A 144,179-nucleotide genomic window follows, 5' to 3' on the forward strand; every position below is an offset into this window, starting at 1 on the left:
GTTATTTAATTTTAAATGTATGTGTGGCTAATTGCCTTGGGGGTTGACTATTAAACAGAAACACATCCTGCCTTGCAGGCCCTGTTGGGAGAAAGGAGGACACAGCCGCTGTAACACGTATCTGTACTCAGTGAGGGCTGGAACAGGGGCAGTGCTGGGAACGAAACATGAATTGATTCTACAGATCTGAGTGGAAAGATCTTGAAGAATATCATTATAGGAGAAGGTATTGGAGCTGGATCTTGAAGTCTCAACAGGTAAAGATGGAGATAAAGAGAAATCCAGGACAAGGGAACAGAGTGAGCAAAATCATCAGAGCTGTTAAAAACATGGGGTGTATCCAAAGATTGCAAATTGGCCTAGCTTGGTACAACTGGAACACAGGTGTTGAATGGACAAATGAAATTGGAAAGGTAAGCTGATTCCCAATTGTGAAAGGTTTTCTTTTTTTTTATTTAAATTTTTTTTTTTTTTTTTTTTTTTTTTTGAGACGGAGTTTCGCTCTTGTTACCCAGGCTGGAGTGCAATGGCGCGATCTCGGCTCACCGCAACCTCCGCCTCCTGGGTTCAGGCAATTCTCCTGCCTCAGCCTCCTAAGTAGCTGGGATTACAGGCATGTGCCATCATGCCCAGCCAGTTTTTCGTATTTTTAGTAGAGACGGGGTTTCACCATGTTGACCAGGATGGTCTCGATCTCTCGACCTCGTGATCCACCCGCCTCGGCCTCCCAAAGTGCTGGGATTACAGGCTTGAGCCACCGCGCCCGGCTAAATTTTTTTTTTAATTTATTTTTTGAATTTTTATTTTAGGTTTGGGGGTACACATGAAAGTTTGTTACGCAGATAAACGTGTCACGGGGGTTTGTTGTACATCACCCAGGTATTAATTAAGCGCAGTATCCAATAGTTATCTTTTCTGCTTCTCTCCGTCCTCCCATCCTCCCCACTGAAGTAAACTCCAGTGTTTGTTGTTTCCTTCTTTGTGTTCATAAATTCTTATCCTTTAGCTCCCACTTGTAAGTGAGAACATGTGGTATTTGGTTTTCTGTTCCTGTGTTAGTTTGCCAAGGATGATAGTTCCCAGTTTCATCACGTTCCTGCAAAAGACATATCTCCTTCTTTCTTATGACTGCATAATATTCCATAGTGTATATGTACCACATTTTCTTTATCCAGTCTGTCACTGGTGGACATTTAGGTTGATTCTATGTCTTTGCTATTGTGAATAGTGCTGCAGTGAACATTTGCATACATGTGTCTTTATGAAAGAATGCTATATATTCCTCTGGGTAAATACCCAGTAACGGGGTTGCTGGGTTGAATAGTAGTTTTGCTTTTAGCTCTTTGAGGAATCTCCATATTGCTTTTCACAATGGTTGAACTAATTTACATTTCCACCAACAGTGAAAACGTGTTCCTATTTCTCCACAGCTTCACCAGTATCTTTTTCTTGACTTTTAATAATTGCCATTCTGACTGGTGTGAGATGGTATCTCACTGTGGTTTTGATTTGAATTTTTCTTTTTTTAAATTGTTTTATTTTTTTTTTTAATTTTTTTAATTTTTATCTTTTTTGAGACAGAGTTTCACTCTTATTACCCAGGCTGGAGTGCAATGGCGCTATCTCGGCTCACCACAACCTCGGCCTCCTGGGTTCAGGCAATTCTCCTGCCTCAGCCTCCTGAGTAGCTGGGATTACAGACACATGCCACCATGCCCAGCTAATTTTTTGTATTTTTAGTAGAGGCGGGGTTTCACCATGTTGACCAGGATGGTCTCGATCTCTTGACCTCGTGATCCACCCGCCTTGGCCTCCCAAAGTGCTGGGATTACAGGCTTGAGCCACCACACCCGGCCCTTGATTTGAATTTTTCTAAAGATCAGTGATATTGAAATTTTTTTCACATTTGTTGGCTGCATAAATGTCTTCTTTTGAGAAGTGTCTGTTCATGTCCTTTGCCCACTTTTTAATGGAATTGTTTGTATTTTTCTTGTAAATTTGTTTAAGTTCCATGTAGATTCTGGATATTAGACCTTTGTCAGATGGATAGATTGTAAACATTTTCTCCCAGTCTATAGGTTGTTCACTCTGATACTAGCTTCTTTTACTGTGCAGAAGCTCTTAAGTTTAATTAGATCCCATGTCAATTTTTGCTTTTGTTGCAGTTGCTTTTGATGTCTTTGTTACAATATCTTTGTCCATCCCTAGGTTCAGGATGATATTGTCTTGGTTGTCTTCTAGGACTTTTATAGTTCTGGGGTTTACATTTAAGTCTTTAACCCATCTTGAGTTGATTTTTGTATATGGTTTAAGGAAGAGGTTCAGCTTCAGTCTTCTGCATATGGCTAGTCAGTTATCACAGCACCATTTAATAAATTGCTGGTTTTGGTAGCTTTGTAAAAGATCAGATGGTCAGCCTTATTTCTGGGTTCTCTGTTTTGTCCATTGGTCTATGTGGCCAGTTTTGTACCAGTACCATGTTGTTTTGTTCATTGTAGCCTTGCAGTATAGTTTGAAGTTGAGTAGTATGATTCCTCCAGGTTTGTTCTTTTTGCTTAGGATTGCTTTGGCTATTTAGGCTCTTTTTTTGGTTCCATATAAATTTTAAAATAATTTTTTCTTGTTCTATGAAGAATGTCATTGGTAGTTTTAATAGGGATAGCATTGAATCTGTAAATTGCTTTGGGCATTAGAGCCATTTTAATGATACTGATTCTTCCTATCCATGAGCATGGAATGTTTTTCTGTTTGGGTCATCTCTGATTTCTTGAGCAGTGTTTTATAATTCTCATTGTAGAGATCTTTCACCTCTCTGGTTAGCTATATTCCTAGGTATTCTATTTTTGTGTGTGTGGCAATTGTGAATGGGACTGCCTTTCTGATTTGACTCTCAATCTGGTTGTTGTTGGTATATAGGAATGCTAGTAACTTTTGTATATTGATTTTACATCCTGTAACTTTGCTGAAGTTCTTTTTCAGCTGAAGGAGCTTTGGGGCCAAGACTATGGGATTTGTAGATATGGAATCATGTCATCTGCAGATAGTTTAACTTTGTCTCCTCCTATTTGGATGTCCTTTATTTCTTTTTCTTGTCTGGCTGCTCTTGGCTAGGACTTCTAATATTATGTTGAATAGGAGTAGTGAGAAAGGACATTCTTGTTTTGTGTTGCTTTTCAAGGGGAATGCTTCCAGCTTTTGCTCTTAAGTATGATGTTGGCTGTGGGTTTGTCATAGATGGCTCTTAGTATTTTGTGGTATGTTCCTTTAATACCTAATTTGTGGAGGGTTTTTAACATGAAGAGATGCTGAATTTTATTGAAAGCCTTTTCTGCACCTATTGAGATGATCACATGGTTTTTGCCTTTCATTCTGCTTATGTGATAAATCACATTTATCGATTTTCTTATGTTGAAACAATCTTGCATCCTTTGGATGAAGCTGACTTGGTCCTCGTGGATTAGCTTTTTGATGTCCTGCTAGATTCAGTTTGCTAGTATTTTATTGAGGATTTTTGCATCAGTGTTCATTAGGGATATTGGCCTCAAGTTTTCTTTTTTTGTTGTATCTCTGACAAATTTTGGTAGCAAGATGATGCTGGCCTCATAGAATGAGTTGGGGAGAAGCCCCTCCTCCTCATGTTTTTGGAATAGTTTCTGTAGGAATGGTCTCAAACTCCTGACCTCAAATGATCCACCCATCTCGGATTCCGAAAGTGCTAGGATTACAGGCGTGAGCCACCAAACCTGCCTGATTTTTGTTATTTCTTGTTTTCTGCTAGCTTTGGTGCTGATTTGTTCTTGCTTCCCTAATTCTTTCCATTCTGATGTTAGGTTGTTAATTTGATATCTTTCTAACTTTTTGATGTGGGTACTATGAATTTCCTGCTTAATACTGCCTTAGCTGTGTCCCAGAGGTTCTGGTATGTTGTATCTTTGTTTTCATTGTTTTCAAAGAATTTCTTGATTTCTGCCTTAATTTAATTATTTACCCAAAAGTCATTCAGGAGCATACTGTTTAATTTTTATGTGATTGTATGGTTTTGAGCAATTTTCATTGTGTTAACTTCTGTTTTTATTGCACTGTGTTTGAATATGATTTTGGTTCTTTTACATATGTTGAGGGTTATTTTATGTCCAATTATATGGTCAATTTTAGAGTATGTGCCACGTGGCAATGAGAAGAATGTATATTCTGTCGTTTTGGGGTGGAGACTTCTGTAAAGGTCTATCAGATCCATTTGCTCCAATGCTGAGTTTAGGTCCTGAATATCTTTGTTAATTTTCTGCCTCAATGATCTGTCTAATACTGTCAGTGCAGTGTTGAAGTCTCACACTATTATTGTGTGCCAGGGTATCTCTTTGTAGGTCTTTAAGAACTTGCTTTATGAATCTGGATGCTCCTGTGTTGGGTGCATATATATTCAGGATAGTTAAGTTTTCTTGTTGAATTAAACCCTTTACCATAATGGAATGCCCTTCCTTGTCTTTTTAAATCTTTGTTGGTTTGAAATCTGTTTTTTTCTGAAATTAGGATTGCATCCCCTGCTTATTTCTGTTTTTCATTTGCTTGGTCGATTTTTTTCCATCTGTTTATTAGGAGCCCATGAGTGTCATTACATGTGAGATGATCTCCTGAAGACAGCAGACCAGGCGTCCCCAAACTTTTTACACAGGGGACCAGTTCACTGTCCCTCAGACCATTGGAGGGCTGCCACATACTGTGCTCCTCTCACTGGCCACCAATGAAAGAGGTGCCCCTTCCTGATGTGCGGTGGGGGGCCGGATAAATGGCCTCAGGGGGGCGCATGCGGCCCGCGCCTGTAGTTTGGGGACGCCCACAGCAGACGATTAGGTCTTGCTTTTTTAAATCCAGCTTGCCACTCCATACCCTTTAAGTGGGGCATTTAGCCCATTTACATTTAAGGTTAGTACTGATGTGTATGGATTTAATCCTGTCATTGCGCTGTTAGCTGGTTACTATGTTGGCTTGTGTGTGTGGTTGCTTTACAGTGACCTGGTCTGTGTGTTTAAGTGTGTTTTTGTCTAAGCTGGTAGCAATTTTTCCTTTCTATATTTAGTTCTCCTTTCAAGATCTCTTGTAAGGCAGGTCTAGTGGCAATGAAGTCCCTCAACATTTGCTTATCTAAAAAGGATCTTACTTCTCCTTCACTTAGGAAGCTCAGTTAGGCTAGATGCGAAATTTTTGGTAGAAATCTTTTCTTTTTTTTTCTTTTTTTTTTTTTTTGAGACGGAGTTTCGCTCTTGTTACCCAGGCTGGAGTGCAATGGCGCTATCTCGGCTCACCGCAACCTCCGCCTCCTGGGTTCAGGCAATTCTTCTGCCTCAGCCTCTTGAGTAGCTGGGATTACAGGCACACGCCACCATGCCCAGCTGATTTTTTGTATTTTTAGTAGAGACGGGGTTTCACCATGTTGACCAGGATGATCTCGAACTCTCGACCTCGTGATCCACCCGCCTCGGCCTCCCAAAGTGCTGGGATTACAGGCTTGAGCCACCGCGCCCGGCGAAATCTTTTCTTTAAGAATGTTAAATATCTCAACCTGGCAAACATGGCGAAACTCTATCTCTACTAAAAATAAAAAAATTAGCTGGGCATGGTGGTGGGTGCCTATAACCTCAGCTATTCTGAGGCTGAGGCAGGTGTATCACTTGAATCTGGGAGGCAGAGGTTGCAGTGAGCCAGGACTCCACCACTGCACTCCAGCCTGGGTGACAGAGTGATACTCCATCTCAAAAAAAAAAAAAAAAAAAAAAAAAAAAAAGCCGGGCGCGGTGGCTCAAGCCTGTAATCCCAGCACTTTGGGAGGCCGAGGTGGGTGGATCACAAGGTCAAGAGATCAAGACCATCCTGGTCAACAAGGTGAAACCCCGTCTCTACTAAAAATACAAAAAAAATTAGCTGGGCATGGTGGCGTGTGCCTGTAATCCCAGCTACTCAGGAGGCTGAGGCAGGAAAATTGCCTGAACCCAGGAGGCGGAGGTTGCGGTGACCCGAGATCGCGCCATTGCACTCCAGCCTGGGTAACAAGAGCAAAACTCCATCTCAAAAAAAAAAAAAAAAAAAAAAAATCGTTGAATAGAGACCCCCCAATTTCTTCTGGCTTATAGGACTTCAGCTGAGAGGCGCAGCGCACTGTTAGCCTGATTTGGATCCCTTTGTAGGTAAACTGCCCTTTCTCTCTAGCTGCCTTTAATATTCTTTCTTTCATTTCAGCCTTAGAAAATCTGATGATTGTGTGTCTTGGGGGATGATCTTCTTGTGTAGAATCTTGCAAGAGTTCTTTATATTTCCTAAATGTGACTATTGACTTCTCTAGCAAGATTGGGGAAGTTTTCATAAACGATATCCTGAAATACATTTTCCCAGTTGTTTGCTTTTTCCCCCTCCCTTTCAAGCAAGCCAATGATTCATAGATTTGGACTCTACATAATCCCATACATCTCAGAGGTTTGCTCATTCATTTTTATTCATTTTTTAAAATTTTTGTCTGTCTTATTTCAGAGACCCAGTCTTCAAGTTCTGAGACTCTTTCCTCTGCTTGGTTTATTCTGCTCTTAATATATGTAATTGAATTGTGAAATTCTTTTTGTTATTGTAGTAGTTGTTGTTTTGAGATGGGGTCTCGGGCCGGGCGCGGTGGCTCAAGCCTGTAATCCCAGCACTTTGGGAGGCCGAGGCGGGTGGATCATGAGGTCAAGAGATCGAGACCATCCTGGTCAACATGGTGAAACCCCGTCTCTACTAAAAATACAAAAAATCAGCTGGGCATGGTGGTGCGTGCCTGTAATCCCAGCTACTCAAGAGGCTGAGGCAGGAGAATTGCCTGAACCCAGGAGGCGGAGGTTGCGGTGAGCTGAGATCGCGCCATTGCACTCCAGCCTGGGTAACAAGAGCGAAACTCCGTCTCAAAAAAAAAAAAAAAGAGATGGGGTCTCACTCTAGGAGTGCAATGGTGCAATCTCAGCTCATTGCAACCTCCATCTCCTGGGTTCAAGCAATTCTCCTGCCTCACCCTCCCAAGTAGCTGGATTACAGGTGTGGACCACCACATGTAGCTAATTTTTGTATTTTTAGTAGAGACAAGGTCTCACCATGTTGCGCAGGCTGGTCTCAAACTCCTGACCTCAGGTGATCCACCTGCCTCTGCCTCCCAAAGCAGCATTGGTATTAGAGGCATAAGCCAATGCAACTGGCCTTTTCTTTTTTCTTTTTTTTTTTTTCTTTTTGAGATGGAATCTGCCAGGCGCAGTGGCTCACGCCTGTAATCCCAGCACTTTGAGAGGCTGCAGTGGGCAGATCACGAGATCAAGCAACCGAGACCATCCTGGCCAACACGGTGAAACCCCGTCTCTACTAAAAATACAAAAATTAGCCGGGCGTGGTGGCATGTGCCTGTGGTCCCAGCTACTCGGGAGGCTGAGGCGGAAGAATCGCTTGAACCCAGGAGGTGGAGGCTGTAGTGAGCCGAGATTGCGCCACTGCACTCCAGCCTAGCAACAGAGCAAGATACTGTCTCAAAGAAAAAAAAAAAAAAGAGAGAGATGGAATCTTGGTGTTGCCCAAGCTGGAGTGCAATGGCTCACTGCAACCTCTGCCTCCCGGGTTCAACCAATTCTCATGTCTCAGCCTCCCGAGTAGCTAGGATTACAGGCACCTGCCACCACATCTGGCTAATTTTTGTATTTTTAGTAGAGATGGGGTTTCACCATATTGGCCAGCCTAGTCTCGATCTCCTGACCTCAGGTGATCCACCTGCCTTGGCCTCCCAGAGTGCTGGGATTACAGGTGTGAACCACTGCACCTGGCCCATATTGTGAAATTCTTGTATTGTGTTATTCTGCTCTGTCAGACCCATTAGGTTCTTTTTCATACCCGCTACTTCATCCTTCAGCACCTGTATTATTTTATTGTGATTCTTATCTTTCTTGGATTGGGTTTTGCCATCCTCCTGAATCTTGATGATCTCTTTGTTCCTATCTCTATTCTGATTTCTATTTCTGTTATTCCAGCCAGTTCAGCCTGGCTAAGAACTCTTGCTGGAGAACTGGTGTGATTGTTTGGAGGATGTATAATATTCTGGCCATTTGAGTAACCAGAGTTCTTGCATTGAGTTCTTCTCATCTCTGCATGTGGATGTTCATTTAACTGCAATGCAGATTGAATACAGTGAACAGACTTCTTTTCTGGAGGTTTTCACTGTGCTGAGGCTTTGTGTAGGGTCTTTATTGAAGCTGACTTCTTGTCTCTGGTTTTAGAGGTGGGTATGTTAGTGAGGTATTGTTGATGTTGAAGCTTTGGGGTGTGATCCTGCAGGTGACACTTAAGACTTATTGGTCAGTTGGTAAACTCCTGCTCTAGTATGTTTCTTCACAGTTGCAGCTGTGTTTCCTCTCAGTGTTCTGAAAGTGTGGGTTCCTCTCTCCACTGAGTGCTGGCTAGAGTTCATGACTTAGCACTCCTGGACTGCCCACTGCATCTCTGGAGCGATCTCAGTGTTTATGTTCCTTCCTCAGCCTAGAGGTAGCAGAGGAAGAGATCTTAGTAGTGATTGTGGCCAAGTGTCATTTGCCACAAGTGTTATTTCTCTGGGGGCTCTACCCAGAGAAATGCAGATTAACAATTGCTCAGTGCAATCAGCACAAGATGGAGGGTTTGTGCTTTGGGCCCAAGCCAGGGGTTCCCTGTCTGGTGAGGGGTGTGTGAAACCCATGGTGTATGGACTGGCTCCCTTTCCTTGTGTCTACTGCAGCTTGTTGGTATGGATAAGACACTTAGGGTCTTTGCTCCTTCTTTAGTCTGAGGGTTGCAAGGGCAGTTCCACAGCAGAGTCAGTGGCCGAGAGGCTTTCAGTTGCTCCTGGAGGCACTGTCCTGGGAGTTGCTGAGTTGGTACTGGCTGGATAGCTCTGGTGGGGGATGGCTGGAGGCCCAGGCCTGGAGGACCTGCCTGGTGAAAAGATATGGGGACAGGCATCCACAAAACAGTCTGGCCACTTTTCTGTAGGTCTGCTGTGGTATGCTTAGGGCCGGCTGTAGTCCCTAGTCACCTCAGATTTTCCAGAACCTGGAGGTGTCACCAGTGAAGGTTGTGCTACAGCAAAAATGGCAGCCAGTCCTTTCCCCTGGATGCTTTGTCCCAGGGAGGTATGGATCTGTTGCCAGCCCAAAGGCACCTGTAGGAAGTGGCTAAAGACCCCGGTTGGGAGGTCCCACCCAGTGAGGAGGAACAGGATGGGACCACATAAAAAAGCAGTCTGACCACGTTTCTGCAGAGCAGCTGTGCTGTGCTGTGGGTGGGGGGCGGGCACTTCAGCTCCCAGTCACCTCAGACACTCCACAGCCCAAAGTCTGGAACAGCTAAGTCACCCAAGCAAAGATAGCAGCCCACAACTTCCCTCTGGGAGCACCCAGAGGAATTCCAGATGCACCCAGAGCATCCCAAGGGGAATTCAGATCTCTGCCAGCTGAAGAGCTCAGGTGGGGGTGACTGGAGGCCCTGGTTGGGAGGTCACATCCAGTGAGTAGGAATGGGATTGGGCACCTGCTTAAAGCAGCAGTCTGGCCACGTTTTGGTAGAGCAGCTGTGTTGTGCTGGGATATCCCTATCGCCCTGGGTCATCTCAGACTCTCCAAACCCTGAAGGCTGGAACAGCTAAGGCTCTTGAACAGCAAAGATGTTGGCCTACCCCTCCCCTGGGAGCTCCTTCTTAGGAAAGTGCTATGTCACTACTGGTAGCTGGCTACAATTCCAAGCCAGTGGGTCTTATCTTGTGTGAGGTGCTGCGGAAGTGGGCCCTGCAGGCTGTTGCTGTTCAGCCCCCTGGATTCAGTCTCTTTTCTAGGGGTATGTACAGGAGTCTTAACTCCCACTTTACAGGAGCTGCAGCTACTTTGCCAGAAAGCCTAAGTATCTAAAGAACCACGGTCTCCACGCATGCCTGAGTGGCTGCTCTGCTGAGACTCCATGTCTGCCAGACTGAAGACTGAAGGCCCTAGTGCTGGTGGAGTGAATTCAAATGAGATCTCCTGACCCAAGGGTTGCAAAGACATGTGGTAGAAGCATGGTTTCTGGGTTCGCTAGTTCACTCACCACTTCCCTGGGCAGGGAGGATCCCCTGGCTCCCTGTTGTTCCCAGGTGGGCTGTTGTTCTGTCTTGCTTTTCTTTGTTCTCTGTGGGTCACGTTGTTTCCTCGATTAATCCCAATGTGAATACCCGGAATGTTTCAGTTGAAGGTGTTGTATCTTACCTCGTCCCTTCTGTTCCTCTCCACAAGCGAGAACCACATACATTACCTGCTTCTGGTAGGCCATCTTGGCCACTCCCCATCCTTGTGAACGTTTACACTGTATTACAATTGCATAGCAAAGTTACTGCAGGTTTGGGAGTGGTAAAGAGGATAGAAGATGTTGGCTTGTTTTGTCAAGGGAGTGACATTCTTTCTTTCTTTCTTTCTTTATTTTTTGAGACGGCGTTTCGCTCTTGTTACCCAGGCTGGAGTGCAATGGCACGATCTCGGCTCACCACAACCTCCGCCTCCTGGGTTCAGGCAATTCTCCTGCCTCAGCCTCCTGAGTAGCTGGGATTACAGGCACACGCCACCATACCCAGCTAATTTTTTGTATGTTTAGTAGAGACGGGGTTTCACTATGTTGACCAGGATGGTCTTGATCTCTTGACCTCGTGATCCACCCGCCTTGGCCTCCCAAAGTGCTGGGATTACAGGCTTGAGCCACCGCGCCTGGCCACAGGAGTGACATTCTTAAGTCTGTTTCGGTAGTGGGAAGAGACAGGAGCAAGAAAATCAGTTAGGAAATTATTGAAACAATTCAGCCCAGATAAAGATCAGCATATCAAAAGCAGCTGTGTGAGAATGCAGACAAGGGCACAGTTTCTAGAAACATTTCAGAGGTAAACGTGGCAGGCCTGGTGGGATGATGCGAAGATGAAAAGCTTCAGTGTCTGGCAATTGAGGGGTTGGAAATACTCCAATCTGACAAAAGAGAACACTGGGATTGGAGGTTAGGGGCCAAGCTGGGAGAAAGATTTCAATATCTTGCAGAATATAGAGGGGGTTGATGAGAATAACAAGTGTAGAGCCTGGAAGAATTCCCAGGTAAAATAAAATCCCCACAGAGATCAGAGGGGCAAATCCTCAATCTAGAATCACAGAACTGAAGATTTGGTTTTACATTCTGCAGTCAACTCTCCTAGGGAAAAAAGATACAGCCACATCTTTTGAACTTAGACAGCTCCCAGGGAGGGAACACATGGCCCTCCTCAGTTTCTGCATGCTCCATATGAAAGAGTCTGGCTGTGTAGAATGAGAGATCTGGAGAGTCCTGGGTAAAATCTCAGATATAATTCATTCTCCTGAGAAACTAGCTTTTTGCTTACTGTCTTGAGGAAACCTTGTCTATCTTTCTTTCTTTCTCTTGTTTCCCCCCTCAGTAGAATCCTGTGAAAAGAAGTCTTTGGGTATCACAGTGTGTAAAACAGCTAAGAATGGCGCCACTGTCTTGTCCCAGATCTGTGGACCTGGCCTCTCTCTTCTCCTCCTCTACAACCAAAGATTTCCTCTAAGCAATTGTAAAAATGTGGGATGTCCTAATGCACAGTAATAGGTCTGAGATTTTAAAATGAATGAAAATGAAATATAATATGAAAAGTCTAAGTGGATTCTCAGGACCCTTTCCAGGTCTCTCCTCTATGTTTCTCCTTGAGTGTGTCTTAAACACAACATCTCACACATATTTTTAAAAGCGGAGGACAGTAGGCTGGGTGCAAACATCTTGCTTATGGCCCCCTGTTAGCATTCCTGGAAAAAGAAACGTACTTGTCTTTCTGATTATAAAATAAGCAAAAACGCAACGTAAAGAATTTGGCGGCCGGTCGCGGTGGCTCAAGCCTGTAATCACAGCACTTTGGGAGGCCGAGGCGGGTGGATCACGAGGTCAAGAGATCGAGACCATCGTGGTCAACATGGTGAAACCTCGTCTCTACTAAAAATACAAAAAAGTAGCTGGGCATGGTGGCATATGCCTGTAATCCAAGCTACTCAGGAGGCTGAGGCAGGAGAATTGCCTGAGCCCAGGAGGCGGAGGTTGCGGTGAGCCTAGATCGCGCCATTGCACTCCAGCCTGGGTAACAAGAGCGAAACTCCGTCTCAAAAAAAAAAAAAAAAAAAAAAAAGAATTCGGCAACCCCATAGAGTATAAAATAAGGAATCTAATTGGTAACTCCGACCCCACTCCAGAAATTAAAATAAGCATTCGCGGAGAATCCTTCTCGTCTGCTTACGGAGTCCGGTTTGGGACCCAAGCCTGAAGCTCCTCAGCCCCAGGGCCAGCTCCTCCGGCAGCTGCTGGCTGGAGGCCCGGGAAGAGGGGCTGAGGGGAAGGTGCCCACCGAAGGAAGGTCTCCGAGGAGGCGGGGCCACCCCAGGAGACTCCGCGGCCAAGGAAGGAGAAAGATCCCGGGAGCTGGAGGAGCCCCGCGGCGCGTGGAGTCTGCACGTCCCGGGGCCCTTCCGGCCCTCGCAGGAGAGCTGGGTCTGGGCGCGCCACGCGGGCGGCGCCACGGAGGGGCGGGCAGGCGCGGCCCAGCCAGTGCCTTGGCCAGAGACGCCCGCGCCTCGCGACCACCGCAGAGGTCGTCGCCGCTGTCCCGCCGCCTCCACGCCCGGCTCCCGGCGCGGCGATGGGCGCGGCCCCGTGTCTGCCCGGGCCCGCCCCTTCCCGCCCTGCAAAGCCCGGAGACGCCGGGGGACCTCGGGCGTCCTGCACGCAGCAGCTGGCTTGGCGCTTCTCCGCGGTCAGACACCGATGAGGTGAGCACAGCGACCTGAAGGATGCACAAAACTTCAAATACATAATTATTAAGTGAAAGTGGAAAGGGGGAGGGGCTTTCTCTCCTTTCCAGAATCGGAGCAGTTTCTTTGGAACCGGTGGAGAAACTCTCTTAGGAACTCGAGGTGAGCACCGGTCATTCATCAGGGATGCGAGTGGCAATTTCAGAGGAAGAGAGAGGAGAGTACTGTAATTTGGTGTAAAGATGGGGCGGTGGCTTTTCTGCTGAATAAGCGACCGGTTGTGCTGAAAATGAGAGATCCCAGAACAGTTTCCCACCGCCTATAGACTTTCTAGAGTCTCCTTACCCTGAATCTGCTATTCAGGGCATGTTCACCCTCAGGGTGCAGAGTGGCGGGCACGATGGGCTCCCCCATGGGGATGGAAAAGTCCTGAAAAGCGACATTTTTATTACACGGCGTCTGTTGAACTGCCTTGCTTCTGGGCATGAGAATCACCTGGGAGCTGCAGCGTCCTTGTACCTGGCAAGCAGCTGTTTCCAAGTTGGCTGTCAGAACTAGAGGCCTCTAGGTAGAACTTAAGGTATCCATGGGCTCATGAAGAATACAAACCTTGAAGTTTTTAAAATCGAATTTTGTTAACATCTCAGGATAGAAATCTGGGAAGAGAAGTCATGGCATGGCATAACTTACCCCTTTCTTGGTTTTCTAGGTACATGCATGTTTGAATAAGAGGTAAATGATGTCCTAGCCTATCATGAAATGTCTTCCCTGGTGTAGTTCTTTAAACCCAGACATGGAGGATAACATGACCTTTTTGCATCCCTAGGTAAAAGGGAAAGATTTTCAGATGGGGGTTACACAGCTGGAAAAATTGTTGATATAGTTGTATTAGGCAGCAAGGCCTGCAAAGAAAAACTTGTTTTTCTCTACCAGTGGCTGAATTCTGCACAGTGTCTCCTCACAGTGTGGGTAGCAGCCCGGCTTGCAAAAACAGTGCTGCTTTCATTGGTGCAGGTGGAGCAAATGGGCCTGTGAATAAATGGCTAAGGAAGCACAGGTTAAGGCAATTTGAGTCTGGAGAATAAAATGCTTTAGCAGGCTTTGCTTGAGTTAGGGGTCTGTTGGGAGGAATGGTGGTAGCTTTTTGGTCCCCATTTTGCCAACCTAATTCCCCTTCAGGAACCACTGTCTCTGGAATGTTCCCTCTATTTCCCCTTCTCTTCCACTCCCAGCTTTTAGCTTCTTCCCATTCGCCAGTCAAATCTAGAATTGAGCCTGGTCAGAGGCAAAGTTATTATAGCCTGGGGATATAGAACTTTAAGCCTGGTGAAGGCAGAAATGTGATCTAGGAGAGACCCAGGATGGGTGCGATGAAACAACTTCCAGCCTAGAAGGCTCTCAAAAGAGTGAAAAAATAATGATTGAGGGAAACAGATTTTCTGGAAAGGACACTAAGCTCTTAAGTGTTTGTTTCCAGTTGAGGGTTTTAATGTTTCCATTTTTGTCATTTAACCATAAGGGAATTTCCATATAGGGTAGGAGGAGGATGAGGCCCTCTCTGAAAACTGCATACTTATCCCTGAATTTGCGTTTTATTCCATTCTCAAGTAGGTTTCAGAGATTAATTGGGGGAAGTGGGAGACAGGAAAGAAGCCAGGGGCTCTGACATGCTGTAGAAAGCCTGTAATCCCAGCACTTTGGGAGACTGAGGGGGGTGGATCACGAGGTCAAGAGATCGAGACCATCCTGGTCAACATGGTGAAACCCCGTCTCTACTAAAAATATAAAAAATTAGCTGGGCATGGTGGCGCGTGCCTGTAATCCCAGCTACTCAGGAGGCTGAGGCAGGAGAATTGCCTGAACCCAGGAGGCGGAGGTTGCGGTGAGCTGAGATTGTGCCATTGCACTCCAGCCTGGGTAGCAAGAGCGAAACTCCGTCTCAAAAAAAAAGAAACAGTGCAACGTGGACTGACTTGGGCTGTGAAGGTGGATTTGGGGGTTGAAAGGAATATTCTACATTTAGTTTAAAAAAAAAAATCAGAGCCTTTATTTTGCAGAAAGGTCTTGAGAATCAGAACATTCTTGTTTAGTTGCTGATAAATTTTGCCTGATAAGGATGCAAATCACTATCTCACCTTTCGCCTCCAGTACTTTATTATGAAAAATTTTAGATATACAGAGATGTTATCTACCTCTCATTTTACAAACTTATTAACTTAAAACATAAACTTGTTAATAAAAATCAGTGTTTAGAATTCAGACATGTGATGTGGTCCTGGACAGAGCTTGAATCCGAAGGTGCTTCAGATATAGTTGTGTGAAGGATATTAACATTTTCTTTCTTTTTTTTTTTTTTTTTTTTGAGACGGAGTTTCGCTCTTGCTACCCAGGCTGGAGTGCAATGGCGCGATCTCGGCTCACCGCAACCTCCGCCTCCTGGGTTCAGGCAATTCTCCTACCTCAGCCTCCTGAGTAGCTGGGATTACAGGCACGCACCACCATGCCCAGCTAATTTTTTGTATTTTTAGTAGAGACGGGGTTTCACCATGTTGACCAGGATGGTCTCGATCTCTTGACCTCGTGATCCACCCGCCTCAGCCTCCCAAAGTGCTGGGATTACAGGTTTGAGCCACCGTGCCCGGCCAGGATATTAACATTTTAAGAAAAATATATGGGTCTTATTTTTCTGACTTTCCCGTAAGAATCTTGAGCAGACCTCTTAATTGCCTTCTTTTTCCCATTCTTAAAATGTCAGTCAGTTGGATTATATCACTCCACTGCTTAACACCCTCCAATGGCTTCCCCTCACACTGGGAATAACCTTTAACTCTCCACCAGGGCTTACCAGCCCCATGTGATCTGGTCTAGTGACCTCATTCTATGCCTGTCCTCTCACTTGCCATCATCCTTGCTCTTCCCTATGCCTGAACACTTTTCCTTCAGATACTGGCACTGCTGCTTTTCTCAGCTCATTCTGGTTTCTTTTCATATTACCCTCTGCAATGATGGCCACCTGATCTAAAACTGCTTGTGGTCACTCCCTGTCCTCTGACCCTGCTTTATCCTTCATGGCACTTAGCACTCCCTGACGCTATATAGTATATCTGTTTCCTTGTTAATTGGGCATATTCCCCACTCTAATGTAAACTCCATCAAGACAAGGAATTTTTTGTCTTATTTATTGTTGTGTTCCTGTTTGGTGTATTATGAGCAATTAATAACTGTTGGATTCATTAGGTAATTAAATTACCCAGATAAAACATTGACTCCCATAAGGGTGGCAGAACACTTGGTAAAGTACTAGAAGCCCTTTCAGGTAATTCATAATTCAAGTTAATCAATATTTTATAGGTAAATGATGACCCTGGAGATCAGTGGCCTCTTTTATCCACGCAGCACTTCTCAGCTGAATCCTATGCTAATAGCTGGGCCACATCCCAAACAAGACATAAAATATTTCAGTCACAGAACTTTTCCTTTGTCTCTTTCTAGTCATCCCCACCAAACAGAAGCAGCAAATCTTGTTCTGATTTCTAATATCATAGATTAGTGTTGATAGTTCCTGAACTTCATAGAAGTGCAATTACTTAGTATGCATTCTTGTATTTGGCTTCTTTTTGCCCTACACAATGTCTGTGAGATTCATCTGTGCCACTGAGTATATCAGTAGTTTATTTCTTTCTATTCCAAGGCAGTATTCATTGTATGAATATGTGTTTATCCGTTCTCTTGTTGATAGACACTTTGGTTGTTGCCAGTTTGTGACTATTTTGAATAAAGCTGCTGTGAACCTGTAAAGGATCTGCCTCATCTTGAGTCTTCTGTACTTTATATGAGACTCTTCCTTGTGCCACCAATGCTGAGAGAAGTATGGCAAGGTGATGGGGGCTGTAACTGATATAGCAGCCTGCATGCACCTCAGCCAGTGCTCTCTCTAGACAGCTCTGCTGGAAGCTGACCTGCTTCTCACTTTAGAGGGACAGCACTTGGAAAATGAAAAATGAGTGTCTAACAAATTAGGGAGCCCTCCAGTGCACTCTTAGATGCTTTACATCCTTGAAAGAGACACCGTAGAATGCCTGCTGCCATCGCTGTTACATTTCCTTCCTCCTCTCAGCTTCCCCATCCCAGTACAAGTTCACTCTAATCAGCCTCTGAGCATTATGCTACTGAGGGGTTTAAACATTCATGAGCAAGAGTCTTGTTCAGAGCCTGATAAAATATTTATGTATTTCCACAGGGCATTGGTTTCCATCTAAACTTCTCAAGGCGTTTTTCTGAGATGCATGCCATAATTGGGAAGAACTCAGATAGTGATCGATGATACAGCCTGAGAACACCCTGTGTTATTGAACCCCACCACACAGAGTACCTTGTTTTCTAGGGATGGAGAAGAATGAGCACACAAAACAACTGGCATTAATAATGTCTGGATCAGGAGAAAGACTACATGTACTGATAAAAATGGCTTGAGTAAAGAGGAGCCTGTTAATATAGTACCTACAAAGGTATGAATCCAGAGAGGAGACCGAAAAGAACTTGTTAAAATGAGAGAAATGTTGGGATGCCTTCATTCCAAGTGGAAGAATGGGGGAATCAGCATTATAAAAAGCACTGTTCCTTTGACACTCATGTGGACGAGCCTCATATGAGACAACTGTGCTGACTGCTATAATTATCACAACCTGCTATGAGAGAATGAGAGTAGGAGTGGAAGCTAGGCAAGGTTTCCAGGTAGAGACAGAGCTATTCCAGGTGGAGTCAACATTTCCCTTCAAGGATGAAGTGGCTTTGAGTCATGTTCTGAAGGAGGCGTGCCTCTTTGACTGGCAGCTGCAGTGTGGAAAGGCTTTCCAGAAAGTCAGAATAGCATAAATAGATATTTGAGTGAGGGCCGAAGTGCCGGTGTGGTGTGAGTAAGGAGAGAAGATGGGCCGGGCGCAGTGGCTCAAGCCTGTAATCCCAGCACTTTGGGAGGCCAAGGCGGGTGGATCACGAGGTCAAGAGATCGAGACCATCCTGGTCAACATGGTGAAACCCCGTCTCTACTAAAAATAACAAAAATTAGCTGGGCATGGTGGTGCATGCCTGTAGTCCCAGCTACTCGGGAGGCTGAGGCAGGAGAATTGCTTGAATCCAGGAGATGGAGGTTGCGGTGAGCCGAGATCACGCCATTGCACTCCAGCCTGGATAACAAGAGTGAAACTCCGTCTCAAAAAAAAAAAAAAGAGAAGGTGGGTGAATGGGGGTCAAGGCAGGGTTGCAGCAAAAGATAAAGCAGAAGAGCCAAAGGGCAGCTTATGAAGGCCACAGGAGTCTGGACTTTGGTCTGTTTGCTGGAGGGCCACATAGCTTTTGACCAGAGATTGGGTTACATTTTGAGCAGTTCTTGGGAAGTATATCCACCCCAGGCAAGGTCTTGAGGTATGTTTATGTCCAAGGTACTTCCACAGTATTCTGTGGTGTTCAGTATGGTACAAAGACTCTATGCAGTCTACTCTAAGAGAGGTAAACGAGAGGAGGTTAGATTCACTCAGCATACTCCTAGGACTGACCAAAAACAGGCCTCACTAGCCACCTTCCTGCCCCCAGCACACATACACTCAGAATATTCTGAGTCAGACTGAATCTAGGCATCCTCTAGTCTCCTTCATGACCACTTTGCCTCAGCTGGGGTAGTTGCAAGGTTCTAAGTACTCTCTTACCACTTGAACCCAAATCTGGGCCAGTATACCTCAGACATGGGTTGCCAGGCAACTGAGAGCTAAATGATGAGGCTGGCCAGTCATTCCCCCAAAGCGCAGGCCTGCTTTGACCAGGCCATTGGGCTGTGACCAGAGAGATAACTGGGGCAGTTGAGGTCATGCAGATTGATGACCTATAGACAAAACTGCCAGACCCCTTCTTTGTGTCTTCTTCCTTTGGGTTGCAGATTCCTATTCAAAAATGCCTTAGGATGTTTATTTTTTAACCCATAATAAAAATAGTGAAGTAAAGGGCCGGGCGCGGTGGCTCAAGCCTTTAATCCCAGCACTTTGGGAGGCCGAGGCGGGTGGATCACAAGGTCAAGAGATCGAGACCATCCTGGTCAACATGGTGAAACCCCGTCTCTACTAAAAATACAAAACATTAGCTGGGCATGGTGGCGCATGCCTGTGGTCCCAGCTACTCAGGAGGCTAAGGCAGGAGAATTGCCTGAACCCAGGAGGCGGAGGTTGCGGTGAGCTGAGATCGCGCCATTGCACTCCAGCCTGGGTAACGAGCGAAACTCTGTCTCAAAAAAAAAAAAAAAAAAAAAAAATAGTGAAGTAGAGAGGAGTGTTAAATACGTCAGTTATCTATACCTGATGTTGTCATTTGGAAAAAATAACTGTGGAAATGATTGCCCTGGGAAAGTCAGTCTTCTGTCCTGCAGTGAGGAGCTTTGTAGAGATGTAGAGATGAGCCAGAAATCTCTGGAGTTCTGATGGTGAAAAGGGATTTCTTGGGTCAAGGATAGGAAAGGGCAAGGGAGGACCTTCACTGTTCTGCCCAGGGCTTTGCTGGTTGGAATTGCTATTCTGCTGCCATGGGTAGCGTGGGGTCTCAGTGACTTTGAAAACACCCAGGAAAGTATGCTCTGGGTCTTCATGTTGCCATCCGCCTACAGTGAAATGTCAGACCATCAGTCAGCACTGCCAGCTCTCCATCTTGATTTTCTAAGAGTTGTTGGGAAAATCTTGAAAGGGAAGGCAGAAGTAGATGTCTTTTTTTTTTTTTTTTTGAGACAGAGTTTCACTCTTGTTACTCAGGCTGGAGTGCAATGGCGCGATCTCGGCTCACCGCAACCTCCGCCTCCTGGGCTCAGGCAATTCTCCTGCCTCAGCCTCCTGAGTAGCTGGGAATACAGGCACGCGCCACCATGCCCAGCTAATTTTTTGTATTTTTAGTAGAGACGGGGTTTCACCATGTTGACCAGGATGGTCTCGATCTCTTGACCTTGTGATCCACCCGCCTCAGCCTCCCAAAGTGCTGGGATTACAGGCTTGAGCCAACGCGCCCAGCAGTAGATGTCTTAATTAAGGAAATGCCAAGGGCCTAAACATGTGGTTTAGATTGAAGGTGTGGTAAGGGCCTTAAGGCACTGGTCTGTCAGGACTTAACACCAACAAAGCCTTTCTTGGCTCTTATGGAAATATTCCTGATTTTCTGTGTGAGATGGAATCTCTGAAGTGCTGCATTAATTAGTCTTTCAGCTGAACAGGTAAATAGGGTGCATGCTTAGTTGAGTGCCTTTTCTTTTTTTTTTATAAGTTTCAGCCTTTATTTTACATTCAGAGGATGCACATGTAGGATTGTTACATAGGTAAATTGGACCCAGGTCATAAGCATAGTACCCAATAGGTAGTTTTTCAACCCACACCCCCTCCCTCCCTGTTCTAGTAGTCCTCAGTATCTGTCATTCTTGTGTTTATGTCCATGTGTGCTCGATGTTTAGCTTCCACTTATAAGTGAGAACATGTGACACTTTGTTTTCTGTTTCTGCATTAATTCACTTAGGATAGGCCTCCAATTGCATCCACATTGCTGCAAAGGGCATGATTTCATTCTTTTTTATTCTATGGTGTTTCTGTAGCACATTTTCTTCATCCAGTACACTGTTGATGAACACCTAAGTTGATTCCACATCTTTGCTATTGTGAATAGCGTTGTGATACACATATGCATGCATGTGTATTTATGGTAGAATGATTTATATTTCTTTGAATATACACCCTGTAATGGGATTGTTGGGTCTAATGTAGCTCTGTATTTAAGTTTTTTGAGGAATCTCCAAACTGCTTTCCACAATGGTTTAACTAATTTACATTCCCACCAACAGTGTATAAGTGCTCCCTTTTCTCTGCAGCCTTGTGAGCATCTGCTGTTTTTTGACTTTTTAACAACAGCCATTCTGACTGGTGTGAGGTGGTGTCTTATTGTGGTTTTATTTGCATTTATCTGATGATTAGTGACGCTGAGCATTTTTTCATGTTTGTTGGCCAGACTTGTATGTCTTCTTTTGAGAATTGCCTTTTCATGTCTTCTAACCACTTTTTAATATTTGCTTTTTGCTTGTTGACTTAAGTTTCTTACATATTCTGGATATTACACCTTTGTCAAATGCATAGTCTGTGAATATTTTCTCCCATTCTGCAGGTGATTTACCCTCTTAATGGTTTCTTTTGCTGTGCAGAAGATTTTTAATTTAACTAGGTCCCACTTGTCAATTTTTGTTGTTGCAGTTCTTTCCAGGGACTTGGCCATAAATTCTTTGCCAAGGTCAATGTTGATAAGGGTACTTTTTCTGGGTTTTCTTTGAGGATTTTTATAGTTTGAGGTCTTACATTTAAATCTTTAATCCATATTTAGTTAATTTTTGTATATGGTGAAAGGTAAGGGTCTAGTTTCATTCTTCTTCATGTGGCTACCAGTCCCAGCACCATTTATTGAATAGAGAGTCCTTTCCCCATTGTTTGTTTTTATCAGCCATGTTGAAGATCAGATGGTTGTGGGTATGCAGCCTTATTTCTGAACTTTCTATTCTGTTCCATTAGTCTCTGTATCTGTTTTTGTACTAGTACCATGCTGTTTTGGTAACTCTAGCAAATTCTTTAAAATTAATTAAAATAGGGACACAATTTACGAAGACCTCTGGGATGTAGCTGAAGCAATGTTAAGAGGAAAGTTTATAGCCATAAATGCCTTCATCAAGAAGTTAGATTAACAAGATCACATTAACAATATAACTTTGCATTTAAAGGAACTAAAAAGGGCAAACCAACCCCAACTCTAGCAGAAGAAAAGAAATACTAAAATTAAAGAAAAACTTAATGAAATTGAGATGCAAAAAAATCCATATGAAAGATAGTGAAACCAAGAATTGGTTATTTGAAAAAATAAATAAGATTGATAGACTGCTAGTGAGGTTAACAAACCAGGGGGAGGGGGGAAGGGGGAGGAGAGAGAGAGAGGGAGAGAGAGAGGGGGAAAGAGAGGAGGGGGGAGAGAAAGAGGGGGAAAGAGAGAGAGAGAGAGAGAGAGAATCCAAATAAGTATAATTAGAAATACCCATGATGACATTACAACTGATTCTACAAAAATACAAAAGATCCCTGGAGAGAACTATGAACAACTCTGTATACACAAATTAGAAAATCTAGAAGAAATGGATCAATTCCTGGAAACAATCTCCCAAGACTGAATAGGAAGAGATTGAAGCCCTGAATAGACCAACATCAAGCTGTAAAATTGAATCAGTAATTAAAAAAAAAAAAAAAAAGACCCTGCCAACCATAAAAAAATCCTGGACCAGATGGATTCACAGCCAAATTCTATGATATATACAAAGAAAAACTGGTACCAAGCCGGGCGCGGTGGCTCAAGCCTGTAATCCCAGCACTTTGGGAGGCTGAGGTGGGTGGATCATGAGGTCAAGAGATCGAGACCATCCTGGTCAACATGGTGAAACCCCATCTCTACTAAAAATACAAAAAATTAGCTGGGCATGGTGGCGCGTGCCTGTATTCCCAGCTACTCAGGAGGCTGAGGCAGGAGAATTGCCTGAACCCAGGAGGCGGAGGTTGCGGTGAGCCGAGATCACGCCATTGCACTCCAGCCTGGGTAATGAGCGAAACTCCGTCTCAAAAAAAAAAAAACTAGTACCAATCCTACTGAAACTTACAGAAAATAGAAGAGCAGGGACTCCTTCCTAATTCATTCCATGAAGCCAGCATCAGCCTAATACCCAAATCTGGCAAAGATACAATGAAGAGATATGATTTTTTGCATCTATTTTCAGAACAATATCCCTGATGAGCATAGACACAAAAATCCTCAACAAAATACTAGTAAACCAAATTCAGCAAAACATCAAAAAGTTAACTCACTATGATCAAGCAGGCATTACTCCTGGGATGCATGATTGGTTCAACATACACAAATCAATAAATGTGATTCACCATATAAACAGAATTAAAAGCAAAAGCCATATGATCATCTGCATCATCTTGATAGACACAGAAAAAGCTTTTGATAAAATCCCAAATCCCTTCATAATAAAAACCCTCAATGAACTAGGTGTCAAATGGACATACCTCAAAATAATGAGAGCTATCCCTGATAAACCTACAGCCAACATCATACCGAATGGGCAAAAGCTAGAACCATTCCCCTTGAGAACTGGAACAAGGCAAGGATGTCTACTTTCACCACTCCTATTCAAGGTAGTGCTAGAAGTCTCAGCCAGCACAGTCTGGTAAGTCAAAGAAAGGAAAGGCATCCAAATAAGAAAAGAAGAAGTTGAACTATCTCTCTTTGTCAATGATATAATTCTATAATTCTATACTTAGAAAACCCTGAAGACTGTTCCAAAAGGCTGCTAGAACTGAAAAACAATTTTAGCAGGGTTTCAGGATACAAAATCAATATGTAAAAATCAGTAGCATTTTTTTTTTTTTTTTTTTTGAGACGGAGTTTTTTTGCTCTTGTTACCTAGGCTGGAGTGCAATGGCACGATCTCGGCTCACCACAACCTCCGCCTCCTGGGTTCAGGCAATTCTCCTGCCTCAGCCTCCTGAGTAGCTGGGATTACAGGCACGCGCCACCATGCCCAACTAATTTTTTGTATTTTTAGTAGAGATGGGGTTTCACCATGTTGACCAGGATGGTCTCGATCTCTAATCAGTAGCATTTCTAAATACCAGTAACATCCAGTCCGAGTCAAATTAAGAACATGATCCCAGGCCGAGTGCGGTGGCTCAAGCCTGTAATCCCAGCACTTTGGGAGGCCGAGGCGGGTGGATCACGAGGTCAAGAGATCGAGACCATCCTGGTCAACATGGTGAAACCTGTCTCTACTAAAAATACAAAAAATTAGCTGGGCATGGTGGCACGTGCCTGTATTCCCAGCTCCTCAGGAGGCTGAGGCAGGAGAATTGCCTGAACCCAGGAGGCGGAGGTTGCGGTGAGCCAAGATTGTGCCATTGCACTACAGCCTGGGTAACAAGAGCGAAACTCTGTCTCAAAAAAAAAAAAAAAAAAGAACATGATCCCATTTCTAACAGCCATAAAGAAAATGAAATACCTAGGAATACAGCCAACGAAAGAGGTAAAAGAGTTCTACAAAAAGAACTACAATACGCTGCTGAAAAGAATCAGAAACAAAAATAAATGGAAAAATATCCCATGCTCATCGATTAGAAAAATCAATATCATTAAAATGACCATACTGCCCAAAGCAATGTATATATTCAATGCTGTTCCTATTAGACTACTAACATCATTCTTCACAGAATTAGAAAAAAACTATTCTAAAACTCATATGGAGCCAAAAAAGAGCCTGAATAGCCAAAGCAAGCCTAAGCGAAAGAACAAAACCAGATCATCACACTACCCGAGTGCCTTTTCTGAACAGACATTTCAATTATTCTGTGATTGTTCATGAGCCAGTGATGGCTGCCTGCTTTTGGATGCTGCTAGGATAAATGCAGAAGATCAGAGCAAAGAGGAAGAGGAAAGCTTAACAGCAGGAAAGAGGAAAAGGGAAGAGAGTAGTAACATGCTGAGATCACAGAGATAGTGGGTACCCAGTTATCTGCAAGTGAGAAAAAAAGATGATCAAATAACCGCCCATAGGAATCTTTACATGCAAATATTGCTGACTTCCAAGGCAGCTGTGAGGAGAAAGGAAGGGAGGAGACACAAAGGCAGCTGTCACAGTCAATCTGAGGAATATTAATACGAACTTGACATACAAAAACACATGGCCATATCACAACAGCATGAGTCCCAGCAAGGATGTCTGTTCAAACCCCTCCTTCACATTTCCATATTTTCATTCATAAAAGTAGGTATTTTGGAAGACATTCATTTGCACTTGCAAAGATACACAAATGCAAAGAACTTAAAAGGATATAAACTATCCTAAAATATTAGTGGTGACATTACAAATGATTACTTGTATTTTTTCAATTTACTTGTATTTTTCATGATTGTTTTAAGAAGTGTGAATTTCTATGATAATTAGAAAAACATTAAGGAGAAAAGAGGTTAAATAGGGAAATAGAGAAAGAGGCATGGCGTGGTGAGAGAGGACTGTAAAAAAGAAAAATATGTTGGAAGATGCATGAACAATTTACAAAGTGAATGTTTCACAGACTGCTAGCTTAGGCATATTTTTTCTTTATTGTTGAATATCATATGTTTACCACTCTCTGAAGATTTGGAAGTATTGATTGGCATGAAACTGAATTGCAAATACTGAGGTAAGTATCACACCTCTAAGACCACTGTCTTGGCTAATGCCATTTTGTGTGTGACAGGTGGCTTCCAGTGGTGCTCAGAGTATTTTCCACCAAAGGCTAATACAGAACATTTCAAACCTGGGCAGCAGCATCTCTCCCACAGAGTTTAATATTTATTCCTGCAGCAACTGGGCCAGGTTTGTGCTTCTCATCTCTGAAGTATGGAACAGGAGCCAACAAAGGCTGTCAATAGTTGGAGTAGTGGGATTTTCCAAGACAAAAGCGTGAGTTATTTTCTTCCACAGGTTTGCTGGCTTCTTACTGGCTCAGACAGCCCCTTGGGAAGCTCTGTGGCTGAAGCTTTGGATTAATAGATGTAGTTTTTGTTTTACAACTGCTGACATTTCCAGAGGCACTGTTGATTCTGGGCTTTAATTGGCTTCTGTTGAGTGACACAAGGTGAGCCCTATCTCCAGGAATAGAAGCTGCTATCTGTCATTAACCACTAGGATCAATTCAAAGCAAATGCCAGAGGACCACATATCTCACTGAACTCTGGGATCTGGGGTTACTTGTAGTTACAAGTCTCAATAAATACTTTTTGTATTTTAACTTTAATTGCATTTTTAAGTTGTAAAAGTCATACACACTCATTATAACAAGTCTAGTAAGACAGCAGTATATAAAGAAAATATAGCCGGGCGCGGTGGCTCAAGCCTGTAATCCCAGCACTTTGGGAGGCCGAGGCGGGTGGATCACGAGGTCAAGAAATCGAGACCATCCTGGTCAACATGGTGAAACCCCGTCTCTACTAACAATACAAAAAATTAGCTGGGCATGGTGGCGTGTGCCTGTAATCCCAGCTACTCAGGAGGCTGAGGCAGGAGAATTGCCTGAACCCAGGAGGCGGAGGTTGCGGTGAGCCGAGATAGCGCCATTGCACTCCAGCCTGGGCAACAAGAGCGAAACTCCATCTCAAAAAAAGAAAAAGAAAAAGAAAAAGAAAATATAGCCATGTGCAGTGGCTTACCCCTGTAGTCCCAGCACCTTAGGAGGCCAAGATGGATGGATCACTTGAGGTCAGGAGTTCAAGACCAACCTGGCCAAGATGGTGAAACCCCATCTCTACTAAAAATATAAATATTAGCCAAGTACGAGGCAGGTGCCTGTAATACCAGATACCTGGGAGCCTGTGTGAGGAGAATCACTTGAACCTGGGTGTCAGAGGTTGCAGTGAGCCAGGATCATGCCATTGCACTCCAGTCTGGGTGACAGAGCTAGACTGTCTCCAAAAAAAAAAAAAAAAAAAAGTCATAACGATTCTTCCAATTCAACAGGTATAAGTTCTAATTCACGTGCCACCATACTCATCTAATGGTAAACATTTTTTGTAGAACCATGGCCTCACTGTGTTGCCCAGGCTGATTTTGAACTCCTAGGCTCAAGTGATCTTCCCACTTCAGCCTCCCAAAGTGCTGGGATTATAGGCATGAGCCACTGCAGTCAGTCCCATCACTTTTCTATGTTCAAACAAACTTAAGTATGTAGACTTATTTTCTATTGTATATGAAAATGGAATCATATAATATACTGCTCTGTTATTTCCTTCATTTTACTTAGTGTATATTATGTACATTATCCTAGATTAACACATATAATTGATCTAATATTTTTAATAGCTACCTAGTATTCCATTATGGAAAGTTCCATAATTTCTTCCCATTTATTACTTCCCCATTGATAGATATTCATCTTTTTCTTCCAACTTTTTTTATACAACAAATTATGCCGCAATCAACATTCTACATTTTTTCCTGTACTTTAGGTTCTTTTTTCCATAGGAGAGCTTCCCAAAATTGGCATTTTTGGGTCAAAGGGAATACACAGTTTTAATTCTCACTGTAGGTTTCCTTTACAGCAGTTGTTTCTCTCCCTCCTTTTTTCTTTCTCTCCCCTCTCCCACCACACTTCGCCAGGAGGGCCTGTGTGTTTAGGAAGGAAAGCCTGCAGTGAGAATGCCTCTGTGCCAAGTGTGGATTATATCGGCTCAGTGGGGAATGGAGTCTGCAGTATCTCAGTTGCGTTGTGTCTCTCTTGCTTTTGGTTGGCCAGACTGTTTACAATTCCCCTTGCTCTTTTATTCCATGCGGTGGAATTATACATGGTCTTGATCCGTGGCAGGAGCATCGGAGGGGTGACTTTTTGGGAGGGGTGTCCTTTCAGAGATAATAGGCTGAGTTACTGTATTTTCTCACAAAGCTATGTCTGGTATGTTGTTTGTTATGCCCTTTCTTTAATAGTTGGATTGAAAAAGGTTCTTCGATTTCCATCCCGGTCTTCTGTCTTCATTTTGAGGACTTGGGATTTGGGGAGTTCTATGAGTATGTAGTCAATCAACTGTAACTGATTATTTGACATGAGGATAATTAGTTAAGAAGGTAGGGGTCTTGGAGCTTAAGGATCAGTGCCAAGCAACAGATGTGAACATTTTTAAACAAATGATTTTAACAAACCCGATATTGGGAGCAAGCTTCCCTGGAGTACTTGGCTTTCATTTTTAATTTTGCCCTCGCTGGGTTGTAAAACTTCAGTCTAGTCCACCAGACTAGAGAGGAGTTGGATTCTCCACCACACCAGGGCTGGAGAGGAGAAAATGTCAAGGAAGCATTAAAGGAAGCTGGTAAGTACAAGTAAGTGAAATAAATAGAAACACTAAACTGATAAAATAGCAGAAAGTAAATGAAATTTGAAAATTCTCAGCTGAAGATTATTATGTAACCAGTGGTCCTGTGAGCTAGTGACACTTTATAAAAATCTGTGATCTCTAAAACATATTAGAAACCCCAGTGTGAATCTATGTTCAGAATGCAAACATTAGCTAAGCAAGGGAAAGAAATTATCAAGTCCTGTTGGCAGATATTTTGCTATTGGCTTCTATAACACATGCTGCAATTTTTACTCAGCAGTTTTAGAATGGATTTCTGTGTCCTAGGTTGAAAACTAAACTAAAAGAAAAATAGAATAGAAGTTATTGCAATTAATTTCTAAGGAGAAAATTTTAACTTTAGTTTTTTCGTGTGTATGCCTGCATTTTTCATGTATATGCCTGTTTATGTTAATGCAAACTTTACATAAACATGCAATTTTCAAATATGCACTGACCAGTAATAATAATGGCAAAATTAGACTCTATGGTAGGCTTGTATTTTATAACTTAAGGATTCTGTAATGTATCTTAGTTGGTCTCAGTTAATAGTAAGGGTAGTTACATCTTATACAGTTTGCATTGTCATCTGAGTAAAGATCGTCTTTAAACAGTTCTTGACAGTTAAAAAATTTTACGGTTAAACATTATAAGACATTAAGCATCTGATTTTGGCTATAATGGACTATCTGATAGATTTTTACTCTTATGCAGGACATCTAGAAAAGCTGGTTTTAAAAATCTATTTGAAGGCATAGAAGACCTACTGAGTCAGCTAGTACTTGAGAGCTAAGGCTTCAGAAAGAAGAGAAACTCATTGAGAGTCCCGTATTCTAGGCTACTTTTTCCCTATAGACACTTAGCATTTATTAAGTAGCACTTGAGGAGAACCCAAACAATAAGCAGCTGCTAAAATCCGAGAAGCCAGGCAGATGATTCTGCAGTCTGATAGGGCTGGGGAGGAAAAAAAACATGAATACAGAGAAACCAAATGATTCAGGACATGAGAAACCATGATCATGGACAGAAAAGAGGCACAGAAAGCTCAACTCAATAGTCTAAGCAATTTTTCTTCCAAGTCAGTCACTGATTTATAAGTAGCACAAACCAAGAGTTTGTAAAAATCTAAACACAAAGAAGATGCTAAAAAGCCAAGAAGCCAGTCAGTACTACTTGCATTCTTGTTATGCTGGGAAGATAAAAATTTTATAGAATGTAAAGTCCACCAATGTGGACAGGCCTGAAAAACACCCTAAGCTTTCAGTTGGGACCACTGATGGATTATGCCTGACCAGTTAAAGGAAACCTGAAATAGACCTAGTGTAATAAAATGTTGAAGTCCATTTCCCAATCAACTCAGTCACTGATTAATCTGCTTATTTTTGCACCCTAGCAGAAGCCTTCCCCATATTCTTTGGAGAAGAAAGAATGATCCAGAGCCTGTATATTTTTCGTACATGATTTCTGGTATTCAGCAAAACAAAACAAAAACAGGCATACCAAGATATAGTTTCCAGAATATGGTGCAAACAGAACCCAGATTTCCTGAGTTGAGAAGACAGAACTTCAAGTCTGGGGAGACCGAGGCAACCAGAATGTGTAGCATAGGGTATTGGAGAGCAGATAGCTGCAGAGAGAACTCCTGAGTTCCTCACAGAGTACATCTCCAGCACAAGCATGTAAGGAAACTACCTGGGATGAGGAAAGAACTACGCAAAAGGATTGGAAGAAATTGTGCTCATTGCTCACACAGGGCTGGGAATAGTGCCTATTCCCACCAGCTAGACTTGAAAACTCATAATTCACGGAGGGTTGGGTAGTATACTTTGAATGACCATGCATTAGTAGTAGGAAATATCCCTAGATTCAGCACTGCACTGATCCTGTCTAACAAATATTTTTAAAAGACCCAAAAAAAGCAAACTGTTCCAGTTAATTTGATTGCATCCCAGAACAAAGCTCAAAGCTATTTAGAGGTATTTGGAATAGCAATATTAGTAATATTTCAGAGGAAAGAATATTGCCAGGGATAAAGAAAATCATTTCATAATGATAAAGGAGTTCATAAGGAAGACATAACAGTACTATGCATGTATGTATCTAATAACAGAACTTCAAAATACATGAATGAGAAATTTATAGAGTTCCAAGGAGAAATAGACAAATCCATAATTGCAGTCCAAAGTGTTATTAACCTTCTCTCAGTAATTGGTAAAACAAAAAGACAGAAAAAAGTATATGAAAGAAGATAAAAATACAATCAACAAACTTGACCTCATTGATCTTATAGACACTCTACCCATCTACAGCAAATACATATTCCTTTCAAGTGTACATGAAACACTTGAAATGGACCATATTCTGGACCATAGAACAAGTCTCCATAAATTTAAAAGGATTTTAGTCATAAAATGTGTTTTTGATCACAGTGGAATTAAGAATTTGGTAACAAAAATTCTCAAATATTTGGTAGCTAAAAAACATACTTCAGAATAACTCATGAGCCAAAGGAGAAATCAAAAGGAAAATTAGGGCCAAGTGCAGTGGCTCACATCTGTAATCCTAACACTTTGGGAAGCTGAGGCAGGAGGACTGCTTGAGGCCCAGAGTTCAAGATCAGCCTGGGCAACAGAGTGAGATCCTGTCTTTACGAAAAATAGAAAGAAAAAAAAAAAATTAGCTGGGCACAGTGGTGTGCATTCATAATTCCAGCTACTCAGCAGGAGAATTGCTTTAGCCTAGGAGTTTGAACTTGCAGTGAGCTATGATCATGCCACTGCACTCAAGTCTGGGTAATAGAGTGAGACCCTATCTCTGAAAAAATTATTTTTAATAAAAAAGGGAAAAGAGAAAATGTTTGGGGCTGAAAGTAAAAACTCATACATCAAAAGCAGTACTTAGGTGGAATTTTATAGTATTGAAAGCTTATAAGGTGGGGCACAGTGGCTCACGCCTTTAGTGCCAACACTGTAGGAAGCTGAGATGAGTTGCTTGAGATCAGGAGTTCAAGACCAGCCTTGGCAACATGGGAAAACTCAGTCTCTATAAAAAAATACAAAAAATTATCTAGGCATGGTGGCACGTGCCTGTAGTCCCAGTTACTTGATGGGGGCTGAGGTGGGAGGATCACTTGAGCCCAGGAGATTGAGGCTGCAGTGAGCTGAGATTGTGCCATTACATTCCAGCCTGGGTGACAAAGTGAGACCCTGTCCTGGCACCCCCAAAAAAAGGCTTATAAGAAGAAAAGTCTTAGATCAGTGTCCTCTGCTTTCATCTTAAGAAACCAAAACAGAAAAAGTGCAAATGAAATTCAAAATAACCAGAAGAAAGAAAATAAGAAATATTAGAGCAGAAATCAATAAACTAGATTTTGAAAAGTAGATAAAATCAATGAAAGCAAATGCTATTTCATTGAGAATATTAATAAAATTGATTAACCTCTTAACAGAAAACAAAGAAGGGGAGGAAAAAGAGAAGAGATACAATTTATTATCAGGAATGAGAGAGGTGACGTCACTACAAATCCTACAGATGTTAAAGGATAATAAGGAAACATAGCGCCTGGCCTAGATTTTTAACGTATTTGTGTAATTAAGTATAGACTACTCCAATTTAAACACAAAGACTGTGAAACTAGGTAAAGAATAAACATTCAAAGTGATTATTAAGTGTTTTAATTAGTGACAGAGTTTTTCATAGCCTTTTATCATTTCAGTGCACCATGTTTTATTTATAGGTAGCCACAGAGAAATAGTTACATTTATAAGAACACCATGAAGAATAATTAAAATATTCTTTTTTTTTTTTTTTTTTGAGACGGAGTTTCTCTCTGCCACCCAGGTTGGGGTGCAGTGGCGTGATCTTGGCTCACTGCAACCTCTGCCTCAGCCTCCCTAGTAGCTGAGTTTACAAGCATGTACCACTACAACCAGCTAAATTTTTGTATTTTTAGTAGAGACAGGGTTTCACCATGTTGGCCAGGCTAGTCTTGAACTCCTGACCTCAGGTGATCCACCTGCCCCGGCCTCCCAAAGTGCTGGGATTACAGGCGTGAGCTGCCGTGCCTATCCTAAAACATTCTTTTATCCCTGGCTTCAGCTGAGTTTAGTTTGAAATAGGCTCTTCATTTGGGGTGATTGAGCTTTGAAGGAAGGTTGGTGGGTGGCCTATGATTCCCCCCCAATATCGTATATAAGATATTGCATGTTTCTATATAGTTTGTCAGGAGGGAGTCCATAGCTTTCATCAGTCTCTCATGACCAAAAAACTGTTTAAGAATCATGACCTGCGGCCAGGCGTGGTGGCTCAAGCCTGTAATCACAGCACTTTGGGAGGCTGAGGCGGGCGGATCACGAGGTCGAGAGATTGAGACCATCCTGGTCAACATGGTGAAACACTGTCTCTACTAAAAATACAAAAAATTAGCAGGGCATGGTGGCACGTGCCTGTAATCCCAGCTACTCAGGAGGCTGAGGCAGGAGAATTGCTTGAACCCAGGAGGCGGAGGTTGTGGTGAGCTGAGATCGCGCCGTTGCACTCTAGCCTGGGTAACAAGAGTGAAACTCCGTCTCAAAAAAAAAAAAAAAAAAAGAATCGTGGCTTGCAGAATGAAAGAATCAAGAATCAAGTGCCATGCTAAGTGTCTACTTTCTTAATCATACTTCCCTGAAACTAATTTCTAGAGAATAATTCAAATGATTTATGTATGTATACATGAATCATCAAAGCAGCCTGGAGTAACATGTTAAAAGTTATCTTAAGGATTTGTCTGGTTCATACTCTGATGAAAGCCCTATATTTCTTATGCTGGACTGGGGTTCTCATGGTATGATTCCCAGATCAGCAGCAGCATCATCTAGGAACTTGTTAGAAATACAAATTCTCAGGCCCCAGGTCATACCTAGTGAATTACAAATTAGAGATGGGACCAGCAATCAGTGTTTTCTAAGGAGCTTTCCAGATGATTCTGGTGTGCACTGAAGTTTGATAACCACTGGGTTACTATACTTAGAAAATCCTATTCTCCACTCTTGCTCCCAAGCCAGGTTTAGAACAGTTTGCTAAGCAAGTATCTGCAGAAAGACCAGTCTAATGTTGATAGGTTCTATTTTTCATCTTTATGGAAAAATCATAAAGCCTCAAAAAGCCCGAATCACCCTCACACAAGTGTCTTGGGTTGCACAGCAACACCAAACAACAATTTAGAGTAATCCAATGTCCAGCTGAAATTGAAATTTAGAGACACAGCATGTGAGTTTGCTCACAAAAATTCTGACCAGAAGGCTTTTTAGGGATGAGCCCAATAATTCCAAGGACCTTGGCTCTCAGCCTCCTTTGAGGCATAGAACACTCAGTGCCTTGAACAGACTGACCCTCAGGAATGAGGTTTCCTTACCCTCTTCCCAGCCGTGTGGCATCCTCACAAGTATCTTTTAACAGAATGCTCAGTATCACCATGCTTCATTTGCAAAGTAACTTAATGAATTCACTCAGCCTATATTTTTAGTACCCAATGGGATAGGGATCTCAGCTGTAGCAGCATAAAACCTGAACTGTCCAAAACCAGTCTCTGAAACCTTCAAGTGTTTATTCTGTCTAGTCCTGCTGTTGCCTGAAGCTTGATTTGTTGTGACACCTTACTGTTTCCCTGATGAGAAATAGCACAGGGTACTTCTCAGCAGTTCTCGTTAAAGGAGGGCAGCCAAGTGGAATTCATTCTTGGCTCTTAATAGTTTTAAAATGAGAATTTTATTGCATATTAATGAGCACTAATTGACATTTGTGACTGGTTTTTATGGAAATCATGCATGTGTAATTTGCATAATTGTACCTAAGTGCTTTTAGGTAACAGTGCAACTCTGGGAAGTTGAAGGTTTTTGTATGGTGCTTTTTAGAAAAGTTCCCAAACCCCAGCCCCTGGAATAGTATAGAATATCAACAGGTCTCTGGGATCCAAATATAAGGCAGTAGGGACTCAGTTCATGTGGTTATACCAGCTTGTACCTGAGGGTCAGAATAAAGCATCAAGACAGGTCTCTAAAAGCAGGGAGTGCTCCCACAGTAGCCAGAGAGGATGTTCTAGCCTTCCCTCTACCTTCATGTGTCAACCCCCCTGCTTCTCCTGAGTCTAGACAATGAGAGGATTGTTCCAAGGACTCCTACACTATATCATGTTTTCTAAACGTTACTTGGTTGATATCAACAAACACGGATTGATCCCCTACTATGTGCCAGGCACTGTGCTAGGTGCTAGAGTAAGCCTATGTTGGCTTGCTGCCTGCTGCATCCCTAGGACTTGGCACAATGAGGCAACAGTTATCCATCAATGTTTGTCGAATTAATGAACATGATCTCTGCCTTCAGGGATCTGAGGATTCATTATTCTTACAAAATCTGATGTTAAATACAGTATAAAATTCATTGTTCTTCATGTTAGTAATACTAATTATTCAGAGTTTGGGATTCTGTTAGGAAATTTAGAGAAACAAGATAATCTTGATGTTTTGTGCCCAAGTGTATATCAAATGACCCTTTTAAATTGTGAAAATGAAAGAAGCCAATGTTTATTGAAGATCTAGTATGTATCAATTACTTTTCATACATCCTATATATTCTATGATTTAAACAACAAAACCTATGAGGTGTAAATAGTATTATCTGTGTTTAATTGAGCAAGCAGCTAAGAACTGAAGTAGTGGCTATCCTAAGGCATCACAGATTGAAAATTGTGGAACTTGGTCTTTAAATTCAGCCTAGGCTTTGTCTGTTGTACTGCTGCTTATTACACTAAGTGATCCTAGGATATGTGAAGCAAAGCCAGACTCTAAGTATTGTACTAGTGATTCAGCCTTGATGACTGGAGGAACACCAGGGTTCTTGGTCTTGAGTCAGTTTGGATCAAATGACATGGACACACGTCGAGTGGTTTTAAGAAGGGAAAAGTTTAATAGGCAAGAAAGAAGGAAGGAAAGAAGAAGAAAACAGCTCCCCTGTACAAAAACAGAAGGGCCGGGGATTCCAACAAAGAGAAAACCCTGTGTGTCGGAAAAGTGGCTGCTTATATGAGGAGGCTGGAGGAAGTGGTGTCTGATTTGCACAGGGCTCAGGGGATTAGTTTGACCAGGCATGTCATTCACAGCCTGTGAAAAAATGGGCTCTCCCACCCTAGCCTTTTAATATGTAAATGAAGGGCACCATTATGTTTTATACCCATGGGGACATGTGGAGGTGGCCATGTTGCCAGGCACATGTTGGGGCAAGGGTAAGAAGATGGCGGGAATCACTGTGTTTGGGTGGACCCAGTTTCTGATGTCTTATATTTGCATATCAAAGCTTGCTGGCCTGGCTCTGACAGCTGGGGCTTTCCTCCTACACAAGAAACGTTTCTGGAGCTGCTTTAAAAAAAATAAAAACTTCCCAAGGACCCCTTCTTCATTTTACCTAAAATATTTTCTTAATAACTCCTATAACACTAGGATGGAGGGGTGAATTGGTCCAAGGGTCTTGGTGTGTGCCCTGCATTCAGTTTACCTACTACTGTTTACAACACACCTACTGTTTACAACACTATTTTCTAGATCCTGTGGAAAACCCAAACCAAGTACCGGTCTGGCTCACTAAAATTCCACCAAGCAACCAGAAAAGTATAAACGCTGTATAGCAAAGGGATACATCAAGGTTTAGTAGAAGAAAAGTTATAAGTAATGTGGAACTAAAAGGTTAAGTACAGTGTTCTATAATGTTGAGCATATATGTTCTCCAGATTGTGGAAAGATCACTAACCGGGGGGTGGGAAGGGTTGGAGAGGAGGATATTTGAAATACAGAGAATAGGCTGAGTGCGGTGGCTCACACCTGTAATCCCAGCACTTTGGGAGGCTGAGGCAGGTGGATCACAAGGTCAGGTGATGGAGACCATCCTGACCAACATGGCGAAACCCCATCTCTACTAAAAATAAAAAATAAAAAAGAATTAGCAGGGCGTGGTGGCATGCATGCCATTGTGTAAATTTACATTTTCTTTATTTATTCATCTGTTGATAGACATTTAGGTTGTTCCCAAATCTTAGCTGTTGTAAACAATGCTGCAACAAACAGGAGTGTAGATATCTCTTTAATATACTGCTTTTCTTTCTTTTGGTTATATACCAAGCAATGGGATTGCTGGATTATACAGTAGCTAAATTTTTAGTTTTTTGAGGAAGCTGCGAACTGTTCTCTATAATGGTTGCACTAATGTACCTTCCCACCAACAATATACAAAGGTCCCTTTTTCTCCACATCCTCACCAGCATTTGTTATTTCCTGTCTTTTGGATATAAACCATTTTAACTGGGGTGAGAAGATATCTCATTTTAGTTTTGATCTGCATTTCTCTGATGATAAATGATGTTGAGCATCTTTTCATATGCCTGTTTGCCATTTGTCTGTCTTCGTTGGAGAAATTTCTGTTAGCTCTTTGGCTCATTTTAAAAATCAGATTATTAAATTTTTTTTCCTATGGAGCTGTTTGAGCACCTTATAAAATCTGGTGATTAATCATTTGTCAGATGGGTAGTTGGCAGGTATTTTCTCCCATTCTGTAAGGTGTTTCCTGACTTCGTTGATTGTATCCTTCGATGTGCAGAAGCTTTGTAACTTGATGTGATCCTCTTTTTCCATTTCTGCTTTGGTTGCCTGTGCTTGTGGCATATTGCTCAAGAAATGTTTGCCCAGATCAATGTCCTGGAGAACTTCCTTCAATGTTTTCTTGCAGTATTTTCATAGTTTGAGGTCTTTAAGTCTTTAATCCATTTTTGTTTGATTTTTGTATGTGGTGAGAGATGGGAATCCAGTTTCATTCTTATGCATCTGGATATCCAGTTTTCCCAGTACCATTTCTTGAGGAGACCCTCTTTTCCAGTGTATGTTCTTGTCTCCTTTGCCAAAAATGAGTTTGCTATAATTTCTGGGTTCTCTGTTCTGTTCTATTGGTCTATGAGTCTGCTTTTATGTCAGTATTATCCTGTTTTAGTTACGATAGCTCTGTAGTGTAATTGAAGTCAGGTAATGTGATTTTTCATTTTGTTCTTTTCACTCAGATAGCTTTAACTATGCTGGGTCTTTTGTGGTTCCATATAAATTTTAGGATTATTTTCTATTTCTATGAAGGATGCCATTGGTATTTTGATAGGGATTGCATTGAATCTGTACATTGCTTTGGGTAGTATGGACATTTTAACAACGTTGATTCTTCTAATACATGAATATGGGCTATTTTTCTATTTTTGGTGTCTTCTTTAATTTTTGTAATCAATGTTTTATAGTTTTAATTATACAGATCTTTCACTTCTTTAGTTAACTTAATTCCTAGGTATTTAATTTTATGTGTGGCTATTGGTGGGCATTTGGGTTAATTCCATATCTTTGCTATTGTGAATAGTGTTGCAGTAAACATATGTGTGCATGTATCTTTATAACAGAATGATTTACATTCCTTTGGGTATAGATCTAGTAATGGAATTGCTGGGTCAAATGGTATTTCTGCCTCTAGGTCTTTGAGGAATTGCCACACTGTCTTCCACAATGGTTGAACTAATTCACACTTCCACCAATAGTTCTTTTTTCTCCACAACATTGGCAGCATCTATTATTTTTTGACTTTTTAATAATAGCCATTCTGACTGGCATAAGATGGTATCTCATTGTGGTTTTGATTTGCATTTCTCTAATGATCAGTGATGTTGAGCTTTTTTCATATGTTTGTTGGCCAGATGTATGTCTTCTTTTGAGAAATATCTGTTCATGTCCTTTGCCCACTTGTTAATGGTGTTGTTTGTTTTTCTTGTAAATTGGTTTAAGTTTTTTGTAGCCTCTGGTTGTTAGACCTTTGTCAGATAGATAGATTGCAGAAATTTTTCTCCTATTCTTTAGTTTGTCTGTTTGTTCTAATAATTTTTTCTTTTTCTGTGCATAAGCTCTTCAATTTAATTGGAGTCCATTTGTCATTTTTACTTTTATTGCAATCTCTTTTGGCATTTTTGTCATGAAATCTTTGCCCATGCCTATGTCCTGAATGGTTTTACCTAGACTTTCTTTTAGAGTTTTTTATAGTTTTGGGTTTTACATTTAAGTCTTTAATTCATCTTCAGTTAATTTTTGTGTATGGTGTAAGGAAGGGGTTCAGTGTCAATTTTCTGCATGTGTTTCCCAGTTTCCCAGCACCATTTATTAAATAGGAAATCCTTTCCCCATTGCTTGTTTTTGTCAAGTTTGTCAACAATCAGATAGTGGTAGGTATGCAATCTTATTTCTGAGCTCTCTATTTTGTTTCATTGGTCTGTGTGTCTGCTTTTGTGCAACTACCATGCTGTTTGGCTTACTGTAGCCTTGTACTATAGTTTGAAGTTGGGTAATTGATGCCTCAAGCCTCATTCTTTTTGCTTAGGATTACCTTGGCTATTCAGGCTCTTTTTGGTTCCATATGAATTTTAAAACAGTTTTTTCTAATTCTGTGAGGAATGTCAATGGGTCAATGGTAGTTTAATGGGAATAGCACTGAATCTATAAATTACTTTGCGCAATGTGGCCATTTTCACAATATTGATGCATTTTCACAATATTGAGGATGAAATGTTTTTACATTTGTTTGTGTCTTCTCTGAGTTGAGTAGTGGTTTGTAGTTCTCCTTAAAGAGGTCCTTCACTTCCCATGTTAGCCTTATTCCTAGGTATTTTAATCTTCTTGTAGCAGTTATGAATGGGAGTTCATTTATGATCTGGCTCTTTGCTTGCCTGTTGTTGGTGTATAGGAATGCTAGCAATTTTTGCACATTGATTTTGTATCCCGAGACTTTGCTGAAGTTGCTTATCAGCTTAAGCTTTTGGGCTGGATGATGGGATTTGCTAGTTATGGGAGCATGTCATCTGTAAAGATACTTGACTTCTTTTCTTCCTGTTTGAATATGTTTTATTTCTTTCTCTTGCCTGACTGCCCCAGCTAGAACTTCCAATACTATGTTGGATAGAAGTAGTGAGAGAGGGCATTCTTGTCTTGTGCTGGTTTTCAAGGGGAATACTTCCAGCTTTTGCCCATTTAGTTTAATAGTAGCCGTGGGTTTGTCATAGATGGCTCTTATTATTTTGAAGCATGTTCCTTTAATACTTGGCTTATTGAGAGTTAAACATGAAGGGGTGTTGAATTTTATCAAAGGCCTTTTCTGTGTCTATTGAGATAATCATGTGGTTTTTGTCTTTGATTCTCTTTATGTGATGAATCACATTTATTGATTTGCATATGCTGAACCAAGCTTTCATCTGAGGGATGAAGCCAACTTGATCATGGTGGATAAGCTGTGCTGGATTTGGTTTGCCAATATTTTATTGAGGATTTTTGCATCAATGTTCATCAAGAATATTGACCTGAAGTTTTCTTTTTTGTTGCTATATATCTGCCAGGTTTTGGTATGAGGATGATACTGGCCTCAAGAATGAGTTAGAGAGAAGTCCTTCCTTTTCAATTTTTTGGAATAGCTTCAGTAGAAATGGTACCAGCTTTACTTTGTACCACTGGTAGAATTCAGCTGTGAATCTCTCTGATCCTGGGCTTTTTTTTTTTTTTGGTTGGTAGGCTATTTGTTACTGCCTCAATTTCAGAACTGTTATTAGTCTATTCAGGGATTCAGTTTCTTCTTGGTTCAGTCTTGAGAGGGTCTATGTGTCCAGGAGTTTATCCATTTCTTCTAGATTCTCTAATTTATGTGCATACAGGTGTTTATAGTATTCTCTGATAGTTGTTTATATTTCTGTGGAGTCAGTGGTGATATCCTGCTTAACATTTCTGATTGTGTCTGTTTGATTCTTCTCTCTTTTGTTCTTTATTAGTCTAGTTAGTTGCCTATTTTATTAATTTTTTCAAAAAAAAAACAAAAAACCAGCTCCTGGATTCATTGATTTTTCTGAAAGGTTTTTTGTGTCTATATCTTCATTTCAGCTCTAATCTTGGTTATTTCTTGTCTTCTTCTAGCTTTGGGCTTTGTTTGCTCTTGGTTCTCTCGTTCTTTTAGTTGTGATATTAGTTTGTTAACTTGAGATTTTTTTTTTTTTTTTTTTTTTGAGACAGCGTTTTGCTCTTGTTACCCAGGCTGGAGTGCAATGGCGTGATCTCGGCTCACCGCAACTTCTGCCTCCTGGGTTCAGGCAATTCTCCTGCCTCAGCCTCTTGAGTAGCTGGGATTACAGGCACGTGCCACCATGCCCAGCTAATTTTTGTATTTTTAGTAGAGACGGGGTTTCACCATGTTGACCAGGATGGTCTTGATCTCTTGACCTCATGATCCACCTGCCTCAGCCTCCCAAAGTGCTGGGATTACAGGCTTGAGCCACTGAGCCCGGCCCTTTGTAGCCCTTTGATGTGGGCATTTAGTGCTATAAATTTCTCTCTTAACACTGCTTTAGCTGCATCCCAGAGATTCTGATATGTTGTCTCTTTGTTCTCATTAGTTTCAAGGAACTTCTTGATTTTTGCCTTACTTTTGTTATTTACCCAGGAGTCATTCCGGAGCAGGTTGTCCAATTTCCATGTAGTTGTGTGATTTTGAGAGAATTTCTTAATCTTGAGTTGTAATTTGATTGCTCTGTTGTCAGAGAGACTGTTTGTTATTGTTTCAGTTGTTTTGCATTTGCTGAAAAAGTATCATGTGGCAATGAGAAGAACATATATTCCGTTGTTTAGGGGTGGAGAGTTCTGTAGGTACATATCAGGTTCACTTGATACAGAGCTGAGTTCAGTTCCTGAATATCTTTGTTAATTTTCTGTCTTGATGATCTGTTTAATATTTTCAGTGGAGTGTCAAAATCTTTCATTATAATTATGTGGGAGTCTAAGTCTCTTTATAGGTCTCTACGAGCTTGCTTTATAAATCTGGGTGCTTCTGTATTGGGTGTATACATGTTTAGGATAGTTAGCTCTGCTTATTGAATTGAACCCTTTACCATTATGGAATGCCCTTCTTTGTCTTTTTTGTCTTTGTGGCTTAAAGTCTGTTTTGTCAGAAACTAGGACTGCAACCCTTGCTTTTTTGTGTTTTCCATTTGCTTGCTAAATTTTTCTCTATCCCCTTATTTTGAGCCTCTGTGTGTCTTTGAATTTGAGATGGGTCTCTTGAAGACAGCATACTGATGGGTCTTGGCTCTTTATCCAGCTTGCCATTCTGTGTCTTTTAATCAGGGGCATTTAGCCCATTTATATTTAAAGTTAGTATTGTTATGTGTGAATTTGATCCTGTCATCATGATGCTAACTGGTTATTTTACTGACTTGTTTTTGTGGTTGCTTCATAGTGTCACTGGTCTGTGTACTTCAGCATATTTTTATAGTGGCTGGTAACAGTTTTACCTTTCCATGTTTAGTGCTTTCTTCAGGAGCACTTGCAGGGCAGGCCTGGTTGTGGCAAATTCTCTCAGCATTTGCTTGTCTGAAAAGGATCTTATTTCTCCTTCAATTATAAAGCTTAGTTTGGCCACATATGAAATTTTGGATTGGAAATAATTTTCTTTTTTCTTTTTTTTTTTTTTTTTTTGAGACGGAGTTTCGCTCTTGTTACCCAGGCTGGAGTGCGATGGCACGATCTCGGCTCACTGCAACCTCTGCCTCCTGGGTTCAGGCAATTCTCCTGCCTCAGCCTCCTGAGTAGCTGGGATTACAGGCATGCACCATGATGCCCAGCTAATTTTTTGTATTTTTAGTAGAGACGGGGTTTCACCATGTTGACCAGGATGGTCTCGATCTCTTGACCTCGTTATCCAACAGCCTCAGCCTCCCAAAGTGCTGGGATTACAGGCTTGAGCCACCGTGCCCGGCTTGGAAATAATTTTCTTTAAGAATGTTGAATATTGCTTTCCAGTCCCTTCTGGCTTATGGGGTTTCTGCTGAGAGGTCCACTGTTTTCTGTTGGGCTTTCCTTTATAGGTGACATGGACTTTCTCACTGGTTGCCCTTAGGACTTTTTTTTTTTTCTCCCTTTTCGCCTTGGAGAATCTGATGATTACGTGTCTTGGGGTTGATCTTCTTGTGGAGTATCTTACTGGGCTTCTCTGCATTTCCTGATTTTGAATTTTGGCCTGTCTTGCTAGATTGGAGAAGATCTCATGGATACTATCCTGATGTATGTTTTTCAACTTGGTTCCATTCTGCCCCTCTCTTTCAGCTTTCAGGTACCCCAGTCAACCTGTAGGTTTAGTCTCTTTACATAATCTCTTATTTCTCTGAGGTTTTGTTCATTCCTTTTCTCTGTTTTTTTGTTTTTTGTTTTTTGTTTTTTTTTTTTTTGTATTCTTTTCTGCCTTTCTTACTGCAGAAAGATAGTGTTCAAGCTCTGAAATTCTTTCCACTGCTTGATCTATTCTATGGATGCTTGTGATTGCATTGTGAAGTTCTCGTGTACCACAAGAACTTTATTTTTTTATCTTTATCCAGTCTGCCATTGATGGGCATTTAGGTTGATTCTATGTCTTTGTTATTGTGACTAGTGCTGCAATGAATATACATGTGCATGTGTCTTTATAATAGAATGATGCATTTTTATTTAGGTAAATATATGTTGATTTTGTACCCTTAAGTTTTATTGAATTTATCAGTTCTAATTGTTTTCTTGTGGAGTCTTTAGGTTTTTCCAAATATAAGATCACATCGTCTGCAAACAATGATAATTTGAGTTATTCCTTTCCAATTGGATACTTTTTATATCTTTGTCTTATCTAATTGCTCTATCTAGGACTTCTAGTAGTATGTTGAATAACCGTGATGGCAGTGGATATCCTTGTAGTGTTTCAGATTTTAGAGGAAAAGCTTTGTCCTTCCCCCATGTCCCAGCTAGGTCCAGGAGGCAAGGACTAGAGTCAAAATCCTTAGATGTCTACCTGGTATTCTGTTATATTGTGGCTGAGCTGGCCCTCAGACCACAACACACAGTCCTTCCCACTCTTCCCTTCCCTTTCCAAAGGCAGAGGAATCTCATGCTGTAGCCACTGACAACCCAGGCCATGAGGAGGGCTGCCAGACTACTGCTGATGTTCCCTTAAGGCCCAAGGTCTCATAAGTCAGCTTGTTGTGAATGCCGCCTGGCCTGAGACTCACCCTTCAGGGCAGTGGGGTCCACTCTGACCCAGGGCAGGTCTAGAAATGCTGCCCAAGAATCAAGTCCTGTAATCAGGGTCTCCAAAGCCCTCTTGGTGTTCTGACCCCCTGTATTGTGCTGGTACCTAAGGTGCAAAACAAAGGCCCTTTTACTTTTCCTTCTGCTTTTGTCAAGCAGAAGGAGTTTTGCCCTGCAGTCACCACAGCTGGTAATGTACTGAGTCCCACTTGAAGCCAGCAAGTCTCAGAGGCTCACCCAAGGCCCTCAACATAGTCCCTGGTTATTGTTGCTGGTTATTCAGGGCCCAAGGGCTCTTCATTTAGCAGGTGAAAAATGCTGGCAGGGCTGGGTCCTTTCCTTCAATGCACTGGGTTCTCTCTGGCCCAGGGTGTGTCTAGAAATACCACCTTGGAGTTAGGACTTGGTATGGGGGCCTCATAACTCAGCCCTATCCTGCTCTGGTTGAGCAATTATCCTAGATGTGAGACAAAGTTCTTCCTATTTCTCCCTCTCCTATTCTCAAATGGATAGAAGTGGTCTCTTTTGGAGCTATAAGCTGTGTAGCCTGGGGCAAGGGGAGGGGTGATGCCAGCACTCTCTTGGCTGCCCCAGCTAGTGTCTCAGTAGGTTGCATGCATTCCCAGTCCTCTGTCTCTGGGCCTAGTTCAGCACGAGGACCCACCTAACAGTTGCAGTCATTATTGCCTAGACTGCTTTTAAAATTTACTAGGAGACAAAGAGCATTGTAGCCCGCACTGGTGAGGTTTGCAGGCATTCAAGTTCAGACCACTGGGACTGGCAATTCCTCTCTAGCTAGAGCTACTTGAAATGCTCCCTCCATTTACACCTGTCAGCTGAGTTTGGTCCAGTTTTCCTTTCTACTCTGATTTCTGGTTCTTATGAAGGTTTTTTTTTTTTTTTTTTTTCTGTGTAGATAGTGTTGACTTGGTGTCCTTGCAGGAGGAATAATCAGTGGAGCCTTCTATTTTGCCATCTTGATCTGCCACCATATGTCATTTTTATTAATCATTTTTCTCTTTATGCACCTGGAATACACTGGTATACAAAATTAAGATCCTTACTTTTATAGAATTTGTGTTCTACTGGGGGAAGTCAAACAATAATTAATGGACACCAATATAAAAATAAATTAAATAATACATTAAAAGGTGTTGAAGATAGGCTGGGCATGGTGGCTCATACCTATAATCCCAGCACTTCGGGAAGCCGAGGTGGGCAGATCATTTGAGGTCAGGAGTTTGAGACCAGCCTGGGCAACATGGTGAAACCCCATCTGTACTAAAAATATAAAAATTAGCTGGGCATGGTGGCAGGTGCCTGTAATCCCAGCTACTTGGGATGCTGAGGTAGGGGAATCACTTGAAGCTAGGAGATGGAGGTTGCAATGAGCCAAGATCACGCCACTGCACTCTAGCCTGGGCAACAGGGACTCTGTCTCAAAAAAAAAAAAAAAAAAGCGAGGGCGGGGGGAGATGTTGAGGACAATGGAGAAAAAGGAAGATCAGAAAATCATTTACAAAAGCCAGAGGGAGTGTGAAGCAATTTTAAATGAGGTCAGATTTTTGGATAATTCATATTGCTATGTTTTTAAGTTAACCAGTTTCTTTTTGCAATGTCTGATCCATTGTATTTTTATTTCAGATATTATATTGTTATCTCTAGAAGTTCTAGTTGGATCTGCTTTTTATCTTTCACTTCTCTCTTCATTTTGATAATGTTTTCCTTTATATCTTAAAGCATATTTATAACAATTGTTTCAAAGTTCTTGTGTGATAGCTATATTACTTCTGTTATTTCTGTGTCTGATATTGTTGATCTATTTTTTTAAACTTTATGGTTATATGTCATATTTTTTTCATTTCTTTGAATACCTGGTAATTATTTTGAATTTTACATTGTTGAGCACTGGATCTTGTTATATTCCTTTAAGAGTATTGAATTGTGTTCTGGAATGCAGTTAAGTTTTTACGGATCACTTTTATCCATTTGAGACTTTCCTTTAGGGTCTATCCAGAGTAACCTCTAGTCTAGAGTTAATTTATTTTTAGTGCTAAGATGTGGCTTTTCTGAGGATTCTATCCAATGTCCTGCATATTGTGGGGTCTCTCCACACTGGCTGATGGGAACACAGGGTAGTCTCAGCCCTGTATGAGCTCCAGGAATTACTCAGCTGTTGCCTATCAGTGTTTTTTTTTTTCTCCAACTTCAAGTAGTTTCTTCCTACTCATATCCAAATCAGTACTCAGAAAAAGATTGAGGGGATTCTCTGCAGATTTCTCAGGGGCTCTCCTTATTCTCCGTATCTCCCTCTTCTTCATTACTCTGCCCTGCAAATTCTAGCCACTTCAACATCTTCAAATTCCAATCCATTCCCCTTACCTCAGATGGAATTCTAGGTTCTGATTGGTTTTCCCTCTGTGTGCTGTGACCTGGAAATGACTAAGGTAGTATCTCTTAGAAAGATACCCCAGTCTTGTGGCATCTGTCATACAATGCCTGAAAATAGTTGTTTCATGTGTTTTAGGTAGTGTTCAAATTGTTAACCTAAAAAAGCAATTCCCACAGCAGTTAATTCTTCCCATACAGAAGCAAAAGTTCTACCAACTGCAAAACAACTTGTTAAAAGATAGTATTTGTATGAGTGGCTTTTAAAGGTCATAAATAATGTGTAGAAGAATAGAGATTTTTGTAACAAAGATATAGGCCTATATAGAGGGGTGAACTTGCAAATGACCATCTTGCACTTGGGAATAGTGTCTGTTTTTCTGATCCTAATCACTGGTAAGGATTCTATAATCTCTGTCAAATAAATTTCAACCACTACCCTGCATGGCCTTGGGTCTATTACTGTCTGTGACGTAAACAGTTTCTCCCGAGAGACTTTGTTGAGAGGGTACAGGTGGAAGGTAGCTTTTGGAGGGGCCTGGAAGACCTTTCCCCTTGTGCTTTGAATTCTATATATATCTTGTGGTCAGATGCATCACCATTACCTTCTCTGATAATTCCCCACGCACTTTCCCAATCACTAAAACTTTTTGAAACCATTCAACTCTTTCCTTTCAATGACTGAGCCTTTCATTGTTTCATCAGCTCCCCATGTGTGAATCTCTGAGAATGTGTGCCAAGTTTGGAGTTCAATGCCTGTCTCATGTGGGAGCCCAATATCATGATATATAAAGTTTCTACACTGGATAACCATGGACTGAAGAGGGGTCTAGCATTTAGAGTTCCACGCCAGTGAGTTTAGCTTATCCAAGGATACCTCTAGAATGTGCTCAGAAATTTATCCCAAGTCAGAGTTGCATTCTACAGGACTTAGGCTTAGTGGACAACCTCATCATATTCACAGAATCCCTCAAAGATAATTTAGGTTTAAGTTTGTCAGCCCATCTGGGATCCACAGTGTTGATCAGGGTTTCTCAACCTTAGCACTATTGACATTTGGGGCCAGATAATTCTTTGTTGTTCGGACTATCCTGTGAATTATAGTATGTTTAGCAGCATCCTTGGCATCTATGTACTAGATTTAAATAGCACCCTTCTCTTTATTTTGAGAACCACAAATGTCTCCAGAATTGCCAAATGTCCCCTAAAGGTACAAAATGGCATAGTTGAGAACGACTGGTATAGAGGCATTATGGCATGCCATGCTCTAGGAAGCCCACAGAAATGCAGCTCTGGGAACTAAAGCTGAAGAAACCCGAGAGGCCCATTGGTATCTTCTTGGAAGAGGTTAGTCCAGAGTGTCTGCCCCATGTGGAGTATATATTTGGGATGACATTGACCTTGGAATGTAAACTCCTGGGATTCTTGCCTCTGCAGATTTGGAGCAGGGTTTTCCTCTTCTCTGCTCTTCAGTTTACTTATTTGAAAATGAGGAATGGTGTTGTTTACATCACAAAACACTGTAGTGAGGACAAAATGAGGTTTTATATATACACACCCATACATATACATACACACTTCTTCCAAATGATATGATAATATATAAACATGGAATAACTGTTCGAATGTAAGTGTACTTATTTGTCACTATGATTAAAAGGGCAATATAGGAAAAATACATTTTCTTCCACTCCATTATGTCGTAATAGTCCTCCCTGTGGTTTGCAATATGGCTGTACGCTAGAAGGCACAATGGCAAATGTCTAACTTTAAAAAAAGAAAGAAAAGAAAAAATACCTTCCTAGCAATTAAAATCTCAACTAAATTAGAATGCAAATAGGTTTTTATATTTGCTTCTTAATTTTGCATTCAGTAATCTGACCAGAATACGCAAGAATTTAAATGCCTTGATGGAAGATGGTAGCTTTTAGTTCTCTTGAGATTTCATTATAATAAACCTAGTAAATAATTCAAGAACATATGAGAGGCCAATGAATGGCCAGCACCTGGTGCTATATTGTTCCTGCCTAAGCACACAGACTCCAAAGATGGCACTCTCCACCTGTCACTGTTGTTCTGGCTTAAACATGGGCCGTATGTTCAGTGGCTATTGAAATAATAGTAATTGATATTTTTGCCTAGTCCAATTTTCCTCCACAATCAAAGAAAACTGTGCTAAGCTGTTTTAAAAAACACAAAGCAGAAGTGGCAGCCTCTTTTAGATTACCATTGGTAAAATTTCAAATCTATTTTCTCTATTAAGGGATTGATTGCTTTAAAGAATTAGGGATCTGGCTATCTTTTCTACTGGTGCTAATTTGAACCTTTTTGCCTTTCTATCTTTGTTCCACAAGACTGAGCTTCTCTTTGGATCACATTATTCATATTGCAAGGATTTTCTGAGAGAAATTACACCATCCTCTGGCCAGTCACTCACTCTGCAGGAGTTCCTAGAGCTCCCCAGTTTCTCTCCCTATTGCCTGAGTAGTCTGTCTCACTCCTGTTAGTGTCACAGTTTAAATACAAACAAAGACTCTTGCAGACAGCTTGGGTACCTTTCTGTGACCCCAGCTGACTGGACATAGAATGTTCCTCACTGAGAGAACAAGAGCTAGAGTGACCAACAGATCATGTGTGGAGACAGCATGGGGCACCTGAACCCAGCACCATCCAGGATCAGATAGAACTTAAGCCATGAGCTGCATTGAAAAGACCTTGTGAGGGCAGGGAGTTTCCCAGTATGGAAGAAGGGTAAATGTGCCTCACAAGTCTAAGCTAAGGTCTTTCCAGTACTGGGCCATAAAAAGGATCTGAAGAGAAACTGCAGAGCTTTATCCCTAGAAAATGTTAGATATGTTTTATCTTTGTTTAAAAAATATTGTTTATTATGATGGCTTAAAATATGTTTGCTTAAATATATTTAATACCTTTGTAATATATATAATAAAGAGTGTAATAAAATATAACTAATTAAAATGTTATTTTAAACCTCTAATAAACCATTTACGTGTGGGTGCACGCGTGTGCACATTTATTTAACAGGTTTAATTGCTTTCCTTTCTTCAGGAATCAGTGAGGTTACTCGGAGGAGTGACTGCCATCTGGTGGTTAACTAGAATCATCACCTTGTGTAGCCTGATGGTTACTAAGCTGTCCACTCTTGACTCACATGGCATGCGCTGGCAGCAGGGGACCTCAGTTGAAGGACGTCTGATTTTGGAGGGTGTCCAATGAAGGATGTCTGATGAAGGAGCCTAGTGAAATAACCCTTTGCTTCTACCTGAATGTGTTTTCACTTTGGATTCTGAGCCTGGAGCCAGCTCCAAAATGGGGCCTCTGAAGAAAAGATTGGAGTTCCTCTTGTGTTTTAGTCAGAGATCTGCATCCCTTACCAGTGGGTAACCAAGACTGTGAATAAGCACACACCAACAGGGGCATGTAGTGACATGGAGCCTGAAATAAACTGCTCTGAATTGTGTGACAGCTTTTCTGGCCAGGAGCTGGATCGGAGACCCCTTCATGATCTCTGCAAGACAACAATTGTAAGTGAGCAGCCACAGGGTACCACTGGTGCTGCTGGGGAGGAGGAGACAGAGGGAAAGGAGGATGAGGAAGGGGAGGAGGGGGAAGAGAAACTGCTCATGCAGGATACATATTTCCCAGCATTGGTGACGATGGGGCAGTTTGTTTTTTACCTATAGAAAATCTTTCATTCCTTACAGCCTCTCCTTTTTCTGTCCTCAGACATCTTCCCACCACAGCAGTAAGACCATCTCTTCATTATCTCCTGTCCTCTTGGGTATTGTTTGGACTTTTCTCAGCTGTGGACTTCTGCTGATACTTTTCTTTCTTGCCTTTACAATTCGCTGCAGGAAGAACAGGTAAGCAGCCCAGTTTCTCATTGCACATAGCCTGAATCATGAAACCCAGAATGTTAGTATCTTTTGGCAGCAGAAGCTGCTAGCTGGTCTCCCACTACAGCACTAAGGCACACAAGAAGTTACCTCTGAAATAGTCCACCTATTGAGAAGGAGAGAGATGTAGGTCAGTATTGTGCTAACTACTGCAAGGGTATCCAAAGAAGAGAATGAAGAGTCTTCTCTATAATGGAGATAGAATCCTTCCAAGAAGGTGAGGTATTTATATTTAAAATGAAGACCATGCAGAAGATTCCAAAGCAACACAAAAGCTTGAGGAAAGCACAGTGCAACCAGTGTGGGTGAGTTAGGGTTTCTGCAAAAGCAGTGAAGCACTACTTCCTAGTTATTTGCTAGATAATTCTGGCTGACTGGAAAGTCACCGGCTCATCAAGGTGAGTATGGCTCCCAGGATTAGCAAAAGAAGCAAAAAGGTGATTTTTTCTGAAGGTACGTAACAGCATCTTGCCTTGGATGCAATTTCATCCTTCCTCAGGGCCCATCTCATCTCTCCGACCCCAACACTATACCCTTATCCTACCACAGCTGTCCCAGGGTACCTCCTGTGAAGCCCTGCTCCAGCTGTCTCCGTAGTCCACAGCTGACTTCTGGATGGAACCCACAATCAGAAATTTAAAAATTCCTCAAACTGGCCAAACTCATCCAGCCCCACTCCAGCCTTACCCTTTGTAGTGATGAAGTGTGTCATGCTCCATTGCCTGTGGATTTGACACTCAGATGAGAATCCGTCAGTTGCATTTTGGTTTGCAGTTTTGCCATGTTGGGTGTGGAGGACATGGAATTGTTAAGCAGCAGTGACTTGGTCCTTGGGTCAACTGCGGAATGGTGGTGATACGTGGCACTCCAACTAGAGTATACCCCAGAGACTGCCTCAGACACTTTTCATTCTTTCCCTCAAGCACACTATGCTTACTCCCATCTCAAGGCTTTTGCACTTACTGTTCCTCTACTGTTCCCTCTGCCTGGAAGTCCTCCTCAGATCTTCCCATGACTAGTTCCTTCTCATCTTACAGGTCTTGGCTCCAATGTCACCTCTTCAGAGACACCTTCCCTGATCATCCTATCTAAAGTAGCATCTCTACCCGTGGTCAGCCCCTCATCTCATTCCATGTGCTATCACCCTGTTTTATTTTGCTGATGGCAAGCATAGTCTGGTGTTACCATATTTATTGATTTACCTGTTTGTTGATTGCCAGTACCTCCTATCAGAATGGAAGTCTGTGAACACATGGACTTTACCTATCCTGTTGTGCTCACTACTGTGTCTCCAGCATTTAGAACAGACTCTGGGATATAATAGGTGCTCAGTAAATATGCATTCAGTGATCCTGGGAGGAAAGAGATTTAAATTCCATTGGTGGCTGCTGACAAGAAAATGACTGGGACAATCATGCATTTCAAGGTTAGAGAACTATGGAGTAGTCTTATCAGCTGTAACACGTTTCTATAATGCAAAGTAATACTCAATTTGTATTACTCAGTTGGTAATAATAAGAAAATTATGTCATTGTTTCATACGTTACTTTTCTCCCAGCATGTCAATGGTTTAAACATTCAGGGGCAAGCCTTCTCACAGCTAATTAAGGAGGCCTTAAGCTTGGCAGTTCCTTCCCTTAGGGAAAGTAGTGCCTGGCTTAATGGCTTCAAGAACTTGTGTCTTCTCTACAACATGAGGCTGTAGGAGTAGTTGAAGAAGCAGAGAAGACATTTGTCTTATGTTTAAAAACTTCAGTTGATTGTTTCAGAAATCACAGATCCAGAGCAGATTTTTAATTTTTTGACAATGTTATCTATTGGAGGTGAATGCCCCTGAGGACCTGTGTCTTAAGATTTAAGACTGTAGAAGTTGACTTTGATCCTGAGTACAAATGATAGTGGACATTTACTGGGTGGCAGTGTTTTAGTTAGAAGAATTAATATTTTCTTAATATTCCTGTTACAGAGTTAACTGTTTTGAGTGTTATAACCCCATCCTATTTTCCCCATAACCAATTATTTTTACGTATAATTTTGCAGAATACAAGGTTTATCAAGCATTTATATATCCTGTTAAAACAGGAACACCTGTAAACAGCATTATTCTAGAAACCCCTCTGTTTCTTTCATTCTGTTAAAGAGTTTTCTGCCTGTTTTGTGTGCAGTGGGAGCATGACTTGGCATAAAGAATAAAATATTAAGAGGCACTGTGGATAAAAACACGTTTTGCAAGTAAGTGGCTTACAAGGTCAGACTAGGAAAGATAAAATAACCTAGCTTCAAAAGTGTTTTATTGAACAATAACACTTGTTAAAAGATACAGCGTCACACTCAGATGCTTTATATCATTACAATTCTGTGGTCTCTAAATTTGTGACTCTGTGTGTGTGTGTGCGTGTGTGTGTATTCATGTGTATATACGTGCAAGAAAGAGGAAGAAAAATATTTTAACACAATAAAAATAATATAATAATGTTTAAATCCAGTTGCAGATATTGAATTTTTGATAAAAATTTCAAATGTAGGCCGGGCGTGGTGGCTCAAGCCTGTAATCCCAGCACTTTGGGAGGCCGAGGCGGGTGGATCACGAGGTCAAGAGATCAAGACCATCCTGGTCAACATGGTGAAACCCCGTCTCTACTAAAAATACAAAAAGTTAGCTGAGCATGGTGGTGCGTGCCTGTAATCCCAGCTACTCAGGAGGCTGAGACAGGAGAATTGCCTGAACCCAGAAGGTGGAGGTTGTGGTGAGCCGAGATCGCGCCATTGCACTCCAGCCTGGGTAACAAGAGCAAAACTCCGTCTCAAAAAAAAAAAAAAAAAAAAAAAGATTTCAAATGTAGTCTACAACAAAAACCAGTAAAGATAAAGAAAACTTGAACATTATCAACCAGCTTGACCCAGTTGACATTTATATTACCTTTCACCCAACAACAGCAGAATACATATGCTTTTCAAGTACAAATGGAACATTTACCAAGATATATCATATTCTGGACCATGGAAAAAGTCTCATTAAATTTAAAAGGATTCAAGCCAGGTGTAGGGTGGCTCACACCTGTAATCCCAGCACTTTGGGACGCTGAGGTAGGTAGATCACCTGAGGTCAGTAGTTTGAGACCAACCTGGCCAACATGGTGAAAACTGTCTCTACTAAAACTGCAAAAATCAGACAGGTGTGGTGGCATGCACCTGTAATCCCAGCTATTTGGGAGGCTGAAGCAGGAGAACCCGGGTGGCAGAGGTTGTAGGTGTCACCCCAGCCTGGGGTGACAGAGCAAGACTCTGTCTCAAAAAAAAACCAAAAAAAAAAAACAAAAAAAAACAAAAACAAAAAAACTTTTAAAGGCTTCAAGTCATATAAAGTATGTTTTCTGACAACGGAATTAAAATGGAAATCAACAACAGAAAGATCTCTGGAAAAATCCTGAAATATTTAGAAACTAAATGGAACACTAAAATTATGGTCAAAAAAGAAAAGGAAAACTAGAAAATATTTAGCAGAATTAAAATGAAAATTCAATCTAAGTTTTATTGGATGCCACTAAAGCAGTACTTAAGGGGAAATTTAGAGCACTAAATTCCATATTGGAAAAGAATAAAGGTCTCAAATCCATGATCTCAGCTTCCACCTTGCAGACAGAAAAGAAAACAAATGAGACCCAAAGTAAGTAGAAGAAAGGAAATAATAAAGATCAGAGTAGAAGATAAAATAGAAAATAGAAAAAAATAGGAAAAAAGTCAGTAAAACTAAAAGCTGACTATGAAAGATGAGTAAAGCTAATCAACATCTAGCCAAAGTGATCAGAAAAAAAAAGAGAAAGATACAATTACCCAAATAAGGAATGGGAGAGGTAACATCACTATAGCTCCTACAGATATAAGGGATAATAGGTGATGTTGTAAACAACTATGGTAGGCAGCCTCTAAGATGTTCTTCAGTGCTTCCTACCTCCTTGTAGTCACACTCCTATGAAATCCTCTCTCCTTGAGTATGGGCTGAACGTATTGACTTCCTTATTAATGAGATGTCACTTTTAGCATTAGGTCACAAAAACTGTGGCTTCCATCTTGAATCTCTCTCATTGTCTCACAAAGTCACTCTGTGGGAGACTAGCTGTTGTGTTATGAGCTGCCCTGTAAGGAGGCCCACATTGGCAAGGAACTGATGTTTCCAGTCTGTAGCCAGCAAGTGCCTGGGGCTTACTAACAGCCATGTCAGTGAACTTTGAAGCAGGTGACACCTTGACTGTATTCTTATGTAAGAACCTGAGCCACAGGCACCCAGCTAAGCTGTGCTTTAGAAATATTACAAGTTCAACTTAAACTCTTCTAAAAAACTGAAAATAAGAAAGTAATTCCCAACTAATTCTATGAGGACAGCATTACCCTGATATCAGAATTGAACAGACATTAGAAGAAGAAGAAAAGAAAACTATAGGCTAATATGTCTTATAAACATAGATTCAAAATTTTAAATAAAATTTTGACAAATTTAGTATGACCAAATGTTAAAAAGAAAATGCATCATCACGACAATGTGAGGTTTATCTCTGGGATACAAGGTTTGTTTAACATCCAAAGATTGATCAATAATTTACCACATTTACCAACTAAAAAAGAAAAATATATGATCATCTCAGAAGATACGGAAAAAAATTTGACAAATTGCAACATGCATTTCTGATAAAGTCTCAACAAACTAAGAATAGAAGATAACTTCAGGCTGGGCGCGGTGGCTCAAGCCTGTAATCCCAGCACGTTGGGAGGCCGAGGCGGGTGGATCATGAGGTCAAGAAATCGAGACATCCTGGTCAACATGGTGAAACCCCATCTCTACTAAAAATACAAAAAATTAGCTGGGCATAGTGGCGCATACCTGTAATCCCAGCTACTCAGGAGGCTGAGGCAGGAGAATTGCCTGAACCCAGGAGGCAGAGGTTGTGGTGAGCCGAGATCATGCCATTGCACTCCAGCCTGGGTAACAAGAGCAAAAACTCTGTCTCAAAAAAAAAAAGATAACTTCCTCCCCACAGTGCAGCACAGCTGCTGTGGCAGATCGTGGCCAGACTGCTTCTTTAAGTAGGACCTGTTCCATCCCTCCTCACTGGGCAGGGCCTCTCTGTGAGAATTTCAGCAACTCCAGCCAGGGTTTTATGTACAGAAGTCTGATCTCTCTGCGACAGAGCCCTTTGGGGGAGGGGTGGCCACAGTCTATGTGGTTCAGCAACTTAGCCTTTCCTGCCTGCTGGCTCTGGAGAGTCTGGTCAGTCTGCACAAAAAGGGTTCCCCCCAGCACAGTGCACCCAATCCCCCAAGGGGCAGCCAGACTACCTCATTAAGTGGGTCCCTGATTCTATTCCTCTTGACTGGGTTGAGACTTCCCAAAGCAGTCCCCAGATATCTCTTACAGGAGTGTTCAGGCCAGCATCAGGTTGGTACCCCTCTGGGACAGAGCTCCCAGAGAAAAGAGCAGGCAGCCATCTTTGCTGTTTTGCAGCCTTCACTCGTGATACCTCCAGGTGCAGGATGGACCCAGGTGATTAAGGTCTGGAATGGATGCCCAGCAAACCACAGCAGCCCTGCAGAAGAGGAGCCTGACTGTTAACAGAAAAACAGGAAGCAGCAACAGCAACATAAACAAAAAAGACCCCACAAAAACCCCATTCAAAGGTCAGCAATCTCCAAGATGGAAGGTGGTAGATAAGCCCACAAAGATGAGAAAGAATCAATGCGAAAATGCTGAAAACTCAAAAAGCCAGAGCATCTCTTCTCCAAATGATTGCAATACATCTCCAGCAAGGGCACAGAACTGGGCTGAGGCTGAGATGGCCAAATTGACAGAAGTAGTCTTCAGAAGATGGGTAATAACAAACTTTGCTGAGCTAAAGGAGCATGTTCTAACACAATGCAAAGAAGCTAAGAATCATGATAAAACATTGCAGGAGCTGATAACCAGAATAGCCAGTTTAGAGAGAAACATAAAATACCCAATGGAGCTGAAAAACACGACATAAGAAATTCACAATACAATCACAAATATCAATAGCTGAGTGGAACAAGCAGCAGAAAGAATCTCAGAGCTTGAAGACTGTATTTCTGAAATAAGACAGACAAAAATAGAGAAAAAAGTATGAAAAAAAATAAAACCTCCAAGAAATATGGGATTATATAAAAAGACCAGACCTACAACTGATTGGGGTACCTGAAAGAGATGGGGAGAATGGAACCAAGTTGGAAAACACACTTCGGGATGTCATCCAGAAGAACTTTTACCAACCTAGAAAGACAGGCCAACATTCAATTTCAGGAAATGCAGAGAACTCCAGTAAGATACTCCACAAGAAGATCAACCACAAAACACGTAATCATTAGATTATTCAAGGTCAAAATGAAAGAAAAAAATGTTAATGGCAGCCAGAGAGGCCAGGTCATCTACAAAGGGAAGTCCATCCAGACTAACAGTGGACCTCTCAGCAGAAATCCTACAAACCAAGGAGACTAGAGGCCAATATTCAACATTCTTAAGGAAAAGAATTTCCATTATGCAGCCAATCAAAAACGATGAGTTCGTGTCCTTTGTAGGGACATGGATGAACCTGGAAACCATCATTCTCAGCAAACTGACACAAGAGCAGAAAATCAAACACTGCATGTTCTCATTCATAGGTGAGTGTTGCACAATGAGAACAAACACATGGACATAGGGAGGGGAGCACTACACACTGGGGTCAGTTGAGGGGGGAAGGGGGAGGGACAGTGGGGGGTTGGGATTTGGGGAGAGATAGCATGGGGTGAAACGCCAGATATAGGTGAAGGAGAGGAAGACAGCGAATTACACTGCCATGTGTGTTCCTATGCAACAATCTTGCATGTTCTTCACATGTACCCCAAAACCTAAAATGCTATTTAAAAAAAAAGAAAAAAAAAAGAATTTCCAACCCAGAATTTGATATCAGGTCAAATTAAGCTTCATAAGTGAAGGAGAAATAATATCCTTTTCAGACAAGCAAATGCTGAGGGAATTTGTCACAACCTGGACTGCCCTGCAAGTACTCCTGAAGGAACTATTAAATATGGAAAGGAAAATCTTACCAGCCACTACAAAAACTCACTTGAGTACCCAGACCAGTGACACTATGAAGCAATCGCATAAACAAGTTGGCAAAATAAACATCATGATGACAGGATCAAATTCACACATAACAATACTAACCTTAAATGTAAATGGGCTAAATGCCCCAATTAAAAGACTCAGAATGGCACACTGGCTAAAGAGCAAAGACCCAACAGCATCAGCAAAGACCCAGATGCTATCTTCAGGAGACCTATCTCAAGTGCAGAGACACAAATAGGTTCAAAATAAAGGAATGGAAAAAAATTTACCAAGCAAATGGAAAACAGAAAAAAGCAAGGGTTGCAGTCCTAGTTTCTGACAAAATAGACTTTAAACTAACAAAGATAAAATAGGCAGGGGCAGTACATAGTAGTAAAGGGCTCAATTCAACAAGAAGAGCTAACCATCCTAAATACATATGTACCCAATACGGATTCATAAAGCAAGTTCTTAGAAACCTACAAAGAAACTTAGACTCTCACACAATAATAGTGAAAGACTTTAATACTCCCCTGACAATATTAGACAGATCATCAAGACAGAAAATTAACAAAGATATTCAGGACCTGAACAAAGCTCTGGATCAGGTAGACCTGATAGAAATCTACAGAACTCTCCACCCAAAAACAACAGAATATACATTCTTCTCATCCCCACATGGCACTCCAAAATTGATCATATAATCAGAAGTAAAACACTCCTCAGCAAATGCAAAAGAACTGAAATAATTACAAACTTATCTCCAACCACAATAAAATCAAATTATAACTCAAGATTAAGAAATTTACTCAAAATCACACAGCTGCATGGAAATGAACAACCTGCTACTGAATAACTCTTGGGTAAATAATGAAATTAAGGCAGAAATCAAGAAGTTCCTTGAAACTAATGAGAACAAAGAGACAATGTACCAGAATCTTTAGGACACAGCTAAAGCTGTGTTGAAGGAAATTTATAGCACTAAATGTCCACATCAAAAAGCTAGAAAGATCTCAAATCAACAACCTAACATCACAACTAAAAGAACTAGAGAACCAAGGGCAAACAAATCCCAAAGCTAGCAGAAGACAAGAAATAACCAATGTCGGAGGGGAACTGAAGGAGATAGAGACACAAAAAAAATTTCAAAAAATCAACAAATTCAGGAACTGTTTTTTTTTTTTTTTTGAAAAAAGTAATAAAATACACTGCTACCTAAACAAAGAAGAAAAGAGAGAAGAAACAAATAGGCACAATGAGAAATGATGAGGGTGATATCACCACTGACCTCACAGAAAGACAACCATCAGAGAATGCTGTAAACACCTCTATGAACATAAACTAGAAAATCTAGAAGAAATGGGTCAATTCCTGGGTGCAAACACTTTCCCAAGACTGCAGCAGGAAAAAATTGAATCCCTGAATAGACTAATAATGAATTCTGAAATTGAGGCAGTAACAAATAGCCTACCAACCAAAAAAAGCCCAGGACCAAACAAATTTACAGCTGAATTCTACCAGAGGTGCAAGAAGCTGCTACCATTTCTTCTGAAACTATTCCAAACAATTGAAAAGGAGATACTCCTTTCTAACTTATTCCAGGAGACCAGCAACATCCTGATTTTCTTGATAAATGGATTTTATTTTGTTGCCCATGAGTTTTGTGTCTTCTACCTAGTTGCTCTGTTTTTATGTGGAGATTCAGGAATATCTAAAACCTGTACTACTACTGCTACTATCACCTTCCTGAAATTATTTGTCTCTTTTTAAGTCTAAATAATTTATATGAACACTTTTTAATTTTCTACACATACAATCAAGTGTACAACTTACATACACATAAGTTGTCTTCTCATACAATCAAGAATTATGTGTAAGTAATGTGTTTTCCTCCTTTCCAATCTTTAGTCAGTAATATTTGATAGTCCTTTTTGCTCCAGCTTTTATTTTGTGGTCCACACTCTCTTCAAGTGTGTACAAAGAGTGTCATCAGCAATACCCATTTGTTACTTGCAGAACCAAATTTCTCTTGGCTTTAGATAAAGAAAGGCACTGCCCCTTGAGGCAGACTTTACTGCATCTTGCCAACTTATAGCATCCCTGTGGCAAAGAATACAGAGCATAAGAAGAATCCACATGCATGGTGCTATGCTCAGGAGCCCTAGCTTAGGAAGAGATGGTGTTGGTGCTCACCCACCAGGCATGAGCAGAGGAGAAACAAACACATTTCCAGGGTTTCTTAAATTCCACTCTTACCCATTTATGTACATGAATTGAGGCACTCCAAGGAGCATGACTTTATTTAAGGTAGTGCCATAAGTATCTCTTTTAAAATTTAAAGGTCTATTCTCAACGCAGCAGCTAGATTTCCTGTTATATATAAGTCAAGGTGTGTCATTCACAGTTCCCATTCCTGCAATGGTGCCCCGTAACAGAATAAAAGCCCAAGTCATTATACTGTCCTATATGACCTCACATGATCTGGCCCCCATTACCTTGCTGACCTTATCTACTCCCACTTTCTACCTAATCTACTCTGCTCTAGTCACACTGGTCTCCTTGCTTTTCCTTGAACACTACAGATGTTCCTGTCCCTGGCCCTTTGCATTATTTCTTCCTTCTGCCTGGAATGGTTTTTACCTAACGGCTTTTTCCTTATGCCTTTCTAGTCTATTCTCAAATGTTACCTCCTCAGTGACGCCTTCCTTGGTCGAACTATCTTGAATAGCAACTACCACTCTGACAGTCTCCATTCACTGTCCCTGTTTTACTTTTCTTCTCTAATCACTAACATCGCAAATATTTTACAATTTACTTTATGTCTTGCCTGTTCCCCCTCCAGGAAGCCAAAGTCCATGAGGGAAGTTATTTTTGCCTACTTTGTTCTTTGATGTAACCCCAGCAGTTAGTATCTGAAACATTGCTGGCCAATTCAATAAATATTTATTGAAACAATAGGTACATTTGTAAGAATCTATGAGAAGGCCTTCTAAAAGTATAGAACTCTGTGACCAATAGTCCATCAAAAGCAGACAGCTTTACATGGCATACTAAGATTGAAAGGATAGTTGAGAATGAAGGGCCACAACCAGGAGGGATGAGAATCCGGGGCTCTGGATGTCATGCTTTGGGTTCCTAGAGGGAGGATTTACCAAGAAAGAGGAGAACAGTGGAAAGCAACTGCTTACCTAGGGCACAATTTTTACATAAAGTTGACGCTATCTTAAACAGTTAAAGAATGAAAAAAAATGATCATCTAAGAACTGACCTTTATCATCATAGTCTACCATATTCTAGGCCAGTTAATTTGTTCATTTGGGAAACAGTGTGCAGTCCAGGCACAACGGAAACACAAAAATGAATAAACTCAAGGAGTTCATTGTCTGGTAAGGGAGACAGAGCCCTGCTTCTCTCAATCCAGTAAGTGCCATTAGCTGTGATGGGGTAATGACAGCCATGACTATCTGTAACAAGGTGCACAAAGGAGGAGGGTGTGACCACTTCATCTGGGGCTGATATTGATATAGGCCTTACTGCAAGATGGACAGACAGCATCAGAAGACTGTGCAGAAACTATTCCTATGCATTAACCTTTAACCTACCTCATTAACTTCTGCTGACTAACTCATATTCCATCTGGCAGCCAGTAACCAAGAAGGACCTAATTCCTGTTCATATTTCTAGATCCTTTTTTGTTTTTGAGACAGAGTCTCTCACTGTTGCTCAGGCTATAGTGCAGTGATGTGACCTCAGCTCACTGTAATCTCTGCCTCCTGGGTTCAAGCAATTTCCCTGCCTCAGCCTCCAGAGTAGCTGGGATTACAGGCATATGCCACCACACTCAGCTAATTTTTTTTTGTATTTTTAGTAGAGATGGGGTTTCACCATGTTGGCCAAGATGGTCTTGATCTCCTGACCTCATGATCTGCCTGCCTAGGCCTCCCAGAGTGCTAGGATTACAGGCGTGAGCCACTGTGCCCAGCCAATTCTAGATCTTTTCACCTCATTTCTGCTTTGCACTTTTCTCCTGTACCATTCCTACATACCGGTGGCTTTGTTTTTGTTTGAGATAGGGTCTCATTCTGTCACCCAGGTTGGAGTGCAATGGCATGATCTTGGCTCATTAAAACCTCTGCCTTCCAAGGTTCAAGCAATTCTCCTGTCTCAACCTCCCAAGTTGCTGGGATTACACGCATGTGCCACCACACTCAGCTAATTTTCATATTTTTGGTAGAGAAAGGGTTTTGCCATGTTGGCCAGGCTGGTCTTGAACTCCTGGCCTCAAGTGATCTGCCTGCCTTGGCCTCCCGAAGTGATGGGATTACAGACATTAGCCATCGTGCTTGGCCAGGCTTTTGACCTCATGATATACCTCCTAATTTTGGCTCTATGCCCAATCCCCTGTAATTTTTTTTTCCAAGTTTTAATCAAAGCTTGTATACAAGATTACTTCATTCCTGCATCTTCTCAATTGTTTCTTCCTTGTATTTGCCCTTTTCCTTTCCTCCTTGGTGAGATTTGGCTTTCCGTTCAAGGATCTTTTTGCGGTCTTTGTCCAGTTTTAGCCTAGTGATAACCACCTTGCTGGAGTGAATGCCTACATGGATAGTTGTGCCATTAGCCTTTTCCCGCTGCACCCGTTCAATGTACATTACGTATTTCTCCCTGTAAACCTGGACTACTTTGCCAATCTGCTGACCTTTATAGTGTCCTCGTACAACCTGAGCGTCATCATCCTTTCGGATGGGCATGGATTGCACGTTGTACTTCTGTCTCAGCTCTTTGGAAAGAGGGGAGGACATAATCTTCCTGCGAATGTGGGAAGGTGCATTGAAATGCCTTTCGCGATTCTTGCTTCGGTCGGAAGTCACAAAGGGATTGAACTTCATTTTGGCAGCTCCCGCTTAGTTGATGGCCGCAAAAAGGAAGAGCTTTTTTTTTTTTTTTGAGACAGAGTTTCGCTCTTGTTACCCAGGCTGGAGTGCAATGGCACGATCTCAGCTCACCGCAACCTCCGCCTCCTGGGTTCAAGCAATTCTCCTGCCTCAGCCTCCTGAGTAGCTCGGATTACAGGCACGTGCCACCATGCCCGGCTAATTTTTTGTATTTTTAGTAGAGACAGGGTTTCACCATGTTGACCAGGATGGTCTCGATCTGTTGACCTCGTGATCCACCCGCCTCAGCCTCCCAAAGTGCTGGGATTACAGGCTTGAGCCACCGCGCCCGACCAATCCCCTGAAATTGATAATCAATACAATATTTTCTTTCTATGAACCTTAGCTTCCTTTTTGGACAGGGCCTTGCAGGATCTGCTCTTGGTCACTCTGTCTCATTCAGTCCTTAGTCCTGAAACACTAGCCCCAGATTATGCTGTATGGCTGGTAATTATTCTAGGCCTGACTAGTTCCCCTTCTTCCTTCTTGGCCAATAACCACCAAACCAGTGACTATAAAGAAGATCCCAGAAATTCTAATAGTGCATGACAGTGTGAAAACTTTCTTTTAGCCAAAAGAATCAGTGCTGCTTTCCTTTATTCCCAATCACCTTCCCTTCAGCTCCAATTACTCAAACCACAAAGAAAATCAATATGAAAGCAGCACAGCTCCTATCCCTGCAGCAAGGTATTATTTTTAAAATGCTATTGAGGAAAACCCCACCAGAATGTACTTTCTGGTTTCCTCATGTTTTTTCAATAATGGAAAACTATGTGAAACCTGGGGAGTCAGATTCTGAGAGGGTATAACAATAATATTCTGAGAACCATGACGCATGTAGAATGTTGGAATTTCTGAAAGCAGAGAAGACAAACTCAGCAGGGTACCTGAAAGTATGTAACTCTATTCTGCCAGGTGCAGCACAGAGGACCTACATGAGGACCCTCACTAGGAAGGAAGTTGTGGTGAGAACATATATTTCAGCCATTCAGCAGTATCTGTGTCTTTGACTGCCAGACTAGCCCAGGGTGCAGGTAGAAGTTGCAGGTGCCTCCATGCACAGTCCCCAGTGTTGGAGGGAAACCTATCAGGGGCCTTGAGCAGCTATGTACATTCTTGCTAGGTATGCCAAGAAGGAAGGCTCTGACTGCTCTTTATCCAGGCCATTTCTCAGGGTTGTGTTTGCAATGAGCAACCTTGAGGGATCAGGTAACATCTTCCCTTAGAGAAAGAACAGGCTTGTTACAACTCACTATAAAAGCAATGGATTTACCAGGGTCAGGATTCTTCTCCTTAAGTGGTAGCCCACTGTTTGTGTGCAAACATCTATTATGGGACTTTCATTACCCTCTTGAGATGTGGGGCATGAAACTAGTAAAAGTCCAAGATTAAGTTCTGATTACTACTTTTGTCACCATAAGCAAGTGTTTTTTTCTCTGACCCAAGAGTCTCATGTCTTTAGCTAATATCCATCAAACATTACCAGGCCAACTTGTTGACTTGCATGTAAGGTAAAAGCTCATATCCTATACAAATTCTTGTTACTCTACCTTCTTGATTTCACAGACAGTAAAATCGCAGATACTGCTGTGGAAATGCCACCTTTAATCATGAGAAGTAGCAATATGTAAATAACAGCTACCATCTATAATCATTATCACAAGTGACACTGAAATAAGGTTTCAGAATAAAAGATAGTTCTTTAATTGAACAAGTTTAGCTTTATGCAGAACTTACAACAATGCCCTGGTGCATTTCAGAGGAGGCACCAGATGTGCTTCCCTTTGGGCCTGAAATATTTGCATTTTTCTAAGAGTTAAGTTATTATGGCCCTTATTAAGCTGTATGAGGAATCTAGGAAAAAGAAACCATTATCCCATATCAATCATTAGTATTGGCTGGGTGTGGTGGCTCACACCTGTAATCCCAGTACTTTGGGAGGCTGAAGTGGGCAGATCACATGAAGTCAGAAGTTTGAGACCAGCCTGGCCAACATGGTGAAAACCTGCCTCTACAAAAAAAAAAAAAAAAAAAAAAAAAAAAAAAAAAAAAATTTGTTAGTATCAAGCAAAGTGATCAGATAGGTTTTAGCACAACTAACAAGGCCCTTTGAAAATGGACACTAGATAAGTGTGTTTTTTCCTCCATGAGAACCTGCTCAGAAAAATAAGAATATATAATAGTTTTACTAGCTTTATGGAGGTATAACTGAGTGTATAACATACATATTTAAAGTGTATGATTTGATAAGTTTTGATATATATATGTACTTGTGAAATACCATAATCAAGGTATGAACATAACCATCACCCCAAAAAATTTCCACATTCCCCTTTGTAATCCTTCTTTCCTGACTCTTTACCAACCCTATTCATCCACAGGTAACCACTGATCTGCTCTCTGTCACTACAGATTAGTTAACAATAGATTAGTCTAGTTTTGTGGAATGGGATTTATATAGCATGTAGTCATTTTGCCTGGCTTCTTTCACTCAGTGTAATTATTTTGAGATTCATCTTTGTTCTTCCAAGTATCAATAATTTATGTTTTAAATTGTTGAGTGGAATTCTATTGTATGGATATGCTACAATTTGTTTATCCATTCACTTGCTAATGGATATTGTGCTATTTCCAGTTTTTGGCTATTACAAAGAAAGCTCTATGAACATTGGTGTACAAGTCTTTGTATGGACATACAGTTTCCATTACCCATTTCTCCTGGGTAAAAACCTAAGAGTGGAATAGCCAGATCACATCATAGGTGCATGTTGAACTTTTAATGAAACTGCCACAACCAGGCTTGGTGGCTAATACCTCCAATGCTAGCACTTTGAGAGACCAAGGCAGGCAGATTTCTTGAGCCAAGGAGTTTGAGACCAACTTGGGCGACATAGTGAAACCCTATTTCTATAAAAAAAAAATTAGCCAGGCGTGGAATAAATAAATAAACTCCCAGAATGTCTTCCATAGTAAAGTGGTCGAACCAAATTAGGTTCTCATTAGCAGTGTGTGCCAACATGCAATTTACTCAGTCTTTTAAATTTTAACCATTCTAATAAGTGTGTAATGGTATTTTAATGTAGATTTAATTTGCATTTCCTTAATGGCTAATGGTATTGGACATCTTTTCATATACTTATTTGTCATCCATACATCATCTTTGGTGAAGTATCTGTTGAAATCTTTTACCCATTTTAAAATATTGAATTATTTTCTTATTACAATAGTCCTCCTTATCTGAGAAGGATACATTTCAAGACGCCCAGTGGATGCCTGAAACCATGTACTGAGCCCTAAATATACTGTTTTTCCCCCATACATAGATACCTATAATAAAGTTTAATTTATAAATTAGACACAGTAACGGATTGGCAACCATTACTAATAATAAAACAATTATGTATTAGTCTGTTCTTATACTGCTATAAAGGTACTACCTGATATGGAATAATTTATTATTTATTTATTTTTTATTGCATTTTATGTTTTGGGGTACATGTGAAGAACATGCAAGATTGTTGCTTAGGTACACACATGGCAGTGTGATTTGCTGCCTTCCTCCCCTTCTCCTATATCTGACATCTCTCCCCATACTATCTCTCCCCACCTGCCCACCCCCCCATCCCTCTCCCATTTCCCCCCAACAGACCCCAGTTTGTAGTGCTCCCCTCCCTGTGTCCATGTGTTCTAATAATTTATAAAGAAAAAGAGGTTTAATTGACTCACAGGTCTGGATGGCTGGGAAGTCCTCAGGAAACTTACAATCATGGCAAAAGGCAAAGGGGAAGCAAGACACATCTTCATAAGGTGGCAGGAGAGAGAGCATGCAGGAAAAAGGGCCAGATACTTATCAAACAACCAGATCTCATGAGAACTCTCTCACTATCATGAAAACAGCATGAGAGAAACCGCACCTATCATCCAATCACCTCCCACCAGGTCCCTCCCTTGACATGTGAGGATTGTAATTGAAGTTGAGATTTGGATGGGGACACAGGGCCAAACTGTGTCAAATTATAACAGTATGTCAGCATCACTACTCTTGAACTTTGGGGCCACAGCAAAATAAGTTACTTGAACACAAAGTGCTTTGATACTATGACAGACAATCTGATACCAAGATGCTACTAAGAGACCAACAGACAGGTAGTGTATATGGTGTGGATGTGTTGGACAAAAGGAGGATTCATGTCCCGGGTGGGCCAGAGTGGAACAGTGTGAGATTTCACCATGCTCCTCAGAAAGGTGTGCAATTAAAAACCTACAACTTGGTTATTTCTGGAATTTCCGACTTAGTATTTTCAGGCCATGGTCAACCACAGGTAAGTGAAACCCTGGGAAGCAAAACCACAGATAAGGCAGCACTACTGTATTGCATTTTTAGAGGTTATTTTGTTTTTAGATGGAGTTTTACTGTTGTCGCACAGGCTGGAGTGCAATGGAGCAATCTAGACTCATTGTAACTTCCACCTCCTGGGTTCAAAGAATTCTCCTGCCTCAGCCTCTTGAGTAGCTGGGATTACAGGTACCTGCCACCACGCTGGGCTCATTTTTTTGGTATTTTTAGTAGAGACGGGGTTTCACTGTGTTGACCAGGCTGGTCTTGAACTCCTGACCTCAGATCCACCCACTTGGGCCTCCCAAATTGCTGAGATTATAGGCATGAGCCACTGGGCCTAGCCAGATATACAATTTCAAATATTGTATTCCAGTCTGTGGCTTTTTCCTTATTCTCTTAAGATTCTCTTTGAAAGAGAAGATGTTCTTAATGATTATAACGTCTAATTAATCAGTGTTTTCTTTTATGGACCATGCTTTTGGTATTGTACCTAAGAAATAGTTGCTTATTCCAAGGTCACAAATTTTTTCTCATATGTTTTCTTTTATAAATTTTACAGTTTTAGGTTTTATTATTAGGTCTGTGATCCATTTTGAGTTAATTTCTTAATATGGTATAACATGTAGATAGATCAAAGTTCATTTTTGTATCTGGATATCCAGTTGTTCCAGCACTATTTGCTGAAAAGACTGTCCCTTCTCCACTGAATTGCCTTTGCACCTTTGCTGAAAATCAGTTGACCATATACATATGGGTTTATTTCTGGAGTCTATTCTGTTCTATTGATGAATATGTCTATCTTTGCTCAATACCAAACTGTCTGCGTTACTGTTAGTTTTGTAATATGTCTTGAAATCAGGTGGTCCTAGCCTTCTAACTTCATTCTTTTTAAAGGTTGTTTTGGCTATTCTAGGCCTTTCATATTTTCATATGCATTTTAGAATCAGTTTTTAATTTATACAGAAAAAGGAAATGTGATTATTATTGAATTGAGTCTACAAATCAACTAAAGAAGAAGTGACATTGGAACAATATTGAGTCTTCCAACCCAGTAACACAATATATCTCCATTTATTTAGATTTTGTTTAATCCTCTTAGTAATGTTTTAAAGTTTTCAGTGTACACATATTTCATATTGTGTGTTAGGTTATCCCTAAATATTTCATCTATTTGATGCTGTTGTAAATGGTATTGCTTTTAATTTCACTTTTTAAATTGTTTGTTGTTAGGATATGAAAATACAGTTGAATTTTGTACATTGATCCTGTATCTTGCAACCTTGCTAAACTCATGTATTAGTTCTAGTAGTTTTGTTTTGTTTTGTTTTAGGGATAGGGTCTGGTTCTGTTACTCAGTTTTGAATACAGTGGTGTGATCTTGGCTCACTGCAGCATCAGACTCCTGGGCTCAGGCAGTCCTCCCACCTCAGCCTCCTAAGTAGCTGGGACTAAAGGTAGCCACTGCCATGCCCAGCTAATTTTTAAGTTTTTTGTAGAGACGAGGTCTCACTCTGTTGCCCAGGCTGGTCTTTTAACTCCTGGCCTCAAGTAATCCTTTCACTTCAGCCCCCCAAAGTGGTGGGATTACACTTTGGGTGGGTAAGCCACCATGCCTGGCCTGTTTCTTCTTTTTAAATGTTTCACTGGATTTTCTACATAGATGATAGGTCATCTGTGGGTAAAAATATTTTCATTCTTACTTTTGTTAAAAAGTAGGTGACTTTTATTTATTTTTCATACCTTATTGCACTGGCTAAAAACTCCAATGTTGAATAGAAGTAGTGACAGTGAACATCTTGTCTTCTTTCTGATCCTAATGGGAAAGCATTCAGTCTTTTACCATTAAAAATGATATTAGGTATAGATTTTTTTTTAGTAGATGCACATTATCAAGTTGAGGAAGTTCTCTTCTTTTTTTAAATTAAAAAAAATTTTAAACTTTTAAGTTCTGAGGTACACGTGTGGGTTTGTTACATAGGTAAACGTGTGCCATGGTGGTTTGCTGCACAGATCAACCCATCACCTAGGTGTTAAGCCCAGCATCCATTAGCTATTCTTCCTTATGTTCTCCCTCTCCCTACCTTCCCTGACAGGCCCCAGTGTGTGTTGTTTCCCACTATGTGTCTATGTATTCTCATCATTCAGCTCTCACTTATAAGTGAGAACGTGCAGTTTTTGGTTTCTGTTCCTGCATAATGGATTCCAGCTCCATCCATGTCCCTGCAAAGGACATTATCTTAATCCTTCTTGTGACTGCACGGTGTTCCATGGTATATATGTATTACATTTTCTTTATCCAGTCTATCATTGATGGGCATTTGGGTTGATTCCATGTCTTTGTTATTGTGAATAGTGCTGCAATGAACTTACACATGCATGCATCGTGCTGCAATGAACTTACACATGCATGTATCTTTATAATAGAATGATTTATATTCCTTTGGGTATATACCCATTAGTGAGATTGCTGGGTCATACAGTATTTCTGATTCTAGATCTTTGAGAAATTGCCACACTGCCTTCTACAATGGTTGAACTGATTTGCATTCTCACCAACAGTGTAAAAGCATTCCCTTTTCTACACAATGTAGCCAGCGTCTGTTGTTTCTTGACTTTTTTTTTTTTTTTTTTGATATGGAGTTTCGCTCTTGTTATCCAGGCTGGAGTGCAATGGCACAATCTCGGCTCACCGCAACCTCCGCCTCCTGGGTTCAGGCAATTCTCCTGCCTCAGCCTCCTGAGTAGCTGGGATCACAGGCACACACCACCATGCCCAGCTAATTTTTTGTATTTTTAGTAGAGACGGGGTTTCACCATGTTGACCAGGATGGTCTCAAAAAAGATATCTGAATGGCCAATAAACACATCATTACCCCTAAAGGAAATCAAAATCACAATGAGATACCACGTTATATCCCCTAAGTTGGCTATGATATAAAAATTGACAAGTGTGAGGCTGTGGAGAGATTAGAACCCTCATACACTGCTCCCACGGATGTGAAATAGTGCCTCAGCTATGGAAATATTTTGACAATTTCCCAAAATGTTAAACATAGAGTTACCATATGACTCGGTCATTAAGCTCCTAGGTATAGACTCAAGAAAATTAAAACCTATGTCCATGTAAAAACTTGTACATGAATGTTGATAGCAGCGTTGTTTATAATATCTCTAAAATGGAAACAACCCAAACATATGTCAACTATTCAATGGATATGTGAAATATGTTATATTGATACAAAGAAATATTATTCAGCAATTAAAGTGACATACTGACTCATGCTATGACATGGATGAAACTTGAAAACATTATGTTAGGTGAAAGAAGCTAGTCACAAAGACCACATATAATTCCATTTATATAAAATGACCAAAATAGACATATCTATAGGAACAGAAAGGTGATTCGTGGTTATATGTGGATGGGGAAATGCAAATTAAAACTACTAGGTGATACATACCAATGGTATGTATGTTTATTTTGAAATTTTTAAAGACAATGATAAAGATGTGAAACTATGAAACTCTGATTTACTTATGGGGAGAGTATAAATTGGTACAACCACATTAGAAAAGAAATTGGTATATCTTTTCAGATTAACAACACATATGCCTTGAGAGCCAGCAAATCCACTTCTAAATTCTACTCAGTGGAAATATGTCCATTTTTATACCAAGAAGTGTATAAAAATATTCATAATAGCATTGTTGTAATCACCCAAATGTTCATCAAAAGTAGAAGGAATAAATAAATTGTGGTATATTCCTGCAGTGGGATATTATACAGCAGCTATAGTTATACACAGCAACATGTATGAATCTCACAAGCATCAAACAAAGCCAACCACAAAGTATCATCCATTATGATTCCCATTTATAAAGTTAAAAAACAGGTATAACTCAGCTATAGTATTAAAAGTCAATATAGTAGTTCACCTTTAGGGAGAAGGGAAAGAGTAAAAAGCAGAACATGAGGTAGAATTTTGAGGTATTGTAATGTTTTATTTCTTGACTTGGGTTATAGTTACATTGATGTTTTCTTTGTGATGATTTACTGAGCTATACATTTTTAATTTGTACACTTAAAAATTTTTTTTCTGGCCCAAGATTATAGTTTTTTTTTAAAGGCAGTCTGTCAGGTGTCTACAATTGTTTGAGTTATGAATAGGAAGTGACAATATCTTCAGTGGACTCTTGAACATGAAAAGAAAGAGTTGACTGCAAATACCTTCTTTATATGCAACCAGACATTATGGAATGAATGTGTTTCCCCCAAATTCATATGCTGAAGCTGTAAACCCCAATGTGTCTGTTTTTGGAGATAAAGTCTTTGGAGAGATAATTAAAGTTAAATTAGGTTATACAACCTACAGACTTGGAAAAAATATTTGCAAGCTATTCATCTGACAAAGGTCTAATATCCAGCATCTATAAGGAACTTAAACAAATTTACAAGAAAAAACAACCCCATGAAAAAGCTGGCAGTTAATTTGTTCAGTAGTAATAGAAAAAATATTTTAAAAGTTAAAAAGTAGACAAAGAACATGAACAGACACTTTTAAAAAGAAAACATTCATGCAGCCAACCGGCATATGAAAAAAAGCTCAATGTCACTGATCATTAGAAAATTCCAAATCGGCTAGGTACAGTGGCTCATGCCTGTAATCCTAGCACTTTGGGAGGTGAAGGTGGTTGGATCATGAGGTCAGGAGTTCAAGACCAGCCTGGCCAAGATGGTGAAACCCCATCTCTAATGAAAAAACAAAAATACGCAAAAGTTAGCCAGATGTGGTGGTGGGTGCCTGTAGTCCCAGCTACCTGGGAGGCTGAGGCAGGAGAATCACTTGAACCTGGGTGGCAGAGGTTTCAGTGAGCCGAGATTACCCCACTGCGTTCCAACCTGGCCAGCAGACTGTCTCAAAAAACAAAAGAAAAAAAGAAAAAAGAGGGAAATGCAAACCAAAACCACAATGAGATACCATCTCATACCAATCAGAATGGCTATTATTAAAAAGTCTAAAAATTATGTGCTGGCAATATTGCAGAGAAAAATGAACACTTATACACTGTTGGTAGGAGTGTTAATTAGTTCAACCATTGTGGAAAGCAGTGTGGTGACTCCTCAAAGGGCTAAAAACAGAACTACCATTCAACCCAGCAATTCTATTTGTGGGTGTATACCCAAAGGAATATAAGTCATCTACTATAAAACACACATACATGAATGTTCATTGCAGCGCTATTCACAATAGCAAAAACATGGAATCAACCTAAATGCCCATCAATGGCAGATTGGATAAAGAAAATGTGGTACATATACACCATGGAATATTATGCAGCCATAAAAAAGAATGAGGTCATATTTTTTGTGTGATCATGGATGAAGCTAGAGGCCATTATCCTTAGCAAACTAACCCAGGTATAGAAAACCAAATACCACATGTTTTGACTTATAAGTGAGAACTAAAGATGAGAACACACGGACACAAAGAGGGGAACAACACACACTGCTCACTACCTGAGGGTGAAAGATGGGAGGAGGGAGAGAATTAGAAAAAATAACTATTAGGTCCTAGGCTTGGAACCTGGGTGACAAAGTAATCTGAACAACAACCCCTCTGACACAAGTTTACCTGTAAAGCAAACCTGCACATGTACTCATGAACTTCAAATAAAAATTTGTTTTGTTTTGTTTTTTAAGGCAGAAGTCACCCCTACCTTAAAGAACTTTCTACATAGGTGGCTACAGTGTTACTGAGCCTTTTCTTTGGTCCATCCTAAATGTCATAGGAAAACTTTTAAACTGCTCTGGATCAAGATTAGTGCCTGTGGTATTTCATTTCTCCTACTCAACTGTTACAGTTACATGATCTTAGAAATTCTTTTTGGCATGTTGATGACTGTATCATTCAAGTTGCATCAAGAGAGACTTCTTTCTACGTGGAGCTGTTAGGGCTCTCTTTTGGACATACCCACAACTTCAATTTGCATCGAAGACAACTTATTTTAATGAAATTGCTTATTTGTTTGCTTTAGTCCCTAGATTATATGATCCTTGGGGCAGGTACTATTCTTTGAATATTTCCTGGCTCTTTTTTGTCTCTCAATACAGAGGGTAAAGGAAGAAAGGAAGGAAAGGAGAAAGGGAGGGAAGAAGGCATCCTTGCTTTCTATATCCTAAACCTATCATTTTGTCAAAGAAGAGTATTAAATTTGCCTGAAATGTTAAAAAAAAATAGGTTATAATGGTGGGGCCCTAATTCAATAGGGCTGGTGTTTCTATAAGCGGAAGAGACATCGAAGTTTGCTCTCCCTGCGTGCACAAAGAGGCTATGTGAGGACACGGCAAAAGGACAGCTGTCTACAAACCAGGAAGAAGCCTCACCAGAAATCAGCCCTTGACAAAACCTGGATCTTGGACTTTTTGCCTCCAGAATTGTGAGAAAATAAACTTCTGTTGTTTAAGCCCCCCAGCCTGTGGTGTTTTGTTATGGCAGCCCGAGCAGACTGATACACCAGATATTCACATGTATCCCACTGTTTCACCATAATAGTCTTTCTTACCTTGATCAAATTACTGCATCAGGATTTGATCTTAAACTTCCTGTTTCCTTTGCTTTTGGAAATGTAGCTGAGCATCCAAATTTCACTCAATTTGGATGCTAACAAGATTAGACAGTTATCTGACAGTAATCAGTGCCTCATCTTATTCTGTGTCTTCTTCCATCACCATCCCACTAAGATGCTTGAATCTTGTGGTTTCTTTTGGCCAAATAATAAACATTTTTCAGGCATTTTGAATTTTGCCATTTTAAAAGGTGAAAGATTCTCTTTCTCTCTCTCTCTCTCTCTCTCTCTCTCTCTCTCTCTGTGTGTGTGTGTGTGTGTGTGTGTGTTTGTGTGTGTGTGTGTGTGTATTAGGAGGGGGTGGCGATCGGGATGCTAATCTATGCACAGTGACCTTTGTTTCTATCTGGCTGAGCAGATGTAGGAATTAATCATTGTCACTCCTGGATGGTGCCGCTGCAGCTGTCCCCCACTGCCTTTCTGCCCCTGATAGATTTATTAGTGTGTTTCATTTGCTGAAAAACATGCCTCAGCACAGAAAAACTGGCAAATTAAAGATGCTTGTATGTGAGCATAATTTTTTAGAAACATGTTTTTTTCCTACACATCTGTACCTATATACTCTGAGCTCTTTAAAAAAAAAAAAGGTGGGGGGGGAGGAAATAGGAAAGAGCAAAAAGGAAAGCAAACAGGTAATATTGTTTCTGTAACATCAGAAAAAGTCTTTCCCAGCTGAGAACGTTCATTCTGGAACAGTGTCATGGCCCTCTAGCCTAGGATTGCAAAGAACTGATTGTTTTCTAATCTCTTTATCTTTCTTTTTGCAACTGCCCACCCCCTCCCCTTTTAACTGACAGCTATCAGCCAGAATTTGGGCATACTTGGCCTCTAGGCACAAGAAAATAAGTGGTCTGGGTTACTTACTGCTAAATATATTTTATAGTAGGCATCACTACATTCAAACTGTAACTAACACTTTCTAGATCCCAAGTAACCCCACTACATAGATATCTCTGCAGCCTTATCAAATCCAACCTGTGGGGATGTTGATACCAGCCTGGGTGAAAATCAAAGTAGCTATAGCCCTGTCAATGTTGGAAATCTGCCAAACAATCCACTATGAACTTCCTGGGCCTGGGCTGTTTATTTTCATTCTACCCCACCCCAAATCAGTCAGCACTCCCTAGGGCAGAGACTAAATAGCAGCCTGTGACTATTCAGAGTTGGCTTATTCCTTTCTGGTGGCTCATCCCCTCTCCAAAATCCAAGACCTTGGCCTTAGATATCTTGGCTAGCTTGGGCCTTTCTGGTACCACCCTTCACTCTCTAGGAGCTCTGAGAATATTCTGCATTCCTCGACCTTCTTGATAGAATAACTCACAGTTTACTCTTTCATTGACTCTTTCTGTATTTCTCTTCTTCAGAATGATCTTCTGGTTTTAGACATCCTTGCATGTTCAGTCCCTAAATCACCACTGCTTGTTATTACGTTCATGTTCCCGATATCTGGCATATGGGTCCTAATACTGTGGGTCCACCCGGACTCATGAATTTAAACTTTTCTGGTCTAAACTCTTCTGCCACCATTTGAGCCTCAATTCTGTGAACATTTTTGTCTCTAAATGCCAAACACCTTAATATAAGAAGGCAGATTAATCCTCTGAATGTCAACCTCATAGTTAGGCCTATCACCCAAAAAAGAGAAATGAAAACTCCTATCAGTAGTAACTCATTTTGATTATATAATCAATTTTGGGACCATTTTCTTAAAACTATATTTTATTGCCTGTAACTGTTACCTGGAGGATAATTATCATCCTTAAATTACTATGTGTTTTGTGAAGTTGGTGCTTTACTTTTCATGTCCTAAATTTGCATATCTGAATCTTTAAATTGTAGCTTCTCTTTCAAGTCTTCTAGGATTTCATTTGCCATAGTCGGGATCTCTTTGTGATTTGATAGGTTTCGAATCTATCAAATCTATCAAATGGCCTTCTTTCCAAGCCACAGAATTGTCTGTCTTCAGTAGAGACCCTGCCATTCTAGTTATCTCACTGGAATTTGTTTTCCTCATATCCTTGAGCAAAGGTGACTAAAGCCAAATGTTTCATTCTGTTGCTTTGTGAGATGCTACCCTGGGCTTTAAGTTCTCAGAAGAAGAGAAAGGAGGTGGCCTAGTTTTGTATCAGATATACAATGAACAAAAGAACAATAGAAATGTTATTGGCAAGGGGAGTCTTTCTCCAATATCTATGAATAAGAATTCCTTGGACACATACAATAACAATAGGAATATATTTACTCTGTTTTCCTCTTGAGATATTCTTCACATACCATGAAGTTCTCCTTCTTAAAGTTTGCAATTTAATAGTTTTTAGTATATTCACAAGGTTGAGTAACCACCATCACTATCTAATTCCAGAACATTTTAGTCACCTGCCAACAAAACCTTGTACCTGTTAGCAGTCTGTCCTCATTGCTCTCTTCCTCCCACACCTGGAAACCACAAGTCTACTTTCTATCTCTCTAGATTTGCCTAGTCTGGGCATTTCATATAACTAGAGTTACTGAACATGGGGTCCTTTGTGTCTGACTTTTTTCATGTAACATAATCTTAACACAATGTTTATAAGATTTCCCCGTGTTGTCACATAAAGCATTACTTTATTTCTTTTTATGGCTGAACATCCCATTATATAGATATTTCATGTTTTGTTTATCCCTTCCTCAGTTGATGGTCTCTTTTGTTTACACTTTGAAGCTCTTATGAATCATATGCTGCTGTGAACATTTGTGTACCAGCTTTTTCATGAACATATGTTTTTACTTATATTGGGTATATACCTAGCAGTGGAGTTCCTTGGTTATATGGTGACTCTGTGTTTAACGTAAGTGTAGAACTATTTTTCAAAATGACTATACCATTTCACAATCGCACCAACAATGTTTGAGGGTTTCAGTTTCTCCACATCATCACCAACACTTTTTTTTATTATCTGCCTTTTTAATTCTAGCTATTCTACTGGGTATCTCATTGTGGTTGTGAGTTATATTTCCCTTATGACCAATGATGCCTTTATGTACATATTACCCATTTGCATATCTTCTCTGGAGAAATGTCTATTCAAATCCTTTGCATTAAAAAAATTCAGTTGTCTTGGAGCTGGGTGCAGTGGCTCATGCCTGCAATCCTAGCACTTTGGGAGGCTGAGGTGAGCAGATCACCTGAGGTCAGGAATTTGAGACCAGCTTGGCCAATATGGTGAAACCCCATTTCTACTAAAAATACAAAAATTAGCATGGTGACACATGCCTGTAATCCCAGCTATTCTGGAGGCTGAGGCAGGAGAATCACTTGAACCTGGGAAGCAGAGGTTTCAGTGAGCCTAGATTGTGCCACTGCACTCCAGCCTGGGTGACTGAGTGAGACTCTGTCTCAAATAAATAAATAAATAAATAGTCTTGGAAATATACTTAAATCGGTTGACCTATAGTCTCAGCTACTCAGGAGGCTGAGGTGGGAGGATTGCCTGAGCCCAGTTTGATGTTTCAGTGAGCTATGATTGTGCCACTGCTCTCCAGCCTAGGTGACACAGTGAGCCCACATCTCTGAAAAAAAAAAAGGAGAAAAGAAGAAAAAAGAAGGAAGAATAAGGAGGAGGAGGAGAAAGAGGAAGAGGAAAAAGAGGAGAAGGAGAAGGAGAAGAAATGTTCTTAAATCCGTAGTTCTCAAACTTGGTTTACATTAAAGTTTGCTAAAATCCTAAGGCTCAGGCTTTACCCTAGGCCAGTTAAATGATAATATCTCAGGGTAGGACCCAGGCAACAGTTTTAAAAACAAATCTCCAAAAACAACAACAACAACAAAAACAAGTCTCCAGTTGATTCTAATATCTGAGAGTCATTGCTATAGACCACATGACTAAGCTGATGATACCAATATAAAAATGTTAAAGCTTTGGTAATTTAGAAGTTATGCCAGGTATTAAAAATGGGAGACCTGACTCAAATGTGAATTATAAAATGCCTAATCAGGTGAAAAAATAGAGATGAGATTTTTAACAAATATTGATGAACTTTCCTATAACAGGAAGTTTCAAACCACCTATAGCTAGAGAAAATTTTCCTGGCTGTGATTCTTGCCTAGTGAGCAGGAGCTGGTTTTATGAGGTAACCATGAGGAGAGCCAATAAATATGAGTGATCATGATAATTAAATCTTTAAGCCCAGATAATTTACATCAATTATTCAATGTTCATTAAGGAAACTGAAAAAAATATGAGTATTAGCTAAAAAAAAAAATGGAAATGCAGGCTTTTGAAAGGCATGAAAAGATTGGAGTCTATTTTAAGAGACTTTATTGGAAGCATAGGAAAAGAGTATCTTAGAATTTTTTAAATCCAATCACATATAAGTGTGACAGTCACAGTGGTTATTGTGGAGGGAAAATGACGTCTCTCAAAGAATGTAAAAAGCTCCCCAGAGGAGAGCAGGAAGCCCACAGAGTGTATTAGGTTAGGTACAAAATAGGAAAAAAGACTTTGAGAAACACTTTTGAAGAGAGTCCAAAACACATAAAGGGATTATTTAAAATCTATTAAAAGGAAGAGGCTAGAATAGCAGTGGGATCTTTTACTGAGAATAAGGGGGCACAGGGAGTGCTCCGGTACTAAAGACAATAGACCAAACTAATTAAATGCCTCTGAATGTATTCAGAAAGATACCAGAGTGACAGCACATTCAAATTACCTACTACGAATGGATCCATAGTAGGTAATTAAATAGTTTTTTGTGTTTTGCATATTTGAAGTCTAGTAGACAGAATAGATACTGATAAATCACTGGAAACTCTTGGTGTTCCTCTTGAGATTTCTGAAGGCCTCCAGAAGAAATTTTTTTCTTGTCTTGCCTCTCCCTGAAGCCACTGCCCTTGTCCTCCTGCTCCTATTGCCGCCAAGCCTCCTAAGTGCATAGTCTTCCCTAGCCACCTCACTTTCTCATCTCCAATTCGTTCTTCAACCCATTCTGCTAACTCCATTGAAAGGTCATTAAATCTGACTTGTTGCCAAAGTCGTTAAATCAACAGATCTCTTTTTAGACTTCATTCTTTTTAGCCTTTAGAGATATGACACTACTAACTATGCTTTTTTTCCTCCTTTCTGAAGCCTCTTTTCTTAACTTTTACCATATGTGAATGTCCTGGTTTTAGCTCTCTGCTTCTTACCAGCGACCTTCTCTGGCTCCAGAATTACTTAGGTATTTCTTTCTTTTTTTTTTTTTTTTTAAAGGCTAGTCAAATGAAGCAGTGGGAATGGAGAAGTAACAAAGAATCTGTAATTGGTTGTGATCAATTAATTGTAAACACTACTCCATTCAGACAAGCCTTATCTACTTAATTTTGATAACACTCTGGGTTCCAGTCTCTATCCACTTCTTACACTATATCCTTCACCTTGTTTTAACCTCTCCGGTAACATATTCTAGCCCCACCTCTCATCGCATTTTCTAATTCATAGTTGATATCGTCATATAGATGTTGTACAGTTGATTCTGATCCAGTAACCAAAACCAGATTAATATATTACCAGCAATCTTTCTTTCACTCTGTGTAATTCCTGTTGTGGTTAATAGCACTATTATCCACCCTTTCTCATTCTGGATTCCTTTGTCTCCCTACACATCCAGCTAGTTACCAGATCTTAGATATTTAACCTCTGAAATGTCTTTTAAATCTGTCTCCTATTGTCCATCTTCATTGCTCAACCATGGTCTTCATTTGTTTTTCATCTGGACTATTGCAATAGTTCCCTAATTCATCTTGCCCAGTTTTTCAGCTACTGATCTCTTGCTAGTATTTTTTTTTCCCCAAACACAAACTAGTTTTAAAACCCAGACTTCTACTGACTACATAACTTCTTAGGTAAGCATTTAAGGTCTTTTGTAGTCTGGCCCTAACATAAAATTTCCACTTTTCCCCTTTAAATTAAGTTGTTATCTATTTAAAAACAGGAGTAATGATACTATTTATCTCAGAATGTTGATTATATTAGATTGTCTACATAGAGCACCTAGCAACCACCTAGCACATAGATAATCAGTGCTGGCTACTCTTTTTAATACTATTCTATGCCATTACTAATTTTCTAAGAAGTAGCAATAATACACTCAGATGATTCTGACCATAGTGTAATTTTTGATGAAAGTTTCCTCAGGATCCTTCAGTACTTCAAACTCAAATTATATCAGTGCTCAGTCCCTATACATGTAAGTACAATTTAAAATTAATAGTTGTTACTTTCTATTACATGTCTTTTATGTGCTTTGCACTTTAAATACATTATCTCTAGCCTTTATATCATGCAGGATAAATACTATTTTCCACATTTTCAGATGAGGAAAATGCTTCAGAGTGGTTAGGCAAATCTCCAACATCTATAAACAACACAGTAAACCTAGCCAGTCTTATTTCAAAGCCCAAGCTCTTTCCACTACAGTTACCGCAGTAATAATCCATAAAAGACGCGTAAACACGTATGCAATGCCTATTCGTTGTTCTTTTTACATCACGTTACATGGCAGACTATAGAATTCCTGCCACAGCCTGGTGCAGACCCTTCAGGTCATTGTCGGAGCCAATGGAGACACTAGACAATGACAGAAACCAATAACCCAGAGCTGATTGTAGCAAGAATTCAGTCTGGAGTTCAGTCGGTAGGTAAATCCAGAGGCATCATGGAAATTGTGCCAAGGTTCAAATTCCAAGCCAGCATTCAGAATCTAAAGGGGCAGACAAAACCCATCAGAAGGCTTGGAGGCTCTGTGCCCCCCAGGGGATTCATGGCTTCCTTTCTGTCTCCCCTTGATGACACTACCGGCTATAAATAGGGACTTCGTGGATCCTCAGTCAAGGAGGCAGGTGAAATTTCTTGGCCTACCAGCACTGCGACAGGACGTTAAAAACCAGAGCAGGAAGACCCTGGTGTTCATTAATCAGTGTGATGGAAACAGGAGTCAGGACATCTGAATTTACATGGTCCCTATCTGGTGATAAAGCAGCATGTAGATTTCTTCATCTTAAAATGAAGGAGTCAGGTCAGATCACTGATTTTCAAACTGTGTTCCTCAGAACCCAAGGACTCCAGTCCTGCCATGGAGAGATGGTGGGTGCAGTTAGATGGGAGCAAGCGAGTCCTTCCTGTACGGTACCCTTCCTTTCATCTCTTCCAAGTACTGAACCTTCTAGTCTAATGATTTATCCAGTGTAACAAGCATTTAATAAGTTTCTATGAGGCTTGGGGCCTTGTAGAAGGTGCTGATGGGGACAAAACTGAGTAAAACCCAATCCCAGCGTCATGAATTCCTAGATTCTGGCTTAGTGGGGAACCATTCCAGCAGCTGTCATTGTTCAGGATTCCTCTCCAATACCAAGATACACGAAGCCCCACCGACCCAAAAATAAGAGTTCTACCACCGACCCAAAAATAAGAAAGAGAGGAAAGAGGCTAGGTGTGGTAGCTCATGCCTGTAATCCCAGCACTTCAGAAGGCTGAGGCGGGTGGATCACCTGAGGTCAGGAGTTTGAGAGCAGCCTGAACAACATGGAGAAACCCTATCTCGACTAAAAATACAAAAATTAGCTGGGTATGGTGGAGCATGTCTGTAATCCCAGCTACTCAGGAGGCTGAGACAGGAGAATTGCTTGAATCTGGGAGGTGGAGGTTGCAGTGAGCCGAGATCGTACCACTCACTCAAGCCTGGGCAATAAGAGCGAAAGCCCATTAAAAGAAAGAAGGGAAGGAAGGGAAAGAAGGAAGGAAAGAGAGAAAGGAATCTTCCCCAGTATGGCAGGCAATCTCTTCCGCCTCAGAGAGATCTATTAACATGTCACCTGGTAGAACGCAATATTCTGCTTTAGCAGTGACTCCTTGTGATTGGATGTTTCCTATGGCCAATTGTGCTTGTGCTTCATGCCCTACTTAAAATCAGGACATCTGCTCTGCCCTTTGGAAGAGCTACAAGTCTCCTGCCAGGAATTGCTCAAGGCCTTTTCCTGCAGCTAAGTGGAGAAAGGAAGTTGAAATCACTGCCTCATAAATTATAACACATGCCAGGGTTGTAACCCTAGAGTCTGAGGTTTTAGGTGAAAAGACGATATTTTGTGTGTGAAAAGACAATTTTTTGTGCTTATGGCATTTAAAATCACTTTTAAAATATAATTGTATGAGATATGGCAAAAATCACAGAGACTAATTTTTTGAAAGCAAACAAACCGGAAAAATGCAGAATGTGCCCGTAATAGTCCTAAGTAAAGCCACACAAACTTCCTTTCCAGTAAGGGTATCCTTTAGGACTTTTCCCTCTCCTCATCACCAACTTATCTTGAATTTATCAGTATGCTTTTTCACCACTGCTCCTAAACCTCAGCCATAATAATGAGATAATGGGCATTTAGTCTTATATCCAAATTTCCATATTTCAGCTTTTAAAAAAGTTGCAAGGATGCTTTTAAAGTTGATACTGGCCAGGAGAGGTGGCTCACGCCTGTAATCCCAACCCTTTGGGAGGCCAAGGTAGGAGGATTGCTTGAGTCCAGGAATTCGAGACCAGCCTGGGAAACATAGTGAGACCTTGTCTCTACAAAAGAAATAAAAATTAACTGGGTTTGATGGCGTGCATCTGTAGTCCCAGCTACTTAGGAACCTGAGGTGGGAGGATCGCTTGAGCCTAGGAGGTTGAGGCTGCAGTGAGCCAAGATCATGCCACTGCACTCCAGCCTAGGTGAGAGAGTGAAACTTCGTCTCAAATTAAATTAAATTGGAAAGTTTAATTTAGACTGCTTTTAAAGTTGAACCTCCTGGCCAGGATCAACTTTAAAAGCATCCTTGTAAATATTTTAAAAGCTGAAATATGGAAATTTGGATATAAGACTAAATGTCCATTATCTCATTATGGCTGAAGTTTAGGAACAGTGGTGAAAAAACATACTGATAAGTTCAAGATAAGTTGGTGATGAGGAGGGAGAAAGCCCCAAAGGATTCTAGCAAACTAACACAGGAACAGAAAACCAAACACCGCATGTTCTCACTCATAAGTGGGAGTTGAACAATGAGAACACATCACACAGGGAACATCACATATCGGGGCCTGTCAGGGGTCAGAGGGGAAGAGGAAGGAGAGCATTAGGACAAATACCTAATGCATGCAGGGATTAAAACCTAGATGATGGATTGATAGCTGCAGCAAATCATCATGGCACATGTATATCTATGTAACACACCTGCACGTTCTGCACATGTATCCCAGAACTTAAAGTAAAATTAAAAAAAAAAAAGAAAAAAAAAAGTTGATCCTTAGGCCTGTTTGTAGTCCAAGGGAGCTATGAATGCTGAAATTTGTACACTGTCAATTTATATGTATATTCACATATTAATATCTATAATATACATAGATTCAGGATCATAGATTTTTGTCAAATGTCCTAGTAGACACTGATAAAACAACTTCTAACATTAAATTAAAATTTTATTCTGTTTTAAAGAAAAAGAATAAGAAAATCATCTTTGCAATGAAAAGGCCAGAAGCCAAGGAGGTGGTGTCCTAATAAGCTGATAGCAGAGATTATACCTCCTTTACCTTCTTATCTCTGGTTCCTAATACCTTGGCAAGTTGGTATTCAGGAATTGTTGAATTAATATTTGGCACATGAAGATCATTAAAGCAATAACTCATAAAGCATGGGGACAACAGGTTATATGCTAAAGGAGAATTTGGGGGCACGATACTTAGCAAGTCTGCTTTCACACTGAACTCTAAATTTCTGTTTATTTGATTACTTGATTGATTTGGATGTAAATTCTGTTGCAGCTCTGGGTAAACCAAGTCAGCCATCAAAAACAATGAGTCTGTGTCCTTTGTAGGGACATGGATGAACCTGGAAACCATCATTCTCAGCAAACTGACACAAGAACAGAACAGAAAATCAAACACCACATGTTCTCACTCATAGGTGGGTGTTGAACAATGAAAACACATGGACACAGAGAGGGGAGCATCACACACTGGGGTCTGTTGTAGGGGAATAGGGGATGGACAGTGGGGGGTGGGGAGCTGGGGAAAGATAGCATGGGGAGAAATGCCAGATATCGGTGATGGGGAGGAAGGCAGCAAATCACACTGCCATGTGTGTACCTATGCAACAATCTTGCATGTTCTTCACATGTACCCCAAAACCTAAAATGCAATTAAAAAAAAAAAAAGGAGGCAGTGCTGAGTGTGTGGCTCATGACAAAACCTAATTTACAAATTTACTGGCTTCAAGGATGTAAAAAAATATAATTTAATGACTTCAAGGATGTAAAAAGGCATGCTTCCTAGCCCATCTGCAAGCAGCAATTCAGTCCAAGATCAGCACATTTTCTGAAGCCTGGGGGTGGGATGCATGTTGTTAACCTCAGATGCAGATGTCTGCTGAGAGTCTGTAATCTCTGTGGTCATGAAGATAAGATCTCATCCATCAACTGCTTGACAAGGGCTGCATCGTATCTCTGGCCTGTATGACCCTCAACACATGACATAAGAAATATATTGGACAAAAGCATTTCCTGGGAGAATTATCCAGCAAGAATTCAGCCAATGGCAAGGAATTTTTAAAGTGGCCTGATCTCATTGGAGACAAGTAAACATATATATTCATGTGCATATGTGAATATACACTCCTCCAAGGTGCTGCACTTTCCTAGAAACAAAGAGGATGAGAGGAAAAAAAAAAAAAAAAAAAGCATTACAGGCATCCTGTTAGGATCCTATCTCTATTTATTTTTAGACTCCTTTCAGCTCTATGCTGAGAGGGAAAGCAAAGGAAGGGCTCACCCAGAATGCAAAGCTTTTTAAAGAGGGTTTGGGGTGTACAGATTTGCTAAGTGGTGGAAACCCAGTGTCTGTGGCAGTTCACAGTATTCATAGCACTCAGAGCCCCCCAAATATTTCTGACCCTTGTATTCACTAATTCCAGAAATTTTTCAGCTATTTCAGGGGACTCTGGGGATCTCCCTGAAACCACTACAGTTACCCAGAATGCACCTCTCCTAACACACAGGCATTGAAACAGTTCCTGACTCTCCCCCGACTCTCACAGATCTCTGGCACTTTAAGAGCCATATGGCACACGTGCCTAGCCATCAGCCTTCTGCCTAACAGAGGAGTGCTTTCCCAGGGAAAACTAAGATTAGGGAAGAGGACAAAGAAAAAAAAGATGGGGTTTCCATATCCATTAATCAATTCATTCACTAGATGGTTATGGAACACTTAACCATTTTCCAAAGACTGTGCTGTGGTGTGAGTTATAGAATAAGAAACAGCCTGGCTTTTGAGGAGTAGAAACTGTCTAGTGGAACTAACATTAAAAGGCAGTAATATAACATGATAATTGTACTGATGCATATAGACCCTGGGGTGTATTATGGTTGAATGGAACAGCAAGAAGACTATGTGGCTGGAGTGGGGTGTGCTGTTCTGCTGTTCCTTGGAAACACCAGGCACTTACACACTGCGAGGCTTTGAAATGGCTGTTCTCTCTGTCTGGCATATTTCAATACATGTATCTGCATAGCTTATCCTCTTTCTCTCCTGATTGCTTGTTCATATGGTACCTTCTCAACCAGGGCTGTGATGACAACCCTATTTAAAATTATGAACTATCCTCAGAATTCTGAATCCTTATCCTGCTCTATTCTCCTGCCCTCATCCAGCCATAGTACCTATTACCTTTTAACATACTACATAACTTACTTGTTTATTATTATGATTTTGCTTATTGTTTTCTCCTCCCAAAAGAATTGTTCCTGATTTACTCCCAGAACTAGAATACTATGTGGACATTGAAAAGAAAAAAGAAATGAGGTCTAGAAACAGCAGGTATCAAATATGTAGGCTTTGTAGACTCTGGTAAAGTCTGGCTTTTCCTCTGGGAAATGGAGAGTCATTGTGGGGTTTTGAGCAGAGAAGTGACATAATCTCATTTATCTTTAATGGATTACTCCAGCTGCTATGTTGAAGATAGACTTGAGGGAAGTGCCAGGGTAGAAGCAGGGAGACCAGTTAGGAGACTGTTGCAATAATCCAAATAAGAAATGCAAAGTAAGACTTTGATCAGGTGGTGGCAGCAGAGGTGGTGAGAAGGAGTTAGATTCTGGATGTATTTCGAGGATAGAGCCAACAAGATTCATGACAGATTGGATGTGGGTAGTGAGAAAGAGTCAGGAGGACTCCAAGGTTTTTGGTCCAGGCAAATTGAAAGGTGGAGTTGCCATTATCTGAAATGGGGAAGAATGAGCGATTGAGGGAGAGACTCAGAGTTAAATTTTGAACAGATTGTAGTCAAATTGGTGTTGGGACATTGCTGTTTAGAATCCCTGAGGGGAACCATTTTGAATGACTCTAAGACCCAGAGTGTAACCTGGGGACAGGTGTCTGAAGAAAAATAAAGTTAAGTCATTAGGATTGAAGAATTGAGAACTCTGTAGGCTGAAAGGCTAATGAAATCTTCTAGGATGTTCTACTAGGATGGTAGGCCAGGCCCAAGAGTAAGGAATGGGGCCAGGCGTTATGACAGACAGTTTAAATACAAATAGAGGTCACACTAATATTAGCTTGAGGTGTGAAAGAATTTTAACTGGGTGCAGATTGGTGTATACATTAGAAATCAGCAAGAAATCAGAAGGTCAAATTTGCTGAAACATATCAGATAGCATTATGATAAAGCTCTTTGGAGTTTTATTTGAGATAGATTTATAGTCCCATTGTAGCATGGATCAAAAATATTAAGTTTAGAAAGAAATTGAATACATTTTTACCATTTAAACCTTATTTGTTTTATTAAAAAGCATTTTGGAAAGACATTCATACTTGGCTTTGGATAGGTTAAAGCTCAGTGATACCATTTTTACCAACTCTTATAGCATTTTAGAAAGCATGGTCTTGTGACATCTTAGCAAAGTTTTCTATTAGCCACAGCATGCGAACAAGTACCTTGTGCTCCATTCTCTGGCCATGTTTTCAGACTCAGTAACTCCAAATAAAATAAACTTCCAAGTTCACAAATCAACATTTGATAATGTTTTTGCAACTCATACCATTGAGCTGGTAGTTGTCACTTGAGCATCCAAATTCATTAGAGACTATTGAAATGATAATGCAGAATTATACAGGTTTTGCAGATGTAGTTTGATATTTATCTATATGTATTGAAACCTCCCTTGAGAATAGAAAAGTCAAGAAAGTTCTTGTCTTACATTTCCACTCAAGAAATAGAGGAAGAGATAATAAGATAGCTATATAATCCTTAAAAAAAAAAAAAAAAACTTCACTTTGTTTCTGACTGACAGTAACCCAATTCAAGTTCTTTACTCTTCATAAATGGAAGACAAGTAATCTAGATAGTACTGGCTATCTATAATTAAGTATACAATATTTGAATCTATTTGCTTTGTGGAAATTATGTGTTTGTGGCTGATTAAAATATTCAGCTATGTAGGCTTCATCTTTTAGCTCAATAGAAAAATAGAAATGACATTGGTGGTTGAATTCCTACCAACGTGGCAAAGACATTCCCCAGACATACGTAATTCACCTGCCGCATTGGAGATGATTCACCTTTCAATGACTTCACAGGTGTTAACTTGGCCAAACAAAAAAGGGAAATCATTTTGTATTCATCTTTTCTTCCCTGAGGCAAGTTTTCAGTAAGATTACTCAGGAAAAATATCACACGATAGGTATATAAGTCCATAGTATGTCTGTTTGAATAATGAATTAACATCACTGTCTTAGAGGTGAAAACTATTCAATGTATATTTTGTGGAAAATAACTAAATTGAGTTCCTCTTAACTAAATCAGAAAGGGAAGGAATCCTCAATCAGGATTTCATGCTGTACTGTATCACTCAAGGAAACCTGATTTTATAGTGGTACTAAAATAAAATGGGTCCAGAGAAAAATTATGACAGAAACTTACCCATCAGTGACCTAAACAAAACAGACATGTGGCTGTGAAATCCAGGCAGTTGTTTGGTGAGGAGGTCACTGTCAGATAGTCGTGACTCATGTGTAGGAACGTGAGAATGGCCATGGGGAGGAATGGCCACAGTTACGGTCTCTCAGGAGTCCACCGACCGCTTGTGCCGTTGCCCTAGCTTCTGACTGCACTGAGCGGCTGGTGCCAGGTCAAAGTACTCTCTGCTCTGAATCTGTCAGCACTGGTCTCGCTAATGTGGTACTTTTCTTTTAAAAATGCTTTGCGAAGGTGCTGGTTAGCACTGTTACTTCTGTAGTTAATATTCACCACACATTCCCCTTCTTTTGTGGAGAGACAAAAAAATTAAGGAAAATCACTCTCCCTAAGTCCACAGTCTGAAGACATGGAGGCTGAGGAGGCAGACCTGAATGAATATGTGGATCGTGCCGGGCGTGGTGGCTAACACCTATAATCCCAGCACTTTGGGGGGCCGAGGTGGGTGGATCACCAGGTCAAGAGATCAAGACCATCCTGGTCAACATGGTGAAACTCTATCTCTATTTAAAAAAAAAAAAGGCCTTATTATTTAGCCGGGCACGGTGGCTCACGCCTGTAATCCTAGCACTTTGGGAGGCTGAGGTGGGTGGATCACCTGAGGTCAGGAGTTCAAGACCAGCCTGGCCATCATGGTGAAACCCCATCTTAAAAAAAAAGAGGCCGGGCACGGTGGCTCACACCTGTACTCCAGCACTTTGGGAGGCTGAGGCGGGTGGATCACGAGGTCAAGAGATCAAGACCATCCTGGCCAGCATGGTGAAACCTCGTCTCTACTAAAAAATACAAAAATTAGCTGGGCGTGGTGGCGCGCGCCTGTAATCCCAGCTACTTGGGAGGCTGAGGCAGGAGAATTGCTTGAACCCAGGAGGCGGAGATTGCAGTGAGCCAAGATTGTGCCACTGCACTCCAGCCTGGCACCTGGTGACAGAGCGGGACTCTGTCTCAAAAAAAAAAAAAAAAGAATAAAAAAGAAAAAAATAAATAAGTGGATCGTATGATAGGGCTAGATCTTAAATTTGGATACAGGAGACTTAGATAAACCATAGAAGATTGTTCTTTATACATGCAGCTCTTTTGCTAAGTGATAAAGGTGGTGTGTTAAGATTAATAAGTCTGAACGTAATGTACAGACTGTATTAGAACGGGGGAAAATTGATGTTTACTGAGAGCTTAAGCTTATGTCAAAAATCTAAAAAGTAGTATTTTTGCATCATCTTAAAGTTCGCAGAGAGTTTTGGCACACACATCATCCCATCTTTGGAATAACCTGTGGGGTAGATATAAAAGATATTTCATTTTACAGGTGAGGAAATAGCCTGTTTCCTGGTCAGACAGGCTCAGTCGTCTGTGAGTGGCAGAGCTGGTATTTTCACTGGTCACACTCGACTCTAGTTCCATTTCTCCCAACATGATTATATCCTGGATAAACATGGTATCAAGAATGGAGAGACCAGGTGCCTGTAATCCCAGCACTTTGGGAGGCCGAGGTGGGCAGATCACTTGAGGTCAGGAGGTCGACACCAACCTGGCCAATGTGCTGAAACCCCATCTCTACTAAAAATACAAATATTAGCTAGGTATGGTGGTGCATGCCTGTAATCCCAGCTAGTAGGGAGACTGAGGCATAAGAATTGCTTGAACCTAGGAGGCGGAGGTTGCAGTGAGCCAAGATTGCCCCACTGCACTCCATCCTGCACAACAGAGCAAGACTCTGTCTCAAAAAAAAAAGAATGGAGAGTGAACTTTGGAAGGCTAAGGCAGGCAGATCACTTGAAGTCAGAAGTTTGAAACCAGCCTGGCCATCATGGCAAAACCCTCTCTCTACTAAAAAATACAAAAATTAAAAATTAGCCAGGCGTGGTGGTAGGCACTTGTAATTCCAGCTGCTCAGGAGGCTAAAGCAGGAGAATCGCTTGAACCTGGGGACCAGAGGTTGCAGTGAGCCAAAATCATGCCACTACACTCCAGCCTGGGCACAACCTGGGCAACAGAGTGAGACTCTGTCTCAAAAAAAAAAAAAAAAAAAAAAAAGGAGAGTGAGAGAAAACTCAGAGACTTTGAAATAAGAAGTGAAAGAGGCCAGGCACAGTGGCTCACATCTGTAATCCCAGCACCTTGGGAGACCAAGGAGGGCAGATCACTTGAGGTCAGGAGTTCAAGACCAGCCTGGCCAACATGGTAAAACCCCATCCCTAATAAAAATATAAAAATTAGCTGGGCATGTGGCAGGTGCTTGTAATCCCAGCTACTCGTGAGGCTAAGGCAGGAGAATCACTTGAACCCGGGAGATGGAGGTTGTGCTGAGCCAAGATCGTGCTACTTCACTTTACCCTGGGTGACAGAGCGAGACTCTTGTCTAAAAAAAAAAAAAAAAAAAAAAAAAAGAAAAGTGAAGGAAACTTGACAATTGATTGGGTATTTCTGATAAAGAAACAGAAGAAGGAAAATGTGATTCCTAGGTTTCTAAAACCTGGAAGAAGAGGACAGTGAGGTTACAATATAAGCAACTGATGTTGGCAACATGCCTATTATGTGCCAGGCTGTGTGCCAAGCAGTTTGCCATATTGCCTATTAAATATTCACAATTCTTTGAAGGTAGATCTTATAATTATTATTCTCATTTTAGAAAGGGTGTGTGTGAAAGTTGTTCTCACTTTTAGAAAAAGAAAAATATCTTCCCTCCAAAACAAAGTTAAGCTTGACTGGACTCATTGGCCTATGGTGACAGTACCTGGGGCCTGGGACAGTGGTTTGGTGTTCTTGTGTGTATGGATGTATCACAATGCCAGACATAAAGTAACTAAGCTGGGCTTGTGGTGGTTATGATGTTTGCCAATCCAGCACTGCCAAACTGTTTAATGCCTCCTAGGTGATTTGCCTGTCATTAGAAAAGACTTCACTAAGTGGATAGTTTTGCCTTGGCCTTGGCCTTTAAGGTGGCCTGCCAGGTCATCAAGAGACATAGGTAGGAATGCTTTCCTCGTTAGTTATGATTTAAAATAAAAGTATAAGAAAGTATAATTATCAAATGACTATTAGTAGAAATATTGCATTTTTATACACTATTTAGATTACAATGCCTTTCCTTCTCATTACTTGTAATTAATTAGTATCAGTCACTGTCCAGTGTGAGCCTGGTGTTCCCCTTAGGTTAACCAGATCACATTCTGAACCTCTGTTAGTGCCCAGGGTATTTGTCTGAAGCCCTGATTTTTCACGTCTCCCTCTAACTTTTAAAGTTGTCTCTAATCTCATCTAAAACTATTAATACTTGAGAAAAGGCCCTTCTCCAATTTCCTGCTTCTAATCCCTTCCTCCTCTTTTCTACTTGGTCAAGTAGAGGGAGGAAAATGGTTTACGTATCAAATAAAGTAAATAGTATATGAAAAAAAAAAAACCCAAACCTCTTTCCAAATAGTAGTTTACCTTACAGCTCATTTCTAAAGGCTCCAAACTCTCTGTGGGCATCTACCTGCTGGTTATTTATTCACTAAACTGCACATGGCAGTCCCCTAGCAACCAAACTTCATGTATAAAATCCCAACTCTTCTCCAGTACCACCTGTTTGTAGGTAGTCAGCCTTCTTTTAAAAGACTTGGAGTTATACAAGCAATAAGTACCAGAGTTTAGTTCTTTTGAAAATGAATGTAAAGAAATCATAAGTTTTCACAGGGCTGTAAAGTGGTTTCTTCCCAGGGGTCCTTCACTCCGAGGCTGCACTGGAGATTATGCTGGTGAGGAAGCTTTGATCTTGCAGGTCTTAGGCCCCAAGACAAAAGGTCATGGCTGTAAGTGTCTTTCTTCCTGATCTTCTCTAGGATTGTGAAGATGTCCAGTCCCAATCTGAACATTGTGACCTTACTGGGCAGTTGTCTGACTTACAGTAGTGCTTACCTCTTTGGGATTCAAGATGTTTTGGTGGGGAGCTCAATGGAAACTCTCATTCAGGTAAGTTAAGTTTTAAAATTTGGTTTTGACTATAATGTTAAAGTTTTAATGATTTTCCTAAACCAGCTGCTTCCGTGGGTGGTGGTTACCTTTATCCTTGGTGTGGGCACTTTTTGAGCAATCCCAGAACACTTGGTGAGGTTCACTCTGTACCCCGTGCCCTCTGTGGGACCCAGACCCTATACATCAGAGTGTGTTGAGAACTGACAAAGGTTACTCTTGTGACTCTTCTGTCCCCTTCCACTATAGACAAGACTGTCCATGCTGTGTGTTGGGACCTCCCTTGTGTTTGGCCCCATTCTGGGAAAGAGCTGGCGACTCTACAAGGTGTTTACCCAAAGAGTCCCGGACAAGAGAGTGGTGAGTAGGCAGCAAGTACGCAATGCTTAACTGTAGATGGCAGCTTCACTGTTGCTTAACAGCTAGAGAAGCTCATGTAGATTATTGAGCCTAGCGCCTTTCAGGACAACCAAAGCTCTTGTTTCTCATTCCAAACCCTGGAATCATGTGACCTCATAAGGCCCCAGGCCTGAAAGGCTGTGGATCAATGCTGCTGAAGATAGGTCTTCAAACATGGGCTCTGGTTTCTATGTACCCCAGGCCCTGTGGGACCATGTGAGCTGGCCAATACCTGGCACCAGTTTGAGGCAGAACAAGATGCCCAAAGACTGTTGTTTGGCACAGGTGTGAGCTGGAAGAGAAGGGAGGAAGAGTGATTACAGAGAAACTGTAGCAAGTAAGTAGTTATTTCCCTCCTTGAAGCCCAGTTCTTTTTTTATGTAGAAGGCAGTTCTCTGTACTGAGAAGGATGTGCCTGGAGCAGTGAGCAAGGAAGAGCAGATAGAATCAACCCTAAGTTATGAGGCAGCCAGATCACCGACTGATATTTATCAGTCATCAACTTAAGCACATTTCCCCATTTTATCAGGTTGTCTGATGAGACTGTGCAAACCTCAACTCCTCGCCATTATCCTCATTGGATGTGGGCCCTTCCCAGACCCAATGTGTCATTCAGTTGGTGTTTACTTCTCTGGAACGATAGGTTTTTTTGTTTTTGTTTTTGTCTTTTTTTTTATCAAATGTTATTGAATCATGGTGCATTCTTACCAAAAGCTCAGCTGTGAACAGCCATACATATGAAGAAGATTGCCTAAAAAGACAAAAACTGCATTTATCACTCAAGAACACTGATTTCTTTTTTAAAACTAGCTTCATTGAAGTATAATTAACATGCAGTGAACTGCACATATTTAAAGCATATGTTTGATAAATTGTGACATGGATATACAACCAAGACACATGGTGCATAATGAACATATGCCTCATCTTCAAAAGCTTCCCCACACCCTTTGTTATCTCCCTCTCCTGTCCAATCCTTATATCCCCTGTTCCTGTCCTCAGGAAATCATTAATTTGCTTTTTGTCACTGTAAATGAGTTTGCATTTTCCAGAGTTTTATATAAATCGAGGCATACAGTGTGGACTCTTTTTTCCTCTGGCTTATTTTACTCACATAATTGTTTTTATGAACATTATAGTTACTTATATATGTTGTGTGCATCAATAGTTCTTTCTTTGTTACTGCTAAGTAGTATTACAATGCATAGGTATACATTTGCTTATCTGTTGATGGATGTTTGGGTTTTTGCCAGTTGTGATTAAAAATAAAGCTGCTATGAAAATTCATGTACAAAGTCTTTGTTTAGACATAAGCTTTTATTTCTCTTGGGTGAAAACCTAAGGGTAAGATGGTTGGATCAGAGGGTAGGTGTATATTTAACTTTTAAAGAAACTGTCGACTGTTTTTCAAAGTGGTTGCACCATTCTGCATTTCCACCAGCAACATATGAGAGTCCATTTCCTCCACATTCGTGCCAGTATTTGTTTTGATCAGTCTTTTTCATTTTAGGCATTCTAATAGGTATGTGTGGTAGTATCTCATTATGGTTTTGAATTTGCCTTTCTCTAATGCACTATTGAGCATTACTTCACATACTTTTTTGTCATCTATATATCTTCTTTGGCAAACTGTCTGTTGAAATCTTTCACCCATTTTTAAATTGGATTTTTTGTTGTCTTATAGAGTTTTGAGAGTTCTTTTTATATTCTGGATACAAACCCTTTATCAGATGTAAGATTTGCAAAGATTTTCTTACAGTTCCTTTTAATTTACTTCAGAGTATCTTTCAAAAATAAGACATTTCTAAATCTCATGAAGTTCAATTTACCAATGTGTTCTTTTTTGGGAGATTTTGTTAGTTTATTTGTTTTTTGTATTTTTAGTAGAGATGGGGTTTTACCATGTTGGCCAGGCTGGTCTCAAACTCCTGGCTTCAAGTGATTAACCAGCCTCAGACTCCCAGAGTGTCGGAATGACAGGCATGAGCCACCATGCCTGGCTCCATGGATCATGTTTTCGGTATTATATTTAAGAAATTTTGGGCTAACTTAAGGCCCCAAAAAGTTTTCTCATGTGTTTACTTCTAGAAATTTTAGAGTTTTAGCTTTTACGTTTAGGCCTGTGATCCATTTAGAGTTAATTTTGGAATGCGGTATGATGTATTGGTTGAATTTTATTTTTTTACATACGGACATTTGATTGTTTCAGCACCACTTGTTTAAAAGATTGTCCTTTCTTCACTGAATTACCTTTGTACCTTTGTGGAAAATCAGTCATCCATAGGTGGGCAGATCTATTCCTGGACCCTCCATTCTGTCTCACTGATGCGTTTGTTTATCTTGACAACAATACCATATTACCTTGATTACTGTAGCCTTATACTAAATCTTAAAATCAGGGAGCATTAGTCCTCCAACTTTCTTCTTCTCTTTCAATATTGTTTTGGCTAATCTGGGTCCTTTGAATTTCCATGTGAATTTTTGAATCAGTTTACTGATTTCTGCAAAAATTATTTGGGTATTACGTTGAATCTAATAGATCAAATTGTGAAGAATTGGCTTCTTACTAATGTTGTGTCTTTTGACCCATGAGCCCGTTTATTTAGATCTTAATTTTTCCCAGCATTTTTTTGTACTTTTCAATATTGTTCTTTCACATCTTTCATCAAACTTATTTCTAAGTATTTTATATTCTTATGCTATTTTATATGTTATTTTTTAAATTTTACTTTCCAGTTGTTTGTGGCTAATATACAGAAATATAATTAATTTTTTTCTGAGACAGAGCCTTGCGCTATAACCCAGGCTGGAGTGCAGTATCACGATCTCAGCTCACCACAAACTCTGCCTCCTGGGTTCAAGTGATTCTCCTGCCTCAGCCTCTGGGATTACAGAGGCTGGGATTACAGGTGCCTGCTACCACATCCATCTAATTTTTGTATTTTTAGTAGAGGTGGGGTTTCACCATGTTGACCAGGTTGGTCTCGAACTCCCAACCTCAGATGATCCACCCTCCTCAACCTCCCAAGATGCTAGGATTGACAGGCATGAGCCACCATGCCTGGCCACGGAAATACAATTAATTTTTATATGCTGAGCTTGTATGCTGCAAACTTGCTAAACTATATGTTCATTCGAGCAGCTTTTTTATAAAGTCTAATAGATTTTCTACATAGATGATCATATCATCAGCAAATAAAGATAATTTATTTCCAATCTCTTGTGTGATTGCACTGGCTAGAAACAATAGTACAATCTGAATAGAAGTGGTGAGAGCAGATATCCTTGTTATTCTCGATCTTATAGGGCAAACAGTCTTTCAAAACTAAGGATGATATTAGCAGTAGTTATATTGTAGATGCCATTTATTCAGTTGGAGAACTACTATTCTATTCTTATTTTGCTAAGAGTTTTAAACAAGAATTGATGTTGGGTTTTGTCAAATGCTTTTACTGAGTCTATTGAGATGATCGTATTTTTTTTTTTTTGAGTTTATGCACATGGTGGTTTACGTTAAATGTTTTTTTTTGAAAATCCTTATACAATAGACTTTGTTTTATAGAGTGGTTTTAGGTTAACATAAAAATTAAGCAGAGGGTACAGAGGTTTTACATATACCCTCTTTCCCCACACATGCATAGCCTCTTCCATTATCAATATTCCCCATCAGAGTGGTGTATTTATTACAATTGATGAACCTACATTAATATGTCATTATTGCCCAGAGTCTGTTCTTTATATTAGGGTTCACTTTTGATGTGGTACATTCTATGGGTCTGGACAAATGTACGATGACATGTATCTACCATTATAGAATTATACAGAGTAGTTTTACTGCCCTAAAAATCCTCTATGCTTCTGCTCTTTCTCTCTTTCTCTCCCCATATGTTAAATGATTTAGGATGTCAAACCAACCTTCCATTCCTGGGATAAACTCCACTTGGCCATGATACATTATCCTCTTCATATATTGTTGGATTCATTTTTTTTTTTTTTTTTTTTGAGACGGAGTTTCCCTCTTGTTACCCAGGCTGGAGTGCAATGGCGCGATCTCGGCTCACCGCAACCTCCGCCTCCTGGGTTCAGACAATTCTCCTGCCTCAGCCTCCTGAGTAGCTCGGATTACAGGCACGTGCCACCATGCCCAGCTGCTTTTTTTTTTTTTGTATTTTTAGTAGAGACGGGGTTTCACCATGTTGACCAGGATGGTCTCCATCTCTTGACCTCATGATCCACCCGCCTCGGCCTCCCAAAGTGCTGGGATTACAGGCTTGAGCCACCACGCCTGGCCTGTTGGATTCATTTTTATAAAACTTTGTTTAGAATTTGTACATTCATGTTTTTAATACATACTGCTCTGTAGTTTTCTTGTAATATGTTTTTCTAGTTTTAGTATCAGGGTAATGTTGGCTTTATAGAATGAGTTGAGAACTATTCTCTTCTTTTAAATTTCAGGAAGAATTTCTATGTAATTGCAAAATTGGCATTCATGTATAAGTACCTTACAGTAGTATGCTTCCTTTGATCCCCATTCCTATCTTTACTGTAACATGTTATAAGCCCCATACAATTTTTTTTGTTGAATCAATTGTCTTTAAAAATATTTTATTTCTGGCCAGCCATGGTGGCTCATGTCTGTAATCCCAGCACTTTGGGAGGCTAAGGTGGGTGGATCACCTGAGGGCGTGAGTTTGAGACCAGCCTGATCAATATGGAGAAACCCCATCTCTACTAAAAATATAAAATTGTCTGGGTGTGGCGGTGCATGCCTGTAATTTCACCTACTTGGGAGGCTGAGGCAGGAGAATCACTCGAACCTGGGAGGCAGAAGTTGCAGTGAGCCGAGATTGTACCATTGCACTTCAGCCTGGGCAACAAGAGTGAAACTCCATCTCAAAATATATATATATATGTAAAATACATATATAATATTCATAATATATATAATGCATATATAATATACACAATATATAGTTTATATACAATACACATATATGTATAATATATAATACATAATTATATATATAATTATATATAATACATATATAAAATATATTTTTTTGAGATAAAGAACATATATTTTTTGAGATTGAGAATGCCCAACTAATTTTGTATTTTCTTTAATGCTGAATTTTGTTATTTTCTTTAATGATATTTAAGTAATGAACATTAATAATGTATATTTTTTGAGATAAAAATATATTTTTTGAGATAAAAATATATTTATATTTTTTTCAGATAAAATATATTTTGTAATATATATTAGATATATATTTTTTATTTCTTTATTTTTAAGACCCAGACTTAAAAATAAATTGCCCAGGCTAGAGTGCAATGGGGCAATCTCAGCTCACCACAACCTCCAACTCCCAGGTTCAAGTGATTCTCCTGCCTCAGCCTCCCAAGTAGCTGGGATTACAGGCATGTACCACCATGCCCAGCTAATTTTGTATTTTCTTTAATGCTGAATTTTGTTATTTTCTTTAATGATATTTACGTAATGAAAATTAATAATGTATATTTCTGTTTAGCTACCATTTTCAGTGCTCTTAATTTCCTGTATAGATCCACATTTTTATGTCAAATTATTTTCCTTTGCCTGAAGGATATCTGACATTCCAGTGTGGGTGTGCTACTACTGAATTCTTTCAGCTTTTGATTATCTGAAAAAGTTTTTATTTTAACTTTGTTTCTTAAAGATATTTTACTGAGTATAGAATTCTAGACTGAAATTTTCTTTTCTTCTTCCAGTACTTTCAAGATATTCTTGCATTTTCTTCTCACTTGGCCTTGTATCTGATGAGAAGTCTCATTTTTTTTTTTTATGTCTACACAAAATATGTCTTTTTTCACTGTTTGCTTTGCGTAGTTTCCCTTTAACACTGGTTTTGAACAGTTTGATTAGGCAATTGGTTTGTTTTTAATTTTACAAACACCTTGAATCATGTAACTGGTTATGCTTCTTTCTCTTCATTGGTTGTCAAAAGCTCAGATCCACATTTCTTCTGCCCCAATTAATAAATGCTATTATATATACACTCTTCATCTGAGCCTTCATCATAATTCCCTTTATTTTCTCTCTTCTCTGATTTTTAATGTTTTAATTCTGTCACAGTACATGTTTTTCTCAATTTTATTTTTGTAGTCACAAAGTAACTAACACATTCCCTTCATTCTAAGTCAAATATGGATGGTCCCTGACATACAACAGTTCAACTTACAGTTTTTCTATTTTACAATGGTGTGAAAGCAATCTACATTCAGCAAACAGCATACTTAAAATACCCTTACAACCATTTTCACTTTCAGGACAGTAGTCAATACATTTCATGAGACATTCAATACTTTGTTATAAATTAAGCATTATTTTAGATGATTTTGCCCAGCTGTAGGCTAATATAAGTGTTCTGAGCACATTAAAGGTAGGCTAGGTTAAGCTGCAATGTTTGGTAGGCTAGTTGTATTAAATGCATTTTTGGTTTATGATATTTTCAATTTACAATGGGTTTATCAGGGCATAACCCCATCATAAGTCAAGATCTTAAGTCAATCTGTATTTCATATGTATATAAAGAAAATACTAATGATTCCTCCTGCATCTCTGAATCCCACCCTTTCAGTTAATAGTTATTCACAGTGTGGTGTGAAAATATCCATATCTATGTGCTCATATAAACATCTAGAAATAACAGTTTATTTATTTTGTAAAGCACCTTGAGATCTTTGTGGGAAAAGGTAGGATATTAAAAAGTTAAACAAATAGAAATGTTTAATGGGAATAATGATATAAACATAGAAGTCATTGTAAATGTTTGGTGTCTGTTTCATTTTTGATAACTACATATGAAGCACCTTGGGAGGGCTGGCTTTGGAGCATATAGCTGAGAGTGCATGGGATACTCTAGCCCCTGTGTCATATAGCCAGTCAACAAGGAAAAGTTTTGACCTTGACTCTTTTGCAGATTATTAAAGACCTGCAGTTGTTGGGGTTGGTGGCAGCCCTGGTGATGGCTGATGTGATCCTGCTCATGACATGGGTGCTGACTGATCCCATCCAGTGCCTCCAGATCCTCAGTGTCAGTATGACGGTAAGGGGCCAAATCCCTAGGAAATCTCATCCCCAAACTGGACTGACCTCTGTGGATACACAGGAGTCATCCTTGCAACAGGAAGATAAAGGAGTCCAGGAGGAGGGAACGTCAGGAGCTGTGCCTTCCATGAATTCCTTGCCCTTGTCTGCTGCCACTCCCACTGCTCCTCCTGCCCAAGTGTCTCTTCGTGGGCATCCAGCAGGCTGGAATCTACTTGGCAGTTACCGCCACTTCCACATTATCAATAATGAGAACTTTCAGCTATGGGCAGTTATCTTCCCCTAATTGTAGAGGTAGAGGTAGTAGTTTGAGGTGGGCTTTGGAGTCAGTCAACCCTAGTTCAAATCCCAGCCCTACCAAGCTCACCAACTGTGTGACCGTGGGTAAGTTATTTAACCTCACTAAGTCTGTTTCCTAATAGGTAAAATTGAGATAATACTACTACCTATTGTATAGGGTTGTGGCAAAGATTAAGTGAAACAATGTAGGTGAAAGACTTAAATTAACTATGTCCAGTACATAGTATTCAATTATTAAGAAGTATGTCTGGGCACAGTGGCTCACAGCTGTAATCCCAGCACTTTGGGAGGCTGAGGCAGGTGGATCACTTGAGGTGAGAAGTTCAAGACCAGCCTGGCTAACATGGTGAAACCTCATCTCTACCAAAAACACAAAACTTAGCCAGTGACACATGCCTGTAATCCCAGCTACTTGGGAGGCAGAGGTTGCAGTGAGCCAAAATTGCACCACTATACTCCAGCCTGGGTGACAGAGTGAGACTCTGCCAAAAAAAAGAAAAGAAAAGAAAAAATATAAAGCATTATGCTTCTCTAGCCTCACAAGATGCTGAGGAATACAGTAGAATTGAGGAATCATGACATTACAAGATTATGTTTAAGGATTCAGTGATTTACAAAAAAGCAGGTGCAAAATGAAATACTTTATTATTTTGTTGAGGCATTAATTCGATTGGGGTAGCAAAGCACATAACTGAGGGGTAAGCTGTACTGTCACCAAGCACACAGCTGTTAGTCCAATTTTATCATCTCTTCTCCTAGCACGTGTCACTCTCATTTAGGTTCTAGTGGAGTCACCTAAATGCTACGGTTTTTACATGCTAAGGGGGAAATCATGTGCTGTAGAAGAATTCACACTCCAGGATATTCACAAAGATCTGCTATGTGTTTCTGGTAATTGTGGACACCTTCAGTTCTGACTCTGTGTCCTTTCTAGGTGACAGGGAGAGATATTTTCTGCACTTTAACCAGCACCCACTTCTGTGCTTCCCAGTATTCTGATGTTTGGATTGCTCTCGTCTGGGGATGCAAGGTTGGTAACCACATCTCCTTGGGATATGGTCTCTATCACTAACAAAATGGATATGAAGAGGGAATTATAGGAATTAACGAGGTGATGTCTGCAAAGAATATTGAACTCAGAGGAGACCTCTGTTGATACATAACCTCAAAGCCATGACCATTTTTACTTTTCTATTTTTATTTGTTCAGGGAGACTTTCCCAACTCTTTAGACTCCCTCATTCCGTCCTCCCTCAAATCATCTGGAATTCAGCCACTGCCTCTCCCATTAATTAGTCTGTTTTTTTAATTGATTTGACAATACCAGTTTTCCCTTCAGCTTCTCTGCAAGGGGAATTATGAGGAGACATTTAACCCAGCTTTATTTGTTCTCCTAAGTGCCTTTAGATTTGGGTCAAGGTGTCCTGCTGCCTTTCACTCACCTGACTTCCTTGCTCTGGTTGGAAGCAAGGCTGGCTCTGAGACAGATGACAGCATTCACGGTGCCCTTTGAGGGGCTCCAGCTATCTCAAAGTATCTCCCATACTGCCCCAAATCTCTCACCATTACACTCATTTGTCTCTGTTAGATGGGCAAAGTAAGATATTATTTCCAGAAGGTAGAGGATACCTGTACAGAGCCCTGATGAAAGTCCTGAGAATGGGACATCTGGCTTTCAGCTTAGAGGGACAGAGAACTGCTGCTGAGGGATACAGGGCAGTCCTGATTCCATAAACAAGCAAGCCCTGCCTGACAGCAGGCTACCTGTTGACTATCAAGGCACAGAGGTCTGGTTGACTGACTACTGAGAGAAGAAAAGGAGTTTTTGTAGAAATAAGTGCCCTTTAAGGGTAAACTCTGGCTAGAAGCAGTGGCTCACATCTATAATCCCAGGACTTTGGGAGGCCAAGGTGGGCAGAACACTTGAGATCAGGAGCTCGAGAACAGCCTAGCCGACATGGTGAAACTCTGTCTCTATTAAAAATACAAAGATGATCTGGGTGTGGTGGCGCGTGCCTGTAGTCCCAGCTACTGGGGAGGCTGAGGCAGGAGAATTGCTTGACCCCGGGAGGCAGAGGTTGCAGTGAGTCGAGACTGCGCCACTGCACTCCAGCCTGGGCGACAGAGTGAGACTCCATCTCAATTTAAAAAGGGTAAACTTTACCACTCCACCACTAAGAAAGTATTAGAAGTTGTTGCTTCTGAGAAACAGCTCATGTGGTGGGCAGGACTAGGGCAGGAAAACATTGATTTTTAACTATGTGCAAATGTTACTTTGACAGGAATTTAAAAAAAAAAAAAAAGGCTCTAGGAAGCGAACAGCTCTTGATCTCCAGAATTTTGCTAATGGTTAAAAAATCAGCTTCAGATGTGACAGATCAGTGTTTGAATTCTGATTCTACCCCTGCCTAGCTGACCCTGAGCCCCATTTGACCTCTCTGAGCCTTAGTTTACTCATTTTAAAATGGGGGTAGTGATAATATGCCTCAGAACTATTCTGTTTCTAAAGAGTTAATGCTTTTTAAGGGTTTTCAGCCACTCCTGGCCCATAGCAAGAGCTCAGTAAATGTTGGCTGTTATTATTACTGTTCTTCCCCTGCTCCCTAGACACTTCTGGAAAATACATCGCCTCTGTCAGTTCCTCAAGTCCCTGTAGAAGAGTGTGTCCTCCCCAGCCCAGAAAGCCACCACTTCCCCCATAGCAACTTACTTTGTGACTCAACTTGATTTGTTTTCCCCATTGCCTTTTATATATTCCCATTTCTATTTTATTTCTCTGTAATATCTTCCCATACGACAAAGAAGGAAAAGGAAGGAGCATTAGGAAATTTACTGAGCCAGACCCTGTAGACTCCCTGGTCAGTGAGAAGCTCAGGAGAACCCCAATCTCCACATTAAGTTCTAGGAACCCCCACCTGAACCTGTAAACCGTCCCATACCCCACACTTCTTGGCAGTTAAGGGCAATGATATGCAAGGATCAGACATGACTCACTCAAACACCAGCCAAGAACATATAGACACTTGATTCATACATATCTCCCCTTTAACAAGAATTTTAATGGAATTAAAATCTTTTAATGGAATCATATCTGAACATTTCAAAATCACAGAATTAATTTCATTTGCCTTTGATTAAATTAGCAATGATCCAACTCTGCTGAATACCACCTGATGGCGTCAGTCACCCAAAAGATGGGCTCCCCTGATCTCCTGACTTATGTGTCCTCTAGTTATTCAAGATCTTAGGGTGGTCACATTTGGCCCTCAGGCCCCATTAGGGGAACCTGGAAGACATCTCTTCCGTGTTGACTCCTTCCCTCCTGGCACAGCCAGTTCTCCAAAATATTTTCTTTAAGGCCAACCCTGAAGGAGGAGTTGACCACATTGTATTATTTCAGGGTCACCAGCAGGTGCCCTGCTGATACCTGACCTTATTTTTATTATTAGCTCTCCCTCTGAATCCCACAGTCCCACCCCCACCTCGTCTCCCATAGCATCTTCATGTTCTGAGTCATCAACATTAACATTTTTAGACTGGGTGTGGTGGCTTCCACCTATAATCCCAGCATTTGGGAAGCCGAGGTTGGTAGATCACATGAGGTCGAGAGTTCAAGACCAGCTTGACCAACATAGTAAAACCCCATCTCTACTAAAAATACAAAATTGTTTAGCCAGGCGTGGTGGCACATGCCTGTAATTCCAGCTACTCAGGAGGCTGAGACAGGAGAATGGCTTGAACCCAGGAGGCAGAGGTTGCAGTGAGCAGAATCATGGCATTGCACTATAGCCTGGGCAACAAGAGCAAAACTCCGTCTCAAAAAAAAAAAAAAAAAAAAAAAAAATTTTTGTGCTTACCTTAAATCCACCTACCAAACCAAGTACCTTAAAAGCCAGGACCATGACTTCCTGTGTCACTATTTTCTGCCCTACACCTACTGTAGCCCTGTGCACATAGTCAGAAAGGTGAACCTATATTCAATCTATATGTTATATATTATTGACTAAAGCTTTGATTTCTGTATGAGTGCAGCTCCTATGTGGGAGTGGGGCAGCATTTTAAGGTGCTATGAGTTATTTTCTCCTTAGTACAAATGACAACTCAGAGGGCAAGTTTATATTCATAGGAAAGAGAAAAGAATAGGGCCCTGGGTTCCTTGTAGGGGAAACTATTGATGGAACTTTTGCTGCCTGTGCCTGCCCCACAGTCTTGCCTAGGTACCAGCCTGCCTTTGTCTTCCCCTTTTTTTACTCTTCATCTCCCATAAACACTCACTGGCACACAGCGGCTGCTAGCCTGTAGAGATCCTTTATGTAAATTTTTAGAAGTCCCATCCCTTCTAGTCAGATGCAGTCTTGCAGGTGCAAGGCATGGCAAGCATGGTACCTTTGGGCAAATTAGAGAAAAAAGCCCCTTCCCCTGGGCACTGCCCCGCTGTGGCACGTGACTTGACAAGCAGATGACAGGTCACTTTCAGCTTCTGTGTGTACCCTCAGCTTTGAGCAGGCCAACACTGACAATGGCTGTAGCAGCAGTCACTACCAGAGGTTCTTTGGGCCCACTGCCCTCCTAGTGCCCGAGAGCTCTTTCTGTAGGGATTCTAACCCACCCACATGATCCAATACTATGCCTCTTCTCAGAAGATCCTGTTTAATGGTTGACTTGCTGACTTCTGGTAAACTAATTCTCAGTGAAGGAGAGGAAAATAACATTTACAAAGTACCTAGTAGGTACAAGGGGCTGCCCTGAGGATTTTCCTATGTGGTATCTTAGTAAATCCTCATAGCAGTCATTAAGGTAAGTATTATTATCCTGACTTTACAGATGAGGAAATTGGTTGCACACCTACTGCTCTTTGACCTGTTGTTCCACTTTTCTGAGCCTCCATCACCTCTTCACCTCCTAGGGCCTGCTCCTGCTGTACGGTGCCTACCTGGCTGGCCTGACTGGCCATGTCAGCTCTCCTCCTGTGAATCAGTCCTTAACCATCATGGTAGGGGTCAACCTCCTCGTACTGGCTGCTGGGCTTCTTTTTATAGTCACCAGATACTTGCACTCCTGGCCCAACCTGGTCTTTGGACTCATGTCTGGAGGGATCTTTGTTTGCACAACTACAATCAACTGCTTCATCTTCATTCCCCAGGTATGGATTTTGCGGGGCTGGTCCTCTTAGTCACTCCAGAGATTTTTACTGACAAATTGCTCATTTTGTCTTCTGCTGATATCTTTCCATGCCACTTATTGGGGAGTCAGAAAGCAGACAGGAGATCCTAGTGAGCTGGTTGTCTTTGTGCTTCCTCATTGTCCTGGTCAGCAAGGGGGACAGGCCAGAGTGGTCCAAGTGGTGGTGGCAACCCCCATTTGCACTCTTTACACCTGTGGTGTCTGTCCCTTGGGGGTAGTCCCTCACAGTCCCACTTCTCCACCCACCCTCCAGTCTGCTGTGCTCATTCCCAACCCTCCCCTCATTTCCATCATGTTATTGATCTTCCCTTCACTAGCCTGGGAGCAAAGAACCTTTATATTTTTCCAATTGAGGATTGTAGACTCACAGGGAAAAATCCATTTGGAACTTTATGATTTAAAATGCTTTTTCTTTCTTTTTCCTGGAGGAAAGTAGAGAACATTTCTCTTCTTTTTACAATAAAGAGAAGTAGAAACTAAATAAAAATATGTTTCATATTATGGGGATTTAAATAAATCAAATGAGGGAGGAAGACAGAAGCAGAAATAGCCAGAGAGCAAAGAAAAAGGGAGTTAGAGGGATTGGAGAAGGAATCCTAGGCTCAGAAAGGAAAGTGATGTGGAATTGTTCATGCTGTGCCCTGGGGACCACATATATCTAGGTTAATGAACTTGGCATTAGGCACTTTCTTGTTTCCCTCCTAGTTCTCCTTTTCTTTCCTCTGAGGCCTCCCTCATCCCACTCCTCCCTTATGACCCTGTCCTGATTCCCATTGCAGCTTCCAGTTAACTGTAAACTAATTCCTCATGAGGGAGCTAACTGATAATGTTAAGTGTTGCCTGATGGCAGGTTACAGTGTATTTGTTAGAGGGAAGAGTGCACTTTGGGGTATGATGGTGCGACACAGGCATAGCCCTGTTACTATTCTCCTCGTTACAGTACTCAACAGAATACATAAATATGGAAAAATCTGCATCAACAGCATTAGAAACTGTGGATGGATATTGCCTTTGTGCCAGAAACTGGAGGAATTTTTGCCAAATCTTCGTGTTGTAAAAACTGGAATGAAGGAAGCCACTGAAAGCTGAGACTTGTTTGTCTGGGATGAGGCTAAAATGGGCTCTGAGAAGAAAGGACTGTTGCTCCCTGGGAGACAGGGGGAAGGGAGTAGGCAGGGGCCTTTTGGGAAGCCCACCTCTTAGGCCCTGTGGCCAACACTGTCGATTGGTAACCTCTTTGCCAATGTCTTTCTTCCTTACTTGCCTGCGTATAGAGACTGAAACAGCTAAACTCTTCCTTTGTCAGCCTCCCATGTAGATAAGGGTGCTTATAAGGCACCATTTTGAACACTAGAGGTTTTCTAGGAAGCTTCTGAGAAAGCTTTCGCTTTCCTGAAAAAAATCGTAAACATAGCAAACATCATCCCTTTTACCTTCTTCCTGCCTTGAAAGTATGTGATTCCTGGAGGTATGGCAGCCCTTTTGTGGCCATGAGGAAAAGACCAAGAGAATATAGTTATCATACTAGGAAAATATAGCTTTTTCTATGTAAGACTATAAATTCTGGAGGAAATGGTCTGTGAAGGGAGTCTGCAGTTCACAGGAAGAGGACTACAAATGTCTCAAGATTTAGAGAATCTGCCTTCCTCTGAAGTAGAAGGGTTTAGAAGATACCAAACTTGTCAATAGAATTCAAAGGATATTGTCTCTGTTCAACTAAAGCAAGCCAATGTGAAAAAAAACCCTACTGTTAATAAAATATTGAGTAAGAATTAAAAATATTGTATTAAATCTAAAATCTCAATAGAAGGATTGACACTACAAAATATTGAATTAGACACTACAAAATATTGAATTAGTGAATTACTTTAAGGAAACAGAAAATAAGGGGAAAAAATGAAAGACAAGATAAGAAAATATGGAAAACAGCTGGGCCCGGTGGCTCATGCCTGTAATCACAGCACTTTGGGAGGCTGAGGCAGGCGAATCACCTGAGGTCAGGAGTTCAAAACCAGCCTGATCAACATGGTGAAACCTTATCTCTACCAAAAATACAAAAATTAGCTGGGCGTCATGGCATCTGCCAGTAGTCCCAGTTACTAGGGAGACTGAGGCAGGAGAATTGCCTGAACCCAGGAGGCGGAGGTTGCTGTGAGCCAAGATCACACCATTTCATTACAGCCTGGGCAACAAGACCGAAACTCTGTCTCAAAAAAAAAAAGAAAGAAAGAAAATATGGAAAACATCTAGGGATACAATTGAGAGTTGATAGGAGCCTCTGAAGGAAAACAAAATTATTTGGGGCAGAAGTGTTATAAAGGAACTATCAGAGGAAAGCCTTTCTGAACAAACAAGGCCTTGGTCAGAAAATTGAATGAACTGGCAATCTCCATGATGGCACCCTGCTTACGGTTCCGCACTCCACCCTCACCTCTCACCACTGCCCTCCTTGTATCCTAAGCCTCAGCTGCATCACTTCCACTTTGCCTGGTGTTGGAGTTCTTAGCAGCTAGGACAGTTGTGATATCTGGGTACTCTCATATACACACAAAAATGCAAGGTGAAGTGCTGCTTGAAATCTGCCTTCCAGGTTTTCAGTAAGCAACAAGCACTTGATTTGTTGAACTGGGAATGGAAATGGAATGATTATGAGGCACAGGAATTGGGTGGATGGATGGCGCTGGCCTTTTTCCCTCCTAGCTTTCTTAAGCTTCCTTTCTCTTACTCTGTCTTTCCTCTTCCATTTTCTCCCTTGTAATTTTTTTTTTCTCCTCTGAAACTAACTGACCGTGATGTGAAACTAAAAAATATTTTTTGTAGTCTGTTGTATTTTAGGTTTAGAAGGTAAGTTCTTTTTCAAAAATAAAAGTAACTGAGGTCTGTTAGGTTTCTGTCTGTTTCCCCTCTGGCTCAGAGGTCTTTGATAGAAAAATGATTCTTCCTGTGATACTTGCACTGTGTATTCGTAGAAGAGAAGAACAGCTGAGTAAATTTGGTAAAGTGCTTGAGGGGAGCTATCTGGGTAGGAATTAGGGGTTGCAGCAAGATGGGATTCCTTCTTGCCAGTGAGCTTTTAGTCAGGACTGTAATGGGAAGGGTTTGTGAAAGCAAAAGCACAGATACTTCCCAGGGCAGCTAGGCAGCGCCAGAGAGCAGATGAAATGGATGACATTACTAAGGAGGCAAGGGGGGCCCAAGAAGCCTTCTTTGACACAGGCACTCAGGAAATGCCTGAGTGTTTATGCCAAGCACTGAGGTCATCACCAGGAGTCAGCTAGCCGCTGCTTTTCTGACCCGAATATGACCCATCCTGCAGCACTCCACTCCCTTGGAGAGGCAGGCAGGTCCTGAGGTAGGACATTATTTTCTCTCTCCTCTAACCCCCAAAGCATTTCATCTGCTCCTCCCTGAAGATGCTTAGGCCTTTCTAATCTGCCTTATAATTATCCATATATGTCCCAGCACCCCTACTAGACCAATGAGCATTTTAAAGAAAGCTTCCTTCATTTGTTCATGCATCCAGCCAGCCAGCCATTTATTAACTGCTGGGAACCTGCACTTAAACAGAGGGCTTGCCTCTAGTGCTAGTGGGGAGCAGACATGAAAGGAATTATAATACATGTGTTGAGAGCTTTGAGAAAGGCCTTCCCCAGCCCATCTGGGAATTCGGTGACACCTTCTCAGAAAATGAGGCTGGGCATGGTGGCTCATGCCTGTAATCCCAGCACTTTTCAAGGCTAAAGTGGGTGAATCACTTGAGCCCAAGAGTTCAAGACCAACCTGGGCAACATGGCGAAACCTGGCCTCTACAAAAAATGCAAAAACTGGCCAGATGTGGTGGCTCACACCTGTAATCCCAGCACTTTGGGAGACCAAAGCAGGTAGATCACTTGAGGCCAGGAGTTCGAGACCAGCCTGGTCGACATGGTGAAACCCCATCTCCACGAAAAATACAAAAATTAGGTGGGTGTGCTGGTAGGTGCCTGTAATCCCAGCTATTTTGGAGGCAGGAGAATCACTTGAAACCAGGAGGCAGAGGTTGCAGTGAGCTTAGATCATGCCACTGAACTCCAGCTTGGGAGACAGAATGAGACTCTGTCTCAAAAAAAAAAAGCAAAAATTAGCCAGGCATGGGGGCCCATGCCTCTGGTCCCAGCTACCCAGGAGGCTGAAGTGGGAGGATCACCTGAGCCCAGGATGTTGAAGCTGTGGTGATCTGTGATTGTGCCACTGCACTCCAGCCTGGGCAACAAAGTGAGACCCTGTCTCAAAAAAAAAAAAAAAAAAAAAAAAAAAAAAAGAAGAAGAAAAGAAAGGAGGGAGGAAGATGAGGTGTTTGAGCTCAGTCTTGAAGAAACCATAAGAGTTAATTGAAGAGATGGAGGAAAGTAGGTGACATTTTTGATGGAATAATATCATGACCAGAGACAAGGAGGTGAGAGAAAGAGAGAAAGAAAGAGAAAGAGAGAGAGAAAGTTATGTTTGGAGCACCACAGTCTTTGTTATTTTTGAAGCCCAAATGGAAACCAGAGGAAGAATGACAAGAGCGGGGAGAGGCACACCTGGGGCGCTTCGGAGGCCCTGCTGGACCCCATTAAAGAGTTGACATTCAGTCCCACCGTATTAGTTTCTTATTGCTGCTCTAACAAATTACCACAAGCTCAGTGGCTTAAAATAATACAAATTTATTATCTTAAAATTTTGGGGGTCAGAAATCTGAAATAGGTCTTATTTGGCTAAACTTGAGGTGTCAGGAGGTCTGTGTTCCTCCCAGAGATGTGAAGGGAGAATCTGTTCCCTTGTCTTTTTCAGCTTCCAGAGGCCATCTGCATTCTTATGTTCGTTGTCCCCTTCTCCACCTTCTGAGCCAGCAGGGTTCAAATCTGCCAGAAGAGATTCAAATCTCTCTCACCACTGTTTCCATTGTCGCATCTCCTCTGACTCTGGCTCTCCTCCTTCCCTCCTATAAGGATTCTTATGATTACATTGGGCCCACCTGGATAATCCAGAATAATCACCCCTCTCAAAATCCTTAATCACATTTGCGAAGTGCCTTTTGCCACATAAGGTCACATACTCACAGGCTCCAGGGATTAGGATGAGAAGGAACATCTTTGAGAAGCTCCTGTTCAGCCTGCCACACCCACTATAGCCCAGAGGCTCAGAAAACCAGAACCTGTGTGTCCTTCTGCAGGAAAGTAGAGGAGAGGCCCTGAACTGTGAAATTTGTAGCTGGATTCCAGAAACCCTGAAGGGTTGAGCCTTAAGGATCAGTATCTTCACAAATAAGGGATGAAGGGCTAGAGTAACCAAGGGGTATCTTGGATCCACTTGGCCAGTTTGGGGAGAGAAAGACCAAAAGCCCTGGGAGAGTCTTTAGGCCAGTGCTGAGCTGCTCCTCTGCCAGCCTTGCAGAGAGGCCTCAGGCGGGGAGTGCTGGGGGAGACAAAGGAAAAACTGCACCACTACACTGCCAGGGTCAGTGCGAGGAGAATAACCCTAGGAGGGCTGATTCATCCACCCAAGGCCACAGATGACCTATGGTGTTGGCTCCGGTAGCTCCCAAGTAGGGAGGTGAGCTGAGAGCATCCTTTTGTGAGGAGGAGGTCTTCAAGAAGGGCATCTGAGAGTGGGGTACCAGGCCTGACCCAGCACAGGTCACACAGACTCCTGATACCATGAGAGACTCATGATGAGTCAGCAGAGGACCCAAGAGGACTTGGGTGATAATATCAATTTCAGTGGTATTAAAGTTGATGGCAGGATTCAGAATCCTATCTGAGATTTACAAAATTTGGTTTATACTACATGATCAGAGCTTAATAAATGTTTGATGGATGAGTAAAGAGATCCCAGGTTCCCCTTGAGGCTACTCATGGATACCACAGCATCATTTCTAGAACCAAGGTCCCAGGTCCCCAGTGTCCATCACTAGGCCACTTAGTTATGAGAATTCCTGAGGAGAAAACAGAGGCCTTTCGCACCATGGCTTCCTGTGTCACTTATATTACTGGCATTCGGCGGGTCAGGAGTGCCCACAGACACAGGCGGAGGCTCCTGTTTCTATGTTCAGCTTCATCCCTGTTAAACTAAAGCAGCCCAGCCTTCTGCAGAATGTTCCTCAAGACCAGTTTCTCCTGAAGAGCCTTCCCTGCACTGCCACGGTTAAGTCTCTCTCTTCATCAGCCGAGTGAGGACGTGCAGCCTGGCGTGGTGTCCTGCGTACAGCTGTGGTTCTGCTGCTAAGTGACTGTGTGAGCTTAGACAGCCACACTCCTCAGCCTTTCCTAGTTGGTCAAAGAAATTAGGTGATGAGCTAGAGCAGGTGTCCCCAAACTACGGCCCGCGGGCTGCCTGCGGCCCCCTGAGGCCATTTATCCAGCCCCCCACCGCACTTCAGGAAGGGGCACCTCTTTCATTGGTGGTCAGTGAGAGGAGCACAGTATGTGGCGGCCCTCCAACGGTCTGAGGGACAGTGAACTGGCCCCCTGTGTAAAAAGTTTGGGACACCTGTGCTAGAGCATCCCACTGTGGTGAGGGGGCCTCCCTCAAAGGCTCTCTGAGCCTTGATTATTGACTTGAGTTAGAAGTCCACCCAAAGGAACTGAATTTTCAATAGCAGCAAGCACACCATTAATCAACAAATGTAAAAGAATTAAATAGCTGCATACAACTAGAAATTTTCATTTGAAACATATCGTGTTCAGATTGCTTAACCCTAAGCTAGCTCCTAACTGTAGCTTTAGAATGTGGTGGTAGAAGATACTTCAGCTCTATTCTTATTTGATCAGTTTGGCAATAAGTAGGCAGATGGGCTAAGGCTGTTCTGTTTTATCTACCTGCCTTATTCTTCCTTTGGAGGTTTTTGTTTGTGTTTGTTTTTAGGGTTGTTTTTTGTTTTTGTTTTGTTTGTGTGTTTTTTGGAGATTGGATCTCACTCTGCCACCCAGGCTAGAGTACAGTAGCATAACAATAGTTCACTGTAGCCTCAAACTCTTGAGCTCAAGTGATCCTCCCACTTCAGCCTCCTGAGTAGCTGGGATTATAGGAGTGAGCCATTGCTCCTGGCCCTTTGGCATTTTAAAAATTTTATAATCCTAGCATTCTCTATACCTTTTGTCATTATCATCTATGAGCCCTCCAGAGCAAAGTACATTTTAAGGAGAGAATAGCTCATGCATGTGTGTGTCTATGATAGTGTCATTCCTTGGTGTTTATAAGAAACAGTGAGATAATGTGTTTCTGGGTGTGTGATTAAATAAATAACATGTGGTCTTTTATCTAACAGCTGAAGCAATGGAAGGCATTCGAAGAGGAAAACCAAACAATCAGACACATGGCGAAATATTTCAGCACTCCCAGCAAAAGCTTCCATACCCAGTATGGTGAGGAAGAGAACTGCCACCTGAGGGAAGAGAAAAGCTCCATGGAGAGGCTTCTCACTGAAGTAAGCTGCGCCCGTGCCTGGAAGATTCCCTTTCAAGGGTCCAATCATGCATCGGTGGCTCCGGAGGCTCTTAATGCTGATGTTCTCTTTTCCTGTCATCCTCCCACATTCCTTAAAAGCAAGCAAAGCCTCACCATTTCCCCAGTGACATGCATCTACTTCATTCATTCAATGGACAGATATGAATGAGTCACTCCTATGTGCCAGGCATTGTGCCAGTGAACAGTGAACAAAAGCATAGTTCCTACCCTCACGGAGCTCACAGCCTAGTGGAGGAAATAGATATTCATTCATTAAGCAAACATATCATTATAAATTGTCATAAGAATTATGAAAGAAAATCAGAATGGTAAGACAGACTAATGTGTAAAAAGGGCAAGAAAACCTAATTTAGGGCAGTCAGAAAAGACTCATTTTGCTGAGAGCTGAAGGTTAAGTACAAATTAACCAGACAAAGAGTATAGGGAAAGGTATTCCAAGCAGAGGGAACAATATCATAAAGGCCCTGAGATGTAGTGGACATTAGCTTCTGTGTGATACATTTTCTCTTTTTTTTTCTTTCTTTTCTTTTCTTTTTTTTTTTTTTTGAGATGAGATCTCTCTCTGTTTCCCAGGCTGGAGTTCACTGGTGCTGTCTCAGCTCACTGAAACCTCCACCTTCCAGGTTCAATCAATTTTCATGCCTCAACCTCCCAAGTATCTGGAACTATCGGCACACACCACCACGCTTGGCTAATTTTTGTATTTTTAGTAGAGATGGGGTTTCACCATGTTGCCCAGGCTCGTCTCAAACTTCTGACCTCAAGTGATCCACCTGCCCTGGCCTCCCAGAGTGTTGGAATTACAGACATGAGCCACCATGCCTGGCCTCATTTTCTCTTTTTACATAGAGTAGTGTCTTCATCTTCAAGATCTCATGGGGTCGTTACTGTCTTTTCCAGGTACTGGCTACAGATCTTAATCAGCCCATCATCCCAGAAACTCCAGGCATGTCTACAGATGGAGTAGGGGACTTAATAAGAGCTTCTGAATGGAATTGTAGTGCTAAGGGAGAACCAGGCAGCCCCCTAGGCTTTTGCCTTCTGTATTTTAGCCAGAGTTGGCCCCTCTCCCAGACTTGGGCAGTGTGGTGCAGGCTTGAAGAAAGCACGTGGAAAAGCTTGAGGGCTTCATTGACTCAGGAAGAAGGCACAGGGCCCAAGGGAATTAGTCAGTATTTTGACACTAACTGAATTACATTGCATATTTTTTTTCTGTTTAGAATCTATTTCAGTAGGTGTTATTTAGGAAACTGGGCTTTTTTGTAATAGGACTGCTGCCTAGGTATTAATAGTCCCTGATGAGAGGATAGTATGATGAGGACCTAAAAAACACAACAGATGAAGGAATTCAGCATGCCCAGGCACCCACTGTTCATGCCCCTCTATGGTTCTGAACCTTTTTTGTCCATCGGAGTAACACCTCTCCATTTCTTTACTATTTAGTATTTCAAAACCAGATTTCTTTCCACCTGGCAAGGAAGTAATATTGCCTTTAACACTCTGTGAAGTCTTCAAATAAGCATTTTTTTTTTCCTGGCTGCACAGAAGGCCAGAAGCTTGGCTAGAACAGCCAGGATGGTTTTCATTCACAGTCAGCTGATGCTGGAACAGCCAAGTGGACTGACTCTTTAGCCTTATGGTAATTTGCAATGTGCTGTTTGTACTTCTGCCATGCTACCCATTTCCCATGCAGGGACTCAATCTGCTATATCCAAAAAGATGCCTTGAGTCTGCAGAGGAAGCCCCTCAATGGGCACACACACACAAGTGTTAAGAAGCTGGCCTCCCCAGTACATGCTACACTTGGAATGTCTTTCCCAGAACAGACTTGAGAATTAGGAGCCAGTCCTAGGGCCCCATGGCAGGTGTCAAGAGGTTCCAGCATCTGCATCCTCAGCTCCAGCACTGCCCATTAGATAAACAGGATTATCTCTCCTGCCTTGACATATGCACAGACCTTGATTCTGGCTCATGGTGTGCAGTAACCTGTGCGGGCCCCACTCCCCCACTAAGGCCTTCGTCTTACTTTCCCACAGTCTGGGCAGCCCATCTTCTCACTCTTTCCCCTCTTGCCCCTATAGCCAGGGGTCCCCTAGAAGCTGTTTGGGGCAGCATCTATCACTGACCGACTTCACTGTCTAAGAGAAGGCCAGCAGATAGAACCTCCCACAAGGCTGAAGTGCCTTCCTTGTACACTCTGCAGCCAAGTAAACTCACCTATTACTTTTCTTCCCTGAACCATAGAAACAAGAGGCTGACTCCATGTCTCCTTACGGCTTACACCCTGTGAAACATGCAGGTGGCCAGGTGGATGTTTTGCTTCCCTCGATGTGTCAAAAATAATGATTAATAAGCTCATTGAAGTGCAGCTGCCATGGTAGGTCAAATTTCAGTCTCATAATGGCAGTGCCTCACACCACACCTCTAATTAGTATGCAGCCATGGTAAAAACAGAGTCTCACTTCTTTTTCTGGAAGAAGGAAATTTTCTGTTTAGGTTGACATTTCTAAATCTGTCACCAGCCAGCTTCAGATGTTTGGCTTGCTGGGAGAAGAATATTCTTCCCAACTCCATGTTTATAGTATCTTTCTATACTCAAAGGAGTGTATGGGTAAGGCATAAAAAGGCAGCACTCAGATTTCACCCACAGCATAGTTGCCATCAACAGATGGTCCCTTCCTAGCTCTATGGGGCTGTAAAGGCCTTCAGAAGCCGACATGGGCATGTGCATGATGGGCTTTGGGAATACAGGCTAGAGGAGGAGGAAGAGAGTTGAGGTCCCCTCAGAGAGCCTCAGAGAGATACCTGGCACAGCCCAGTATCACAAACACCTGAGTGTTTTCCTGTTACTCATCCATTCTGCCCCTGGCAAGTCCTTGAGTCATCTGCACGCACCCAGCAACACCCAGACCTTGCCACTCTGCAGGTAGAAGGAAGGGAGAGAGGACAGGCACGCATGTGCTCACCGAAAAGTCCCTTCCACCTTACTCAGCAGTCACTCACTGGCCCTGGTCTTTCTTCTGATAGAGAAGTAGACTCAACCAGGGTGAAACTGGCAATACCAACTATCAGAAAAATTCCCACTTCTACAAGGGAAGCAGTGGATCTGTTTGGAGGGTTGCTGATCAGAATATTGGACTATTTTACTTAAGCTACTGCTCTCTTAAAGGAGCATTTCTAGGCAACTCTCCCATGTAAACCTGAGATGAAACCACATCTCACGCCATATGAGACTACTGGTTATAGAGGTTCACTCCACAACTAGTAGTCCTCGTTAGCAGTTATGGACTGGTATAACTAGGCAATTTGTATTAGTTATCCTAACACAGGGAACATCCTTTTGTTTCTAGAGCATAATAAGTGGAGGTCCAAATGCTCATCCCCAGCTTCTAAAGATGATAGTAACAAAGATGCAGCATTTTGGTGTTCAGACAAGCACTTTCTAGAACACTTGCTTACATTATTGCCTTCCCAGAGCTCTCAACCCCATGTAATCTGCCCCAAGTCCAGCCATTCCCTTTGAAGATCTCATCCCTGCTCTGTCTTTGAGGATCAGAGGTTTCCAGAGGTGGACCCACAGTCTGAGCTTAGAGAATTAGCTGCTGCACCACAGAAAGATGTCTGGGCTGCAGTCACTCCCTGTAACCTACCGCCAACGCTCCTACTCCTACTTCATGCCCCGCCATCTCGCAGTTAGGGCAGGCACGCCTCTGCAGCTCTCACCTGCCAGCCCTCTCCTGCACAGCTTGTTTATCAGCTAACATCCACGCAGTGAGTAGGCAGCTCAGTAGCAGAACTGCCCCAGGCTCCTTCATCTCCTGGGCTCCATTCTAGGGCTGCTGAATCAAGCTAGCCAAGGCTTAGGCCCAACAATCCTTTCATTTTTTTAATGCTTCTTCAATAGTTCTGATGCTTGCACTCCTTTAGGTCAGTGGTCCCCAGCATTTTTGGCAACAGGTACCAGTTCAGTGGAAGACATTTTTTCCACAGACAGTGGCAGGGGAATGGTTTTGGGATGAAACTGTTCCACCTCAGATTATCAGGCGTTCACTTCTCATAAGGAGTGTACAGCCTAAACCCCTCACATGTATACTTCACAATAGGGTTTGCACTCCTATAAGAATCTAATGCCACAGCTGATCTGATGGAAGCTCAGGTGGTAAAGCTTTTTCACCCCCGGCTCACCTCCTGCTGTACAGCCTGGTTCCTAACAGTCCATGGACCAGTACCAGTGCATGGCCCAGAGGCTGAGGACCCCTGCTTTAGGTGAAATTGACATCTGGTAGTACCACATGGCAGCTTTGACCACTCACTACCAGAGGTCAAGCCTAGGGAGGTGATAACACCAATCTGAGATTCTCTTTGGCCCCTCTCAGCTCCAATCTTATTTGATTGTCTCAGGAATCTCCACACTTATCCTTGTTCTTCTCATTTTCTAGGCTGTTTAGTAAAGCAAAATACTTGTTTCTCTATTTGTTCATCCCCTGGAGATATGCTTCACATTAATCTAAATTTTTGCAGAAGTGTGATAAACCACAAGTGGGACCATTCTAAACATTATTCAGCTTGTGCCTGCAGAGTGACCTGACCCTCTTGGTTCTGGGAAAGGTGAGAGGGCACTGCAGTGGCCAGCAAGCATTCAGGCTGTGCCTCCTTGCTTTTCATAAGCAATGCCTCACAGTGTGGGGATATAAGGAGGAGACTGAGATAATGACAATAAATCACAGTTGGCCTTTATTGAGCACCATATACGTCAGTTATTGTGCTAAGCACTTTACATGTACCAACCCATTTCACTGGAGGAAGGTACCTTCTCAGAACCTGAGGGAAGAACTGAGATTTAAGCCAAGGTTCTTCCAAAGCCACACCTTCTCCACCGTGGTGGGCACTATGGAACCCTCAGTTACATCTGTTGTTGATGGTTTTGCTTTAATTTTACAGAAAAATGCCGTGATTGAAAGCCTGCAGGAACAAGTAAACAACGCCAAAGAGAAGCTTGTGAGGCTGATGTCAGGTGAGTGCACCTATGACCTCCCAGAGGGGGCTGCCCCACCTGCCTCTTCCCCAAGCAAGGATGTCCAGGCCATAGCCTCGGTCCACAGCCTGGCAGATACTCAGGGGCCTTCAGGACGCCTCTCTGACTTTCAGAATGATCCCGGCATGGCTGCCCAGGACTCCCAGTGCACCTCAGGGCCCTCCTCACATGCGCAAAGACTTGAGGGGCCTGGGAAGGACATCAGCCCCTCCCCAGGGAAAGAGGAGAAGATACCTGACTTGAAAGACTTTTCTGATCGTTTAGACTCAGGTTGTAGCCAGAAGCCATGGACTGAGCAAAGGCTGGGTCCAAAAAGAGGAGACCAAAACCCCATGGCCGCCAGCCACAGTTTTCTACCAGGCAGAGGAGGCTCAGATCCCCAGACACAGAGGCATCTGGAGAACTCAGAGGAGCCCCTAGAGCGGCAGTCAAGGGTCAATTCAGTGATCAGGGAGAAACTTCAGGAGGTCTTACAAGATCTGGGCCTGGGCCCTGAGGCTTCCCTCCCCACTGCCCTCTCTTGTCGCCAGCAACCCTGGAGGAACAGTGCTGCCTTCAGCCCCCAAAAGATGCCCCTCTCCAAGGAGCTGGGCTTCAGCCCTTACATGGTGAGGAGAAGGCGGGCAGCTCAGCGGGCCCGCTCACACTTTCCTGGCTCTGCACCCTCATCTGTGGGGCACTGGGCAAACAGAACTGTTTCTGGGGTACACAGCAGGCTATATGTGGAGAATGGGGACAGCCCCAGCCTGGCCCCACAAACTGCTGATTCCAGAGTACGAAGACCTTCTTCCAGAAAGCCTTCACTGCTTTCAGATTCTCCAGGTACCCTGGAGGGCAGCAAACAAAGCCAGACAGAGCCAGAAAGGGCTAGAGAGAGTGAAGCAGCCTTTCTTCCCCAGCCTTCTGGTTCTGACCAGGCACCAAGTCCTGCTGCCCCATGCCTCTCCAAAGCCTCACCTGACTTGCCTGAGCAGTGGCAGCTGTGGCCCCCAGTCTCCTCAGTCTGTCCCTCCCTGTCTTCTCGACACAGCTACTTTGACACTGAGTCCAGCAGCTCAGATGAGTTCTTCTGCCGCTGCCACCGGCCCTACTGTGAAATCTGCTTCCAGAGCTCTTCTGACTCTAGTGACAGTTGCACATCAGACACTGACTCTGAGCCTACTGGGGGTCTGGCTTCCTGGGAAAAGCTGTGGGCCTGCTCCAGCCCTATTGTGAACTTCAAAGATGACTTGAAACCCACACTGGTATGAAAAGCAACAGAGCTGGTCTAGACACAGAGGTCAGGCCAGGAGAAGCTGTACCAAGGCCCACAGGAAGACAGCCAATTTCTGGTCTTCGGGGAACAGATTAGTGCCCTGCATTTGACCAGCCCAAACCATGTTTCAGCTAGGCTCACTGTGTTACTTTGAGCACTTCTTGATCTATAAAAAGAGGGGCATTACCTGTCCTGTTACTACCTCGCAGCCTTACTATAAAAGACTCCAGTTGAGTGACTATAAAAGTTACTGACTCCTTGGATAAAAGTTGCTGCATGAACACAGGATTTTCTGTCCAGGTCAGCCTGCATTCTATAAAACTCTTAATATATTCAGATAGATGGCTGAATGAACAGACAGATGAAAAAATGGGAAATTTCTGCAGAACCTGAGGTGTAGACTGTGACCCATCAAACTGGCCTTTCGGTGGACAGACCTACCAAGAAGATAAATCTCCTGCATCCTTGGGCCTCCTACTCCTGGAAGGCAGTGATTTTGTTTCTACTGAATGTTGTGAACAGCACCTCCCTAGATTCCAGCTTCTGGCCAGACTCAGCTCAGAGCCACCCTCATACCACTATTTCTTGTGTCTTTTCACCATTATGGCACCTTACCCTCCTCTCTGAGATAGATCTCCATGTACCCACAGGCTACCCAGATCTCTCTCCTGGACTTGGATGTACCTGATTTCCTGACTGTCCCCACTGTCCCCTGGTCCTGTGGCTCATCCTCTTGATTCACCCAGTGTTGCAGTTTTGTACTGCCGGGGGACACACACCAGCAATTTCTGTCAGGGTGTGGGAGAATCTGTTGGTCAAGAGGTGCTTTTGGTTCCACTGAGGTTACATGAATACAAACAGACACATAAAGCTGGAAACCAAATGGGGAAATAAAAAGGAAGGCATTGGGCGCAAGAAGACAGGAAAGAAAACAGAATTTGAACATTTAACTTGAGTCTGGCACAGTACGTGGCAATATCCTATTTCTGTGATTCCTTTTGATAACCCTGTGAAGTAGCAACTCTCATTTTTACAAACAGGGATTATAAGGCTTAGAGAAATGAGATGACTTCCCCCAACGTCACACTGCTGGACAGAGACATACGCACAGCTCCTGGGACTCGAGTAGGTGAATTTTCCCAGGACACATGGCTTCACTCATTCCTCTGGGAGTGGCAGGCGAGGCTTGGCAGATGAGACAACAAAGCAAGGCTTGTGTATAAAAAGCTGAGATGTGCTCCCTCAGTCCAGAATGATAGACCTGTGTCCTCGCCTTGGGAAATGGGCCTCCACTTCCCCACTGCCACAGGGCACACTGGACCTCCCAAGGGAGCTGGGGAGCTGGTGAAGAATGAGTGCCAGGAACTCTACCAGAGCCAAAGGGAGAGCACAGTTGGGTCTGCTGTGCTTGTTGCTGAGCTGGCTGGCATGTCCAGCCTGTCCCCTGCCCTGAGGCCTGTGTGTACATCTATCAGTGTGCACATGTTTGCATGAAGGAGTTTAGACATTATTAAAATATGCTCAGAAGGGGGCATTTGGCTCTAAATGTATCATCAACTGATCCTGGAATCTTGGGGCTATTGACACCCCAGGACTCTCCAGGCACTGAACCATGAGACCCTCCTGGTAGCACAGCTTCTTTTGTCATCTACTTTGAAATAGGAATTTTCTAATTTATTCTGTGCATAGGTTTGTATTTTCCTCTTGTGCTGTGTGTGTGCTGTCCAAGTGGTACTGTAATAAAAGATAAATGACTCCCAAGAGGAATTTCTTAGGAAATTATAGTCCTGACTGGCTGAGAGGGGATGAACCACCTAAAGAAGCCCTCAGAGCTGCTGCCAGGCTACCCTGGGTCCCAGGGTACTTTCTACCAAACTTCCATTTGAACAGATTCTTCTGTGCTCTCCCTAGGAAACCTCTTATCCCAGAAATACTCCTTCAGTGCACAGGGTAAACCCCGGAGACCCTGGACTCTTCCTGTCCCTGGGGGTCTTGTGGCTGGGCTCCTCCTCCTTCAGCTCCCTTCCTCCCAGCATGCCACCACTAGCAACACACCGTTCATTAATGTGGACTCTAAATCTGGCAATTCTTCTAGTCCTCTCACTCTGTCTGCTTCTAGACCCTTAGTCCCACCATCCCACCCCTTCTACATCTCCATCCTTCTGTTTAGAATTTCTTTCCCCACTTTGTGCACTCTGTGAATTATTCATCTTTCAAGGCTCAGGTGGAGCATATAATCTCGCTTCAGCTTTTCCCAATCATCCCCAAATAAAGTTGATTGATCCCCTAGTTAAGGAAGGATGGGCCGGACATGGTGACTCATGTCTATAATACCAGCACTTTGGGAGGCCGAGGCGGGTAAATCACGAGGTCAGGAGTTTGGCCAACAAATTCAGCCTGGCCAACTTGGTGAAAACCCATTTCTACTAAAAATACAAAAATTAGCCAGGTGTGATGGCACATGCCTGTAATCCCAACTTCTCGGGAGTTTGAGGCAAGAGAATCGCTTGAACCTGGAAGGCAGAGGTTGCAGTGAGCCAAAATCATGCCACTGCACTCCAGCCTGGGTGACAGAGCAAGACTCTGTCTTGAAAAAAAAAAAAAAAAACTAAATAATGAAGGACATCTTAGGGCTTATATTTTGGACTCAGCTGTACAGAGGCTTCTGTTACCCATTTGACCTAGAATCGGGTCACCTTGGTAACCCTTGCCAGATCTGATTGAAAAGGTAGAGAATCTACCTTGCATTTTCCTTATTTATCATTTGTTCAAAAGCAATGTGCGAATGCTGTAACTGCACTCAACTAAATGTTGTCTCCAAATATATCGTTTACTCTGTGCATCACTGCTACCCTTCCCCACCTCCTTTCCTAAATCTTTTACCCAGGATCAGCTAATCCAAAGATGACATTCATAAACGGCTGAATGTGCCATGACTTTTGGCATGCTCTTGGTTGTTCTGCTCTTGAAGAAAGGGCAGTAAATTGTGCAAAGGAATCCTGGAGAAGTAAACATTGCCTCTGTTGCTGTCATCTGGACTGGACATGTCTCTGTTGGTCCCAAGGCATAGCAGGGAGCCAGGCCTGGTTCTGACTCCAGCATGTCTTCTGCTGATTGAAAATCTTGGAATTGGAGGTCTCCATCCTGATCCCAATGTCTTTTCCCTATCCTGGCCTGCCCCAAACCCTCTTTCCTTAAAGAACCAACTTGGCCTTCCTAGAGTTCATAGAGGAGAAAAAAAGCATCTGGCTGGGCAAGGTGGCTCACGCCTGTAATCCCAGCACTTTGGGAGGCTGAGGTGGGCAGATCATGAGGTCAGGAGTTCAAGACCAGCCTGGACAACACAGTGAAACTCCATCTCTACTAAAAATACACACACACACACACACACACACAAAAAGGCGTGGTGGCAGGCACCTGTAGTCCCAGCTACTTGGGAGGTTGAGGCAGGAGAATCACTTGAACCTGGGAGGCAGAGGTTGCATTGAGCCAAGATCGCACCGCTGTTCTCCAGCCTGGGCAACACAGTGAGATTGTCTAAAAAAAAAAAAAAAAAAAAAGCATCAGATATAGGAGGCTCATTTTTAAAGAACAATATCACTTTGAAAGAGGAAAAGAGAAAAGTCAATGCAAATCTGTGTTTATCGTATTGTCTTTATATGTGTCTCCTCCACAGATTCCAGGTTCCTGAAAGCACTGAGCATGTCTTCTCCATATTTGTTCTCCTCTAGAGTAGCCATTAGAGATCTTTGCACAATGGGTGATTTTTGGGTAGATAAATGGGTGAAACAAAGGAAGGCAAAGTTCCTGTTTTGGGGCCAGAGCAGAGGAGCAGGAGGAGAAACAGGCATCTGGTTCTACTGCCTTCCAGTGAGTTAAGGGCATGAAACTACGTCACTTACAGATCCAGGAGTAACTGAAATCTGAAAATGACAGTACTTTAAGTTTGTTGTGGGGTGAGGTCACAGGGTAATGAAGTTTATGGAAGAGAAGCACGAAGTTCTTGATAAAGTTCTGGTCATAAAGATGCTTTCTTTGCAGGCTTGTTAATGGGTAACAAGCAGTATTAGCAGGAGAACAATCTGTCTCTATCACCATCACTTTCCTGAGTATCCTTTCTCAGAACTCCAAACAAAACAGTTTCTCTATTCCCTCTGGCTGCTGCACTTTTCCCAGTAACACAATCTGGGCTCTGTTAAGTGGGGTGGGCGGGCAGGGAGGACGTGCATCTATTCATTCATTCATTCATTCATTTTGAGACTGAGTCTCGCTCTGTTGCCCAGGCTGTAGCGCAGTGGCATGATCTCGGTTCACTGCAACCTCCACCGCCTGGATTCAAGTGATTCTCCTGCCTCATCCTCCCAAGTAGCTGGGATTACAAGCGCCTGCCACCATTCCCAGCTAATTTTTTGGATTTTCATTAAATAGGGGTTTCACCGTGTTGGCCAAGCTGATCTCAAACTCCTGACCTTGTGATCTTCCACCTCGGTCTCCCAAGAGGGAATATTTAATGCAGGCAGTGGTGTTTAGGAGGCTGAAACCAGGGGAGAGCTTACCACTTTGCCCCGAGAGCTTGCTCTTCCTCATCCTTGGCACTCCCTCTGATGTCTTGCTGCTTGAAACATTCTTGATCTTAGCATTCCCCAGTGAAACCACATTTGAATACGAGAACATCCTGAGATACTTTTTTCACCACTTAGGTCACAAGGAGGCAGGAAAATGCCAATGTCACAAATCAAAATAACCTGTTGTGAACTTGACCAGGTCTGTGTCAGGGTTTCCCAAGACACATTAGGCTCAGGGAATAAGTGCCTGGGAGATGCCCTGGAAAGGTCTGTGTGTGACTAAAAGCAAAAGGTTAGGAGGGGAAAAAGGAAAGTAGACAAGAAGTTCAGGCAGGGTACCATGGCTCACGCCTGTAATCCCAGTACTTTGGGAGGCCACGGTGGGAGGATTGCTTGAGCCCGGGAGTTGAAGACTAGCCTGAGTAACATAGAAAGAAGGTATCTCTACGAAAAATAAAAAATAGCTGTGTGTGGTGGCTCATGCCTGTGGTCCCAGCTACTCAGGAGGCTGAGGCAGGAGGATCACTTGAGCCTGGGAGGTTGAGACTGCAGTGAGTCATAATTGTGCCGCTGCACTCCAGCCTGGGTGACCCGGTGAGACTTCAACTCAAGAAGAAGAAGAAGGAGGAGGAGGAGAAGGAGGAGGATGAAGAAGAAGGGGAGAAGGAGGGGAGAGGGAGGAGAAAGAAAAAGTCCAAAAAACAGAGAGAGAGAAGAGAGATATAGTGAAGGAGGAAGCCAAAGAACAAAACGCATTCTATGTGGACAGTCTGTGGCAATTGCCTCTCATATAAATGTACTGATTCCAGTTCTAAGTTGAGAGGTGAGGCTTGCTTCTGAGGAGAATGGCAGAGATATCCTTGCAGAGTTCTTTCTTTAGAGCATGTGTGACTGTCCATTTCTCTACTTTTCTCATCAGACTGTGAACTCTTTGAGCTTAGAACTTGTTATTGTAATTGTCTTGGAATCCAGCACCTAGCACTGTGCCTGGCACATGGTTGATGCCCAGCAAATGCTTGTCAAAAGAAAAATCAATTGGCCAGGCATGCTGGTGCATGCCTGTAATCCCAGCACTTTGGGAGGCCGAGGTCGGTGGATCACAAGGTCAGGGTCAGGAGTTCAAGACCAGCCTGGTCAGGATGGTGAAACCCCCATCTCTACTAAAAATACAAAAATTAGCTGAGCACGGTGGTGCGTGCCTGTAATCTCAGCTACTCGGGAGGCTGAGGCAGAGAATCGCTTGAACCTGGGAGTTGGAGATCACAATCGCACCATTGCACTCCAGCCTGGGGGACAGAGAAAAGACTCTGTCTCAAAAAAAAAAAAAAGAAAAAAGAAAAAGAAAAAATTAAGGAAGAAGGAAGAATGGCCTCGCCAGAACTGCTCTTAAGGCGCACCCCAGTGAGGCACAGTTCACAAAAGTTCAAGTGGGAAGTTGGGCTTAGTTATCTCTTAAGCTTATGTGATGGCTGGCAGTGTTGCTGCTTCATCTAAATTTAAATCCCCTGTGATAATATCTGAACGCTTTGCAGAAAAAAGGCATTTTAGATGGGCATTTTTATACAATAAGTTTCTATCCCCACTGCAATGCCTGGGTTTTAAGTCACCTGCATGTCTATGTTGCTTTCAGTAAGTTCAGAACCTCTTTGTGGCTCAGTTTCCCCAACTACAGCCAGGGATAACAACACCTGCCTCATGAGGTTGTTATGAGGGCTAAATGAATATTTTAAAAATGGTTTGAACTGTGCCTGGCACATAGCAAGCTTCATATGTTTGTTAAATAAAAATAAGTAGAAAAAAAAGTCAGGAAAACAGATTTATATGCAGAAATCCTCTTTGTGGTTTCTTGCATTACACCAAAATTCCTCATTTCGGTCTTCAATTTGTTCCTGAGGGAAGAGCTCTAGAAAAGCAAGGGTGGCCTTTTGGCTTAGCCCACTTTTGGGGTGATAGAATTTTCTGCCTACACCCTTCTGATCCAGGTGCATTTACTGTAGGGAGAACATCCACCTGCAGAACTCAAATATCAGGGTGAGGCCAGAAGGAAAGGTGTAGTTGGAAAGCCAGGAAATCCAATTTTTTTTTAACATGGAGCCAAGAGACACTAATTTCCTTAGTGGAAATATTATACACTTTGGCCAGGTGCAGTGGCTCACACCTTAATCCCAGTACTTTGAGAGGCCGAGGTGAGTGGATCACCTGAGGTCAGGAGTTTGAGACCAGCCTGGCCAATATGGTGAAACCCTGTCTCTACTAAAAATACAAAAATTATCCAGGCATGGTGGCTTCTGCCTGTAATCCCAGCTACTCGGGAGGCTGAGGCAGGAGAATCACTTGAACCCAGGAGGCAGAGTTTGCAGAGAGCTGAGATCCGTACCACTGCACTCCAGCCTGGGCAACAGAGCAAGACTCTGTCTCAAAAAAACAAAAAGAGAAAAATAGTATGCACTTTGCAATAGAAAAAAATATATGTAAGATAATCTGCTATGTCTCACTTAATACTCTCTTAATATTTATAACCACCTAGCAAAGTAGTTATCGTCTCTGTCTCACAGATGAGGAAACTTTAACCAGAAGAACTTAGGTCACTTGCCAAAAATCACACAACTGGTTAAAGGCAGAGACTGAGATTGCACTGAAATTTGACTTCATTCCAAAGCCTTTTGTGGACTCCCTAAAGCTGGTTACAGAGCATGTGCTACAGGCATGCTACCAGAAGAGAGAAGGAATTTCAACCCGGCAGGGCAGGGACCCAGCCTGAGGTTTTCTTAGGACACCAAGGTTTCCTTAGGAAAAGCAAGCTTGTCTGGTTCTGTAAGCATATTGCAAAACTCCATTGCTGAGTCATTGCATCAGCGTCCTGGAGGCTGGAAGGGAGCTCCCTAAAGCTACCTGGTCCTCTCCAGCTTCAGAAAGTTCAATGCCAAATACAGGTGATACTAACAACAAGCAATCCCCCTGTTTAAAAAGACCACAGTCAGTCCTGCAAACTGAAAAAAATGTTTCTCAAGGATTATGCTTTGTAAGTGGCACAAAAAGATTATTTTGGACAAGAGACCCAGAAGACCCTGTGACAAATGGAATCAGTGTCACTCAGATCTGCTGAGCTAAGGGAAGAGCCATCGAATTTCTTTTGTTTTCTTTTTGGTTTTGGAGATGGAGTCTCACTCTGTCATCCAGGCTGGAGTGCGGTGGCGCAATCTCGGCTCACTGCAACCTCCGCCTCCTGGGTTCAAGCAATTCTGCCTCAGCCTCCCTGGTATCTGGGACTACAGGTCCCCACCACCAAGCCCTGCTAATTTTTGTGTTTTTAGTAGAAATGGGTTTTTGCCATATTGGCCAGGCTGGTCTTGAATTCCTTACCTCAGGTGATCCACCCACCTTGGCCTCCCAAGGTGCTGGGATTACAGGAGTGAGCCACCATGCCCGTCCCAGAATCCCTTTTCAATTTACAACCACTTTGCTAAAAAAAAAAAAAATCTTCATTCCTCCCTACTTCCTGCAGAATGAAATCTCACCTTGGTTTGGGGTTTGCAATCTCACTTTTCCCACTAGACTGTGAGCTCTTTGAGCCTAGAACTTGTTATAATTATCTTGAAATCCCCCACACCTAGCACTGTCCCTGGCACATGGTCAATGCCCAGCAAATACTTGTCAAAAGAAATTCAAAAGAGGAAGACTGGTCTCACCAGAACTGTCTTAAGGAGGACCCCAGTGAGGTACAGCTCACCTTCCTGCTAAATTTACATAAAATGCTCCTTGTTCCTGCCAGCTGAGTTTGCTGTATCTGGGGCACACCTAGGCCGATGTCAGGCTCAACACTTTTGTTCACACCAGCCACACTCTCCTTCATTCTAACTACCCCAACCTGAAGGAGCCTTTCCTCTTTCTGACCAGTTCCAGCTGTCCTCAGATTTATTAGGCGATAAATCATATACCTCTGATATGACCCCTGACAGCAAATCTACTGTTGTCTTAGGCTGCTGTATAAATCTTTTATTGTTAAGTTTTCACATGTTCACATCTTACCTGTTGAAATAGGTTATCAGATGCTAGAGGGCAAGTAACCTGTATAATATATGCAGTGCAGAGGCTAGTGTGGAAATGCAGTGATATACACTGTTGGTAGATCAGATGTTGGTAGGTCTCAACCAACATTTCTAGGTTTATTTTGAAGATGGGCCAACACTCTCTGGGTTCCCATCTTCTGTTTTTCACCAAGAGTGTCCTGAACAGACAAAAAGTAATTTGGTGGCAATTTTCTGTCAGAACATATTTGAAATTAAGCATTTCTGAGAATCTCTGCTGTCTCATTGGAAACGAAGGAAACAAACATTTGCTGAGGGCTCACTATGTGCCAGGCACCGTGACAGGAGCTTTCATATACAGCTAGAAAAAATTGAGCCAACAAGCCCCAAGGAGGAAGGTTCCTGTCTCAGTCCATTTCTACCACTATAACAGAATACCACACACTGGCTAATTTATAAAGAACAGAAAAGGATTTCTCATGGTTCCAGGGGCTGGGAACTCCAAGATCAAGGCGCTGGCTGGTTCAGTTTCCTGGTGAGGGCTGTACCCTACAGAGAGGAGGAGGAACATCGAGTCCTCACATGGTGGAAGGCAGACAGGTCAACCAGACAAATACTGTATGAAGCCTCTTTTATAAGGGTCTTAGTCCCTTTCAGCTGGGAGGAGTCCTCACGACCTAATCACCTCTTAAAGGCCCCATCTCTTAATACTATCACCTGAATTTACGGGAAGTCACATTCAAACCATAACAATCCCTAAAACTCTGGACCCAATAATATCCTCAGAAAAACAGAAACAACAACAAAACACCTTTCTGGATGGTTTCTATCCATGAACAGCTGCAGAAAGCTGATGGGGACAAAAAAAAAAAAAAAAGAGGGAAACCAGCTTAATTATCCTGCTGCTCCCACCAGAAAATGTAGTAAAACTTGGAAGCAGGATACAGATCTGTCAACACATTCTTCTGATGTCACAAGCAGGCACTTTTACTCCCAGGACAAGGAGGCCATACCAATGGACTGCAGCCAGATGCCTTATTTCCAGCAGTTACCCTCATCACTCCAGAACTGCAGGTGTCCTATGACTGGGCCAGGGTAGCCTGAGCCTTGCAGTCAGGAGCCACTGCTGTCAATCCACATCCTAAAAGGATTTCTTTTCTCTCAGGTCCTGCCTGCAGATCCAGGGATGTACCAGGCTAAGGTAGGATTTTGACATTAGCATTTTTTAAGTTCCCAAGATAATTTTAATGTGTGGCCAGAGTTTTTGCATCTAAGTTTTGACCTCCTGGGATGCCAGAATGAAGATTCTGGGTTCTGTCCGTCATCTCCATCCCCAGGCCTTGATCAACTCTGGCCTGAGGCAACCCCACTCCTCCCTAAACATTGCCCCCAGGCATCAGGGAAAGCAATGGACTACTAACATTCTGCTCCTCTATACTCCCTCCTGTTCCCCTCTTTTATCTGAAAGGCTCCTCCTTTCCAGGAGACTTTTCCTGCATACCCTCAGTCCCCTGCACCTTCCCTCTTGGCAGGAGTTATAATGTAGCACCTGGCCAGCCCACAATCACCTGCTACCTGGTGGTAGAATACAGCTGCTCACATGGTCATGCTTTATCTCCTCCCAGAAATCACAGACTCCTTGGAGACAAGAACTATTCCTTGTACCTCTTTATGCTTTAACAGTGATGAGCATGGAAAGCTGTTTCACACAATAGACATAAGAGATGCTTAAATATTGAGGGGTGGAAGAGAGAGAAGGAAACAAGGAAGGATAAATTTTTATTCAGCATCTCTCATGAAGCTATTGGTGAAACAATGAACAAGTAAATAAAAGATACAATAATTTCTAGAGAGTGCTATGTATAATTTAAAAATTAATAAATTAGGGTAAGGAGATGGGCAATGGATAAATAAATGAATGTATGAATGTATCAAATTTCTGGTAAATATTATGCCCACCCAGGATTTTTCCCACCAGATGTATGAAAGCTAGAGGGAGCTACTAAATGTTTAAATTAGTTTGTGAGGGATGTCATAACAAAATACCACAGACTGGGTGGCTTGAACAACAGAAATTTATTGTCTTACAGTTCAGGAGGATAGAATTCCGAGATCAAACTGTCAGCAGGGTTGGTTCCTTCTAAGAATTGAGGGAAGTATTTGTTCCAGGTCTCTCTTCTTGGCTTGTAGATAGCCATCTCTTCCCTGTCTTTTTACATTGTCTCCCGTCTATGTGTGTCTCTGTATTCAAATTTCCCCTTTTAATAAGGACACCAGTCATATTGGATTATGGCTTTGATGTGGCTTGGCTCTGTGTCCCCACTCAAATCTCATCTCCAGTTCTAATCCCCATAATCCCCATGTGTTGAGGGAGGGACCTGGTGGGAGTTGATTGGATCATAGGGGTGGTTTCCCTTATGCTGTTCTCATGACAGTGAGTTCTCATGAGATAGATGGTTTTATATGTGTTTGAGTTCCTCCTTCAGATTCTCTCTCTCTCTTTCACACCTGCTGCTATGTAAGATGTGCCTGTTGCCTCTTCTGCCATGATTATAAGTTTCCTGAGGCTTCCCCAAGCATGTAGAACTGTGAGTCAATTAAACCTCCTTTGTTTATAAATTATCTAGTCTCAGGTATTTCCTTATAGTAGTGTGAGAACAGACTAATACAATAAATTGGTACCAGGAGTGGGGCACTGCTCTAAAGATAACCTGAAAATGTAGAAGCAAGTTTGGAACTGGGTAACAGGCAGAGGTCGGAACCGTTTGGAGGGATCAGAAGAAGGCAGGAAGATGTGGGAAACTTTGGAACTTCCTAGAGACTTGTTGAATTACTTTACCAAAATGCTGATAACAATGTGGACAATGAAGTCCAGGCTGAGGTGATCTCAGATGATGATGAGAAACTTCTTGGGAACTGGAGCAAAGGTCACTCTTGCTATACTTTAGCAAAGAGACTGGTGGCATTTTGCTCCTATGCTAGAGATCTGTGGAACTTTGAACTTGAGAGAGATGATCTGAAATTAGAATTTATGTTTAAAAGGGAAGCAGAGCATGAAAGTTTGGAAAAGTTGCAGCCTGACAATGTGGTAGAAAAGAAAACCCATTTTCTGAGAATTTCAAGCAGCTGCAGAAATTTGTATACATAATGAGGAAGCAAATGTTAATTACCAAGACAATGGGGAAATGTCTCCAGGCCATGTCAGAGACCTTTGCCCCAGGCCCTCTCATCACAGGCCCAGAGGCCTAGGAGGAAAAAAATGGTTTTGTGGGCCTGGCCCAGGGCTCTGCTGCTTTGTGCAGCCTTGGGACTTGGTACCCCGAGTCCCAGCCACTCTAGCTCCAGGTGTGGCTAACAAAGGCCAAGGTACAGCTCAGGCTGTGGCTTCAGAAGGTGCAAACCCCAAACCTTGGCTTTCACGTGGTGTTGGGCCTATGGGTGCACAGAAGTCAAGAACTGAGGCTTAGGAACCTCTGCATAGATTTCAGAGGAAATGCCTGGATGTTTAGGCAGAAGTTTGCTGCAGGGGCAGAGCCCACAAAGAGAACTGCTAGGGCAGTGCGAAAGAGAAATGTGGGGTTGGAGACTCCACACAGAGTCCCCACTGGGGCACTGCCTGGTGAAACTGTGAGAATAGGGACACTGTCCTCCAGATCCCAGAATCATAGATCCACCTACAGTTCACACCATGTGCCTGGAAAAGCTGCAGGCACTCAATGCCAGCCACGAAAGCAGCCAGGCTGGGGGTCTCTACTCTGCAAAGCAAGCCTGTGAAGTAGCTGCCCAAGGCCATGGAAGCCCACTCCTTATATCAGCATATCCCAGAAGTGAGACATGGAGTCAAAGGAGATCATTTTGAAGCTTTAAGATTTAATGGCTACCCCACTGGGTTTTGGACTTGCATGTGGCCTGTAGCCCCTTTGTTTTAGCCAATTTCTCTCATTGAAAATGGGAGCGTTTATTCAATACCTGTACCCCCATTGTATCTAGGAGGTAACTTTCTTTTGATTGAGGCTCATAGGCAGAAGGGATTTGCATTGTCTCTGATGAGACTTTGGACTTGAACTTTTGGGTTAATGCTGGAGTGAGTTAAGACTTTGGGGGACTGTTGGGAAGGCATGATTCATTTTGAAATGTAAAAAGAATGTGAGATTTGGGAGGGACCAGGGGCAGAATGATATAGTTTGGGTCTGTGTCCCCATCCAAATCTCATCTTGAATTGTAATCCCTGTAATCCCCATGTGTTGAGGTAGGGACCTGGTGGGAGGTGATTGGATCATGGGGGCTGTCTCCCCCAGGATGTTCTTGTGATAGTGAGTGAGTTCTTAAGAGATCTCATGGTTTTATAAGTGTTTGAGAGTTTCTCCTTAAGACTCTCTGTATCTCTCTCTTTCTCTCCTGCTGCCATGTAAGACATGCCTGTTTCCCTTTCTGCCATGATTGTAAGTTTCCTGAGGGTTCCCCAGTCGTGCAGAACTGTGAGTCAGTTAAACCCCTTTTGTTTATAAATTATCGAGTTTTGAGTATTTCTTTATAGCAGTATGAGAATGGACTAATACAGGCCCACACACTAATTACCTCCCTTTTTTTTTTTTTTTTTTGAGATGGAGTTCCGCTCTTGTTACCCAGGCTGGAGTGCAATGGAGCGATCTCGGCTCACTGCAACCTCCGCTTCCTGGGTTCAGGCAATTCTCCTGCCTCAGCCTCCTGAGTAGCTGGGATTACAGGCACGTGCCACCATGCCCAGCTAATTTTTTGTATTTTTAGTAGAGATGGGGTTTCACCACGTTTACCAGGATGATCTCTATCTCTTGACCTCGTGATCCACCTGCCTCTGCCTCCCAAAGTGCTGGGATTAAAGGCTTGAGCCACCATGCCCAGCCACTAATTACCTCCCTTTAACTTGATTATCTCTGTAAAGACCCTGCCTCCAAGTGAAGTCATGTTCTGAGATATTGGGGATTAGGATATCAGCATACTAATTTTTGGAGGGGCACAATTCAACACATAACAGTGTCCAAACAAAGTTTTCATTTTTCTTTTCTTTTTTTTTTTTGAGACAGAGTTTCACTCTTGTTACCCAGGCTGGAGTGCAATGGCACGATCTCGGCTCACCGCAACCTCCGCCTCCTGGGTTCAGGCAATTCTCCTGCCTCAGCCTCCTGAGTAGCTGGGATTATAGGCATGCACCCCCATGCCCAGCTAATTTTTTGTATTTTTAGTAGAGACGGACTTTCGCCATGTTGATCAGGATGGTCTCCATCTCTTGACCCCATGATCCACCTGCCTCGGCCTCCCAAAGTGCTGGGATTACAGGCTTGAGCCACCACGCCCGGCAGTTTTCATTTTTCTATCAGGATCCACAGAGTGTTCAGGGTTTGCCACTTAAAGATTCCTTTACTCAGTTGTAAGCTCCTTGAGGGTACAACTCTGTTGTTATTCACTCCTATGTCTTGAGTCACTGGAAATAGTGCCTAGTACATGGAAGATGCTTCATCTTCCATATCACATTGAATTCACCTCTGTCCAATAAAACTCAGGGCAGGGGGTGAAGTCATTTAACCCAGGAAACTAAGAAGGGTTCATAGCCTGCAGCAAGTCCTACTCTCTTAGTCAAAGGAAATTATGTTTCCATGACACATAATCTAACTCTGGATTTCTTAATTAGGGGTATTTGCATGATGAGAGGAGACTTGTTTCTGAATAGTCATTGCCCTCCTCCTCTCAAATTAATGGCCATTGCTTCTGACATCTGCATTATCTCTACACAACTACATGAGTCAGAGAGAGAATGTTTGGCTCTCAGGAGGGAAATGAACAGGAAAGAGGGAAGCCTCTTAAAACGTACTGTAGAAAAGGTGACCTCACAGCTCAGCCTCATTTGCCAAATGCAGCAGAAACACAAAACAGCTTTTGACCGAAGGTCTTCTCACCTCAGAATATGTTGCCACTTCCCTTCCAGCCGCTCTGTAAAGGTACCCACAGTCCCACACCAGCTGGGCCCCCAGCCCTCAGTCCCTGGACCAAAAGTGAGCAGCTCAGCACCCAACCACCTTGAGAGAAGCCACCCTGGGTGTGAGAGCTATGGGCTGTCACCACCATGCTTACATGCATTCTTTGACAACTGAGGTCCACCATGTGCTGTTACTGTTCACTAAAGACTTCGGATACGGTGTCTCAATCCAGCTCTCCTCAATTCTCTAAAGGAGGTATTCAGAGACACCTGACATGCTTCCCATGTCATCTTACATCACTAAAAATGTTGAACGAAGATCTCAGCAAAGGCTTTATCAGAGTGGGCAGTATTCTTGAGATCTACCTGTTTAGTTAATTAGGAATGAGAAGTTTGGCTGGGCACGGTGACTCACGCCTGTAATTCCAGCACTTTGGAAGAGAGAGGTGGGCAGATTGCTTGAGCTTAGAAATTCCAGATCAGCCTGGGCAACATGGCAAAACTCTGTATCTACAAAAAATACAAAAAAATCACCGGGCATGGTAGTGCACGTCTGTAGTCCTAACTTCCTGGGAGACTGAGGTGGGAGAATAGCTTGAGCCCAGGAGGCAGAGGTTGCAGTGAGCAGAGATCACACCACTGCACTCCACCAAACAAACGAACAAACAAAAACCAAACAAACAATGAGAAGTTAGCCAGGCATGCTGGCTCACATCTATAATCCCAGCGACTTGGGAGGCAGAGGCATGACAATCACTCGAGGCCAGGAGTTTGAGACCACCCTGAGCAACGCAGCAAGACCCAGTCTCAAAAAAAAGAGGGGGTAAAATAGTTAAGCAGGAAAAGATTCCCATGCTTTCTTTTCTACCACCTGGCAGCTGGCATCAGGTGTCCAGTCTTCTAGATTGAGCACCAAGCAGCCTGTCCAGTCCTCCAGCTTAGGCACCAAGCAAAACTCTACCAATGATTTTTGGAAGATGACTCACAAATTGAGGAACATCAACCAGAATTCTAGACAATAATAAGAAAGAAGAGGACCTTTGTCTCACACTGCTGTGAAAAGGCTGCTGAAGAATCACAATGCAGCTGAAAATGGTTAAGAGCAATTAAGGGCCTTTAGTAGTGTCTCTGAGGGCAAGACAGAGAGATGGCCAAGACCAAATCCTTGAACTACGCTTCCCAAGGGAGTGCCAGAAGAGGACTGTTGCAGCAAATGCACACTGCTTATGATGACAGGACTTGAGACCTTTGCTCAGAAAGTCGGGCTGGATCGTGTGAGAGCGGGGAGGATGTTGTTAGCCCCTCTGTCCTAAGACTTAGATCCGTGTTTCTCAAATGGGGTAGACATCTTCAGGGATGTAGCGAAATTTGGATTTTATTTTAATAATAATGTAAAAATACTTCTTGGCTTGTTCTGAATCATCTGTATGACTGCCTTGGAATGTTCCATGGAATTTCAGTGCCTAAGGTTGTGTTTGAGAATGTTTTCCCAACAAATGAAGCTCAAATGACGTCAAGGCCTGCTATATAAGTGACAATTTTGAAATGATTTTGAATGTAAGAAAGTGGTAGGAGAATTGAGTCATCACATGGCAAGTGGTAAATGTGAAAGATTGTCTTTTCAAAAAATGAGCACAGCAATATTCCTGGTCCTATATGCTCTTCCAGAATCTTGTCACTATCCCATCAAGAAATGAAGTCTTATATTTCTTCCCCTTCAACATGGATGGGCCTTTGTGATGGCCTCAACAAGTAATGTGGTAGAAGTAATGCATCATGGTTCTTCGGTCTTGGTTATTAAAAAGACAGGGCTTCTGCTTGGCTCTCTCTAAACACTTGCCCTTAGAACCCAGGTCTATGTTGTACAGAAGCTCAAGCCCCATGGAGAGGCCAGATAAAGAAGTGTTTGGCTGGAAGACCCAGTTAAGGTCCCAGACAACAGCCATTGTCAACTGCCAAGCATGTGAGTTAGCAAGCTTTTAGATCAGGCTTTGGCAGATTTTGAACTGTGGGCCAAATCTAACCTGTTGGCTGTTTTTGTAAATAAAGTTTTATTGGACTACAGCTATGCCTACGTACTTGTCTGTGACTGCTCTTGCACTACAATGGCAAAATGTATTAACAATGGAGACTACATTACCCACAAGGCTGAAAATCATTTACTATATGGTCCTTGACAGAAAATGTTTACTGACCTCTGCATGAGGTAATTCCAGCCTCTACTCTTTGAACCATGCCAGGTAAGGTCTAGTAGAGTAGAGATAAGCTATCCCTAGGAGGCTCTGCCCAAATTATAGACTTGCGGGATACTTATTGTTTTAAGCCATTCAGCTTTGGGGTGGCTTGTTTCATAGCAATCAAGACAGTTTTATAAGGACACTGAACTCAAGAGAACCTGGATATTGCTGGTGATTTTGTATTCAGATTCCATTGTTTAAAGCTTATCTTCGTATATATCGACTTGCAGCAGTTCATTAGCAGCAGCAAGCAAAGTAGGTAATCACAATAAGGGATTTTTCTCTTACCAATTCTAACAAGAATCAGAGTAGATGCCCCTTTAATTCATATTTCAGTAATACCACAATACTACTCTTGTCTCCAAGAAAAGATAATTTTACATTATAAGTAATGCCTCATTAAAATTGGCCTCCAAGAACTCCTGGCTGGTAATATTATGGTTAAGTATTTGGCCTGATTATCCTGCAGTATCAAACCAAGCTTTCATGTTACTGGTAACATTTTCTACAACATATGTACGCAGTTATCCTCTGCATTAAAATAGTTGGAGCCAAAATGCAAACACAAATTAAATGTAGAAGCCAGACCCAAAACTATTTCTATTATTAAACACCTTTGGAGTTTTGTTTTAGCTAAACATTATCTTTCACACTAAACTTAATAATACAAGATTTTGTGGATTTTTAGGTTTAGTTTGGTAATTTTTTATAATTGCATAAGCTGTAAATGGAGCTGTAAGCTTAGCATTTTATATCTACTTTTACACCTGTGTGTATGTGTATGCAACATCAGAATACTCAGTAGAGCGCGACTATAATATAAAATATTTCTCCTTTAAAAAAGGCCTGTATAAGACACAAAAGGACAAGTATGAATCCATTTATATAAGTTAAACCTAGAATTCAGAGAGACAAAGTAGAAGAGCAGTTACCAGGGACTAGGGGGAGAGTGGAATGGAGAGTTAGTGTTTAATGGATATGGAATTTAAATATGGCATGATGGAAAAAGTTCTGGAGATGGATAGTAGTGACGATTGTGCAACAATGTAAATCTACTTTTTGCCACTGAACTTTACACTTAAAAATGCTTCAAAAGAGCCAGGTACAGTGGCTCATGCCTGTAAGCCCAGCACTTTGAGACGCTGAGGTGGTAGGGTCCTTGAGCTCAGGAGTTTGAGACCATCCTGGGCAACATAGGGAGACCCTGTCTCTACAAAAATTAAAAATTAGCTGATTGTGGTCCCAGCTACTCGGGAAGCTGAAGCAGGAGGATCACCTGAGCAGACGAGGTGGAGACGGCAGTGAGCATGGTTGTACCCACCTGGGTGACAGAGTGAGACCTTGTCTCAAAAAAACTTAAAATGCCGAATTTTTTGATATGTCTATTTTACTATAATTTTTTAAAAAGAGGATTGTATGTAATCCAAATATGAGAAATCCCAGAATCAGGCTAAGAGCAGCTGGCAGTTTTTCTAAAACTCTTTCCTTTGGGCCTAGCTGCTTAATCTGTACCTTCTGAGGTTTTAACACTCAGGTGGTGAAAAAAGCCCCTTTGGAAAATGGAACAAAATAATTAATGTCTAGAGAAAAAGCATCCCTCATTTGGACTCAAAGCAGCATCAGCCTGAACCACCCACACCTAGTTTTGTTAAGGGGCCCCTGGCATGAGAGGGAGGAAGGGATTCCAAAGAGAAGCCAGGGGATTCTGAAAGGAGGGGCCCTCCACCTGGTATCCCTAATATTGAACATTTCTTGGCCACTCAGAAGCTTCAGCCTTCATACATCTTCATTGTGGCTTTGTTCCAACCACCTACCCACCATGAAAACTCCTTCTTCTAGAAGAGGGGGATCTCTGAGCAACACTGGAGGCAGGTACCGTGCCAACAGGAAGTGGGAGGCACAGGGAAGGAAGTAGTACACTCAGAAGGGAGATTTGGAGGTAGGCATTGGGAAAAAAAAAAAAACAAAAAAACCCACAGCATCTTTTTATGTCCATTTTACTGACAGACTCTGAGCCCAGAAAGATCAGCTAACTTGCCTAAATTGTCACACACAGCCAGGCACTGTGGCTCACACCTGTAATTCCAGTGCTTTGGGAAGCTGAGGCAGGAGGATCACTTGACACCAGGAACTGAAGACCAGCCTGGGCAACATAGTGAGACTCTGTCTCTACAAAAAAAATAATTAAAAGAAATAGCCAGCCATGGTGGTGCACACCTGTAGTCCCAACTGCTCAGGAGGCCGAGGCAGGAGGATCACTTGAGCCCAGGAGTTTCAGGCTTTCCTGAGTCATGATTGTGCACTCCAGCCTGGGTGGCAAAACTAAATCCTTCTCTAAAAATTAAAATTAAAATTAAATTGTCACACAGCTCATAAGAAGCCAGGATGAGAACTGTGCCTGTCTGACTGTAAAATACTTGATTGCAGAAATCCCATTCTGCCTCTGTTTTATTGATCTTGGCCTCCTTCTGATTCTGGCCCTCACCTGCTCTATAATGGCTCTGCTTTGGTACATGTCACTCTTCTTAACTGAAAACAGCTTCTCCCAGTCTAGAAGGAGCCCTGAGACTCTCTCTATGTAATGTAAGAATTTGGCAAATAATAAGGGGCCCTGGAGAATTGGCACCCAGTATGAAAATTGATCCCCTGTCAGGCACTGGCAGAAGACCATGCCCTGGCCCTCATGGTACCAAAGGAGCTACCTCACATCATCGAAGAAGCACTGACAGGGGATTCCTTTCTTCAAAATGTTTAATTCAACATGCTGGTGCATCTAGGAACAAAGCCGCTCTGTGACAAAATTAGCCATGCTAAACACTCTTGCTAGCAAAATAGCACCACGGCCTTTTCTAGCCACACTATCTGAAAATAGCTCTGAAAATAATGTCACGAGTAACTTCTATTTGCTTCTTCCCAGGAGAAGGTAAACAAATAAAATCAAAGGCAGCTGCTCCCACAGGGCCTCTTCCTGTATTTGTTCCTTCTCTAAGGGACAGCCCATCCCCACCCTATTCCTGCTCTTCCTGCTCTCCTGGTCCCTCCACCAACCCCTCTCCTCTCTCAAATTAGACATCAAGGCAACATCAGTAATTCACATTCGTTTGAGTGGTTCTTTACATTTTAGTATCAGTTAATATCTTGCATAATACTGTTCATTTGATATTTTCCTAGTTGGAGCAGTCTTTTGCAATAACCAAACTAAGGGGCTAGGAACTAGAAGAGAACAGAAGAGGTTGTATAGGCCATAACAGTTTCTTACCTGAAGAGACTACTGATGCTCACACTTGTGGATTTGTGCCACTAGATGGCAATTATGCCCTTTTGCAGCTGGCCGCAGGCAACAGACCCACCCCTGCAGCACTGTGGTCTGACTTTGATCTTTTTTTGGTGCAAAGATCTTTGAGAAGCTCATAAACACCCCTTTCATTACAGTACTCAACTTTTTATCTACTTTTAACTGTACCAGAAATACTTATAAAATTCACTCAGAGAAACATTGAAGTGAAGAGAGAAAACTTTCATACTGTATTAGGCACTCCATCTACCCAATCATGTATCTAATATTCAGCAAGAGCCTTTGCTCCTCCTTCAGTCACCTTCGATGTGTCATATGTTCTAAGAATCGTGGCACCGGGGCTCCCCTTTGGAGCTGCTCTCTCCCTGGCCTTTCCTTGAGGAAAATGCTGGTTAGAAAACCCTTCCATGCTTCCTTCTTCACTGGAAAAAGTCCTAGCTCCCAGCCTACTCTTCTGAGAAGTCTTTCTCGAATGCCTCCCAAACCTCATTTTCCACCATCTTGCTAGGTACATTCAATACAGATATTAGTCATAAGCCTTTTAGAGAGTTAGCACATCATTCTGTTTTTTGTCCACGTGTGTCTCCTTTACTTGATAAGAAGAGTCTGGAGAGCAGGAATAAGCTTTTATTTATTTTAAATGTTTATTTTTACTTTTCCTTTCTTTCCTTTTGTATGTGTGTGTATGTGTGTGTGTGTGTGTGAGAGAGAGAGAGAGAAAGACTCATTTTATCACCCAGGCTGGAGTGCAGCGGCATAATCTCAGCTCACTGCAACCTCCATCTCCAGAGCTCAAGCTGTCCTCTCACCTCAGCCTCCTGAGTAGCTGGGACTACAGACTCACACCACCGTAACTAGCTAATTTTGTGATTATTTGTGGAGATGTGGGGGATTCTCACTATGTTTCCTTGGCTGGTCTCAAACTCCTGGTCCCAAGCAATTCTCCCATCGCAGCCTCCAAACGTGCTGGGAGTATAATCATAAGCCACCTCTCCTGGCTTATTTGTTTATTTATGATTATCACAGTGCCCTGACCAGTGAGCTGCCAACTACTACCTGGATAGCCAGTAGAGACTGAAGAGAAGAGAACCCTGTTACCTTCTCTAAAAATCCCAGCTCTCCAGCATTAACCCTTGTTTAGTTACTGAGCAATATCACACCCTCTCTTCTGCCCTATCCTAGGGCCTAAAGGCTGAATCAGTCAGCATGAGTGGGTGGGTGGGTAAGGGATGGGGTGCTATGAGAAGTATTTGAGGGAGTATATGTGCAGTTGGGCAAAAATACCTACATGTCTGTGGGTTCCTCTTGAGCACTGATCAGTTTCCTTATCTCTGCTTGCTTATAAGGTAATGTCAAAAGCCAAGTGTATCAAGACTATTTCCATTTGTCTCAAAGGTACATTCCCTTCTGATTGCAGGAAAACTACATTCACTGAAGGGAATCTGAGTTCTGGAGTGTTTTCCATCCACACTGCTGCCTTCAGAGTCTTGCCACTTGAAGCATGATCCTCAGGCGAGCAGTATTAGCATCACCTGGGAACCTGTTAGAAATGCAGAATCTCAGGCCCCACCCACATCTGCTGAATCAGAATCTACATTTTTTACAAAATCCCCAGATGACTCACATGCACATTAAAGTGTGAGAAGACTGATCTAGAGCCTGCCCTGAGGCCATAGTATTTCATGCTGGGTGTGGTGTCTTTGCAAACTCTGGGATGTCCGGTCTGATCCCAAAAGTCAGGATCTCAATGGGATTAATGAAACTCTGCAGGCTCCAGGTGTTCAACAAAAAGCTTGTTATTTGGCAATGCTGGGGCATTAGACAGCTCTGATACTTCTTCAAAATATTGGGAGTTAACCATTAATTCTCAGCTGGTGAAAACCTGGAACCTAGACTAGGGTTTCTGTCAGGCTACCAGAAGTTTCCTTTACGTTAACTAGGCCAGGAATCCCTGGAGCCACCTGGAATAGCATATGGACCAAGTAAAGACAAAAGGAAGGATTTCTCATAGGATCTGTAAAGGCACAGTACTCTGAGTGGAGTTTTCTTAGTGAATGCATCAGATGAATCTGAGAATCAGCAAGCCACTTGGGATGAGTGTGGGGGAGTTTTGTGACCTGGGAGCCATCTACAGCCTGGGCTTACCTAAATGCTATTCATGAACTCTGAAGACGCCCCTGAGGTTAAACCACGGTAAAGCTCAGAAATGTTCCACAGGGCAGTAGGCCCAGAAAAGATGGCCTGGGCCTAACCTCAACCACACTCTACTTTCTTTAGAGACAAGGTCTCGCTCTTTCACCCTGGCCAGAGTGCAGTGACAGGATCATGACTCACTGTAACCTTGAACTACTAGCCTCAAGTGATCCTCCCCATCTCAGCCTCCCAAGTAGCTAGGATTAGAGGCATGTGTCACCACACCCAGCTCATCTGCTTTCTTTAAATGTTCTCAAGCCTTCCTGAGGTCAGATAAGTTATGGATCAGAGCAGAGCATGTTCTCAGGGATGATAGGAATGCAGTCTATCTGGGAAAGGAGCCCATTTCATTCATGAGACTATATTGATTCCCTGGGTCTGCACCAAAGCTCATCCTTGGTGGATGAACACCCATAGGGCAATACGGCAGGTAACAGCCGGGCGTTAAGCCACCACACAGCCAGCTTAATGTGAGGGAACCTTCTGAGGCCTAAAAAGGCATAATGTGGAGTCCAAGATCCCCCAATTGGTGCTTGAAAGTAAAGCCAGAACTGGAGCTCAAGAACTCAGAGGCAGAAGATGAGCTCTTGTGCTAAGAGAGCCCCAAGAAACACAAAGTAAGGCAAAGAAATGAGGCATGCTTTCATAGGTTTTAATAAGGATTTGAAATGAGGGTGGAAATGAGGGTGGAACTGAATTGGACTGAAGACCTGTCTACAAGCTGATCTTACCCTAAGCTGACCCTGATGTCTAGAGAGCTTGTATCATTTAGTTTTCTCTTTTATCTTTGCCTTGGTGCACAGGTAGTGACTTCTCATCTCCCATCTCCCTGTTCATGTCTTGATAGAAGCTTTTCTTCCTACCTCCAAGCACATTGGATTTTCCTACAAGAAACCTCAGGCCTCATGTGGAATCTGTGATTGACTCATGAAGTGTCCAGTCAGAAATTGTTTCCAAAAGAATGTGAAGAATGTATGTCAGCTAGGTGTGGTGGCTCATGCCTATAGTCCCAGCATTTTGGGAGGCTGAGGCAGGAGGATTTCTTGAGGACAGAAGTTTAAGACCAGCCTGATTAGTGAGGTGGCCCAGGCCTGTAATCCCAGCATTTTGGGAGGCCAAGGTGGGTGGATCACCTGAGGTCAGGAGTTCAAGGCCAGCCTGGCCACGTCGTCTCTACTAAAACTACAAAAATTAGCCAGGCGTCGTGGTGGGCAACTGTAATCCCAGCTACTTGGGAGGTTAAGGCAGGAGAATGGCTTGAACTTAGGAGGCAGAGGTTGCAGTGAGCCAAGATCACTCCATTGCACACCAACCTGGGCAACAAGTGCGAGAATCCCTCTCAAAAAAAAAAAAAAAAAATCTTGAACCTTCCAGCCAAAAAAAAAAAAAAAAAAAGATCTTGAATCTTCAGCCAAAAAAAAAAAAAGACTGGACTGATCAACATAGCAAGACTCTGTCTCTAAAAAAATAAATAAAATTAGCCAGGTGCAGTGATATGCACCTGTACGCCAGTTACTCAGGAGCCTGAGGCAGGAAGATTGTTTGAGTCGAGGAGTTTGAGGTTGTAGTGGGCTGTGATCCACTGCACTCTAGCTGAGATGACAGAGTGAAACCTTGTCTCAAAGAACAGAAAAGAAAAAAAAAAAGAATGCATGCCTTAACTGCACACACTGTTCATATATACTGACAATACCTCAGAGATACTGTGGACTTGGTTCCAGACCACTGCAGTAAAGTAAATATCACAATAAAGTGAGTCACATAATTTTTTTTGTTTCCCAATGCATATAAAAGTTATATTTATACTCTACTGTAGTCTATTAAGTATGTAATAACATTATGTCTAAAAATAATGTTTGTACCTTAATTTAAAAATGTCTTACTGCTTAAAAATCCTAATGATCATCTGAGCCTTCAGCAAGCTGTAATATTTTTTTGCTGGTGAAGGGTCTTGCCTCAGTGTCAATAGCTGTTGACCATTCAGGGTGGTGGTTGCTAAAGGTTGGAATGGCTGAGGCAATTTTTAAAAATAAGACAACCATGAAGTTTGAGGCATCGATCGACTCTGCCTTTCACAAAAGATCTCTCTGTAGCATGAGATGCTGTCTGATAACAGTTTACCCACAGAATTTTTTTCAGAATTGGAATCAGTCCACTCAAAGCCTGCCACTGCTTTATCATCTAAGATTATGTAATACTTTAAATTCTTTGTTATCATTTCAGCTACGTTTGCAGCATCTTTACCATATTCCATTTCAAGAAACCACTTACTTTGTTCATTCATAAGGAGCAATTCCTCACCCGTTCAAGTTTGGTCATGAGATGGCAACTTCTAATTCTAGTTCTAGTTCTCAGGCTCCATTTCTAATCCTAGTTCTCTTGCTAGTTCCACTGCATCTGCAGTGATTTCCTTCACTGAAGTCTTGAACTTCTTGAAGTCATTCATGAGGGTTGAAATCAACTACTTCCAAACTCCTGTTCATGTGATATTTTGAACTCCTCTCATGAATCACAAATGTTCTTAATAGCATCTAGAATGGTGAATCCTTTCTATGATGGTTTCAATTTACTTTTCCCAGATCCATCAGAGGAATCACTAGCCATGGCAGATACAGCCTTATCAAATATATTTTTTAAATAATAAGACCCAAAAATCAAACTTATTCTTTAATCCATAGGCTACAGGATAGATGCCTGTTAGCAGGCATGAAAACACTAATCTCCTTTTTTTTTTTTTGAGATGAAGTCTGGCTCTTCGGTCCTCCAGGCCGAAGTACAATGGCATGATCTCAGCTCACTGCAACCTCTACCTCCTGGGTTCAAGTGATTCTCCTGCCTCAGCCTTCCGAATAGCTAGGATTACAGGCGTCTGCAACTACACCTTGCTGATTTTTTGGATTTTTAGTAGAGATGGGGTTTCACCATGTTGGACAAGCTGGTCTCAAAGTCCTGATCTCAGGTATCTGCCCACCTTGGCCTTCCTAAATGCTGGGATTACAGGTGTGAGCCACTACACCTAGCCATTAATCTCCTTTTACATCTCTTCAGAGTTCTTGGGTGACCAGCTGCATTGTTGATGACAGTAATATATTGAAAGGAAAGTTTTTGCTTGAGCAGTAGGTCTTAATGGTGGTATTAAAATATTCAGTAAACCAGCCGGGTACGGTGGCTCATGCCTGTAATCCCAGCACTTGGGAGGCTGAGGTGGGCAGATCATGAGGTCAGGAGTTCAAGATCAGCCTGGCCAACAGAGTGAAACCCTGTCTCTACTAAAAATACAAAAATTAGCTAGGCATGGTGGTGCGTGCCTGTAATCCCAGCTACTCAGGAGGCTGAGACAGAAGAATTGCTTGAACCAGAACGCGGGAGGTGGAGGTTGCAGTGAGCTGAGATCCCACCACTGCACTCCAGCTTGGGCTACAGAGCGAGACTCTGTCTCAAAAAAAAAAAAAGTTCAGTAAACCATTCTGTAAACAGATGTGCTGTCATCCAGGCTTTGTTGTTACATTTATAGAGCATAGATAGAGTAGATTTAGCATAATTCTTAAGGGTCCTAAGATTTGGGGGATGGTAAGCAAGCATTGGCTTCCACTTAAAGTCACCAGCTGTATTAACCCATAACAAGAGAATTGACCTGTCCTTTGAAGCTCTGAAGCCAGGCATTGACTTCTTTCTAGCTAGGAAGGTCCTAGATGGCATCTTCTTCCAATAGAAGGCTGTTTAGTCTACATTGAAAGTCTGTTGTTTAGTGTAACCATCTTTATCAATTATGTTACTAGATCTTCTGGATAATTTGTTGCAGCTTCTATATCAGCACATGTTGCTTCACCTTGCACTTTTATGTTATAAAGAGAACTTCTTTTCTAAAACCTCATGAAACAGCCTCTGTTATTGTCAGACTTTTCTTCTGTAGCTTCATCACCTCTCTTAGCCTTCAAAGAATTGAAGAGAGTTAGGGCCTTGCTCTGGATTAGGTTTTGGCTTAAGGGAATGTTATGGCTGGTTTGATCTTCTATCCAGACCACTCAAACTTTCACCGTATTAGCAATAAGCCTGTTTCACGTTCTTATCATTAGTGTGTTCCTAGAGTTGCACTTGTAATTTCCTTTAAGAACTTTTCCTTTGTATTCACAACTTGGCTGTTTGATGCAAGAGGCCTAGTTTTTGGCCTGTCTCAGCCTTTGACAAGCCTTCCTCACTAAGCTTAATCATTTCTAGCTTTTGATTTAAAGTGAGAGATGCGGCCGGGTGCAGTGGCTCACATCTGTAATCCCAGCACTTTGGGAGGCTGGGGAGGGCAGATCTCGAGGTCAGGAGTTCAAGACTAGCCTGACCAACATGGCAAAACCCCGTCTCTACTAAAAATACAAAAATTAGCTGGGTTGTGGTGGTATGCACTTGTAATCCCAGCTACTGAGGAGCCTGAGGCAGGAGAATCACTTGAACCTGGGAGGCGGAGGTTGCAGTGAGCCGAGATTGCACCACTGCACTCTGGCCTGGGCAACAGAGTGAGACTCTGTCTCAAAAAATAAAAATAAGTAAATAAATAAATATAAATAAAGTGAGAGATGTGTGTCTTTCTTTCACTTGAACACTTAAGAGGCCATTGTAGGGTGATTAATTGACCCAATTTCAACATCATCATGTCTCAGAGAATAGAGAGGCTGGAGGAGAGGGATAGTGATGGGGGACTGGGCAGTTGGAACAGTCAGAGCACACACAACATCAACTAAGTTCACCATTTTATGTGGGTACAGTTCATGGCCCCCCAAAACAGTCACAATAGTAATATCAAAGGTCACTTATCATAGACTACCATAACAGATATAATAATAAAGTTTGAAATATTATGAGAATTACCAAAATGTGACACAGACGTGAAGTGAGTATATGCAGTTGGAAAACGTGCCAATATACTTGCTTGACCCAGGGTTGCTACAAACCTTCAATTTGTAAAAATGCAATAAACATATGTG

General features: G+C 41.9%; 2 protein-coding genes across 2 annotated transcripts; one reads left to right on the forward strand and one right to left on the reverse strand.

Annotated features, from left to right (window-relative positions):
- The first annotated feature begins 48,386 nt into the window (after window positions 1-48,386).
- Window positions 48,387-118,485, forward strand: GPR156 (G protein-coupled receptor 156). Its single transcript, XM_039477230.2, has 9 exons — window positions 48,387-48,858; window positions 49,061-49,197; window positions 90,053-90,182; window positions 90,432-90,542; window positions 97,544-97,669; window positions 98,906-99,001; window positions 102,877-103,113; window positions 110,443-110,601; window positions 115,584-118,485. The coding sequence occupies exons 1-9, from the start codon at window positions 48,763-48,765 to the stop codon at window positions 116,925-116,927; spliced, it is 2,436 nt and encodes an 811-aa protein (XP_039333164.2). The 5' UTR covers window positions 48,387-48,762; the 3' UTR covers window positions 116,928-118,485.
- LOC120367155 (large ribosomal subunit protein uL24-like) lies at window positions 60,778-61,238 on the reverse strand. The gene has a single exon (XM_074403501.1). It carries the CDS (start codon window positions 61,213-61,215, stop codon window positions 60,778-60,780), a length of 438 nt encoding a protein of 145 aa, XP_074259602.1. The 5' UTR covers window positions 61,216-61,238.
- Window positions 118,486-144,179: the final 25,694 nt, after the last annotated feature.

This window comes from Saimiri boliviensis, chromosome 8, assembly GCF_048565385.1.
Source record: "Saimiri boliviensis isolate mSaiBol1 chromosome 8, mSaiBol1.pri, whole genome shotgun sequence".
In the NCBI taxonomy this organism is placed as follows: domain Eukaryota; kingdom Metazoa; phylum Chordata; class Mammalia; order Primates; family Cebidae; genus Saimiri; species Saimiri boliviensis.

What these genes read in the sequence shown, in the direction of transcription:
- GPR156 (XM_039477230.2), top strand. Translation starts at nt 48,763, where the DNA reads ATGGAGCCTGAAATAAACTGCTCTGAATTGTGTGACAGCTTTTCTGGC. An exon ending in ATCTCTGCAAGACAACAATT is followed by an intron (nt 48,859 to 49,060) that starts GTAAGTGAGCAG and finishes TTCTGTCCTCAG; the next exon opens with ACATCTTCCCACCACAGCAG. An exon ending in CAATGGAAACTCTCATTCAG is followed by an intron (nt 90,183 to 90,431) that starts GTAAGTTAAGTT and finishes CTTCCACTATAG; the next exon opens with ACAAGACTGTCCATGCTGTG.
- LOC120367155 (XM_074403501.1), bottom strand. Translation starts at nt 61,215, where the DNA reads ATGAAGTTCAATCCCTTTGTGACTTCCGACCGAAGCAAGAATCGCGAA.